The sequence below is a fragment of the Ranitomeya variabilis genome, chromosome 4 (assembly GCF_051348905.1).
Source record: "Ranitomeya variabilis isolate aRanVar5 chromosome 4, aRanVar5.hap1, whole genome shotgun sequence".
NCBI classification, from domain to species: domain Eukaryota; kingdom Metazoa; phylum Chordata; class Amphibia; order Anura; family Dendrobatidae; genus Ranitomeya; species Ranitomeya variabilis.
The window spans coordinates 622,950,608-623,094,786 of NC_135235.1; positions in this window are offsets into that span (position 1 = coordinate 622,950,608).

Here is a 144,179-nt window from a genome sequence, read left to right on the forward strand (position 1 = left end):
TGAGATTCTTATCTCTAAGTTGTTTCTTGATATCCATAAATCGTGCCCGCTGCTTTTGGAGCTCCATGGAAAAGTCTGGAAAAATCGATATGGTAGCATTATTGAATTTAATGAGGCTCTTCTGCCGCGCCAGACGAAGAACGGTATCCCTGTCTCTACAATTAAGGAGACGTGCCAGAAAAGGTCGTGGTGGAGTTCCAGGAGGAAGAGGTTTCGTCGGGACCCTATGGGCCCTCTCCACCGAGAATGTCGAGGAGAATCCGTCTCCTAGTGAAGACTTAAGCCAATCTTCAAGAAATTGCTCGGGCTGCTGACCCTCCGACCGCTCCGGGAGACCTATAATTCGGATATTGTTGGGGCGTAGTCTGTTTTCCAAATCATCTGCCTTTTGCTTCCTAGCATTTACGGAGCCAGCAGCTTTTGTCAGTTTAGCCTCCATAGGAGTGATAGTGTCTTCTATATGAGACACCCTCGTTTCAACCTCCGAAATACGCCCTCTCATAGCTTGCATATCATGTCGCAAGCGGCCCACTTCAGTATGCACATCTTCTATTTTCTCCGTAAGAGATGATCTAGTGAGGGAGAGCCTGCATTAACTGCTCGGATGCCTGTTTAAGAGTCAGTTCATCTTGTTCTCCCTCCTCGTTACTATCAGAGGGACGGCCTTTGCGCTGAGATGGTGTAGGATTATTTCTAAGATTGCGCACATTATCAGGAGGATCATCTTTGGCGTATTTCTTTAGTTTTTCAGCAGCCGCTGCTCCTCTGGAGTGCTGCATGGTGGGCAGACAAAAGGGACTCCACAAAGCGATCTCAGAGGTAATTATGGGTAAGCTGGACTCCAATTTCAGGTCCCGTATTATTAAGCACAAGACTGTATTTCAAGAGACCAATGGACAGGCAATTTAAATTATAAGATTTATAGAGATAACCACTTCAACACACAAGCTGTGCAGTCTCACAGTCACCACAGGGGAGCAGCAGGAAAGGGGTTAATCCCTTTGATGTTATGGCGTTGGTAAGTAAGGTGTCCACCCGATAGGGGGGCGCAGGACCCAATTTCTCAGGGCACACACCGCACCACCCCTATTTCATTCAGGTATGTGCTCACCTCCCCAGCGCCGCTGATATAATTAGGAGCGCAACTTCCCTTTCTGTTAGGGTGTGCGCTATGTTAGTGACCGCTGCCCCAGGCATGTACCGCCGTTCACTTCAGTTCTCCAAGCTCCTGTATCCAGGCGCTCCGCAGCTCTCACCAGTGTAGTCCGACCACCGCCGCCTCCAAGAGGAAGGAGCCCGGCTCCAGCAGAAAGCAGCGCCACGTCCTGTATTCCCGGGCGCGTGCTCTGAAAATGGCCGCCGCTGCACGTGGAGTCTCCTGATCACTTCGGCTCCCGCAGCTCCCGGATCTCCACAACAGCCTCCCGGAGGGTCCACAAGGCTCCCAGGTATATGGGGTTCCAGTTTCAGTCGGTACCGCTAGGTCACGCACAGTGTGTACAGCAGGATAGGCTCAGGATATACGGAGCTCTCATGAGATGCGTCCTTCTTCCTCGGCTACATAGCCACGCCCCCCTATTATCCTGTTTTTGATGTCCCTGTTCTTGGTGCTTAACCCTAAAAGTGTTTCTTACTTCTGCTCGTGCATTCATCAGTCCTAATGGAATTCTTACTCATTCAATCAGAACAATATGGAGTACCAAATATCTTGACTTTTCAGAAACAAAACACTGAAATATTTCCTCAAATTTTCTGGAAGGTCCTGCATTAATGGAAAGGGATACTTATTAGGAAATGGTTTTATATTCAGTTTCCTTAAATCCACACAGTCTGACTACCATCTGGGGGCATTTGCCCCTGGAATGTTCTCAAATGCCATGGAATGCTTTTGTACACTTGGATGATGTGCCTGGTACTTCTAGTACTACTCTTGTTCCTGGCCTCATTAGCTCATGACAACTCTCTTGTCTCAATCAAGTTGCTGTTCCTGGTATCCCTTGACTGTGTCTGAGGATTGTTTTGGTTACTGTTCTTGGTATCTCCTGTTTCTGAGGCCCGCTCCTGATCACTGCTCCTAGTACCTCCTTGTTTTGACCAAATCCTGTTTATGGTATCTCATGATTCCCACCCTGGCCAGCTCTGGGCACTGCTCCTATTATCTCTTGAATCCTACCTTGACCTGTTCCTGGACACTACACCTTGTGTCAACTGGTTTTGACTTGGCATACTTCTGGATGTAGTTCCTGTCATCTCCTGGTTAGTGTCCATGGTTACAGCTGCTAACAGTGTTCCAAATCCTATCCTATTCCCAATCTTCATTTTCCAGGTTCCAGCCACTAGCCTGTTCCTGAACATGATCCTGGTTCCATTTACTAATCTGTGTTCTGTGTCTCTGTTTCTAGCTCATAACCATTCCTTATGACCATGCTCCAGTCTTTTGACCAAATTACAATTCTAGGATCAAAATCCCGTAAAACAGTCCTGTTACTACTTGGTTTATTTTCCAGATCTTAGGGTCACATATGTCATCAATTTTTTAATCGCTCTATAAATAACCAAGCAATATGTCATCTTATTAATAATGTCTAGTATACAGTGGGAAATTTCTTTGTAGAAGTCTTTGATCTTCATCTATTGATGTCTTGTTTCCTCCAGGTGCAGCTCATGGAAGATTTCATGAACACTAATTATGATTCCTCGGTGGAGTAGAAAAGTGTTTATGATTACGTCAATATGCCGTTAACCAATGAATCCTCCAGTGAGCTCAGTGCTTCAAAATTACCTCTTGTGCGATCAGCTGAGAAGGCCGGCAATCATCTACAGCTTCATCTATTAAAACAGACTTCCACAGGTGGCCTCATGATGGATCTCAAGCTACGGACCAACTCATCAAAAAGTTTACTAATGAAGGGGATTCTTTAGTGTCTGCATTTTGATTGCCTGTAACCATTCCAAACCATCTCTCAGTGGTATCTTTATGATGATCAAACCATGACCATTAATGGACACCACTGACCTATTGAATAACCTACCAACCATAGGTCCTCATAGGCAATCCATACCATTGATATAGCCATCTGATGAGCCAGCTATACACATTGGGCTACTAAGTCACTTTTCTTTTTTATCTTGTGGTATTCGGTGATATTTTTTGTGCCAAATTCATCAAAAAGTAATATAAAGCAATGCTCACTTTTTTAGGCGACTTGCAACTGTATTCTCAGCAAATGGTGGTGCAACAAAGTATTTGCTTAAAGGGGCCGAATAATATTGCACGCCCCACTTTTCAGTTTTTGAATTTCCACAAAAATTTAAAATAAACAATAAATTTCGTTCAACTTCACAATTGTGTTCCACTTGTTGTTGATTCTTCACCAAAAATGTACATTTGGTATCTTTATGTTTGAAGCATGATATGTGGGAAAAGGTTGAAAAGTTCCAGGAGGCCGAATACTTTAACAAGGAACTGTATCTGTTCACATAGGTTGATCCTTTTTCGAAAGTTTATGTTCTGTGTTTTTATTGACGCAGACAATTTGCTTCAAATATTTTGTACGATTCAGAAAATTTTTGGGAATATCTTTTTTCCTGGAATCTCCTTTATAAAATGCGTAATTCATTATTAAAGGAAACCTGTCAGCAGGATTGCGCTCAGTAAACTACAGACATTGTCAGGTTGGTGCCGTTACACTAATTAAAATGATACCTGGGGTGAAGAAATCAGTCTTGTGATTATTGTTTCATCTGTTTTTGTAGTTTTCAGTGAATGAGATTCTCGTGCTTTGGGGCGGGGCTGTGGGCGGGGCTTTATGTGGTGCTCTTACATATTCATCCTTACGGCTTATGACAGGACACTGATCTTTCAGCGACCTACCCCCTATTTTACATACTGCATATCTTATTGTTTGAAAAAAAATTACATTCATCATGCAGGTGGTGACGCCTGCGCTGTAGCATGTTATGATCTATAATAAACATATTTTCATTTGATTTTGCCATATAATTTTCTTGGAAAATTTGAGGAAGTATTATTTTTTTTAATTAAATTTGATAAATCATGTATATGGGAAGGTAATTCAGAAACATAAGGTTGAAAAACAAATCAATATAATGTGAAAGGTCCACCATTATAGATTTTACTCCTGATATAATGGGGCAACCAGGGGGATGTGAGTTAAATTTTTATGAATTTTGGGTAAGAAATAAAAACAATAATAATACTTATGAAGGAGTTTGATCAACTCTGGAACACATTGTTTCAGTAAAAAAACTGTCTTCTACTACATTTCTGGACATCCTATACCCACAGTCAACACCCCTTCATTACAGCAGTCTTCTTCACCCAGTGGAAAATTCATCAAAATTGCACAAGAATGTGTTTCAAAATGTTATCCAAAATTGCTGAAAAAAATTCTGGTGTACATAAAATCACTCCATAGGGTGATTGGAGTACATTTGTGATACATTTTGAGATATTTTATAAAAAGTCACAAATGATGAATCAGGCAAAAATATCTGGAGGCCCTAAGCCTCACCTACTTTGGTGATCTAAAGAAAAAGGCAAAAACACATAAAATGAACTTTAAAAAATGCTGAAATAGAAAGATGAACTTACTGCAAACAAAAAAGGCACAAAACATCAAAAACTTGACAATAAACAGACACAAATGCAATAATGAATTGAGCAAATTATGTACCAAAACAACACAGAGAACTCATTCTAACCATTTATTTTAGTGTAAGTATCCAAATGTTACGATATGTTATTTTTTCTTCCATGCACATTACCTTTGACAAAAGTAAAAAAAAAAAATGTCAAAAAGATTAAAAAACAGACCTATGTGTCACTCCAGACAAATGAAAAATATATTTTGGCAGCCAAACATGTCAAAAAGCGCTAAAATTTTTTTGGTGATTTAGGACCAAAATATCTGGTGAAAAAAAGTTACCCCTAAATGGGAAGGTCTTTCATTATTATTATTTATTATAGCGCCATTTATTCCATGACGCTTTACATGTGAGGAGGGGTATACATAATAAAAACAAGTATAATAATCTTAAACAATACAAGTCACAACTAGTACAGGAGGGGAGAGGACCCTGCCCGCGAGGGCTCACAATCTACAAGGGATGGGTGAGGATACAGTATGTAAGGGTAGAGGGTAGAGCAATTTATTACTAACAGATAGCTGACTCATCAGGCTACATCAGTCCTGCATGTAATAAATAAAGTTCTGAGTGGTGTGTGCCACTACTAACCTGCCGATTTTGATGGTACTGGTCCAACCATGTGTTAACAGGTTGTTTGGAAGCAAAAGGGCAGACAATGAGGAGACAGTGGTACTTAACCAGCACTATTTATTTGATTAACACAGAAGGGAAGTCTATTTCTAAGTACTGTATATACTCGAGTATAAGCCGAGAATTTCAGCCCATTTTTTAGGCTGAAATTGCCCCTCTTGGCTTATACTCAAGTCATTGCCAGGTGTCGGCAAGGGAGGGTTAGTGGCAGCTGTCTAATCATACACACCTGCTCCTGGTGCGGTCCCTGGTTCTCCGGACACTCACAGCTTTTTCCTGTATTGAGCGGTCACATGGTACCGCTCATTGCAGTAATGTATATGCGGCGCCCCCACACCGCCGCAGGGCCGAGGGGTACCCGGAGCCGGGCCTCTAGTTCTCAGTCTCGGGGTTGTCACGGTGGCTAGACCCGGTCCGTGGCCCTGTCCGTCAGTGGGGGACGTCCGGTGTAATAGGTGGTAGTAATGATAGCGGTGCAGCGGTGCAGTTGTGGGGTGTAAGTCGCGGTAAATAACGAGGACACCAGGTTGCAGTCTCTTTACCTCTTTACTGGAGATCTCTGAGTCCTCAGTCCAGAACACGGTTCACCAGGCTACGCAAGTCCGGCCGGTCCAATGGCACCTCCAGAGTTCTCCTCTCAGGTGGAAATCTGTGCCTTCCTTCTAGCGCTATGTGTTGTAGTCCTTCCCTGCTGTGCTTACGGAAAGTAACCCCACAACGGTTGTGTCTGTTTCTTAAGTTCCCTCACAACTCGATTTGATGTTCCTCTGTAATCCACCCCTTCCCTGTATTCAGGTTGGAATGGCACCCGTTTGTCAGGTAGGCCTGGAGTTCTTCCGGGACCCTAGAGTCGCCCCTCTCCCGCAATTGCCCCCCAAGACTTCATAGGTGATATGTGGTAGACAGCCCGCCTGAGACCGACTGTCCTGCCGCTGTTTGGAGTATGGCTTGAAGCTGTATTCTAATCCACTCCCTCGGCGTTCCGGCCACCGGTATTGCGCCTCAGCAGGGTGCTGCCTCTTTCAACAAAACCCCTGCTGGTATTCTCCTTCTGCTTGATCTCGTTTCTCACTCAGCACAATCTGTCTCGCTTCTAGTCCTTTCCTTGAGTCCCGCCGCTTCCAGGAGCCTGCGCGGACCCGTTACGTTCTTTCAATGCCAAGCCTCTGCCAGGATCCCACCCCTGGCAGAGACCCTACAGTCTCTCCCTTCACAACACCCCCTGCCACAGGGTGTTGCTCCGTTCAATCCCGTCAGCGTTCTCACTAACTTTCTGCCTGACCCCCAGTTTACCCACTATGGTGGGGAGTGGCCTAATGAATAGCACCCTTAGCTCCCCCCGGAGGCCCAGCTGTGAAACATATTGGTGTCTGTGATACCTGATTGGAGGAACTCCTTCGGTGCCATCGAACGTACCATGGCTCCCCTTAGCGGCGAAGCCACAGTACTGCAACGACCAGAACTCTGGGGCGCTGCACTCCCCCCTGGTTAAACACAGTACTCCGGGACTGGGAAGAAAAACAACAATACAGATTAGTAAACAGACATACAATTTTGTTGAGTGCAAAACAATAAGTATACTTGAACAGGCTTCCCTTTATGGGAGGTGAGGACACTTTTAACGTTACAAACATGGTCAACATTATAAATTACAGGCTATGCATAACTCCTGTTACCCAACCGGGTATTCTACTTAGTGCAAATTCTGGAACAATAAATTAACATTGCCTTTAGGAAACATACACTCTTAGTCAGGGTCGGACTGGCCCACCGGGAGATCGGAGAATCCTCCGGTGGGCCCTCCCCCCCCCCCCCACCCCCCCACCCCCCCCCCCACCAGACTCCTGCTCTGTCCTGTATTTTAGCGCATTATGATTACATGCACCCAGCAGTGAGTGTTATTCCATACCCGCTGCTGGCCGCCTGTACTGCTCAGTAAAACATGTGATGTGAGGTGAGAGCTTTCTCATCACCTGCTGCGGCTTCTACTGATGTCTTGGCGCCGCTGTCTCAGCTGCGCAGTGCTCATGAGATCAATATAAGCGGCAGCAGCAGGTGATAGAAAGCTCTCGCCTCACATCACTTGGTGCTGAGCCGTGCAGATGGCCAGCACCGGGTATACAATAACCCGCACAGCACCACGCACAGCACAGAGCCACAGGCTGTGAGACACTCGCACTGCACACAGCGTCTAGAACGGAGTTGATTTTTTGAGGGCATGATGTCACTGGAAGGGGCGGGGCCTCCATCAGACCAGTGACCTGATAGCAGGAAGCAGCGCTGTGCTCACTGAGGCTTGCTGGAGCCCTGTGTGAACTAGAGGACCGAGGGGGCTGCACTATGGAACTGTGTAAGGAGAGGAATGAGGGTCTGCACAATGGACCCTTGCACAGATAGGAATGAAGACCCAGCATTCAGTGTGAGTGGTCAGAGGATGTATTTATTTGATGTAACTTGAAAGGGGCTGTGTGGAGAAGGAGGGATGATGAGGGGGCTGTGTGGAGGAGGGATGATGAGGGGGCTGTGTGATGAAGGGGGGATGATGAGGGGGCTGTGTGGAGAAGGAGGGATGATGAGGGGGCTGTGTGGAGGAGGGATGCTGAAAAGGCTGTGGAGAAGGAGGGATGATGAGGGGGCTGTGTGGAGGAGGGATGATGAGGAGGCTGTGTGGAGGAGGGATGATGAGGGGGCTGTGTGGAGGAGGGATGAGGGGCTGTGTGATGAAGGGGGGATGATGAGGGGGCTGTGTGGAGGAGGAGGGATGATGAGGGGGCTGTGTGGAGGAGGGATGCTGAAAAGGCTGTGGAGAAGGAGGGATGATGAGGGGGCTGTGTGGAGGAGGGATGATGAGGGGGCTGTGTGGAGGAGGGATGATGAGGGGGCTGTGTGGAGGAGGGATGAGGGGCTGTGTGATGAAGGGGGGATGATGAGGGGGCTGTGTGGAGAAGGAGGGATGATGAGGGGGCTGTGTGGAGGAGGGATGATGAGGGGGCTGTGTGATGAAGGGGGGATGATGAGGGGGCTGTGTGGAGAAGGAGGGATGATGAGGGGGCTGTGTGGAGGAGGGATGCTGAAAAGGCTGTGGAGAAGGAGGGATGATGAGGGGGCTGTGTGGAGGAGGGATGATGAGGGGGCTGTGTGGAGGAGGGATGAGGGGCTGTGTGATGAAGGGGGGATGATGAGGGGGCTGTGTGGAGAAGGGATGCTGAAAAGGCTGTGAAGGAGGGATGATGAGGGGGCTGTGTGATGAAGGGGGATGATGAGGGGGCTGTGTGGAGAAGGAGGGATGATGAGGGGGCTGTGTGGAGGAGGGATGCTGAAAAGGCTGTGGAGAAGGAGGGATGATGAGGGGGCTGTGTGGAGGAGGGATGATGAGGAGGCTGTGTGGAGGAGGGATGATGAGGGGGCTGTGTGGAGGAGGGATGAGGGGCTGTGTGATGAAGGGGGGATGATGAGGGGGCTGTGTGGAGGAGGAGGGATGATGAGGGGGCTGTGTGGAGGAGGGATGCTGAAAAGGCTGTGGAGAAGGAGGGATGATGAGGGGGCTGTGTGGAGGAGGGATGATGAGGGGGCTGTGTGGAGGAGGGATGATGAGGGGGCTGTGTGGAGGAGGGATGAGGGGCTGTGTGATGAAGGGGGGATGATGAGGGGGCTGTGTGGAGAAGGAGGGATGATGAGGGGGCTGTGTGGAGGAGGGATGATGAGGGGGCTGTGTGATGAAGGGGGGATGATGAGGGGGCTGTGTGGAGAAGGAGGGATGATGAGGGGGCTGTGTGGAAGAGGGATGCTGAAAAGGCTGTGGAGAAGGAGGGATGATGAGGGCTGTGTGGAGGAGGGATGATGAGGGGGCTGTGTGGAGGAGGGATGAGGGGCTGTGATGAAGGGGGGATGATGAGGGGGCTGTGTGGAGAAGGGATGCTGAAAAGGCTGTGAAGGAGGGATGATGAGGGGGCTGTGTGATGAAGGGGGGATGATGAGGGGGCTGTGTGGAGAAGGAGGGATGATGAGGGGGCTGTGTGGAGGAGGGATGCTGAAAAGGCTGTGGAGAAGGAGGGATGATGAGGGGGCTGTGTGGAGGAGGGATGATGAGGGGGCTGTGTGGAGGAGGGATGAGGGGCTGTGTGATGAAGGGGGGATGATGAGGGGGCTGTGTGGAGGAGGGATGCTGAAAAGGCTGTGAAGGAGGGATGATGAGGGGGCTGTGTGGAGGAGGGATGATGAGGGGGCTGTGTGGAGGAGGGATGAGGGGCTGTGTGATGAAGGGGGGATGATGAGGGGGCTGTGTGGAGAAGGAGGGATGATGAGGGGGCTGTGTGGAGGAGGGATGCTGAAAAGGCTGTGGAGAAGGAGGGATGATGAGGGGGCTGTGTGGAGGAGGGATGATGAGGGGGCTGTGTGGAGGAGGGATGAGGGGCTGTGTGATGAAGGGGGGATGATGAGGGGGCTGTGTGGAGAAGGAGGGATGATGAGGGGGCTGTGTGGAGGAGGGATGCTGAAAAGGCTGTGGAGAAGGAGGGATGATGAGGGGGCTGTGTGGAGGAGGGATGATGAGGGGGCTGTGTGGAGGAGGGATGATGGGGCTGTGTGGAGGAGGGATGAGGGGCTGTGTTATGAAGGGGGGATGATGAGGGGGCTGTGTGGAGAAGGAGGGATGATGAGGGGGCTGTGTGGAGGAGGGATGATGAGGGGGCTGTGTGATGAAGGGGGGATGATGAGGGGGCTGTGTGGAGAAGGAGGGATGATGAGGGGGCTGTGTGGAGGAGGGATGCTGAAAAGGCTGTGGAGAAGGAGGGATGATGAGGGGGCTGTGTGGAGGAGGGATGATGAGGGGGCTGTGTGATGAAGGGGGGATGATGAGGGGGCTGTGTGGAGAAGGAGGGATGATGAGGGGGCTGTGTGGAGGAGGGATGCTGAAAAAGCTGTGGAGAAGGAGGGATGATGAGGGGGCTGTGTGGAGGAGGGATGATGAGGGGGCTGTGTGGAGGAGGGATGAGGGGCTGTGTGATGAAGGGGGGATGATGAGGGGGCTATGTGGAGAAGGAGGGATGATGAGGGGGCTGTGTGGAGGAGGGATGCTGAAAAGGCTGTGGAGAAGAAGGGATGATGAGGGGGCTGTGTGGAGGAGGGATGCTGAAAAGACTGTGGAGAAGGAGGGATGATGAGGGGGCTGTGGAGGAGAGATGATGAGGGGGCTGTGTGGAGAAGGAGGGATGATGAGGGGGCTGTGTGGAGGAGGGATGCTGAAAAGGCTGTGGAGAAGGAGGGATGATGAGGGGGCTGTGTGAAGGAGGGATGCTGAAAAGGCTGTGGAGAAGGAGGGATGATGAGGGGCTGTGGAGGAGGGATGATGAGGGGGCTCTGTGGAGAAGGAGGGATGATGAGGGGGCTGTGTGGAGCAGGAGCGATGATGAGGGGCTGTGTGATGAAGGGGGGATGATGAGGGGGCTGTGTGGAGAAGGAGGGATGAGGGGGCTGTGTGGAGGAAGGATGCTGAAGGGGCTGTGGAAAAGGAGGGATGATGAGGGGCTGTTTGGAGGAGGGACGATGAGGGGCTGTGTGGAGAAGGAGGGATTATGAGCTTTGTGGAAAAGGGGGGGTGATGAGGGGGCTGTGTGGAAAGGGGGGGATGATGAGCTTTGTGGAAAAAGAGGTGATCCGGGGCTGTGTGGAGAAGAGGGGGAGTGAGAAAAAGCCCATTGGTGAGTTCACCGCCTCTGCACCGTGGGACTTTCTCACTGCGCTAGTGGGGATCTCACCAAGGTCACCGCAGTTCAGGGGCCTGGCTGGGAACAAAGCCTCAATGGCTTGCCATAACCTCGATGAGGTTAGCTGACCCCAGTGACCAGAGGTAAACTTTATACCTCCGATCACAGCTGCGGGCTCGCATCATTTGACAGTGTGTGAACATCAGCTTTCAGACTGGCAGTAATGATTTTACCGCCGATCAGAAGCAATGTTTGCCGCTCTGTCTTGTATCTGACAGAGTGGTAAACACTTGATGTATTGGCCCCCCACTCAAATGAATAGGGTCCAGGTACTTTTCTGGTACCCGAACCTGGACTCATTTTTAACTGTTCGGCCGGACCCGAACATCTAGGGGTCCGCTCATCTCTAATCCTGTGTCTAGTGTGTGACTGGTGTATGTATGGCGCGTGAGTGTGTCATGTGTCTAGCGTGTGACTGGTGTGTGTGTGTCACATGTATGTATCCTGTGTCTAGCGTGTGACTGGTGTGTATGTGTCGTGTCTATTGTGTGTATGTGGCACATGTCTAAATAATAAAATCTTTCTGTGCTTATAGAATATCATTGTTCTAGGCAGCACTTGTCTTGTTTACACAAAATTATCCGCTGCCGATAAGGGTGCTTAACTAGATGGAAACTTAGGCTACTTTCACACTTCCATCTTCAAAATCTGCACAGGATCCGTCAAGACGTTGAAATGACGGATCCTGTGCAGATTGTGGAAAACGTGTGCACTGGGCCCGTCGAGGCTATGTGCACCTGTTGTGTATGTGTCTTCGCAGGGGTTTTCCGCTGCGAAAATGCATACACAACACAAACCAGGTTTAAAAAAAAATTAAAAAATCGCAGGGTTCTCACCTACCGGCGTTCCCGCGCAGTGTCATCGATGCTCCCGGCAGCTAGCGTTCCTAGCAATACTCCACGAAATCTCGCAAGAAGTCACAATGTATTACTAGGAACACTAGCTGCCGGGAGCATTGGTGACGCTATGCGGGAACGCCGGTAGGTGAGAATACTGCGATTTTTAATTTTTTTAATTATTTTTAACATATCTTGTTACTATTGATGCTGCATAAATTCGTAGAAAAACTTGGTACTCAAGGGTTTTGAAATTAGTCAATTGACTAATTTCTCTGGATGTTAAATAAAAACTTTAGAAAATATTTCAAAACCCTTGAGTGCCAAGTTTTTCTACGAATTTATCATTGGGGGTCGGATACCCTACTTGAGCACCTACGCCTTCCTTCTTCAGAGTGCCGTGTATATATTTTATTGACTATATTGATGCTGCATAGGCAGCATCAATAGTAAAAAGAGAGAGAGAGCGAGCGAGAGAGAATTTCCCTGACGGGAAATTCTTCCACGCATGCTCTCTTTGAAAAGACGGGACCAGTTGCTGGATTCCTGCTTTTCACAGGCAGCGACGCATCCTGTGCCCATAGGCTTCCATTGTAGCCAGTGACGGACAGCGCAGGATACGTCGCTGACCGATTTTCTGACGTGCAGAAAAAACGTTCAGAGGAACGTTTTCTCTGCCCGACGGACCGTTTTTATGCAGGATCCAGTGAAAGAGGGAAGACTCTGCTGCTAGTACCCCTTATGCATGGTGGGCCCTTAGAATGATTTTCTCTGGTGGGCCCAAGCTACTCCAGTCCGACGCTGCTCTTAGTTTACCAAAGGCCTTCCTATAATCACATTACAGGGTAAGGTAACTTCACATTCTCCTACTTTGAACCTGCAGGACCGCCTGTCCCTATGGCACCAGACCTACTGCCTCTCCTTTCTTTTACAGGACCGCCCTGTTCATCCAGGGCCTACTGCCTTTCTCTACTATACATGGTATAGACATAACATTCCTTTCGTTTAAAGAACTCTGAGCCAGCTCTACTCGGCTCCTTTAAGGACTCACTCTCTAACCCCTACGGGTTCACTCTCTGTCCTTAGTAACAAAGTAACTTTCAATGGGGACGCGGGGTTTACCTTCTATCCTCACCTTCATTATTACTTTGCTTACTTTCAACTATGCAGACCTCTATCTCTACCCCTACGGGCTCTCTGCATCTTTTCTTTCTGCAAAACATTATTTAGACATTTCAACAAATTCAACACATATAACTTAGCATGTAAAACAGTTACATTTCTTTTTAAGGCATCATTATGGCATTACTGTTCTGCAACAGTATCTCTCTCAAGTTCAGTTTCTCACATCCCCTTTAAGAGGAGACCAAGTCTTTCTAAGGTAGCTCGTCTTCTCAGCCTACCGGCCCATGCAAAGGTTCCGGCATGGTATCTTCGCAAAGTGTCTTTAACTAGAACCGGTAGGAACGGTATCTTCACAAAGTGTCTTTGGCTCAAACAAATAGGGCAAATATCTTCGCAAAGTGTCTTTGGCTAAAACCAGTAGGGAGCACCTTTAAGAAGGTGCAAACTATTTACAAGGGAAGTTCGAATCATGCACCGTCCATGATTTCTGCAGTTTGTATAACTTTTGTGCAACAACTTCAGAAAAGGAAAACAAACAAAGAGGATCCCGGGTCAACAGAGGGATCCATTAACCCTGGGCGGGTTTAGCAGCAACTTAAAGGAATAAAAGACAAACAGTAACTATTTACATTTTCATGGTATCGAGGTTTATTCTTTTTCTGGTGGCTTGGGTTCCTGAACCCCGGCCACTGTAGCACGGACACCAGCGGCAAGCTCCGCAGGGACCACCTGGTCGCCTGCTGTCTGAATTTGAAGCCTAACTCTGTCGGCAAGTTCAGGAGCTGCTACAAAGCGTACAGTAGAAACAGTAACAAGGTCTGGCAGCCCTGGATTGACCACAGTTGGGGTCACAGGTGCCATTCTCTCAGACTCGTATCGCTGAACTTTCCGGGCACGCCATCCTTGTGTGTTCCAGTGACGGGTATACGTCACCTGATCCCCCTCCCGGAGTGGTTCACCTTCTCGATCACAGCAGGGAGTCTCCACATCATAGCCGGCAACGAAGATGCCAGTAGGTAGACCCGACTCCCAAATGGAACCCCACCCCTTCTTTGGGTGGAATGCCGCCACCGTCCCTCGCCTGACAGCATCCGTCCCATCATAGATCATTTTTTTGCTCTGCAGTTCCCGTCTTTCAACTTCGGTGCGCTGTCCCCAATGCTGGAGCACGCATTGTTTGTATTGGTCCCAGGTAAGTATCGCAATAGTGAGACCTTCCATTGGAATCCCATCCTGCTCGACCCAGGGAACATCCCATCGGAACATCACCCCTCCTGGGTCCATTTCTATGGGCTCTCCCCACCTGGTTGGCAATGGTGGTAACAACTTCCCCAACGCGCCGGGGGTGAGAACCGCCCGGTCGATTGTAAACGCGGGGTTACTGTTGTGGGGAGGATCGGTCGGGAGAGCAGAACCGTCCAGGGGAGTAGGGGCGCCGCCCATACCTGCGCCTGATGTGGTTCCACCGGCGTTGCTCTGGTCCGTTAACGAGGACACTGGAGTCTGCTGCAGCCCGGACCGGGGCTCCTCCAATGGGATGCTCGGACTCGGCTCCGCTGGCTGTGGTTCCTCCTCCTCTAACTCCGAGGTCGGGATTGGTGGACGTAACTCCGCTGTCGGATCCGCAGGCCTCCGGTCCACCTCCGGTGAAGAAAGGCAGGCCTGAACCGCTTCTTCCTCGCTCAGGCACTCGCCGTTCATCATTGCTGCCTGATAGTCGGTGGCAGTGCATGCACCTAACTCCGCCATTTCTCCGAGGTCGGGCTTCTCCGTCACCCGCTTCCCGCCGTTGCATATCAAGGGGTGTTTCTCTTCTGCTTTGGGGCAGGTCATTCCTCTGCAGCCAGAAGTGCAGGGGGCGGTAGCCATTTCTCGCGCCACACTGGGAGTCTCCGCCCATAACACGCCCTCCTTCCCCCTGGGTGCAGCAATGGCGGCGCCTTTTGGCGGGAACTTTTGGCGGCTAATGGCGCAGCACAGTCTTACAATAACGTACAGTCCAAGCACAACAAATCACAGTCTCTAGGCACACATGACCTGATTCTTCAGGCTTAAGTAGATCCTGTTCGTGACGCCAAGTCTGCGGCGCCCCCACACCGCCGCAGGGCCGAGGGGTACCCGGAGCCGGGCCTCTAGTTCTCAGTCTCGGGGTTGTCACGGTGGCTAGACCCGGTCCGTGGCCCTGTCCGTCAGTGGGGGACGTCCGGTGTAATAGGTGGTAGTAATGATAGCGGTGGAGCGGTGCAGTTGTGGGGTGTAAGTCGCGGTAAATAACGAGGACACCAGGTTGCAGTCTCTTTACCTCTTTACTGGAGATCTCTGAGTCCTCAGTCCAGAACACGGTTCACCAGGCTACGCAAGTCCGGCCGGTCCAATGGCACCTCCAGAGTTCTCCTCTCAGGTGGAAATCTGTGCCTTCCTTCTAGCGCTATGTGTTGTAGTCCTTCCCTGCTGTGCTTACGGAAAGTAACCCCACAACGGTTGTGTCTGTTTCTTAAGTTCCCTCACAACTCGATTTGATGTTCCTCTGTAATCCACCCCTTCCCTGTATTCAGGTTGGAATGGCACCCGTTTGTCAGGTAGGCCTGGAGTTCTTCCGGGACCCTAGAGTCGCCCCTCTCCCGCAATTGCCCCCCAAGACTTCATAGGTGATATGTGGTAGACAGCCCGCCTGAGACCGACTGTCCTGCCGCTGTTTGGAGTATGGCTTGAAGCTGTATTCTAATCCACTCCCTCGGCGTTCCGGCCACCGGTATTGCGCCTCAGCAGGGTGCTGCCTCTTTCAACAAAACCCCTGCTGGTATTCTCCTTCTGCTTGATCTCGTTTCTCACTCAGCACAATCTGTCTCGCTTCTAGTCCTTTCCTTGAGTCCCGCCGCTTCCAGGAGCCTGCGCGGACCCGTTACGTTCTTTCAATGCCAAGCCTCTGCCAGGATCCCACCCCTGGCAGAGACCCTACAGTCTCTCCCTTCACAACACCCCCTGCCACAGGGTGTTGCTCCGTTCAATCCCGTCAGCGTTCTCACTAACTTTCTGCCTGACCCCCAGTTTACCCACTATGGTGGGGAGTGGCCTAATGAATAGCACCCTTAGCTCCCCCCGGAGGCCCAGCTGTGAAACATATTGGTGTCTGTGATACCTGATTGGAGGAACTCCTTCGGTGCCATCGAACGTACCATGGCTCCCCTTAGCGGCGAAGCCACAGTACTGCAACGACCAGAACTCTGGGGCGCTGCATATATGGAGCCGACTCCACTCCCATAGGGGTGGAACCGCATATTCATTACTGTAATGAGCGGTACCATGTGACTGCTCAATACAGGAAGAAGCTGTCAGCGCCCTGAGAACAAGGGACGTGCAGGGACCGCGCCAGGAGCAGGTGAGTATGGCGGGGCAGTGCGCTATATTCACCTGTCCCTCGTTCCACCGTCGGCGCCGCTGTGTCTTCTGCATCCTCTGCAGTGATGCTCAGGTCAGAGGCACAATGACGCGATTAGCCACTCTCTGCCTGAGCGTCAGTGCGGAGGATGGGGAAGACACAGCGGCGCTCGGCGGTTGAACGGAGGACAGGTGAATATAGCAAGTGCCAGGAGTCTGAGCGACGAGAGGTGATTTTTTTAAATCGCAGCAACAGCGTATGGGGCAAATATCTCTATGGAGCATCTTATGGGGCCATGTGCAGCATTATATGGGGCAAATATCTCTATGGAGCATCTTATGGGGCCATAATCAGCATTTGTGCATCATTATATGGGGCAAATGTGTCTATGGAGCATCTTATGGGGCCATAATCAGCATTTGTGCAGCATTATATGTCTGTATGGAGCATCTTATTGGGCCATAATCAGCATTTGTGCAGCATTGTATGGGGCAAATGTCTCTATGGAGCATCTTATGTGGGGTCTGTTGTGAATTCTGCTCTTGGGCTCCCTCCGGTGGTTGTTAGTGGTAGTGCAGTGGTCTCTGGATTGTAAGCAAGGCAGGTGTTTCTGCTTATTGCAGCTCTATTAGGTATTTAGGGTTTTAGGATCCTTCAATCCCTGCCAGTTGTCCATTGTATCTTGGAGGGATTGCATCTCTGTCTGGCTCCACTTGCCCTTCTGACATTTCTTCTAAGATAAGTGTCTTGTTTTTTTGTTCTCTGTAGCACGCATGCAGGGTGCTTTTATGTGCAGTGCAATCTATTGTGTTTTTGTCCAGCTTAGACTTTGTTTGGATTTTTCTGTCATTCTGGATTCTTTGGAGATGCAGATATACATCCTATGTCTTTAGTTAGATGTACTGATAGTATATTCTGCTGTGGATTTTTCTAGAGTTTTAATACTGACCGCTTAGTACTCTGTCCTATCCTTTTCTATTTTAGCTAGAAGTGCCTCTTTTGCTAAACTCTGTCTTTTCTGCCTGTGTACGTATTTCCTCTTAAACTTAGTCAATATTTGTGGGGGGCTGCCTATCCTTTGGGGCTCTGCTCTGAGGCAAGATAGGATTTCCCATTTCCATATTTAGGGGTATTTAGTCCTCCGGCTGTGTCGAGGTGTCTAGGCCATGTTAGGTACATCTCACGGCTACTTCTAGTTGCAGTGTCAGTATTAGGATTGCGGTCAGTACAGGTACCACCTACTCCAGAGATAGTCTCATGCGGCTCCAGGGTCACCGGATCATAACAGGGGTCATAATCAACATTTGTGCAGGATTATATGGGGCGTATTTTGTATGGAGCATATTATGGGGCCCCTTCATAAACTGTATGAAGCATTATATGGGGCTTCTGATTCAATATGGATATTCAAAAACACTTAACCTACTGATGTCTCAATTAATTTTACTTTTATTGGTATCTATTTTTATTTTTGACATTTACAGGTAGCTGCTGCATTTTCCACCCTAGGCTTATACTCGAGTCACTAAGTTTTCCCAGTTTTTTGTGGCAAAATTAGGGGTCTCAGCTTATACTCAAGTATATACGGTATGCACCAATGCTTTTCACAAATATAGAATATCATCAAAAAGTTAATTTATTTCAGTTCTTCAATACAAAAAGTGAAACACATATATTATATAGAGTAATCTATTTCAAGTGTTTCAAGTGTTTATTTCTGTTAATGTTGATGATTATGGCTTACGGCCAATGAAAACCCAAAACTCATTATCTCAGTAAATTAGAATATTTTATAACACCAGCTTGAAAAAATATTTTAAAATCTGAAATGTTGGCCTACTGAAATGTATGTTCAGTAATAGCACTCTATACTTGGTTGGGGCTCCTTTTGCATCAATTACTGCATCAATGTAGCGTGGCATGGAGGTGATCAGCCTGCAGCTCTGCTGAGGTGTTATGGAAGCCCAGGTTGCTTTGATAGCAGCCTTCAGCTTGTCTGCATTGTTGGGTCTGGTGTCTCTCATCTTCCTCTTGACAATACCCCATAGATTCTATATAGGGTTGAGGTCAGGCGAGTTTGCTGGCCAATCAAGCACAGTGATGCTGTTGTTTTTCAACAAGGTATTGGTATTTTTGGCAGTGTGGACAGGTGCCAAGTCCTGCTGGAGAATGAAATTTCCATCTCCAAAAAGCTTGTTGGCAGAGGGAAGCTTGAAGTGCTCTAAAATTTTCTGGTAGATGACTGCGCTGACTTTGGTGTTGATAATACATAGTGATGACATGGCTTCCCAAACCATCACTGATTGTGGAAACTTCACACTAGACCTCAAGCAGCTTGGACTTTGTCCCTCTCCACTCTTCCTCCAGACTTTGGTACCTTGATTTCCAAATGAAATGCAATATGTACTTTCATCTGAAAACAACACTTTGGACCACTGAGCAACAGTCCAGTTCTTTTTCTCCTGGGCCCAGGTAAGACACTTCTGGCTTTGTCTATTGGTCATGAGTGGCTTGACATAATGAATGAGACACTTGTAGCCCATGTCCTGGATATGTCTGTGTGTGGTGGCTCTTGAAGCAATGACTCCAGCAGCAGTCCACTTCTTGTCAATCTCCCCCCAATTTTGAATTGCCTTTTCTTAACAATCCTTTCAAGGTTGCGGTTATCCCGGTTGCTTTTGCACCTTTTCTTGCCACACTTTTTCTTTCCACTCAACTTTCCATTAATATGTTTGGATACAGTACTCTGTGAACAGCCAGCTTCTTTAGCAATGACCTTGTGTGGCTTACCCTCCTTGTGGAGTGTGTCAACGACTGCCTTTTGGACATCGTCAAGTCAGCAGTCTCCCCCATGATTGTGAAGCCTACTGAAACAGACTAATTGACCTTTTTAAATGCGTAGGAATCATTTGCAGGTGTTTTTGTTACTTATTCTAATTTACTGAGATAATGACTTTTAGATTTCATTGGCTGTTGGCCATAACCATCAGCATTAACAGAAATAAACACTTGAAATAGATCACTGTTTGTAATGACTATATGACTATATAATATATGAGATTCACTATTTGTATTGAAGAACTGAAATAAATTAACTTTTTGATGATATTCTAATTTTGTGAGAAGCACGTGTGTGTGTGTGTGTGTGTGTGTGTGTGTGTGTGTGTGTGTGTGTGTGTGTGTGTGTGTGTGTGTGTGTGTATACATATATGTATCAGGTCCGAGCATTCCTACATGAACACTTTCCTGAAAAGTGGATTGGTCGTCGTGGGTCAGTTGAATGGCCACCAAGGTCTCTCCCGATCTGACCCCCTTAGACTTTTATCTTTGGGGTCATCTGAAGGTAATTATCTGTGCTGTGAAGATATGAGATGGGCAGCATCTGAAACAATGGATACTGGAAGCCTGTGCCAGCATTTCTTCTGCGATGTTGCTATCAGAGTGTCAAGAGTGGGAGAAGAGGGTTGATAATCCAACACAATGGGCAGCACTTTGAACATATTTTATAAGTGGTCATAAACTTGTTAATAGGTCATGAAAGAATAAAGTTATGTTAAAACCAAGCACACCATTGTTTTTCTTGTGAAATTCTCAATAAATTTGATGTTTCACATGACCCTCTTCCCATTGAAAAAAATAAAGTTGGATACAAAATGGCCGACTTCAAAATGGCCACCATGGTCACCACCCATCTTGAAAAGTTTTCCCCCTCCCATTTACTAATGTGCCACAAACAGGAAGTTGATATCACCAATCATTCCCATTTTATTTAGGTGTATCCATATAAATGGCCTACCCTGTATATACACTCACTGGCCACTTTATTAGGTACACCTGTCCAACTTCTTGTTAACACTTAATTTCTAATCAGCCAATCACATGGCGGCAACTCAGTGCATTTAGGCATGTAGACATGGTCAAGACAATCTCCTGCAGTTCAAACCGAGCATCAGTATGGGGAAGAAAGGTGATTTGAGTGCCTTTGAATGTGGCATGGTTGTTGGTGCCAGAAGGGCTGGTCTGAGTATTTCAGAAACTGCTGATCTACTGGGATTTTCACGCACAACCATCTCTAGGGTTTACAGAGAATGGTCCGAAAAAGAAAAAAAATCCAGTGAGCGGCAGTTCTGTGGGCGGAAATGCCTCGTTGATGCCAGAGGTCAGAGGAGAATGGGCAGACTGGTTCGAGCTGATAGAAAGGCAACAGTGACTCAAATCGCCACCCGTTACAACCAAGGTAGGCCTAAGAGCATCTCTGAACGCACAGTGCGTCGAACTTTGAGGCAGATGGGCTACAGCAGCAGAAGACCACACCGGGTACCACTCCTTTCAGCTAAGAACAGGAAACTGAGGCTACAATTTGTACAAGCTCATCGAAATTGGACAGTAGAAGATTGGAAAAACGTTGCTTGGTCTGATGAGTCTCGATTTCTGCTGCGACATTCGGATGGTAGGGTCAGAATTTGGCGTAAACAACATGAAAGCATGGATCCATCCTGCCTTGTATGGAGCATCTTTGGGATGTGCAGCCGACAAATCTGCGGCAACTGTGTGATGCCATCATGTCAATATGGACCAAAATCTCTGAGGAATGCTTCCAGCACCTTGTTGAATCTATGCCACGAAGAATTGAGGCAGTTCTGAAGGCAAAAGGGGGTCCAACCCGTTACTAGCATGGTGTACCTAATAAAGTGGCCGGTGAGTGTATATACAAGTTGGCACAAAACGGTGGGTTACAGTAACAGGGTCAATACAGTATATTATGACACAGCAATTTGATTAAATACAATATCTATGCAACGTTCTATTACATACACTGTTCTTGATATCTCACAGTTAATCGACTGTTAATGCCTTTGTGTCTCAACTTATTGGGCGTCAATCTCAGCACTAGGCCCTTCCTTGTCGTATATCTGTAAATACCTCTGATCATTACACTGGCTTTTTCGGGGTCACTGGTATTTCATGCTAGACCACATGTCCTAGATATGAGAGTCCTTGGGGTATCCAGTGTTCTCGTTGCACTGGCCATCTCTGTTCCCTGAAGAATGGCCCCAACTCACACCCTGTTCCGTATGTCAATGCTGGAAGGAACGGTCATGTGCTACAGATCATCTCCCGTACCTGGTTCGAATCTGGTCACAGTGTTCACCTGCCATTGCTTATGGATCTTCTACTGGCACGAGGTATGGATCTTCTACTTACGCTGGGTATAGATCTCTTACTGACACTGGTGCAGATCTTCTACTGGCGCAGACCTTCTACTAATGCTGGGTAAAGATCTCCTACTGGCGCTCGGTGCAGATCTTCATAGCAGGTCAGTCCTTCTCGGGGATCTGATTGCTTTCAGACCCTTCTGCGGTGATGGTGGCTGTAAGCCCACCTATCACCCACACAACCTGTCCTGGTGCAGGTTCTGGCACCAATTTCTTTTATAATTTGTAAATGTGACACAGGTGTCACCTGACCTGGTGTCATCTTCAAACTTTTCCTTTGGGAACATGGATTCCCACTATTAGGTTCCTATTAATTCTTCTGTTACTTTCACTTTTGCCTTTGACCAGCAGATGATGGTGCGTGCTTGCAGTAGGCATCAACTCTACTCATCTTCTGTCTTGTCCAGTTCCTTACACACGTAATATATATCGATGTATCCCCACTCTCCCCCATGCTTGGGGAAAATAAATATCTGGCATGTTGGATTTGAACAAGCTGGATTCCTGTGATCTCTAGGGAGAACAACTAGAGCATCTGGCAACTCCTTACTTCCCTCACTTGATTCAAAACACATGCATGCTCGACTGAACATGCACATATATAGGAGATCAGGAGAAATAGCCAAAGCAATGTTCTACAAACAGCAACCAAAAAAGACCAGCTCTTCAAGTTCATTTTGCTGTTTTGTTTTTTTTCTAAATGTCCATTAATCCACCCACCCACCCTCTGTTTTTCGTGTGGGTATATGTGTATTTCTTTTTATACTTTATTATACCATGCCTGATGAAGAGACCAAAGTATTCTCAACAGTTTGTTGTTCAACATCATTTCTTTTATTTCCGTTGGCCATTAAAAAGCATCATAACTGCCAGACTATTATTTTGTTTCTCTTATTGAGAGCAATATAACTTTTTCAAATTATATGAAGACATTTGAAAAAGCAAATTTTCTAAAACTTTTATTGCTTTTATTAAGCCAAGGAGAAGAATTATCATGTTCTTTGTCCTCCTGCTGAGTAATGTACTTTGAAGGAGCTATCCAAGGTAATGAATGGGGAGTGATAAATTGTGTTTGCAAATTGTTAAGGCAATTCTGCACTGTCCATAAATGTCATGGTAAAAAAAATGAACTATGCTAGTATTTTCTAATAATACCTCCTATCTGCAAGAATATAATTACTATAATACTGCCCGCCATATACATGAATATAAAACTATAATACTGCTCCTATGTGCAAGAATATAACTACTATTATGCTGCCCCTACAATGGCTTGCAAAAGTATTCACCACCTGTGCCTTTTACCTATTTTTTTACATTACAAACTGTGTTTAAATATTTTGGTAATACGATTTGTGTGTGATGCATCACCACAAAATGGTCTAAGTTGGTGAAGTGAAATGAGAAAAATATAGGCATACATTACATTTATGGGATCAAATAACTAAAAATTGGCATGTGCATATGTATTTATCACTTTTGGAATGAAGCCTCTAAAACTCTCCTGTGCAAGCAATTACCTTCATAAGTCACATTCTTAGGCTGGGTTCACATTATCCTTTCTGTGTTTCTGTGCGCAGCGTATGATCCGCATACATACGCATGCGTCATGCGTACATATCTTTAACGTGGTGGGTGTACGCAAAGACATGCGTTTGCATGCGGATGCGTACTCATGCGTTGTTTTGTGGTGTCCGGCTAACGCATAATGTTGCATTTTTTGAGGCGTCCAATATTGGGCAACCGTCCACATGCGGATGATTGCGTAAAAAAAACGCAATACTGTCTATGGGAAAGCATTTACACAAGGACATGCGTATGCATGCGTTAGATACACATGCATACTTTAGACTGCGCATGTCCAGAAAATGATGTCGCCACCTACACCATGCGCATAAGAAACGCAAACACATGCAAAAACGCATTTAAAAGCATGCACATGCAGCATTTTTTGCATCATGCGCAAGATGATGCGGAGGCGTAAGCATGCGTTTGCTTGCTTGCGTTGTGGCATGTGTGTGCACATGCAAACGATACGCTGTGCACAAACGCGAATGTGAACCTAGCCTGAGTGAAAGGAAGTCCACCTGTGTGCTACCTAAGTGTCACATGGTCTGTCAGTATTTACACACCTTTTCTGAAAGGCCACAGACAGAGACTGCAAAACCATTATGCAAGAAGCACCACTAACCAAACACCATGAAGACCAAGGAGATCTCCAGACAAGTCAGGGACAAAGTTGTTGAGAAGTACAAGTCAGGGTTGGGTTACAAAAAAATATCCAATCTCTCTGATGATTCCCTGGAGCACCATCACCATTATCATCAAATGGAAAGAACATGGTACCACAGCAAACCTGCCAAGAGAGGGCCGCCCACCAAAACTCTCAGCCCGGGCAAGGGGGGCATTAATCAGAGAGGCAGCACAGAAACCAAAGGTAACCCTGAAGGAGCTGCAGAGTTCCCAAGCAGAGACTGGAGTATCTGTCCATACAACCATAACAAGCCGCACACTCCATAGAGGTGGCCTTTATGGAAGATCATACTGCTAAAGCAACACTGAAGCGGTTTAAGGGGAAACGTATATGTGTTTTGGAGTGGCTTTGTCCAAGCCCAGACCTTCATCCAATTAGGAATCTAATGGAATCTGTGGTCAGACTTGAAGATGGCTATTCACAAGAGGACACCATTATTATTATTATTGAACAAGCTTGAGCAGTTTTGCCTTGAGGAATGGGCAAAAATTCCAGTGGCGAAATGTGGAAAGCTCATAGTGCATAGTTGTCACGGGGATACAAGGGGGGCGAGAGCTAATAACCCAGGCCCCTGCAATTTCCCTCAGACTAGGGAAGCCCTGTCTGACCCTCTACCTGAAGTTTACACTGAAGGTGTGCATGTTCAGGCCTCCACCCTCACCCTGACTCCTGATTCAGCCCTAGACTGAATACCACCGCCCACCACCCAGTGAATGCAATAGACCAATACCCACAGTTATAACAAACAAGGATAAAGGAAAATATACACCACGCCGCAGACAATCAGGAATACACTATAAAGGTGCAGGGCAAAATAAATACAAATATAGGAAGGAGTAAATAAGACAAAGGAAAATACACCACCAGCAACGATTCTCCAACAACCAGCTCTCCACTCCGGACTGAGATAACTACGGATAAGACAGAAGCTATAATCGGCGACGCCCAAAGATCAGAATAACCATTTAAAGGAAATGGGCATGGCCCAGCTTCCAATCCGAGGATCAGATAAATTAACCCCGGAGCAGCCAGACGAAAACTAGCCGACGCCAATGAGCAAACAGTGGTCAAACGCGGAATTACCGCTGTCTGTCAGACGACCTGGTCTGGACAGTGTCCGACATGACAGTACCCCGCCTTCTACGAGGGACCCCAGGGCCCTCACGGCTTATAGGACCCGGCTTGTCCGGATGGCGACGATGAAAACACCTGACCAGCCGATCCGCATGAATGTCCGAGGCTGGTACCCAGGACCTCTCCTCAGGCCCAAAACCACGCCAGTGTACCAAATATTGTAAAGTGTGGCCCACCACACGAGAGTCAACCACCCTGGAGACTTCAAATTCTAGGTTACCATCCACCAAGACTGGAGGTGGCATAGGCGCCGCGTCCACAGAACCCACCACCTTCTTAAGAAGAGACCTGTGGAACACGTTGTGTATTTTAAACACCGTAGGGAGCTCCAATCGGTACGCTACTGGGTTAATGACGGCGGTGACCCTATATGGACCAATAAACCGTGGACCCAATTTAAGGGATGGTATCTTGAGTCTTATGTTTTTTGTGGATAACCACACCCAGTCATCCACACTCAGGTCCGGACCTGGCACACGCCTACTGTCAGCCACACGTTTGTACCTAGCACCCACACTCAACAGGCGCTGTTTCACTCTCCTCCAGACTGATGACAATTGTGTTCCTTACTGGTCTTCCTCCGGAATGCTGGAGGAGCCTCTCTGACTCAACGTACAAAACTGAGGATGTAGCCCGTAAACACAAAAAAACGGAGACTCCCCAGACGACTCCTGGCGGTGATTATTGATGGCAAACTCAGCCAAAGGAAGAAAGGTAGACCACTCCTCCTGGTTATCAGAGACAAAGCAGCGCAAGTACTGCTCCAAATTTTGGTTCATACGCTCGGTCTGACCATTTGACTGGGGATGAAACGCAGACGAATGAGACAACTTGATCCCCAGTCATGAGCAAAATGCTTTCCAAAATTTTGCTACAAACTGAGTACCCCTATCTGACACGATGTCAGACGGAACTCCATGAAGCCTGACCACCTCCTGCACAAACACCTGAGCAAGAGTCTTAGCGTTAGGTAAAGAAGGCAAAGACACAAGGTGCGACATTTTTGAAAACCGATCCACAATCACCAAAATGACCGTGTTCCCAGCTGAGGGAGGCAAATCAGTGATGAAATCCATGGAGATTTCCGTCCATGGCTTACTAGGTACCACTAGAGGAAGTAGTATGCCAACAGGACGGGAGCGGGGCGTCTTCGCCCTAGCGCACGTGATGCAAGCTGACACATACTGTATGAGACCACGTCCTGTCGGATTTTGGGCCACCAAAACCGACGTGACACCAACTCCAAAGTACCTCTAACCCCTGGGTGGCCAGCCAGGACAGTATCATGATGCTCCGCCAACACCTTTAGGCGGAGATGAAGCGGTACAAAAGATTTGTTCATGGGAAGCTCAGATGGTACCTCCTCCTGAGCCTCGGCAATCTCCGCCTCAACCTCGGTAGTGAGAGCCGAAACCACAACACCCTTTTGGAGGATGGGTACTGGATCCTCCCGAGGTTCTCCCCCCGGAAAACACCTGGACAGAGCATCTGCCTCAGTGTTTTTAGACCCTGGTCTGTAAGTGACAACAAAGTTGAACCACGTGAAAAACAATGCCCAGCGAGCCTGCCTGGGAGACAGACGCTTGGCAGACTCCAAATACAGCAGATTCTTATGGTTGGTAATAACAGTGACCTGATGTACCGACCCCTCCAAGAAGTGTCGCCATTCCTCAAAGGCCAACTTAATAGCCAACAACTCCCTGTTGCCGATATCGTAGTTACGTTCAGTGGACGACAGTTTTTTGGAGAAATAGGCGCACGGACGCAAACCACTCAAGGATGAGCCTTGAGATAGTACCGCCCCCACACCAACCTCAGACGCATCGACTTCCACGACAAAGGGTTTAGATACGTCTGGCTGCACAAGAATGGGGGCTGAAACAAAACTGTTCTTGAGAAATTCAAATGCGCGAACAGCAGCCTCAGGCCAAACGGAAAAATTGGTACCCTTTTTAGTCATGTCAGTTAGCGGTTTAGCAATGATAGAAAAATCCTTGATAAACTTCCTATAGTAGTTAGAAAACCCAAGGAACCGCTGAAGTGCTTTCAGGTTATCTGGACGTTCCCAATGCAGTACCGCTTGCACCTTAGCGGCGTCCATTTTAAAACCAGAAGCAGACACAATATAACCCAAGAACGGCAACTCTTGAGTAAAAAATACACATTTCTCAAGTTTAGCATACAGCTTATTCTCTCTGAGAAGCTGTAACACCTGCCTGACATGATCTAAATGAGCATAACGGTCGCAAGAATATATGAGGATGTCATCTAGGTACACGATAACGAATTTCCCCAAAACATGCGAGAACACATCATTGATGAAATGTTGGAACACTGCAGGTGCGTTAGTTAACCCAAAAGGCATCACCAAATTTTCAAAATGACCCTCAGGGGTATTAAAAGCCGTCTTCCACTCATCACCTTGACGGACTCTTATGAGGTTGTACGCCCCCCTGAGGTCAAGCTTGGTAAACCACTTAGCACCTGCCACCTGGTTGAACAAGTCAGGTATCAGTGGCATAGGGTATGGATCACGAACCGTAATCTGGTTCAACTCCCTGAAATCCAAACACGGGCGTAATCCGCCATCTTTCTTCTTCACGAAGAAGAACCCTGCTGCCACCGGCGAGGATGACGGCCTGATGTGCCCTTTGCTCAAACTTTCAGAAATGTAATCCTTGAGCGCTTGTCTCTCCGGACCGGAGATGTTGAACATCCTTGCTTTAGGCAACTTGGCCCCTGGTTTAAACCTGATAGAACAGTCATAGGAGCGGTGTGGCGGCAACTCTGAACAACCCTTCTCAGAGAACACATCCGCATAATCCTGAAGTGACTCAGGAACGCTTGAAGTCACAGCGGACACACATGTAGCCAGGCAATTCTCCTGACAGTCCACTGGATTATGTCCTGAGTTTTCCAGTCAATCACCGGGTTGTGTGTAGACAACCATGGAAAACCCAGAACCAATTGTGCCGGAAGACTCTTGAGCACTTTACATGTGACCTGCTCGAAATGAAGAACCCCAATGTGGAGTTTAACCTCAGCCACGAACTCAGTAATCTCCCCCTGTGGAAGAGGAGCAGAATTGATGGTGACCACACGGATAGGATGAGGCAGTTTTTCAATCTTAAAACCAGCAGTGCGCGCAAACTCCTCATCAATGAGATTTGTGGCGGAACCACTATCCACAAAAATAGTGATTGGTATCTCTCTGCCAGCGACAACAACTTTGGCAGGGAGCATGCACTGAGAAATCATCATGGAGGATATACATAAGCTCAGATTGGACTCCTCCACACCCTCTGAGCTCAGAAGTTTTCCGCCGTTGCGTTTTTCTTTAACAGCAGAGGACAGATATTAATAAAATGACCAGTTTTACCGCAGAAAAAACAGGCTCCCTGCTTCCTTAGTACAGGGGTATAATTCTTAACATGTGAAACCCCTGCAATTTGCATAGATTCCGTGGGCTCACCTGCAGCAACCTCACGTGAACCTAAACCTTCACCCACAGGCGGTGTCTCATGATTCCCCTGAGGCAAACGGCGATCAATGCGGACAACAAGACTCATAGCGGAATCTAGTGAAGCAGGAGTCTCGTACATCAGGAGGGCTTTTTTAACCCTATTAGAAACTCCATGAATAAAGTGACTCCGCAATGCTGGCTCATTCCACTGAGTCAACCGCCCAGCGGCGAAATTCAGAACAGTAATCCTCTGCAACACGCTCCCCCTGGCAAATAGTGCGTAACTTAGATTCTGCTAGAGCCATTCTGTCTGGATCGTCGTAAATGTGTCCTAGACCAGAAAAGAAACTCTCCACTGAGTTAAATGCAACAGAATCAGACGGCAACGAACATGCCCATGCTTGGGGATCCCCGCTCAATAATGACAACACCAAGCCCACACGTTGAGCCTCATTACCAGAGGAGATCGGGTGCATACGGAAATACAGTTTGCAAGCTTCACGAAAAGAAACAAATTTACTGTGTTCCCCAGCAAATTTTTCAGCCAAAGGAAACTTGGGCTCATTAACTCCTCCTGTCGCTCCAGCCTGTATATTAGATACTGCTAGTCCCTGTTGCTGCACTGCTCCCTTTAACTCAGTGACCTGTAAGGACAGCGCCTCCAACTGGCGGGTTATGGAAGTCATGGGATCCATGACAAAACACAGATTAGAGAGAAGAAAAAAAAAGGAACCCCTTTTTCTTTTTTTTTTGTTAGGCCGATTATAATGTCACGGGGATACAAGGGGGGCGAGAGCTAATAATCTGGGCCCCTGCAATTTCCCTCAGACTAGGGAAACCCTCTCTGACCCTCTACCTGAAGTTTACACTGAAGGTGTGCATGTTCAGGCCTCCACCCTCACCCTGACTCCTGATTCAGCCCTATACTGAATACCACCGCCCACCACCCAGTGAATGCAATAGACCAATACCCACAGTTATAACAAACAAGGATAAAGGAAAATATACACCACGCCGCAGACAATCAGGAATTCACTATAAAGGTGCAGGGCAAAATAAATACAAATATAGGGAGGAGTAAATAAGACAAAGGAAAATACACCACCAGCAACGATTCTCCAACAACCAGCTCTCCACTCCGGACCGAGATAACTACGGATAAGACAGAAGCTATAATCGGCGACGCCCAAAGATCAGGAGAACCATTTAAAGGAAATGGGCATGGCCCAGCTTCCAATCCGAGGATCAGATAAATTAACCCCGGAGCAGCCAGACGAAAACTAGCCGACGCCAATGAGCAAACAGTGGTCAAACGCGGAATTACCGCTGTCTGTCAGACGACCTGGTCTGGACAGTGTCCGACATGACAATAGTGCAAGCAATTTTCAGCTGTAACTGCTACAAAAAGAGGCTCTACAAAGTACTGACTTTAAGGGGGTGAATAGTTATGCACACTGACGTTATCAGTTAGTTTGCTTCTTTGTTGTTTGCTTTATAACATAAAGAAAACCAAATATTCACAGACGTAGGCATGTTCTTTACTTGAACTGATGCAAACTCTCAAAAACTGTGAAATTCCAGGTTTTGAGGTAACAAAACATGAAAAATGCCAAGGGGGTGAATACGTTTGCAAGCTTCTGTATATACATGAGCATAACTACTAGTGATGAGTGAGTATACTCGTTGCTCGGGTTTTCCCGAGCACGCTCGGGTGATCTCCGAGTATTTGAGACTGCTCAGAGATTTAGTTTTCCTTGCCGGAGCTACATGATTTGTGGCTACTAGACAGCTTGAGTACATGTGGGGATTACCTAGCAGCCAGGCAACCCCCACATGTACTCAAGCTGGCTAGCAGCCGTAATTCATGCAGCCATGTAAAAAAACTGAATCTCAGAGCAGTCACAAGTACTCGAAGACCACCCGAGCATGCTCGGGAAAACCCGAGCAATGAGTATACTCGCTCATCACTAATAACTACTATAATACTTCTCCCTATGTACAAGAACATAACTGCTATAAAAGCCGTTATATGCCTGAATATAACTACTATAACACTGCTCCTATGTACAGTACAAGAATATAACTACTGTAATACTGCCCCAAGTACAAAAATATAACTATTATAATACTGCCCCAATGTACAAGAATATACTATAATACTGCTCCTATGTACAAGAATATAACTACTATAATACTGCCCCTATGTACAAGAATATAACTACTATAATACTGTTCCTATGTACAAGAATATAACTACTATTATACTGTCCCCTATGTACAAGAATATAACTACTATAATACTGTCTCCTATGCACAAGATTATAACTACTATAATACTGCTCCCATGTACAAGAATATAACTACTATAATACTGCTCCCATGTACAAGAATATAACTACTATAATACTGCTCCCTATGTACAAAAATATAACTACTATAATAGTCTGCTCCTATGTACAAGTGTATAACTACTAGCTGCAGTCTGGATAAGTTGTCTCAACTAGAGGAGACTAGCCCAAATCAGAGGCGAGAATTACCACCACAGATGGGAGCAGGTAGACTTATAGCTGTGAATGAAGAGTGCATTCACCAAATAGGCAAAGCTTGCCTGTACACAATGGGGAGACACACCAGAGGAAGTCTGTTTGCTAAAGCCAGTGAGTGAAAAGGAGCTTCTTCTAATGAAACCACCAAGCTCATTGTCTCTCCAAGGGTAAAGCTGATATTGAACGGTCTCTTGTGTTCGCCTCCATTTCTTCCACAATCCCTGACTGATGATCTACTCTATCATCAATGTTGATTATACCCTGTATATTTTAAAGGGACATATCCATTCCTCACCTAACAACCACCCCTTATTGGTATTTATGACAGTGTTATTTTGGCCCTAATTTGGACATTTTTTTTAGTACTTTCCGGGGCGTATTATTTGGCACTGTATAGCAGTGAGCAGACAACCTTTCCTAAAGTCAAAGCCTATCCACCTCCTATGTCAATTTAGTTTAATGGTCAATTTTGTAAATTAAAACTTGAAGGCAGAATCCCCCGAACCTCAGAGTTCATTTGAATACTCCATTCCTAATGAAGTCTTTCAGCCTTCCGCACAATGACTTAATTAAATATACCGCCATTTACAAAGAAAATACTGTTAACATAATTTTCTGTTTACAGCATAATTCTGAAATAGGCTTTTGAATAGACGACAAGGTCAATTAGCAAATAAAGAGAAAGCCTACGAAATCTTGTTTAATGCGCAGGAAATGTAATCATTAGAGGAGATGGGGGAAGACATTACAAAATGTAAGGTACCTCTTAGGCAAATGTGTTTCATGATCATAAATATATCCCTGCGGTTTCCATTCTCTCAGAACAACTTGAAATTAAGATTGTTTCCAGACATACTATAGGTAATGAGATAAAAAGGCCTCCCCAAATTCTCCCCTTCATCTGATTTGGGTATTGTGAAGACTACTTATCTGGTCTCAGGCAGCACAATATATTCATTAACCCCTTAAGCCCCGAGGGTGGTTTGCATGTTAATGACCGGGCCAATTTTTACAATTCTGACCACTGTCCCTTTATGAGGTTATAACTCTGGAACGCTTCAACGAATCTCGGTGATTCTGACACTGTTTTCTCGAGACATATTGTACTACATGATAGTGGTAAAATTTATTTGATATTACCTGCGTTTATTTGTGAAAAAATGGATATTTGGCGAAAATGTTGAACATTTCGCAATTTTCCAACTTTGAATTTTTATGCCCTTAAATCTCAGAGGTATGTCACACAAAATACTTAATAAGTAACATTTCCCACATGTCTACTTTACATCAGCAAAATTTTTTTGGTTAGGGAGTTATAAGGGTTAAAAGTTGACCAGCAATTTCTCATTTTTACAACACCATTTTTTTTAGGGACCACATCACATTTGAAGTCATTTTGAGGGGTCTATATAATATAATTAATAATAATATAAAGAAAATAACCAAGTGTGACACCATTCTAAAAACTGCACCCCTCAAGGTGCTCACAGGAATTTTTGGAATGTTTAAAAAAAAATGAACATATAATTTTGCTTCATAAAAAATTTACTTCAGCTCCAATTTGTTTTATCTTACCAATGGTAACAGGAGAAAATGGACCCCAAAAGTTGTTGTACAATTTGTCCTGAGTACGCCGATACCCCATATGTGGGGGTAAACCACTGTTTGGGCGCATGGCAGAGCTCAGAAGGGAAGGAGTGCAATTTGACTTTTCAATGCAAAATTGGCTGGAATTGAGGTGGGACGCCATGTTGCATTTGGAGAACCACTAATGTGCCTATTCCTAAACATTGAAACCCCCCACAAGTGACACCATTTTGGAAAGTAGACCCCCTAAGGAACTTATCTAGATGTGTGGTGAGCACTTTGACCCACCAAGTGCTTCACAGAAGTTTATAATGTAGAGCCGTAAAAATAAAAAATTATATTTTTTCACAAATATGAACTTTTCGCCTCCAATTTTTTATTTTGTTAAGGTTACCAGAAGAAATTGTACCCCAAACGTTGTTGTGCAATTTGTCCTGAGTACGCTGATACCCCATATGTGGGGGAAAACCACTGTCTGGGTGCATTGCAGTGCTCAGAAGGAAAGGAGCGCCATTTGACTTTTCAATGCAAAATTGGCTGGAATTGAGATGGGATGCCATGTTGCGTTGGGGAGCCCCTGATGTGCCTAAACATTGAAACCCCCGACAAGTGACACCATTTTGGAAAATAGACCCCCTAAGGAACTTATCTAGATGTGTGGTGAGCACTTTGACCCACCAAGTGCTTCACAGAAGTTTATAATGTAGAGCCGCAAAAATAAAATATAATATTTTTTCACAAAAATGAACTTTTTGCCCCCAATTTTTTATTTCCCCAAGGTTACCAGAAGAAATTGTACCCAAAATATTTTTGTGCAATTTGTCCTGAGTACGCTTATACCCCATATGTGGGGATAAACCACTGTTTGGGTGCATGGCAGAGCTCAGAAGGGAAAGAGCGTTGTTTGACTTTTCAATGCAATAGTGGCTGGAATTAAGATAGGGCGCCATGTTGCATTTGGAGAGCCCCTGATGGGCCTAAACATTGAAACCCCCCACAAGTGACACCATTTTGGAAAGTAGACCCCCTAAGGATCTTATCTAGATGTGTTGTGAGAGCTTTGAACCCTAAGTGTTTCACTATAGTTTATGACACAGAGCCGTGAAAATAAAAATTATTTTTTTTCCACAAAAATTATTTTTTAGTCCCCAGTTTTGTATTTTTCCAAGGGTAACAGGAGAAATTGGACCCCAAAAGTTGTTGTGCAATTTGTCCTGAGTATGCTGATACCCCATATGTGTGGGGTAACCACCGTTTGGGCGCATGGCAGAGCTCGGAAGGGAAGGAGCGCCATTTGGAATGCAGACTTAGATGGAATGGTCTGCAGGCGTCACATTGCGTTTGCAGAGCCCCTAATGTACCTAAACAGTAGAAACCCCCCTCAAGTGACCCCATATTGGAAACTAGACCCCACCAAGGAACTTATTTAGATGTGTTGTGAGAACTTTGAACCCCCAAGTATTTCACTACAGTTAATAACGCAGAGCCGTGAAAATAAAAAATCATTTTTTCCTACAAAAATGGTTTTTTAGACCCCAAATTTTTATTTTCCCAAGGGTAGCAGGAGAAATTGCTCCCCAAAAGTTGTTGTCCAATTTGGCCTGAGTACGCTGATACACCATATGTGTGGGGGAACCACTGTTTGGGCGCATGGCAGAGCTCGGAAAGGAAGGAGCGCTATTTGGAATACAGACTTACCATATACACTCGAGTATAAGCCGACCCGAGTATAAGCCGACCCCCTAATTTTGCCACAAAAAACTGGGAAAACTTAATGACTCGAGTATAAGCCTAGGGTGGGAAATGCAGCAGCTACCGGTAAATGTCAAATGAAAAAATAGATACCAATAAAAGTAAAATTAATTGAGACATCAGTAGGTTAAGTGTTTTTGAATATCCATATTGAATCAGGAGCCCCATATAATGCTCCATGCAGTTTATGATGGCCCTATAAGATGTTCCATATTAAAATATGCCCCATATAATCCTGCATAAAGGTTAATAAAGGCCCCATAAGATGCTCCATAGACACATTTTCCCAATATAATGCTGCACAAATGCTGATTATGGCCCCATAAGATGCTCTATAAAGATATTTGCCCCATATAGTGCTGCACAAACCTTGATTATGGCCCTATAAGATGCTCCATACAGACACTTGCCCTATATACTGTAGTGCCCTACAAACGTTAATTATGGCCCCATACAGACACTTGCCCCATATAGTGCTGCACAAACGTTATGGCCCCCATATAGTGCTGCACAAACATTATGGCCCCATATAGTGCTGCCCAAACGTTATGGCCCCATATAGTGCTGCCCAAACGTTATGGCCCCATATAGTGCTGCCCAAACGTTATTGCCCCATATAGTGCTGCACAAACATTATGGGCCCCATATAGTGCTGCACAAACGTTATGGCCCCATATAGTGCTGCACAAACATTATGGCCCCCATATAGTGCTGCACAAACGTTATGGCCCCCATATAGTGCTGCACAAACGTTATGGGCCCATATAGTGCTGCACAAACATTATGGCCCCATATAGTGCTGCACAAACGTTATGGCCCCATATAGTGCTGCACAAACATTATGGCCCCATAGATGCCCCATACAGATATTTGCCCCATTTGCTGCGATAAAAAAAATAATCACATACTCACCTTTCCGTCGGTCAGGCCCCCGGCACTTTCAATAGTCACCTGCACCTCGTTCCGGCGCCACTCCATGTTCAGCACCGACGTTCAGCAGAGGGCACACACTAACTACGTCACCACGCCCTCTGACCTGAGCGTCACTGCTGAAGACAGATCCGCGTCCGGAACGAGGAAAGGTGACTATCGCGCAGCGCAGCGCTCCCCTCCCCGTATACTCACCTGGTCCTGGCGCTGTGCAGTCCCTGCTTCCCCGACACCGCAGCTTCTAACTGTACTGAGCGGTCACATGGTACCGCTCAATACAGTAATTAATATGCGGCTCCACCCCTATGGGAGGTGGAGCCGCATATTCATTTACTGTAATGAGCGGTACCATGTGACCGCTCAGTACAGGAAGAAGCTGAAGCTGCTGCTGGTGCCGGGTAAGCCAGGGACCTGCAGGGACCGCGCCTGGACTAGGTGAGTATTTTTAGACAGCCCCCGCTCCCCCTCCCCTGCCGACCTCTGGGTATGACTCGAGTATAAGCCGAGAGGGGGGAAAATCTCGGCTTATTCTCGAGTATATACGGTAGATGGATTGGTCTGCAGGCGTCACGTTGCATTTGCAGAGCCCCTGAAGTACCTAAATAGTAGAAACCCCCCACAAGTGACCCCATATTGGAACCTAGACCCCCCATGGAACTTATCTAGATGTGTTGTGAGAATTTTGAACCCCCAAGTGTTTCACTAGTTTATACAGTTTGGTAAAATTGATAAAGCAGTTTTATTCTCGGGTCAGTACGATTACAGCGATACCTCATTTATATCATTTTTTTATGTTTTGGCGCTTTTATACGATAAAAACTATTTTATAAAAAAAATAATTACTTTTGCATCGCTTTATTCTGAGGACTATAACTTTTTTATTTTTTAGCTGATGACGCTGTATGGCGGCTCGTTTTTTTGTGGGACAAGATGACGTTTTCAGCGGTACCATGGTTATTTATATCCATCTTTTTGATCATGTGCTATTCCACTTTTTGTTCGGCGGTATGATAATAAAGCAATGTTTTTTGCCTTGGTTTTTTTTTTTTACGGTGTCCACTGAAGGGGTTAACTAGTGGAACAGTTTTATAGGTCGGGTCGTTAGGGACGCGGCTATACTAAATATGTGTACTGTATTTTTTTTTTCTTTATTTAGGAATTTTTTTTTTCTACTTTATAACATCACCCCTGGGGGGGTCATCATGTTATAAGGTCAGATCGCTGATCTGACACTTTGCAGAGCACTGTGTCAGATCAGCAATCTGACGTGCACTGCTCCTGGCTTACCAGCGCCTGCTCTGAGCAGGCGCTTGGTTAGCCACTTCCCTGCAGGACCCGGATGCAGCCCCTCGGCCATTTTGGATCCGGGGCCTGCAGGGAGAAGAATGTAGGAGACCCTCAGAGCAACGCGAAGCACCCTCCCTGCGCGATGCTTCCCTGTACTGCCGGAACACTGCAATCATGTTTGATCGCAGTGTGGCGGGGATTAATGTGTCGGGGGCGGTCCGTGACTGTTCCTGGCACATAGTGCCGGATGTCAGCTGCGATAATCAGCTGACACCCGGCCGCGATCGGTGTCGGCAGTGTCACTACCTCCTGGGACCACTGGACGCATGCCGGTCAGCTATAACGCTACAGCATTATTGCACATGTTAGCCTGATGGCTACTGACATATCTTATGCACGAGTTACTTCATACAGACTTCCTTGAAAAAGGCAGAACTTGCCGAAACGTCGGAACATTTTGATGTCTGTTGTTCATTAATACCGGCTGATTGTTAAGAATGAAAAGTACCTCTTCAAAGTGAGCCTATTGTGAACTATTTGAGTGCCAAAGGTTATCTCTCTTCGATTATCTAAAACTGGATGCACCTTTAAAATTGATGAAAAGACAAAAAAAAAATTGGGTCAGTTGGGCTGTTAAAAGGCATACATTAACTCCTTCATGACCAGTTATTTTCGTTTTTGCGTGTTTTTTTTTTGCTCCCCTTGTTCCCAGAGCCATAACTTTTTAGTTTTTCGGTCAAAATGGCCATGTGAGAGCTTGTTTTTTGCAGGAATTGTACTTTTGTACTTTTGTACAATTGGTTTTAACATATCATGTACTGGAAAAAGGGAAAAAAATTCCAAGTGAGGTGAAATTGAAAAAAAAGTGCAATTCCAGAATGGTTTTTTGTTTTGATTTTTTACCATGTTCACTAAATGTTAAAACTGGCCTGCCATAATGATTCTCCAGGTCATCACGAGTTCGTAGATACCAAACATGTATAGGTTCTTTTTTATCTAAGTTGTTGAAAAAAAAATTGCGCCATTATCCAATACCTATAGGGTCTCGGGTTGGGTGAGGGCTTATTTTTTGCGCTCCGAGCTGATGTTTTTAATGATACCATTTTGGTGCAGATACAATCTTTTGATCGCCCGTCCAATGTCGTGACTACAAAAAAAACATTTTACATTCACAATATCTAGCATGTATCCAACTTTCTTTCAAGTCTCCTTTACCCTAATCCCCTCTATATCAGAGGTAAACTGGACATCAGGGGACTCTAAAGCTACGTTCACATTTGCGTTGTGCGCTGCAGCGTCGGCGCCGCAACGCACAACGCAAACAAAAACGCATGCACAACGCTGCGTTTTGTGCCGCATGCGTCCTTTTTTTCATTGATTTTGGACGCAGCAAAAATGCAACTTGCTGCGTCCTCTGCGCCCGGACGTGGGCGCCGCAGGGACGCATGCGGCGCAAAACGCAAGTGCGACGCATGTCCATGCGCCCCCATGTTAAATATAGGGGCGCATGACGCATGCGGCGACGCTGCGGCGCCCGACGCTGCGGCGCCGACCGCAAATGTGAACGTAGCCTTACATGGCACTTTGAGATCAGAAGCCTCCATTACTTGTGTACTGTAATCCCTGGCAGGAATATTGATCCTAATCATCTATGTGCTCTTGTCATTGAAGATGCAAATAGCAACACGTTGGATTTGACAGATGATCACATGGTCACATAAATTATAAGCTTTGCTGAGTCTGGAATATGAGATTTTATAAAACATCAATTATTATTAAATTGACGGTGCAGCCAGTGAAACAAATACAACTTGGGATGGCAGATCCAGCTCCTCCTGAAGTCTAATCTTGTGAGCCTTTGTAATTTTCTCCACAGACTACACTTCTGATGTGCATACAAAAATGCAATAATAACATGCACGCACAGGGAACGCTTATCTAACTCACCAGAGAGCCCAGTCTGCAGATCTTCATTTACTATCAATTTGTATTTGAAAGCTGAAGATACAACAATGGTCCCTCTGTGCAGATCTCAACAAATGTAGAAGCATTCTCTTACATAAGACAGTATTATAATAGTTATATTCATCTACACAGGGGGCAGTATTATAGTAGTTATATTCTCATATGGGGGACAATTTTTACTGTAAAAAAATATATATAAATAAACTTAAATTTAACAAAATTCTTCCAGTAATACAAAACTAAGTATGTTCTCCTTATAGCGAACATTTCTCACCACCTCATTTCCCTCTCCTCAGAAAGTTTATTGGCTCTTGAGGAAGCAGCTCTTGTTTTCATGCCTGCAAGCCTCGCTTCCCTCTGCTCAGAAAGTTCATTGGCTCTTGAGGAAGCAGCTGCTGTTCTCATGTGTGTCATCCTTGTTTCTCGGTCTTCACATTTTTAATTGGCCCGTAATGCAGCTTTTCTTTTTGCATCAGCTGACGTTCATGCCATGGAATTCCTTTTCTTTTAAGGCATTATTGTGGTAAAAATAGTCTGTAACTGGTAGTTTCTATATCCTCTCACATAGAGGTAATGTGACTGACATCAGCCTTTCCACCAACACAGCCTAACTGACATGCTATTACCTCACACAAGCTTTGTTATACTGAGAATGTCCTTTGTTGCCTATATTAACCAATCAGAGCTCAGATTAATTAACTGTAGCAAAATAGAAGCTGAGCTGTGATTTGTTGCTTTTGGCAGCCTGATAAATCCCCAGCCAACAGGAAGCCCTCCCCCTTGGCAGTATATATTAGCGGATATCAGCTAGAAGAGTATGTCCCAATAAAGTTAAAACATAACCTTTACTTAAGATAATTAAAATAGAACAAACAATATACAATTAACTAATAAAGTGCTCACGCCGAAAACTGTGCTCAAGATAAAAAACTGGTTTGATCTCACCAATTGTGGACGAAGGATCCCCACATAGATATATAGGGTGATCCTAGGGAGGGTCCAGACTGTAGGGTGATAGAAGGGGACAGGGACCTGTGTCTAATCCCCTGTCGTGCCCCAGCAAAAACTCCTGTCCTTACAAGGACAGGCCCAAATATGCCCTACTATGGACACCCCCCACCATGTATGATGTAGTCAACGCCTCCCTACGCGTTTCTTCACCAATAATGGAGATTCATCAGGGGAGTTTTTTTCAGTGGCCAAACAGGCCTAGACGTAGATTCAAAAGTCCATGAATAAAGTCCACTTAGGTATCCAAACACGAGGTATACGCAGTGGCTGTATACCATATTAGAGATAGGCAATCCCATGTGGCAATCCACCCTGGTAAGTGAGTCAGCCCAGAGCGGCATCTGCTGTCTCCTTATATGTATGACAAATATAAGGTCCCTCCCCACTATGAGAATCTATAGCAATAACTGCCCCCATCCGGTTCTGATAATAATGCTTACCGGATCATTCTGCGCTCCACCACTGGAACGCACGCTGTCTACCCATGTGCTCCATGGCTGCCGGCCGCTTCCCCAGTGCATATCGCGCGACCGGAAGTGCCGACGCCATATTGAATACCTCCTTTCCGGTACGCCGCTGCTGTTATGCGCTCCAAACAAGGAGTTTTTGCTGGGGCACGACAGGGGATTAGACACAGGTCCCTGTCCCCTTCTATCACCCTACAGTCTGGACCCTCCCTAGGATCACCCTATATATCTATGTGGGGATCCTTCATCCACAATTGGTGAGATCAAACCAGTTTTTTATCTTGAGCACAGTTTTCGGCGTGAGCACTTTATTAGTTAATTGTATATTGTTTGTTCTATTTTAATTATCTTAAGTAAAGGTTATGTTTTAACTTTATTGGGACATACTCTTCTAGCTGATATCCGTCATATTCCCCAAGAGTTTGCAACGGCTTAGTCTACCTAAGCTGCAGCTTATTATACAGTATATATTAGCTCACACATACACATAATAGACAGGTCATGTGACTGACAGCTACCGTATTTCCTATATGGTATATTTGTTGCTCTTGTAGTTTGTCTGCTTATTATTCAGATTTTTATTTTTGAAGGATAATACCAGACTTGTGTGTGTTTTAGGGCAAGTTTCATGTGTCAAGTTGTGTGTGTTGAGTTGCGTGCGGCGACATGCGTGTAGCAACTTTTTGTGTGACGAGTTGCATGTGACAGGTTAGTGTAGCAAGTTGTGTGCAGCAAGTTTTGCGCATGGCGAGTTTTGCGCGTGGCGAGTTTTATGTGTGGTGCATTTTGAGTATGTACAAGTTTTGTGTGAGGCAACTTTTGCATGTGTTGCAACTTTTGTGCATGTGGCAATTTTTCCACGTGTGCAAGTTTTGCATGTGGTGAGTTTTCCATGAGGTGAGTTTTGCACGTGTGGCGAGTTTTGCATGAGCCTAGTTTTGCATGTGGCGAGTTTTGAGTGGCGACTTTTGTGTTTCGACTTTTATGTGGCGAGGTTAATGTGTGTGTGTGGTGAAATGTGTGCTGAGGGTGATATATGTGTTCAAGCACGTGGTAGTGTGTGGCGCATTTTGTGTGTGTGTTCATATCCTCGTGTGTGGTGAGTATCCCATGTCGGGGCCCCACCTTAGCAACTGTTCGGTATATACTCTTTGGCGCCATCGCTCTCATTCTTTGAGTCCCCCTTGTTCACATCTGGCAGCTGTTAATTTGCCTCCAACATTTTTCCTTCCTTTCACTTTTTCCCCATTATGTAGATAGGGGCAAAATTGTTTGGTGAATTGGAACGCGTGGGGTTAAAATTTCACCTCACAACATAGCCTATGACACTTTCGGGGTCCAGACGTGTGACTGTGCAAAATTTTGTGGCTGTAGCTGCGACGGTGCAGATTCCAATCCCGGACATACACACATACATACATACACACACACATTCAGCTTTATATATTAGATTTGCTTTTGTGTGGAGCCTTCCCTTTTTGTAGGTGTTTGTTCATGATCAATGGTGGTCTCAATGTTAAGCTATATGTGAGTGTCATAAAAGATGATTTACTTTGTACACTCAAGTACTATGGGTATGAAAAGGACGTTCCAAAAGGACAACAACACAAATCATAAGTCGAGACTAGCGAAGAAATGGTTTAATGTCAATGAAGAAGAGGTGTTGGATTGGCCATCACAGTTCCCATACCTCAACCCAATCAAATACTTGTGGGTCGAATTGAAGAAAAAGTTATAGACATACCCAAGTGAGTCGACCAGTATGCACCAACTCTGGGAATGTGTAGGAGAAACATGGGATCAGATTTTGGTCAACACATGTTTGAATCTGATGGAGAACATGCCCAGAAGGATTCAGGCAGTGTTGAAAGCCAAAGGAGGATTTACAAAATACTAACAAAATAATAAAAAATAAAATTTAGATCTTTAGAAGCAAAACCGTAACAAAGCAGTGACATGACAAGAATCTGCCTAACTAATCATATGCTAAATAGTTACAAGTCAAATTTAAGTATGAGAAATCCAAGATGATTGTCTATAAAATGATGGCAGTTTCACCTTCAGAGCAGAACTGGATAATGAGATATGTCGCGTGAAAGTCAAAAATTCAAAACATTGTTAGCCCTTTGCTCTTCACTGTATACCAGGATTGAGGACATATACAATATATATATATATATATTAGAATGGGGTCAGAATGAGGGACATATATATTAGGGGACATATACCGTATTTTTCCGAACCATAAGACGCACTTTTTTTCCTCCAAATTTGGGAGGAAAGTGTGGGTGCGTCTTATGGTCCGGATGTAGCATGTGGGGAGGGGGGCAGCAGTGAGTGGGATCGCACTGTTATCCCACTTCAAGATGTCCCCGCTGCCCGGAATCAGCGCTGGGAAAACCATGTGGTCCCGATGATTAAGTGCAGTGAATATTCATTAGCGGCTCCCCGCCCACCGATCAGCTGAGCGGTGAGCCGGGAGCAGCAAATGAATACTGCACTTAAGCAGGGACACACAGGGCTTCCTCAGCGCTGATTGCTGCAGCAGCTGGGGAGATCCGTGTGTCCTGGGGAGGAGGCAGCAGCAGCAGGGTCCGGGGAAGAGGAGATCGCTGGTACCTTCCTGCCATGCCTGGATGCCGAGTGCTGTGCACAAACAGGACCTGTGTGATGTCAGGAGTGGGCGGGCTGGAGCATCACATGGCAGCTCAGAGCCCTCCCTCTTCTTGACATCATCACAGGTCCTTCAGGCTCTCCACTAGAATCTGCAGGCTTCCTCAAAACCTGTGCTGTGGAGAGGCAACAAGAGGGAGGGCTCTGTGTGCAGTCATGGGATACTTTTACCTCACCACAGGCTGGCAGGCTGCCACAATTACGAGGTTAGTCTTTACAATACACAATAAAGCACTCTGCCACTCCTGTGGTGAACTATAACTCCCAGCATGTCATAGGATCTGCAGGACATGCTGGGAGTTATAGTTCTCCCATGGGATTTTAAAGCAGCACTCCAGTGTTATTTTGCAGTGCTGGAGTGGTGCTTTCAATATCAGCCCTGTGCCCCCATTCTTATACTCACCCTCCAGCATCTTCATATAGTACTGTACAGACACCACACTGGTCCCGCAGCTTCCAACATAGTAACATACTATTATATATAATAACACCACATATAATAGTATGTAATTTATGTTATTAAATATTTTACCACATTTTTTTGCTTCAAATATTTTTTTTCCCTATTTTCCACCTCTAAAACCTGGGTGCGCCTTATAGTCCGAAAAATACGGTATATTAGGATGGGTCCAGGATGAGGGACATATCTACCAGGAAGGATCCCGGGGTGGGGTTAAATTAATACATAATGGGGGGTGGCAACTCATATATCCTTAAAGGATTTAGAACCCTGTAAGGGCCCATACATCTGACCAACATGCAGCGGGAGGGTGTGGGTGCGTGCATGGGGCCCCAGTCCATATTTTGCATAAGGGCCCATCAGACTCTAGCTACACCACTGTTCACCACTCATCATGGAAGCAGTGTAAGATACATTAAGTTCAAGGGTTTTTTTATTTGTCTAATTGGCTCAAGTTGATCATAGATAATACTGTGGGGCACTATTAGTAATGCAGAGAACTATTCTTATTGTATTGAGGCACTATTACAAATGAGGAGAGCTGTTGTTTTTGTAATGAGGCACTGTTACTACTCAGGGAGAGTATTATTCTTATAGTGGGGAACTATTCAGGGGAACTGTTATGATTGAGGGAGGTACTCTTGCTATTGTAGGGTACACTATTACTATTTTTGGGGACCCAAATATAATTGAAGGAGCACTTTTACTATTGAAGGGAGCATTCGTACAATTGAGGGGGAACTAATACTATTAAGGGGGCTGTTATGAGCTGGTGGTTTAGGAGCAACATGGGACGTGCTCTGGAGGAGGTGGTACCTGTACTGACCGCAGTTCCTGAGCTTATCACAACTGTCATGATCTCAATGGCAAGAGAACATAGCATCAGCATATATAGGAACTAGCTCTTGGAAGATGGGAACTGAGCTGACCATGAACTAAACCTAACACACAACTAGCAGTGGCCGGGTAGCATGCCTACGTTGATTCTAGATGCCCAGCACCAGCCGGAGGACTAAATAATGCTAGCAGAGGAAAATAAGTCCTAGCTCACCTCTAGAGAAATACCCCGAAAGGAGACAGAGGCCCCCCACATGTATTGGCGGTGAATTAAGATGAAATAACAAAACGTAGTATGAAAATAGGTTTAGCAAATTTGAGGTCCACTTACTACATAGCAGAAGACAGAAAGAACACTTTCATGGTCAGCTAAAAACCCTAACAAAACACCATCCAGAAATTACTTTAAAACTCTGGCATTAACTCATAACACCAGAGTGGCAATTCCTGTTCACAAGAGCTTTCCAGACACAGTAACGAAACTACAGCTGTGAACTGGAACAAAAATGCAAAAACAAACATGGACAAGAGTCCAACTTATCTAGTAGTTGTCTAGGAGCAGGAACAAGCACAGAGAGGCTTCTGATAACATTGTTGACCGGCAAGCAACTAACAAAGCAGCAAGGTTATATAGCGACTCCCACATCTTGATGGGAACAGGTGAACAGAGAAGATGAAGACACCAGTTCAATTCCACCAGTAGCCACCGGGGGAGCCCAGAATCCAAATTCACAACAGTACCCCCCCCTCAAGGAGGGGGCACCGAACCCTCACCAGAACCACCAGGGCGATCAGGATGGGCCCTATGAAAGGCACGAACCAGATCAGAGGCATGAACATCAGATGCATTCACCCAAGAATTATCCTCCTGGCCGTATCCCTTCCACTTGACCAGATACTGGAGTTTCCGTCTGGAAACACGAGAGTCTAAGATTTTCTCCACAACGTACTCCAACTCACCCTCAACCAACACCGGAGCAGGAGGCTCAACGGAAGGCACAACCGGTACCTCATACCTGCGCAATAATGACCGATGAAAAACGTTATGAATAGAAAAGTATGCAGGGAGGTCCAAACGGAAGGAAACAGGGTTAAGAATCTCCAATATCTTATACGGGCCGATGAACCGAGGCTTAAACTTAGGAGAAGAGACCCTCATAGGGACAAAACGAGAAGACAACCACACCAAATCCCCAACACAAAGCCGAGGACCAACACGACGGTGGCGGTTGGCAAAAAGCTGAGTCTTCTCCTGGGACAACCTCAAATTGTCCACCACCTGCCCCCAGATCTGATGCAATCTCTCCACCACAGCATCCACTCCAGGACAATCCGAAAATTCCACCTGACCAGAGGAAAATCGAGGATGAAACCCCGAATTACAGAAAAACGGGGACACCAAAGTGGCAGAGCTGGCCCGATTATTGAGAGCGAACTCCGCCAATGGCAAAAAAGCAACCCAATCATCCTGGTCAGCAGACACAAAACACCTCAGATATGTCTCCAGGGTCTGATTAATCCGCTCGGTCTGGCCATTCGTCTGAGGATGGAAAGGGGACGAAAAAGATAAATCTATGCCCATCCTAGCACAGAATGCCCGCCAAAATCTAGACACGAATTGAGTCCCTCTGTCAGAAACGATATTCTCAGGAATACCATGCAAACGAACAACATTTTGAAAAAACAGAGGAACCAACTCGGAAGAAGAAGGCAACTTGGGCAGAGGAACCAAATGGACCATCTTAGAGAAACGGTCACACACCACCCAGATGACAGACATCTTCTGAGAAACAGGCAGATCTGAAATAAAATCCATCGAGATGTGCGTCCAAGGCCTCTTAGGAATAGGCAAGGGCAACAATAATCCACTAGCCCGAGAACAACAAGGCTTGGCCCGAGCACAAACGTCACAAGACTGCACAAAGCCTCGCACATCTCGTGACAGGGAAGGCCACCAGAAGGACCTTGCCACCAAATCCCTGGTACCAAAAATGCCAGGATGACCTGCCAACGCAGAAGAATGAACCTCAGAGATTACTCTACTGGTCCAATCATCAGGAACAAACAGTTTATCAGGTGGGCAACGATCAGGTCTATCCGCCTGAAACTCCTGCAAGGCCCGCCGCAGGTCTGGAGAAACGGCTGACAATACCACTCCATCCTTAAGGATACCTGTGGGCTCAGAGTTACCAGGCGAGTCAGGCTCAAAACTCCTAGAAAGGGCATCCGCCTTAACATTCTTAGAACCCGGTAGGTATGACACCACAAAATTAAACCGAGAGAAAAATAATGACCAGCGCGCCTGTCTAGGATTCAGGCGCCTGGCGGTCTCAAGATAAATCAAATTTTTGTGGTCCGTCAATACCACCACCTGATGTCTGGCCCCCTCAAGCCAATGGCGCCACTCCTCAAAAGCCCACTTCATGGCCAAAAGCTCCCGATTCCCAACATCATAATTCCGCTCAGCGGGCGAAAATTTACGGGAAAAGAAGGCACAAGGCCTCATCACGGAGCAGTCAGAACTTTTCTGCGACAACACTGCCCCAGCTCCGATCTCAGAAGCGTCGACCTCAACCTGAAAAGGTAGAGCAACATCAGGCTGACGCAACACAGGGGCAGAGGAAAAACGGCGCTTAAGCTCCCGAAAGGCCTCCACAGCATCAGGGGACCAATCAGCAACATCAGCACCCTTCTTAGTCAAATCGGTCAATGGCTTAGCAATATCCGAAAAACCAGCAATAAATCGACGATAAAAGTTAGCAAAGCCCAAAAATTTCTGAAGACTCTTAAGAGAAGAGGGCTGCGTCCAATCACAAATAGCTTGAACCTTGACAGGATCCATTTCAATGGAAGAGGGGGAAAAAATATATCCCAAAAAGGAAATCCTCTGTACCCCAAAAACACACTTAGAACCCTTCACACACAAAGAATTAGACCGCAAAACCTGAAAAACCCTCCTGACTTGCTGGACATGAGAGTCCCAGTCATCCGAAAAAATCAGAATATCATCCAGATACACAATCATAAATTTATCCAAATAATCGCGAAAAATATCATGCATAAAGGACTGGAAAACTGACGGAGCATTTGAAAGACCAAAAGGCATCACTAAATACTCAAAGTGGCCCTCGGGCGTATTAAATGCGGTTTTCCACTCATCCCCCTGCCTGATTCGCACCAAATTATACGCCCCACGAAGGTCAATCTTGGAGAACCACTTGGCCCCCTTTATGCGAGCAAACAAATCAGTCAGCAACGGCAATGGGTATTGATATTTAACAGTGATTTTATTCAAAAGCCGATAATCAATACATGGTCTCAAAGAGCCGTCTTTTTTTGACACAAAGAAAAAACCGGCTCCTAAGGGAGATGACGATGGACGAATATGTCCCTTTTCCAAGGACTCCTTTATATATTCTCGCATAGCAGCATGTTCAGGCACAGACAGATTAAATAAACGACCCTTTGGGTATTTACTACCCGGGATTAAATCTATGGCACAATCGCACTCTCGGTGCGGAGGTAACGAACCAAGCTTGGATTCTTCAAAGACGTCACGATAGTCAGACAGGAACTCAGGAATTTCAGAGGGAATAGATGATGAAATGGAAACCACAGGTACATCCCCATGAGCCCCCTTACATCCCCAGCTCAACACAGACATAGCTCTCCAGTCGAGGACTGGGTTGTGAGATTGCAGCCAAGGCAATCCTAGCACCAAATCATCATGTAGATTATACAGCACCAGAAAGCGAATAATCTCCTGGTGATCCGGATTAATACGCATAGTTACTTGTGTCCAGTATTGTGGTTTATTATTAGCCAATGGGGTGGAGTCAATCCCCTTCAGAGGAATAGGAGTCTCCAAAGGCTCTAAATCATACCCACAGCGTTTGGCAAAGGACCAATCCATAAGACTCAAAGCGGCGCCAGAGTCGACATAGGCGTCCGTGGTAATAGATGACAAAGAGCAAATCAGGGTCACAGATAGAATAAACTTAGACGGTAAGGTGCAAATGGAAACAGATTTACCAAGCTTTTTAGTGCGTTTAGAGCATGCTGATATAACATGAGTAGAATCACCACAATAGAAACACAACCCATTTTTCCGTCTAAAATTCTGCCGCTCGCTTCGGGACAGAATTCTATCACACTGCATACTCTCTGGCGACTTCTCAGTGGACACCGCCAGATGGTGCACTGGTTTGCGCTCCCGCAAACGCCTATCGATCTGAATAGCCATTGTCATGGACTCATTCAGACCCGCAGGCACAGGGAACCCCACCATAACATCCTTAATGGCATCAGAGAGACCCTCTCTGAAAGTCGCCGCCAGGGCGCACTCATTCCACTGAGTAAGCACAGACCATTTACGGAATCTTTGGCAGTAAATTTCCGCTTCATCTTGCCCCTGAGATAGGGACATCAAAGTTTTTTCTGCCTGAAGCTCCAAATGAGGTTCGTCATAAAGCAACCCCAAGGCCAGAAAAAACGCATCCACATTGAGCAACGCAGGATCCCCTGGTGTCAATGAAAAAGCCCAGTCTTGAGGGTCGCCCCGGAGCAAGGAAATCACAATCCTGACCTGCTGTGCAGGGTCTCCGGCAGAGCGAGATTTCAGGGACAAAAATAATTTGCAATTATTTCGAAAATTCTGAAACCCAGATCTATTCCCCGAGAAAAATTCCGGCAAAGGAATTCTCGGCTCAGATACAGGTGCATGACAAACAAAATCTTGCAAATTTTGTACCTTCGTGGCGAGATTATTCAAACCTGCAGTTACACTCTGAAGATCCATTACAAACAGGTGGACACAGAGCCATTCAAGGGTTAAGAGGAGGTAAGAAGCAGCTAGACAGCAATTAAGGGCTAGACAGCAAAACTCTGAAGGGAAAAAAAAAAAAAAAAATTTCCCTTAAACACTTCTCTATCTCCTGCTTCAGCCCAAACAATTAACACTTTGTGGGCCGGTCAAACTGTCATGATCTCAATGGCAAGAGAACATAGCATCAGCATATATAGGAACTAGCTCTTGGAAGATGGGAACTGAGCTGACCATGAACTAAACCTAACACACAACTAGCAGTGGCCGGGTAGCATGCCTACGTTGATTCTAGATGCCCAGCACCAGCCGGAGGACTAAATAATGCTAGCAGAGGAAAATAAGTCCTAGCTCACCTCTAGAGAAATACCCCGAAAGGAGACAGAGGCCCCCCACATGTATTGGCGGTGAATTAAGATGAAATAACAAAACGTAGTATGAAAATAGGTTTAGCAAATTTGAGGTCCACTTACTACATAGCAGAAGACAGAAAGAACACTTTCATGGTCAGCTAAAAACCCTAACAAAACACCATCCAGAAATTACTTTAAAACTCTGGCATTAACTCATAACACCAGAGTGGCAATTCCTGTTCACAAGAGCTTTACAGACACAGTAACGAAACTACAGCTGTGAACTGGAACAAAAATGCAAAAACAAACATGGACAAGAGTCCAACTTATCTAGTAGTTGTCTAGGAGCAGGAACAAGCACAGAGAGGCTTCTGATAACATTGTTGACCGGCAAGCAACTAACAAAGCAGCAAGGTTATATAGCGACTCCCACATCTTGATGGGAACAGGTGAACAGAGAAGATGAAGACACCAGTTCAATTCCACCAGTAGCCACCGGGGGAGCCCAGAATCCAAATTCACAACACACAACACTAGAAGTAGCCGTGGGATGTTCCTGTCACTCCCTAGACACCTCGTCACAGCCGGAGAACTAACTACCCCTAAAGATAGAAACAGGAAAGCTATCTTGCCTCAGAGAAAATCCCCTAAGGATAGGACAGCCCCCCACAAACATTGACTGTGAGTGAAGAGGGAAATGACATACGCAGAATGAAACCAGGATGTAGCAAAGGAGGCCAGTCTAGCTAGATAAAAAGAACAGGACAGAATACAGTACGGTCAGTATTAAAAACTAGAAAAATCCACCACAGAGTTTACAAAAATCTCCACACCTGACTAAAGGTGTGGAGGGTAAATCTGCTTCCCAGAGCTTCCAGCTTAACTGAATAAATCCATACTGACAAGCTGGACTAGAAAAAACATAGAAAGTGCAGAAAGATTAAGTCCACAACAAGTGGACTGCAAAAGAACAAAGCAAGGACTTATCTTTGCTGAACTGGTCAGAATATCAGGGAAATCCAAGCAGAGATGTGAATCCAACCAGGAACCATTGACAACTGGTACAGGCTGAAGGATGGAACCAGGCTAAATAGCCGAGCCAGAAAGACAATCAGTGGAAGCAGCTGCTGACTACTAAATCCAAGGAGCAGCAGTACCACTTAAAACCACCGGAGGGAGCCCAAGAGCAGAACTCACAAAAGTGCCACTTACAACCACCGGAGGGAGCCCAAGAGCAGAATTCACAACAGTACCCCCCCCCCCTTGAGGAGGGGTCACCGAACCCTCACCAGAGCCCCCAGGCCGATCAGGACGAGCCAAATGAAAAGCACGAACCAAATCGGCGGCATGGACATCGGAGGCAACAACCCAAGAATTATCCTCCTGGCCATAACCCTTCCACTTGACAAGATACTGAAGCCTCCGCCTCGAAAAACGAGAATCCAAAATTTTCTCCACCACATATTCCAACTCCCCATCAACCAGCACCGGGGCAGGAGGATCAACAGAGGGAACAACGGGCACCACATATCTCCGCAACAAAGATCTATGGAAAACATTATGGATGGCAAAAGAGGCTGGAAGGGCCAAACGAAAAGATACCGGATTGATAATCTCAGAAATCTTATAAGGACCAATAAACCGAGGCTTGAACTTAGGGGAAGAAACCTTCATAGGAACATGACGAGAAGATAACCAGACTAAATCCCACACCCGAAGCCCGGGACCAACACACCGACGGCGGTTAGCAAAACGTTGAGCCTTTTCCTGAGACAACGTCAAATTGTCTACCACATGAGTCCAAATCTGCTGTAACCTGTCCATTACAGAATCCACACCTGGACAATCAGACGGCTCAACCTGCCCCGAAGAAAAACGAGGATGAAAACCAAAGAAAGGCGAAACCAAAGTAGCCAAACTAGCCCGATTATTAAGGGCAAACTCGTCCAACGGCAAGAAAGCCACCCAATCATCCTGGTCAGCAGACACAAAGCATCTCAAATAGGTTTCCACGGTCTGATTAGTTCGCTCAGTTTGGCCATTTGTCTGAGGATGAAATGCCGAAGAAAAAGACAAATCAATGCCCATCCTAGCACAAAAGGCCCGCCAAAACCTAGAAACAAACTGGGAACCTCTGTCAGACACAATATTCTCCGGAATGCCATGGAAACGAACCACATGCTGAAAAAACAATGGAACCAAATCAGAGGAGGAAGGCAATTTAGGCAAAGGTACCAAATGGACCATTTTAGAGAACCGGTCACAAACCACCCAGATAACAGACATCTTCTGGGAAACAGGAAGATCCGAAATAAAATCCATGGAAATATGCGTCCAGGGCCTCTCAGGGACCGGCAAAGGCAAAAGCAACCCACTAGCGCGGGAACAGCAAGGCTTGGCCCGGGCACAAGTCCCACAGGACTGCACAAAAGAACGCACATCCCGCGACAAGGAAGGCCACCAAAAGGACCTAGCAACTAAATCTCTGGTACCAAAAATCCCAGGATGACCAGCCAACACCGAACAATGAACCTCAGAAATTACCTTACTTGTCCATCTATCAGGAACAAACAGCTTCCCCACAGGACAGCGGTCAGGTTTATCAGCCTGAAATTCCTGAAGCACCCGCCGTAAATCAGGGGAGATGGCAGAAAGAATCACCCCTTCCCTAAGAATGCCAACCGGCTCAAGGACTCCAGGAGAATCAGGCAAAAAACTCCTAGAGAGGGCATCAGCCTTAACATTCTTAGATCCCAGAAGATACGAGACCACAAAATCAAAACGGGAGAAAAACAGGGACCATCGAGCCTGTCTAGGGTTCAGCCGCTTGGCCGACTCGAGGTAAATCAGATTCTTATGATCGGTCAAGACCACAACACGGTGCTTGGCTCCCTCAAGCCAATGTCACCACTCCTCAAATGCCCACTTCATGGCCAACAACTCCCGATTGCCGACATCATAATTGCGCTCCGCATGCGAAAACTTTCTGGAAAAAAAGGCACACGGTTTCATCAACGAACCATCAGAACTCCTCTGAGACAAAACGGCCCCTGCCCCAATCTCAGAAGTGTCAACCTCAACCTGAAAAGGAAGAGAAACATCCGGCTGACGCAACACAGGGGCAGAAGTAAATCGGCGTTTAAGCTCCTGAAAGGCCTCAACAGCCGCAGAGGACCAATTCGTCACATCAGCGCCCTTCTTCGTCAAATCGGTCAGGGGCTTAACCACACTGGAAAAGTTGGCAATGAAACGGCGATAAAAATTAGCAAAGCCCAAAAATTTCTGAAGACTCTTCACAGATGTGGGTTGAATCCAGTCATGAATGGCTTGGACCTTAACAGGATCCATTTCTATAGACGAGGGAGAAAAAATAAAACCCAAAAAAGAGACCTTCTGAACTCCAAATAGGCACTTAGACCCCTTCACAAATAAAGCATTATCACGAAGGATCTGGAATACCATCCTGACCTGCTTCACATGACTGTTGTGAATTTGGATTCTGGGCTCCCCCGGTGGCTACTGGTGGAATTGAACTGGTGTCTTCATCTTCTCTGTTCACCTGTTCCCATCAAGATGTGGGAGTCGCTATATAACCTTGCTGCTCTGTTAGTTGCTTGCCGGTCAACAATGTTATCAGAAGCCTCTCTGTGCTTGTTCCTGCTCCTAGACAACTACTAGATAAGTTGGACTCTTGTCCATGTTTGTTTTTGCATTTTGTTCCAGTTCACAGCTGTAGTTTCGTTACTGTGTCTGGAAAGCTCTTGTGAACGGGAATTGCCACTCTGGTGTTATGAGTTAATGCCAGAGTTTTAAAGTAATTTCTGGATGGTGTTTTTGATAGGCTTTTCAGCTGACCATGAAAGTGCCCTTTCTGTCTTCTGCTATGTAGTAAGTGGACCTCAAATTTGCTAAACCTATTTTCATACTACGTTTGTTATTTCATCTCAACTCACCGCCAATACATGTGGGGGGCCTCTGTCTCCTTTCGGGGTATTTCTCTAGAGGTGAGCTAGGACTAATATTTTCCTCTGCTAGCTTTATTTAGTCCTCCGGCTGGGCTGGGCATCTAGAATCAACGTAGGCATGCTACCCGGCCACTGCTAGTTGTGCGTTAGGTTTAGTTCATGGTCAGCTCAGTTCCCATCTTCCAAGAGCTAGTTCCTATATATGCTTATGCTATGTTCTCTTGCCATTGAGATCATGACAGTTTGACCGGCCAGCAAAGTGTTAATTGTTTGGGCTGAAGCAGGAGAAAAAGAAGTGTTGAAGGGAAATTTTTTTTTTTCCCCTCAGAGTTTTGCTGCCTAGCCCTTAATTGCTGTCTAGCTGCTTCTTACCTCCTCTTAACCCTTGAATGGCTCTGTGTCCACCTGTTTGTAATGGATCTTCAGAGTGTAACTGCAGGTTTGAATAATCTCGCCACGAAGGTACAAAATTTGCAAGATTTTGTTTGTCATGCACCTGTATCTGAGCCGAGAATTCCTTTGCCGGAATTTTTCTCGGGGAATAGATCTGGGTTTCAGAATTTTCGAAATAATTGCAAATTATTTTTGTCCCTGAAATTTCGCTCTGCCGGAGACCCTGCACAGCAGGTCAGGATTGTGATTTCCTTGCTCCGGGGCGACCCTCAAGACTGGGCTTTTTCATTGACACCAGGGGATCCTGCGTTGCTCAATGTGGATGCGTTTTTTCTGGCCTTGGGGTTGCTTTATGACGAACCTCATTTGGAGCTTCAGGCAGAAAAAACTTTGATGTCCCTATCTCAGGGGCCAGATGAAGCGGAAATTTACTGCCAAAGATTCCGTAAATGGTCTGTGCTTACTCAGTGGAATGAGTGCGCCCTGGCGGCGACTTTCAGAGAGGGTCTCTCTGATGCCATTAAGGATGTTATGGTGGGGTTCCCTGTGCCTGCGGGTCTGAATGAGTCCATGACAATGGCTATTCAGATCGATAGGCGTTTGCGGGAGCGCAAACCAGTGCACCATCTGGCGGTGTCCACTGAGAAGTCGCCAGAGAGTATGCAGTGTGATAGAATTCTGTCCCGAAGCGAGCGGCAGAATTTTAGACGGAAAAATGGGTTGTGTTTCTATTGTGGTGATTCTACTCATGTTATATCAGCATGCTCTAAGCGCACTAAAAAGCTTGGTAAATCTGTTTCCATTTGCACCTTACCGTCTAAATTTATTCTATCTGTGACCCTGATTTGCTCTTTGTCATCTATTACCACGGACGCCTATGTCGACTCTGGCGCCGCTTTGAGTCTTATGGATTGGTCCTTTGCCAAACGCTGTGGGTATGATTTAGAGCCTTTGGAGACTCCTATTCCTCTGAAGGGGATTGACTCCACCCCATTGGCTAATAATAAACCACAATACTGGACACAAGTAACTATGCGTATTAATCCGGATCACCAGGAGATTATTCGCTTTCTGGTGCTGTATAATCTACATGATGATTTGGTGCTAGGATTGCCTTGGCTGCAATCTCACAACCCAGTCCTCGACTGGAGAGCTATGTCTGTGTTGAGCTGGGGATGTAAGGGGGCTCATGGGGATGTACCTGTGGTTTCCATTTCATCATCCATTCCCTCTGAAATTCCTGAGTTCCTGTCTGACTATCGTGACGTCTTTGAAGAATCCAAGCTTGGTTCGTTACCTCCGCACCGAGAGTGCGATTGTGCCATAGATTTAATCCCGGGTAGTAAATACCCAAAGGGTCGTTTATTTAATCTGTCTGTGCCTGAACATGCTGCTATGCGAGAATATATAAAGGAGTCCTTGGAAAAGGGACATATTCGTCCATCGTCATCTCCCTTAGGAGCCGGTTTTTTCTTTGTGTCAAAAAAAGACGGCTCTTTGAGACCATGTATTGATTATCGGCTTTTGAATAAAATCACTGTTAAATATCAATACCCATTGCCGTTGCTGACTGATTTGTTTGCTCGCATAAAGGGGGCCAAGTGGTTCTCTAAGATTGACCTTCGTGGGGCGTATAATTTGGTGCGAATCAGGCAGGGGGATGAGTGGAAAACCGCATTTAATACGCCCGAGGGCCACTTTGAGTATTTAGTGATGCCTTTTGGTCTTTCTAATGCTCCGTCAGTTTTCCAGTCCTTTATGCATGATATTTTTCGCGATTATTTGGATAAATTTATGATTGTGTATCTGGATGATATTCTGATTTTTTCGGATGACTGGGACTCTCATGTCCAGCAAGTCAGGAGGGTTTTTCAGGTTTTGCGGTCTAATTCTTTGTGTGTGAAGGGTTCTAAGTGTGTTTTTGGGGTACAGAGGATTTCCTTTTTGGGATATATTTTTTCCCCCTCTTCCATTGAAATGGATCCTGTCAAGGTTCAAGCTATTTGTGATTGGACGCAGCCCTCTTCTCTTAAGAGTCTTCAGAAATTTTTGGGCTTTGCTAACTTTTATCGTCGATTTATTGCTGGTTTTTCGGATATTGCTAAGCCATTGACCGATTTGACTAAGAAGGGTGCTGATGTTGCTGATTGGTCCCCTGATGCTGTGGAGGCCTTTCGGGAGCTTAAGCGCCGTTTTTCCTCTGCCCCTGTGTTGCGTCAGCCTGATGTTGCTCTACCTTTTCAGGTTGAGGTCGACGCTTCTGAGATCGGAGCTGGGGCAGTGTTGTCGCAGAAAAGTTCTGACTGCTCCGTGATGAGGCCTTGTGCCTTCTTTTCCCGTAAATTTTCGCCCGCTGAGCGGAATTATGATGTTGGGAATCGGGAGCTTTTGGCCATGAAGTGGGCTTTTGAGGAGTGACGCCATTGGCTTGAGGGGGCCAGACATCAGGTGGTGGTATTGACTGACCACAAAAATTTGATTTATCTTGAGACCGCCAGGCGCCTGAATCCTAGACAGGCGCGCTGGTCATTATTTTTCTCTCGGTTTAATTTTGTGGTGTCATACCTACCGGGTTCTAAGAATGTTAAGGCGGATGCCCTTTCTAGGAGTTTTGAGCCTGACTCGCCTGGTAACTCTGAGCCCACAGGTATCCTTAAGGATGGAGTGGTATTGTCAGCCATTTCTCCAGACCTGCGGCGGGCCTTGCAGGAGTTTCAGGCGGAGAGACCTGATCGTTGCCCACCTGATAAACTGTTTGTTCCTGATGATTGGACCAGTAGAGTCATCTCTGAGGTTCATTCTTCTGCGTTGGCAGGTCATCCTGGCATTTTTGGTACCAGGGATTTGGTGGCAAGGTCCTTCTGGTGGCCTTCCCTGTCACGAGATGTGCGAGGCTTTGTGCAGTCTTGTGACGTTTGTGCTCGGGCCAAGCCTTGTTGTTCTCGGGCTAGTGGATTATTGTTGCCCTTGCCTATTCCTAAGAGGCCTTGGACGCACATCTCGATGGATTTTATTTCAGATCTGCCTGTTTCTCAGAAGATGTCTGTCATCTGGGTGGTGTGTGACCGTTTTTCTAAGATGGTCCATTTGGTTCCTCTGCCCAAGTTACCTTCTTCTTCCGAGTTGGTTCCTCTGTTTTTTCAAAATGTTGTTCGTTTGCATGGTATTCCTGAGAATATCGTTTCTGACAGAGGGACCCAATTCGTGTCTAGATTTTGGCGGGCATTCTGTGCTAGGATGGGCATAGATTTATCTTTTTCGTCCGCTTTCCATCCTCAGACGAATGGCCAGACCGAGCGGATTAATCAGACCCTGGAGACATATCTGAGGTGTTTTGTGTCTGCTGACCAGGATGATTGGGTTGCTTTTTTGCCATTGGCGGAGTTCGCTCTCAATAATCGGGCCAGCTCTGCCACTTTGGTGTCCCCGTTTTTCTGTAATTCGGGGTTTCATCCTCGATTTTCCTCTGGTCAGGTGGAATCTTCGGATTGTCCTGGAGTGGATGCTGTGGTGGAGAGATTGCATCAGATCTGGGGGCAGGTGGTGGACAATTTGAGGTTGTCCCAGGAGAAGACTCAGCTTTTTGCCAACCGCCACCGTCGTGTTGGTCCTCGGCTTTCTGTTGGGGATTTGGTGTGGTTGTCTTCTCGTTTTGTCCCTATGAGGGTCTCTTCTCCTAAGTTTAAGCCTCGGTTTATCGGCCCGTATAAGATATTGGAGATTCTTAACCCTGTTTCCTTCCGTTTGGACCTCCCTGCATCCTTTTCTATTCATAACGTTTTTCATCGGTCATTATTGCGCAGGTATGAGGTACCGGTTGTGCCTTCCGTTGAGCCTCCTGCTCCGGTGTTGGTTGAGGGTGAGTTGGAGTACGTTGTGGAGAAAATCTTGGACTCTCGTGTTTCCAGACGGAGACTCCAGTATCTGGTCAAGTGGAAGGGATACGGCCAGGAGGATAATTCTTGGGTGAATGCATCTGATGTTCATGCCTCCGATCTGGTTCGTGCCTTTCATAGGGCCCATCCTGATCGCCCTGGTGGTTCTGGTGAGGGTTCGGTGCCCCCTCCTTGAGGGGGGGGTACTGTTGTGAATTTGGATTCTGGGCTCCCCCGGTGGCTACTGGTGGAATTGAACTGGTGTCTTCATCTTCTCTGTTCACCTGTTCCCATCAAGATGTGGGAGTCGCTATATAACCTTGCTGCTCTGTTAGTTGCTTGCCGGTCAACAATGTTATCAGAAGCCTCTCTGTGCTTGTTCCTGCTCCTAGACAACTACTAGATAAGTTGGACTCTTGTCCATGTTTGTTTTTGCATTTTGTTCCAGTTCACAGCTGTAGTTTCGTTACTGTGTCTGGAAAGCTCTTGTGAACGGGAATTGCCACTCTGGTGTTATGAGTTAATGCCAGAGTTTTAAAGTAATTTCTGGATGGTGTTTTTGATAGGCTTTTCAGCTGACCATGAAAGTGCCCTTTCTGTCTTCTGCTATGTAGTAAGTGGACCTCAAATTTGCTAAACCTATTTTCATACTACGTTTGTTATTTCATCTCAACTCACCGCCAATACATGTGGGGGGCCTCTGTCTCCTTTCGGGGTATTTCTCTAGAGGTGAGCTAGGACTAATATTTTCCTCTGCTAGCTTTATTTAGTCCTCCGGCTGGGCTGGGCATCTAGAATCAACGTAGGCATGCTACCCGGCCACTGCTAGTTGTGCGTTAGGTTTAGTTCATGGTCAGCTCAGTTCCCATCTTCCAAGAGCTAGTTCCTATATATGCTTATGCTATGTTCTCTTGCCATTGAGATCATGACACATGACCCTCCCAATCATCGGAAAAAATCAAAATATCATCCAAATACACAATCATGAATTTATCAAGATAATTGCGGAAAATATCATGCATGAAGGACTGAAATACAGAAGGAGCATTAGAGAGCCCGAAAGGCATCACAAGGTATTCAAAATGGCCTTCGGGCGTATTAAATGCAGTTTTCCCATTTGTCACCCTGTTTAATACGAACAAGATTATATGCCCCTCGAAGGTCAATCTTAGTAAACCAACTAGCCCCCTTGATCCGAGCAAACAAGTCTGAAAGCAAAGGTAAAGGGTATTGGAATTTGACCGTGATCTTATTAAGAAGGCGATAATCAATACAGGGTCTCAAGGAGCCATCCTTCTTGGCAACAAAAAAGAATCCCGCTCCCAATGGTGACGAAGACGGCCGAATATGCCCCTTCTCTAAAGACTCCTTAACATAACTCCGCATGGCGGCATGCTCTGGCACAGACAGATTGAAAAGTCGGCCCTTAGGGAACTTACAGCCAGGAATCAAGTTAATAGCACAATCACAGTCCCTATGTGGAGGAAGGGAACTGGACTTGGGCTCATCAAATACATCCTGGAAATCCGACAAAAACTCAGGAACTTCAGAAGAGGGGGAAGAGGAAATTGACATCAAAGGAACGTCACTATGTACCCCTTGACAACCCCAACTAGTCACAGACATAGATTTCCAATCCAGCACCGGATTATGTCCCTGTAACCATGGAAAACCCAGTACAACAACATCATGCAAATTATGCAACACCAGAAAACGGCAATCTTCCTGATATGCTGGAGCCATGCACATGGTCAGCTGAGTCCAATACTGAGGTTTATCCTTGGCCAATGGCGTAGCATCAATACCCCTCAAAGGAATAGGGCTCTGCAAAGGCTGCAAGGAAAAACCACAGCGCCTGGCGAATTCCAAGTCCATCAAGTTCAGGGCAGCGCCTGAATCCACAAATGCCATGACAGAAAAGGACGATAATGAGCAAATCAAGGTCACAGATAAGAGAAATATAGGCTGTACAGTACTGATGGTAACAGACCTAGTGACCCTCTTAGTACGCTTAGGGCAATCAGAAATAACATGAGCAGAATCACCACAGTAAAAACACAGCCTATTCTGGCGTCTGAATCCCTGCCGTTCTGCTCTAGTCAAAATCCTATCACATTGCATAGGCTCAGGGCTCTGTTCAGAGGATACTGCCATATGGTGCACAACTTTGCGCTCGCGCAGGCGCCAATCAATCTGAATGGCCAGAGACATAGACTCGCTCAAACCAGCAGGCGTGGGGAACCCCACCATAACATCTTTAAGGGCTTCAGAAAGACCCTTTCTGAAAATTGCTGCCAGAGCCTCCTCATTCCATTTAGTGAGCACAGACCATTTTCTAAATTTCTGGCAGTATACTTCTGCTGCTTCCTGACCCTGACACAGGGCCAACAAGGTTTTTTCTGCATGATCCACAGAATTAGGTTCGTCATACAATAATCCGAGCGCTTGAAAAAATGCATCTACATTAAGCAATGCCGGATCTCCTGATTCAAGGGAGAATGCCCAGTCCTGAGGGTCACCACGCAGCAGAGAGATGACAATTTTAACCTGCTGAATGGAATCACCAGAGGAACAGGGTTTCAAGGCAAAAAACAATTTGCAGTTATTTTTAAAGTTCAAAAACTTGGATCTATCCCCCAAAAACAAATCAGGGGTTGGAATTCTAGGCTCTTAAGCCGGAGTCTGGACAACATAATCTTGGATACTCTGTACTTTTGCAGCAAGTTGATCCACACGAGAAAACAAACCCTGAACATCCATTCCAGCGCCAAAATCCTGAACCACCCAGAGATTAAGAGGAAAAAAAAGACAAAACAGACTGCAGAAAAAAAAATGGCTCAGAACTTCCTTTTCCTTCTTTTGAGATGCATTTAATTCATTTTTGGCCAGTTGTACTGTTATGAGCTGGTGGTTTAGGAGCAACATGGGACGTGCTCTGGAGGAGGTGGTACCTGTACTGAACGCAGTTCCTGAGCTTATCACAACACTAGAAGTAGCCGTGGGATGTTCCTGTCACTCCCTAGACACCTTGTCACAGCCGGAGAACTAACTACCCCTAAAGATAGAAACAGGAAAGCTATCTTGCCTCAGAGAAAATCCCCAAAGGATAGGACAGCCCCCACAAATATTGACTGTGAGTGAAGAGGGAAATGACATACGCAGAATGAAACCAGGATGTAGCAAAGGAGGCCAGTCTAGCTAGATAAAAAGAACAGGACAGAATACTGTGCGGTCAGTATTAAAAACTAGAAAAATCCACCACAGAGTTTACAAAAATCTCCACACCTGACTAAAGGTGTGGAGGGTAAATCTGCTTCCCAGAGCTTCCAGCTTAACTGAATAAATCCATACTGACAAGCTGGACTAGAAAAAACATAGAAAGTGCAGAAAGATTAAGTCCACAACAAGTGGACTGCAAAAGAACAAAGCAAGGACTTATCTTTGCTGAACTGGTCAGAATATCAGGGAAATCCAAGCAGAGATGTGAATCCAACCAGGAACCATTGACAACTGGCACAGGCTGAAGGATGGAACCAGGCTAAATAGCCGAGCCAGAAAGACAATCAGTGGAAGCAGCTGCTGACTACTAAATCCAAGGAGCAGCAGTACCACTTAAAACCACCGGAGGGAGCCCAAGAGCAGAACTCACAAAAGTGCCACTTACAACCACCGGAGGGAGCCCAAGAGCGGAATTCACAACAGGGGGCCACTTACAATATTATAGTGCTTTCTTAATATTAAGGGGACACTATTACTATTGCAGGAGAGCACTATTACTATTGAGGTGGACACAACTGTTCTATTAATATTGAGGGGGCACTATTACAAATAAAGGGGGCACTATTACTATTAAACGGGATGTCATAGAAAATATTAAAAATCCTTGAGGATTGCAGCGTACAAAGAGATGTGATGCAGCTTAATTAACATGCAAGGAGCTCTCTTTATGCCCAGGTGACTGAAGAGGATGTGCATTGTCCATAGACCGAGAGACAGGAAAAGTCTTATTAGATTTTGAGTGGATCAAAGGAAGATCTTGCACCCTTTAGAAATAGCCATGGTCACTGCAGTTACAATGAGCAGAGCAGACAGTATGTCTCCAGAAGAAAATATACAATATTGGAATTTCTATCCATCCGATATTGATGAGACATACATTTTCAGCACTGGGATAACTAGGCAAAAATACACATATTTTCTCTTAATTATAACCCCCGCCAAAAGGTCCCAAAGCAATAGGGGCCTTATAACTGCAATCAGCAGCTAGGCCATGTTTGGTCTCTAAGCCTAGATAAAATCCCAATATAAAAGATAACATCAGTCTCAAACTACTGCGATCATCCTATGAGGAGTTATTCCATAAGTTGAGATTTCCTACAATCACGAAGGACTAAGGGTATGTGCACACGTCCGGATTTCTTGCAGAAATTTCCTGAAGAAAACCGGAAATTTTCTGCAAGAAATCCGCATTTTTTTTTTTGCGTTTTTTTTAGCATTTTGCAAGCGTAATTAGCTTGCAGAATGCTAAAGTTTTCCAAGCGATCTATAGCATCGCTTGGAAAACTGACTGACAGGTTGGTCACACTTGTCAAACATACTGTTTGACAAGTGTGACCAACTTTTTACTATAGATGCTGCTTATGCAGCATCTATAGTAAAAGATAGAATGTTTAAAAATAATTAAAAAAATAAAAAAAATGGTTATACTCACCCTCTGCAGCCTCCGTTCCTATAGATGCCGGTGTGGTTCAGGGCCTTCGGTGACGTCACGGCTTGTGATTGGTCGCGAGCTGTCACATGAGCGGTCACGCGACCAATCACAAGACAGTGACGTCACCGCAGGTCCTGAACCACACCATCATAGGAACAGAAGCGGCAGCATGCAGCGGTGAGAGGCGGGAACACTCCGGGGGACATCGAAAGTGAGTCTAGGACTATTTTTTATTTTAATTCTTTTTTTTCAACCAATTATATGGTGCCCAGTGCTTGGAGGAGAGTCTCCTCTCCTCCACCCTGGGTACCAACCGCACATAATCTGCTTACTTCCCGCATGGTGTGCACAGCCCAGGTGCGGGAAGTAAGCAGATCAATGCACTCCTAGGTGTGCGGAATCCCCGCAATTCCGCATTTTTAATGAACATGTTGCTTTTTTTTCCGCGATGCGATTTTTTCGCGGAAAAAATCGCAACATTTGCACAAAAAATGAGGAATACCCTGTAAATAATAGGAGGCATAGGTAAGCGTTTTGTTCGCGTTTTTATCACGTTTATATAGCGAAAAAACGCGAAAAAAACGCGAAAAATCCTGAACGTGTGCACATGGCCTAAGACCAGGCCACAACCTGGCCCATGTGAGGTCATCACAGGAATGTGTGTGGGTGGGACTCAGGGTCTGATAAAAGATCAAGCTCAATTATCATCTGGGTTTGTGCAGAGAGTTACAAATCGTGTATGCAGGGACCCCGTTTATTGACGGCCTCAAGCGAAGAGCTTTCCTTCGGCTAAACTGAATCATCTCTGCAATCGGTGTAGAAAGTTCTCCTTTTAATCCCTTTAATTTTCCGTACCTGTATATGCTGCATTGTTTTGTCCTTTTTTTAAATCTTTTGTATATTTTTCATAAACACTGCCTCCCTACGGATTAAATATAAAATGTAATAGTTCTGCTCCTTTTGTTCTGTAAACTACGCAAAGAAGGGATAAGTTACCGAACGGTGTCCAATCGACCGAGACAGATTGGTGGCGGAGAGTAGTCTGGGGTTGTCCTGAAGTTGGCGTTGACCATACTGTGGCATCTACACATATTCCCTGTGCTGGAATCTGGAGGTGTATATGCCATACGCTCACCGACAGTTTTCCGATAGCCGGCCTACTGGTGCGAACAGGCTGCGGCCTTCTCTGCTGATCGTCGGCCAATCATGTAATTGTCCGGACAATAGGGGACAGAAGAGAGCTGTTCGCTCCAAAGATCACAGCGGGTGGTACTTGTGACCTTCATGGTCTGTGATATTAGGAATTTGTGGGATTAAGAAAGTCCTGTCATATTAAAATCCTTGACATGGGACTATTATTATTGCAGAGGAACTAAAATTATTTAATGGGTACAATTACTATTAGGTGAGTAAAATTAGTATTGAGGGGAACGATTCTATTGATGAGGGGGCACTACTAATATTGTATGGAGATCAAAATACAAACTCAAAAAGCAGAAATATCCAATCTCAGCCAGAAGCATTCGCATCATTGCTTCCCCATCAATTTTGTTCTAATCAGGTAAAGACTAGTGGACAATACATAGAATTCTAACAAAATGAGTAACTAGTACCCATAGACCACCATATCACGAATCTCATAAAATCAATACAGTTTATTGAAAAACAATTTAAAAACAGAGAAATTATACATAATAATGTGAGTTATTTCCAAAGAGGATCAATCCATATCCCAGATACAGCGGAAGTACAATACCCAACCATGTTATTTAGTTTTAAAACATGTAGTAAATCTCATGCACAATTCTACAAAAAATCCTTTAAGGTAATAATGTATCCATAGTATTCCCGGATGATGAGAATTAAATATAGAGATCATTTTTTAGAGATGTTGAGCATAAATCATTGCTTACCCATGGTTGTATGCCACTGCCTGGGAACGCCCCGACGCGCGTTTCGCCCACGTGCTTTATGAAGGGGAGTGTGCCCTTTCCCCCCACCTTACCTCGTTATATACCCCATAGAAATTACGGTCAGCCAGTAGAAACGTTCGCATGCGAAAACACTGCCGCCAAATTCACCTCTGCAGCAGATCCGGTACTCATTTCCGGTGCGCGCTAGAGGAAATCCCTCTTAGACGTCATATGGCGCGGACCGGAAGTTCACTGAGACCTTCAGTAATGCAGAGGGAGAGAGCGGGCGAAAGCGCATGCGCACACCGGCGCCATCTTTAAGGAGTCACAAGGAGAAATCCCTCACTATATGTCAACTACTAATGGAATGCGACTGAGCGTACCAGCTCCCACCAGCGCCATCTTTAAGAAATCTAAAAGCAGAATCTATAATTATATGCTCCATGCTGGCAGAATACGACTATGCATACCGGCGCCATCCTTGAGAGGTCCTAAGGGGAAATCCATATTTATGTGCCCCATATCAGAAGGATACACCCACGTATATATATATATATATATATATATATATATATATATATATATATATATATATATATATGTCGACACTCTCATGAGGGGAAACCTAACCTACCAAATTATTTCCTAAAATTAATATTAATTTATTATCCACCCTAAAGAAAAAAAGAGACAGTTTTCAATACAAAAATGCCAAATATTCTCATCATCCGTATGACAGAGGAATAAAAAACAAAACAAAAAAACAAGGAAGTGCAAATTGTGTGATATACTTTCTCTAAAAACATGTATCTATTATTCAGTTATAAAACGACAATTAACTCATCATTTATATACACTCACCGGCCACTTTATTAGGTACACCATGCTAGTAACGGGTTGGACCCCTTTTGCCTTCAGAACTGCCTCAATTCTTCGTGGCATAGATTCAACAAGGTGCTGGAAGCATTCCTCAGAGATTTTGGTCCATATTGACATGATGGCATCACACAGTTGCCGCAGATTTGTCGGCTGCACATCCCAAAGATGCTCCATACAAGGCAGGATGGATCCATGCTTTCATGTTGTTTACGCCAAATTCTGACCCTACCATCCGAATGTCGCAGCAGAAATCGAGACTCATCAGACCAAGCAACGTTTTTCCAATCTTCTACTGTCCAATTTCGATGAGCTTGTACAAATTGTAGCCTCAGTTTCCTGTTCTTAGCTGAAAGGAGTGGTACCCGCTGTGGTCTTCTGCTGCTGTAGCCCATCTGCCTCAAAGTTCGACGCACTGTGCGTTCAGAGATGCTCTTAGGCCTACCTTGGTTGTAACGGGTGGCGATTTGAGTCACTGTTGCCTTTCTATCAGCTCGAACCAGTCTGCCCATTCTCCTCTGACCTCTGGCATCAACAAGGCATTTCCGCCCACAGAACTGCCGCTCACTGGATTTTTTTTCTTTTTCGGACCATTCTCTGTAAACCCTAGAGATGGTTGTGCGTGAAAATCCCAGTAGATCAGCAGTTTCTGAAATACTCAGACCAGCCCTTCTGGCACCAACAACCATGCCACGTTCAAAGGCACTCAAATCACCTTTCTTCCCCATACTGATGCTCGGTTTGAACTGCAGGAGATTGTCTTGACCATGTCTACATGCCTAAATGCACTGAGTTGCCGCCATGTGATTGGCTGATTAGAAATTAAGTGTTAACAAGAAGTTGGACAGGTGTACCTAATAAAGTGGCCAGTGAGTGTATATCACAACATGACCCCCGGGAAGTTCTAGAGAGGACATCACACGTATACGCATGAGTGTGGTCCCAAAAAGATCCCAAAGGAAAATTATTAATAAATAAGTGCAAATATTACAAAAAATATTAAATAAATGATTAAATACATAATCAACATAATGTGATTAAATAAGTGTGTACAATATTAGTGTTAATAATTAAGTCCTTGTATAATTCTTCCTCTGTATAGTTTCTTCCTCCATAGCCACTTGGGACATACCCGTCATTCATATGCAGGGAATCACCCGATAATCCAAATGCATACACCGGGATCCAGCTTATTCCCTTATTTAGTGGATTTCTCCAGGATAGCAAAATAAAAGGAAACAAAAAAGGGGAAGGAAAGGAAAAAAGAGGAAAAAGGGAAAAGGGCGGAGGGAGGGAAAGAACTAATTCTTCTTTGAATGAAGATGGACCACCAAAACTTCACATTAAAGCAAAAGATAGTCCTACTAAAATAAAGAAATACAAAAAAAGAATTAAAAACACACACTAAAAAACAGGGATCATAGAAAAGGTACAAAACTGATTTTCTCGTTTAATCCCTCGCACATGTTCTCTAGTCCTGATACGCAATTCTCTAGATGTCAACCCGACATAAGCCTTATTACAGGGACATAGTAAATATAGAAAAACTGACTGAACAGCCATCTAGTCTGAACTGGTGCATAACCAAAAAGTCTTACATAGCAAATAGATAATGGCTGCACTCAAGTTTATTGTGCTAAAGCAAGGAAATGTGCAATACATGAAATGTGAACAGCATAATGGCTTGTGAAATTTATGAAAAAACACATGAGATTTTTAGCACAAAATTTGGCCATGCTGTGATTTTAACTACATCCAAACACAGTTGGTTCTAACCTCCTCTATAAATACAGGCTTTACCATTTTATTAGCCATAGGTAAGTGTTCACACTAGGCAGACAGGTTAGTTACCCATTCGATCTGAGATTACCTTGACGTTTGGTGAATGGGCTCACAATATTTGGCCAAATTTTGTGCTAAAAATCTCATGTGTTTTTTCATAAATTTCACAAGCCATTATGGTGTTCACATTTCATGTATTGCACATTTCCTTGCTTTAGCACAAGAAACTTGAGTGCAGCCATTATCTATTTGCTATGTAAGACTTTTTGGTTATGCACCAGTTCAGACTAGATGGCTGTTCAGTCAGTTTTTCTATATTTACTATGTATTGCTTTTTCTGACTTGAACGCCCCGCCCTTCACCATGCTGTGATTTTAACTACATCCAAACACAGTTGGTTCTAACCTCCTCTATAAATACAGGCTTTACCATTTTATTAGCCATAGGTAAGTGTTCACACTAGGCAGACAGGTTAGTTACCCATTCGATCTGAGATTACCTTGACGTTTGGTGAATGGGCTCACAATATTTGGCCAAATTTTGTGCTAAAAATCTCATGTGTTTTTTCATAAATTTCACAAGCCATTATGGTGTTCACATTTCATGTATTGCACATTTCCTTGCTTTAGCACAAGAAACTTGAGTGCAGCCATTATCTATTTGCTATTTATTACAGGGACAGACTGCCAAATATATAACATAGGATGTACTACAGGATATGTAGCTGGTGACCACGAAGGAACGAGTCCCATCCACTGAAGAAAAGGTGTTACCCCTCACTAGGTTGCCTCTCCTACATGCTAAACAATCTCCGCATGGGAAGCAACCACATCTCTGTTTACCGGCACCAAAAGGATTCTTAGTTTTAGGTGTATAATGACTTCTAACCAAATGATCTTTTAGGTTCCTGCTACGTCTCGCAGTCATCAAAGGAGCAGGTGAAATTTCTTTTTGTAAAACTGGGTCAGTCATTAGTACCGGCCAATGTTTGGTAAGGATCTGTCGAATGGAATGCCAACGACAGTTAAACGTTGAAATAAATCTGGTCTTAAGATTAGTTTCTTTCTCTTTCCTATTTGTAACCAAAAGTCTCTCTCTAGGAGTACTTTTTGCTCTACCCTAGCCAGGTCCAATCATTCTCTTACTGTAGCCCCTCTCTAGGAACCTTTCCCTCAGATCCCGGGCCTGTGATTCGAACCTGTCTACAGTAGAGCAAGTACGCTTGATCCTTAAATATTGGCCGATAGGAATGGCTTTCTTAGTTGCATGTGTATGTGAAGAAGCCGCATGTAGTACGGAATTCACCGATGTCTCTTTCCGAAAAATGTCAGTTTGAATTGTTCCATCCGGATCCACTGAAATTGAGATATCCAAAAAATCTATTAATCTTTTCTCGATTCTATAAGTGAGCCTAATATTATATGAATTCTGATTGAGTTCACCAATGAACCTTTCAAAATCACTCTTGGATCCATTCCAAAAAATCAGTAGATCGTCTATATACCGGAGCCAGCACTGCACATGGTCAGCGGCACCCGCACCGTCACAATGCACAACCTCCCTCTCCCAATACCCGAGAAAGAGGTTGGCATACGACGGCACGCATGCCGCACCCATGGCAGTGCCGCGCTCCTGCAGATAGAAACGATCCCTGAAAGTAAAAAAATTATGTCTTAGGACAAAGTCCAACAGTTCCAAAATCAACTCAATCAGAAAATGATCTAAATTGCTCATCTCAAGAAAAAAACGTACAGCTCTTATTCCGTCATCATGGCCAATGGACGTGTAAAGGGACTCGACGTCCGCGGTCACCAGCCACATATCTGGTTCCAAGGTAATACCATCAATCCTCACCAGGACGTCCGAAGAGTCTCTAACATAGGAGGGCAGGGTTTCTACAAGGGGTTTCAAATAAAAATCAATAAATCTACAAACCGGGTCACAAAGCCCCCCCATGCCAGAGACTATCGGACGCCCTGGTGGATCCACAGAATTTTTATGGATCTTTGGTAGTAAGTATAATGTTGGAATTTTGGGAAATTTGACAATTAGTCCATCCAGAACCTTTTTGGGGATAATACCCAGGTCAAAAGCCTGTAGTAAAATACCATATAATTCATCAGAGAATTTCTGTAATGGACTATTTGGGAGCTTAGAGTAGTTATCCTTATTCCTCAGTTGTCTACATACTTCACGTTCATATAGATCCACCGGCCAGATCACCACATTATGTTGATTATGTATTTAATCATTTATTTAATATTTTTTGTAATATTTGCACTTATTTATTAATAATTTTCCTTTGGGATCTTTTTGGGACGACACTCATGCGTATACGTGTGATGTCCTCTCTAGAACTTCCCGGGGGTCATGTTGTGATATATATATATATATATATATATATATAAATGATGAGTTAATTGTCGTTTTATAACTGAATAATAGATACATGTTTTTAGAGAAAGTATGATGCAAAAAAAGTGTTCAATACGTTTATTACAGAAAAAGATTGCCATGAAGTGAACAGAAACACAATGAATTCAGATTCGACCAAACCCAACGTTTCGACCCACAAGGGTCTTATTCATGGGGTTACTTGGTTTCCAAAGGTGCGTAAATAGACAAGAAAGCAGGTAGGCAATTTTTTCAGTGTAAGTCCTGTCACTATGATATCACGGGGAGGCACATCCATGCGGATGAAGAGCGAATCATTAAGGAGCCAGGGGTAGCGTTCTAGCCCATATGTTCTGCCTGTTAGGGCTCGGGGCAGTAGTACTCCTGTATAGAATTCAGTGTAGTATATAGAAGAAATGGGAGAGCCCGGAATAGATGTGCTGTACCTGAATTGTCCTTGAGCCAAAATGCAGTTATAACTGGTATGGTAGAAGGTACTAGGAAGGTCTATGGTGTGAACTGACCAGGCTCCGGGTATGCTGAAGGATCCGGTGCACTGGAATGTAAGAGCGGCACTCCCGTGCCTTGCCCGAGGTGGCCACACCACCTCGGGCAAGGCACGGGAGTGCCGCTCTTACATTCCAGTGCACCGGATCCTTCAGCATACCCGGAGCCTGGTCAGTTCACACCATAGACCTTCCTAGTACCTTCTACCATACCAGTTATAACTGCATTTTGGCTCAAGGACAATTCAGGTACAGCACATCTATTCCGGGCTCTCCCATTTCTTCTATATACTACACTGAATTCTATACAGGAGTACTACTGCCCCGAGCCCTAACAGGCAGAACATATGGGCTAGAACGCTACCCCTGGCTCCTTAATGATTCGCTCTTCATCCGCATGGATGTGCCTCCCCGTGATATCATAGTGACAGGACTTACACTGAAAAAATTGCCTACCTGCTTTCTTGTCTATTTACGCACCTTTGGAAACCAAGTAACCCCATGAATAAGACCCTTGTGGGTCGAAACGTTGGGTTTGGTCGAATCTGAATTCATTGTGTTTCTGTTCACTTCATGGCAATCTTTTTCTGTAATAAACGTATTGAACACTTTTTTTGCATCATACCTAATCAGAGTGTGCGGTAATTTTTTGGCTACATGACCCTTTGGACCCTCGGGTCTGTCTTACCAGCACCTCGCATTGCTTTTTGATCAGAGTGCATACCATTATTTTCTCTTTAGAGAAAGTATAGCACACAATTTGCACTTCCTTGTTTTTTTGTTTTGTTTTTTTATTCCTCTGTCATACGGATGATGAGAATATTTGGCATTTTTGTATTGAAAACTGTCTCTTTTTTTCTTTAGGGTGGATAATAAATTAATATTATTTTTAGGAAATAATTTGGTAGGTTAGGTTTCCCCTCATGAGAGTGTCGACATATATATATATATACGTGGGTGTATCCTTCTGATATGGGGCACATAAATATGGATTTCCCCTTAGGACCTCTCAAGGATGGCGCCGGTATGCATAGTCGTATTCTGCCAGCATGGAGCATATAATTATAGATTCTGCTTTTAGATTTCTTAAAGATGGTGCTGGTGGGAGCTGGTACGCTCAGTCGCATTCCATTAGTAAGGGACATATAGTGAGGGATTTCTCCTTGTGACTCCTTAAAGATGGCGCCGGTGTGCGCATGCACTTTCGCCCGCTCTCTCCCTCTGCATTACTGAAGGTCTCAGTGAACTTCCGGTCCGCGCCATATGACGTCTAAGAGGGATTTCCTCTAGCGTGCACCGGAAATGAGTACCGGATCTGCTGCAGAGGTGAATTTGGCGGCAGCGTTTTCGCATGCGAACGTTTCTACTGGCTGACCGTAATTTCTATGGGGTATATAATGAGGTAAGGTGGGGGGAAAGGGCACACTCCCCTTGAGAAAGCACATGGGCGAAACGCGCGTCGGGGCGTTCCCAGGCAGTGGCATACAACCATGGGTAAGCAATGATTTATGCTCAACATCTCTAAAAAATTATCTCTATATTTAATTCTCATCATCCGGGAATACTATGGATACATTATTACCTTAATGGATTTTTTGTAGAATTGTGCATGAGATTTACTACATGTTTTAAAACTAAATAACATGGTTGGGTATTGTACTTCTGCTGTATCTGGGATATGGATTGATCCTCTTTGGAAATAACTCGCATTATTATGTATAATTTCTCTGTTTTTAAATTGTTTTTCAATAAACTTTATTGATTTTATGAGATTCGTGATATGGTGGTCTATGGGTACTAGTTACTCATTTTGTTAGAATAATATTGTATGGAGGCACTATTACTATTGAAAGGAGTATTATTACTATTGAGGGGCACTATTATTTTAAAGGGGCACTAATACTATTAAGAAGATATCCAGCAGTCCGTGAATGGACTTGAAAAACGTGTAACTTTTATTTCTTGAAAATACATATGAACATAAAAAGGCCTGGACACTTTGGCTGAGTATATCATATGGTTTGTGAGGAGGCGAGGGAATAGAGGTGAGCTAAAGCAACTAAAGTTAACTAAAGCAATTGTTACCATCCACCTCTCGTGTCTCCCCTTTTCCTCATAGTTTGTAAGCTTGCGAGTAGGGCCCTCATTCCTCCTGGTATCTGTTTTGAACTGTGATTTCTGTTATGCTGTAATGTCTATTGTCTGTACAAGTCCCATCTATAATTGTAAAGTGCTGCGGAATATGTTGGCGCTATATAAATAAAAATTATTATTATTATAAAGATGTCAGTGGTTATCTCCTGCAGAGACGGGACGTGGATGGAAAAAGTGCACATGGCGGTTTAAGTCAAATGAAGATGAAGAGTAAAGAAATGACTCCAATTACAGAGCGCGTGAGAGTGTCACCACAGAGTCACCAGAGAAATGTAGGTCTGCAGGTGAAAAGTACGGCATTATCTGCTTCTGTGCTCAGAGAGTTATCACTGTGGTAACACATGACTGCCGATGACAGGGTAATGTGCCGTTAATTTTGATTACTGTCACTTTTATCACCTGTGCGCAGAAGTAGCATTTAAATGGGGATGGGCTTGAAAAAGAAGTGTGGTCCAGGAAGAAGGTATATGGCTTTCCCCCAAAATTTGGTCCGATAAATCTCCTAAGCAGTTACTGTATAAAATGTTGGAAGGTATGAGACAACCAAAGGTCATGATGCTCGGACTGCAGAAAACGCTGCATATATTACAAGAATCATTGCTCACGCTACATTCCTTTTATAATAGTGAGAGCGACTAACAATATCCCATCTACACAACTCAGATGACCTACTAGCCAACCCCTGGGAAACACCGTCATTATCCTCTACCCCAAGTGTCAGCGTCATTATCCTCTACCCCAAGTGTCAGCGTCATTATCCTGTACCCCAAGTGTCAGCGTCATTATCCTGTACCCCAAGTGTCAGCGTCATTATTCTCTACCTCAAGTGTCAGCGCCATTATCCTGTACCCCAAGTGTCAGCGTCATTATCCTCTACCCCAAGTGTCAGCGCCATCATCCTGTACCCCAAGTGTCAGCGCCATTATCCTCTACCCCAAGTGTCAGCGTCATTATCCTGTACCCCAAGTGTCAGCGTCATTATCCTCTACCCCAAGTGTCAGCGTCATTATCCTGTACCCCAAGTGTCAGCGTCATTATCCTGTACCCCAAGTGTCAGCGTCATTATCCTGTACCCCAAGTGTCAGCGTCATTATCCTGTACCCCAAGTGTCAGCGTCATTATCCTGCACCCCAAGTGTCAGCGTCATTATCCTCTACCCCAAGTGTCAGCGTCATTATCCTCTACCCCAAGTGTCAGCGTCATTATCCTGTACCCCAAGTGTCAGCGTCATTATCCTGTACCCCAAGTGTCAGCGTCATTATCCTGTACCCCAAGTGTCAGCGTCATTATCCTGCACCCCAACTGTCAGCGTCATTATCCTCTACCCCAAGTGTCAGCGTCATTATCCTGTACCCCAAGTGTCAGCGTCATTATCCTCTACCCCAAGTGTCAGCGTCATTATCCTGTACCCCAAGTGTCAGCGTCATTATCCTGTACCCCAAGTGTCAGTGTCATTATCCTGTACCCCAAGTGTCAGTGTCATTATCCTGTACCCCAAGTGTCAGTGTCATTATCCTGTACCCCAAGTGTCAGCGTCATTATCCTCTACCCCAAGTGTCAGCGTCATTATCCTCTACCCCAAGTGTCAGTGTCATTATCCTGTACCCCAAGTGTCAGTGTCATTATCCTGTACCCCAAGTGTCACTGTCATTATCCTGCACCCCAAGTGTCAGTGCCATTATCCTGTACCCCAAGTGTCAGTGCCATTATCCTGTACCCCAAGTATCAGCGTCATTATCCTGTACCCCAAGTGTCAGCGTCATTATGCTGTACCCCAAGTGTCAGCGTCATTATCCTGTACCCCAAATGTCAGCGTCATTATCCTGTACCCCAAGTGTCAGCGTCATTATCCTCTACCCCAAGTGTCAGCGTCATTATCCTGCACCCCAAGTGTCAGCGTCATTATCCTCTACCCCAAGTGTCAGTGTCATTATCCTCTACCCCAAGTGTCAGTGTCATTATCCTGTACCCCAAGTGTCACTGTCATTATCCTGCACCCCAAGTGTCAGCGTCATTATCCTGTACCCCAAGTGTCAGTGTCATTATCCTGTACCCCAAGTGTCAGCGTCATTATCCTGTACCCCAAGTGTCAGTGTCATTATCCTGTACCCCAAGTGTCAGCGTCATTATCCTGTACCCCAAGTGTCAGTGTCATTATCCTGCACCCCAAGTGTCAGTGTCATTATCCTGCACCCCTCGTGTCAGCTTTGCCATGTCATTAGTGGGTTAATCTCTTTTATTTGATTCTATGGATATGATACTGGTTCACATCTCAGGATAAGATTCTATCAACTGCCAGATATTTACTGTATATACGTCTATATACACTGCTCAAAAAAATAAAGGGAACACTTAAACAGAATATAACTCCAAGTAAATCAAACTTCTGTGAAATCAAACGGTTGACTTAGGAAGCAACACTGTTTGACAATCAATTTCACATGCTGTTGTGCAAACGGAATAGACAACAGATGGAAATTATTGGCAATTATCAAAACACACTCAATAAAGGAGTGGTTCTGCAGGTGGGGACCACAGACCACATCTCAGTACCAATGCTTTCTGGCTGATGTTTTGGTCACTTTTGAATGTTGGTTGTGCTTTCACACTAGTCATAGTATGAGACGGACTATAAAACCCACACAAGTGGCTCAGGTAGTGCAACTCATCCATGATGGCACATCAATGCGAGCTGTGGCAAGAAGGTTTGCTGTGTCTGTCAGCTTAATGTCCAGAGGCTGGAAGCGCTACCAGGAGACAGGTCAGTACACCAGGAAACGTGGAGGGGGCCGTAGGAGGGCAACAATTCAGCAGCAGGATCGCTACTTCAGCCTTTGTGCAAGGAGGAACAGGAGGAGCACTGCCAGAGCCCTGCAAAATGACCTCCAGCAGGCCACAAATGTAAATGCACAAATGTGTCTGCACAAACGGTTAGAAACCGACTCCATGAGGATGGTCTGAGTGCCCAACGTCCACAGATGGGGTTTGTGCTCACAGCCCAACACCATGCAGGATGCTTGGCATTTGTCACAGAACACCAGGATTGGCAAATTCGCCTCTGGCGCCCTGTGCTCTTCACAGATGAAAGTAGGTTCACGCTGAACACGTGACAGACATGACAGAGTCTGGAGATGCCGTGGAGAGCGATATGCTGCCTGCAACATCCTTTAGCATGACCGGTTTGGCAGTGGGTCAGTAATGGTGTGGGGTGGCATTTCTTTGGAGGGCTGCACAGCTCTCCATGTGCTCGCCAAAGGTAGCCTGACTGCCATTAGGTACCGAGATGAGATCCTCAGACCCCTTGTGAGACCATATGCTGATGTGGTTGGCCCTGGGTTCCTCCTAATGCAGGACAATCCCAGACCTCATGTGGTGGGAGTGTGTCAGCAGTTCCTGCAAGGTGAAAGCATTGAAGCTATGGAGTGGCCTGCCCGTTCCCCAGACCTGAATCCGAAGACATCTGGGACATCATGTCTCGCACAATCCACCAATGTCACGTTGCACCACAGAGTGTCCAGGAGTTGGTGGATGCTTTAGTCCAGGTCTGGGAGGAGATCCCTCAGGAGACCAACCGCCGCCTCATCAGGAGCATGCCCAGGCATTGTAGGGAGGTTGTACAGGCACATGGAGGCCACACACACTGCTGAGCATCATTTGCTTGTCTTGGGGCATTTCCACTGAAGTTAGATCAGCCTGTAACTTCATTTTCCACTTTGATTTTGAGCATCATTTCCAATTCAAGACCTCCGTGGGAAATTAGTTGTGATTTACGTTGATCATTTTTATGTTTTATTGCTCTCAACACATTCCATATGTAATGAATAAGGATTTACAACTGGAATATTTCATTCAATGATATCTAGGATGTGAGATTTTAGTGTTCCCTTTAATTTTGAGCAATATATATTACATTTAGATATATATATATATATATATATATATATATATATATACATATATATATATATATATATATATATATATATATATACAGTATATATATATATATATATATACACACACAGAAATTTCTTAATCTCTTTAAGCTTCCTTTAATGAGCTTGTCAGGGTGTAGAGATATGTAACTATGGTAATATTTATCTATCGCTGCCATCCATGGCCTGTAATCATAACAAGCGCTCAATAATTTCCAGTCGTGGACTAGCCTTACATCCACTTACTGTATACCCGCGCTACATTAACTGCATTATGAAATGTGTCACCAGTGCTGATTGGTGAGAAATATGGGGGAAGTGCTGTTAGAATATAGGGTTGGTATCATAGGGTCTTAAGATGCGGTGTTACCCAGAAGTAGACGCTGTCCAATGTATGCCTACACTTCAAAATACGGGATATTCATTTCTTCTTAGGGTATGTGCACACAACATCTTTTCGGGAGGATTTCAGAGTGGACTCGATTTCTCAACATTAAAACATGTCATGTGCACATACCCTTAGTTTGAACATAATTCTCATCATGCCTAAGGCTGGAGAAAAGATTGAACGTACTCATCTCAGCCCTTTTATATAAAACGCCAAGATTTGGACAAGCGAAAAATCTGTGTTGGTGCCCCTTTTGTTGATAAGTTTATCCACTATAATACTGCTTCCTATATACAAAAATATACTGTAGTTGCTATAATACTGCCCTGTGTAATGCCTGTCATGATCTAGCCTCCGTCCTGGTCAGGTCAGGGTTAATGTGAGTTGCCTCTTTCTGGTTCTGGGGCGGCTATTTAATGCTGGTGGTTCCTGCGTCTGGTGTCGGTGATACTTCCGTGTTTTCGGTTAGTGGTTGCTGACCCAGGGTACTCATCTGTAATCGTTGTGCCTCTGCGCTTGTGAGCTTTGTTGTTTATGACCCGGTTTTGCCCCCTGACTTCTGCCTCTGTTTTCTGCTTGGTACTGATCTGTCCTTCCTGGTTCTCTGACCCCCTGGCTCGTCTCGGTTTACTCTCCTGTCTTGTCCCTGGTACCTCGCTCTCGTCTGGCTTTTGACCCCCAGGTCCCCTCTGACTACGTTATTGTTGGTGCCCTGTGCTCCGCGCTCTTGGCTGATTCCCCATCCTCATGTGCAATGGCTCCGCCCCTCTGCGATCACGTGACTGTCTAGTGTCAGGTCCTGCGTGCCCTACTCCTTTCACTCCCGGCTCTCGGTCTCGTGCCCACTGTTTGTGCCATCTGGGCTTTCCACAGTGACACTATCTGTGTCATTACAATGCCCCTTCACCAACTGACCCGTAATATAATGCTCCATGTGCAAGAATATAATTACTATAATATTGCCCCTTATGTATAAGATTATAACTGCTATAATACTGTCCCTAGTACAAGATTATAACTACCGTACTATAATACTGCCCTTATGTACAAGAATATAACTACTATAATACTGCCCCTATATGCAAGAATATAACTACTATAATACTGCCCTCTATATACAAGAATATAACTACTATAATGCTGCCCCTATGTACAAGAATATAACTACTATAATACTGCCCCTATTTACAAGAATATAACTACTATAATACTGCCCCTATTTACAAGAATATAACTACTATAATATTGCCCCTATGTACAAGAATATAAATACTATAATACTGCCCCTATGTACAAGAATATAACTACTATAATACTGTCCCTATGTACAAGAATATAACTACTATAATACTGCTCCTATGTACAAGAACATAATTGCTATATTACTGTCCCATAATGTTCCTATGTACAAGAATATAACTACTATAATACTGCCCCTATATACAAGAATATAACTACTATAATGCTGCCCCTATGTACAAGAATATAACTACTATAATACTGCCCCTATTTACAAGAATATAACTACTATAATACTGCCCCTATTTACAAGAATATAACTACTATAATACTGCCCCTATGTACAAGAATATAACTACTATAATACTGCCCCTATGTACAAGAATATAACTACTATAATACTGCCCCTATATACAAGAATATAACTACTATAATGCTGCTCCTATGTACAAGAATATACCTACTATAATACTGCCCCTATTTACAAGAATATAACTACTATAATACTGCCCCTATTTACAAGAATATAACTACTATAATACTGCCCCTATGTACAAGAATATAAATACTATAATACTGCCCCTATGTACAAGAATATAACTACTATAATACTGTCCCTATGTACAAGAATATAACTACTATAATACTGCTCCTATGTACAAGAACATAATTGCTATATTACTGTCCCATAATGTTCCTATGTACAAGAATATAACTACTATAATACTGCCCCTATGTACAAGAATATAACTACTATAATACTGCCCCTATTGACAAGAATATAACTACTATAAGGCCGGGGTCACACTAGACCGTAATACGGACGAGTGCTATGCGATAAAAAAATCACATAGCACTCGGCCAAATGTTAATCTATGGTGCAGCTCCCATCATCCGATATTTTCTCCGCCGTATTCAGGATCCGAGTGAAATCGCAGCATGCTGCGATTGTCAGCGTATCTCGGCCGAGACTCGCCAATGCAAGTCTATGGGTGCGAGAAAAAATCGGATTACACACGGACCATACGTGTGCATTGCGAGAAATACGCACCGGTGTTAGAGAAAAGCCGGCAATTCAATTGCCGGCTTTTCATTTCTCCTTCCCAAACCCGACATGATATGAGACATGGTTTACATACAGTAAACCATACCTCCTCAAGAAAAAGGTGAAAGAAATAAAACATATAGAACCAATATGGTAAAAATATATAAATGTTTATTAAATAATGTATTAAAAGAACACATTAAAAAAAGGGGAAAACCAAGAACATCAGAACAATACAAAGCTCCTCCTTGAAAAAGCCACGTCCAGGCGAAACGTGCGTTGGAGCTAACAGGATATTACTGGGTATGGACTATTCTATGCTTTAGGGTACTTATGTTATTTTATTCCTCGTCTCTTTTCTTTGCCATACTCTAATCTGTATTGAATGCATGTTTGCAAAATAGACGTTGGTTATGTATTAGAGGATTTACTTATTTGTGTACCCCTTTATAATTATGTCCTTTAGCCCTCTCCAATGATTGCACTATGGGGTTTCTTTGTATTGTTCTGATGTTCTTGGTTTTCCCCTTTTTTTAATGTGTTCTTTTAATACATTATTTAATAAACATTTATATATTTTTACCATATTGGTTCTATATGTTTTATTTCTTTCACCTTTTTCTTGAGGAGGTATTATTTAGTTCTTAAAGGTGATCCTTTGTCCGTATATGATTTATTATAGTAGTTGTATCTAGTATACAGTAAACCATCTCATATCCCTTTTTTTTTGCATATTCCACACTACTAATGTTAGTAGTGTGTATGTGCAAAATGTTGGCGCTGTAGCGTGTAAAATATAGGGTTAAATGGCTGAAAAAATTGGCGTGGGCTCCCGCGCAATTTTCTCCGCCAGAGTGGTAAAGCCAGTGACTGAGGGCAGATATTAATAGCCAGGAGAGGGTCCATGGTTATTGGCCCCCCTGGCTACAAACATCTGCCCCCAGCCACCCTAGAAATGGCACATCTGGAAGATGCGCCTATTCTGGCACTTGGCCTCTCTCTTCCCACTCCCGTGTAGCGGTGGGATATGGGGTAATGAAGAGTTAATGTCACCTTGCTATTGTAAGGTGACATTAAGCCAGATTAATAATGGAGAGGCGTTAATTATGTCACCTATCCATTATTAATCCAATTGTATGAAAGGGATAAAAAACACACACACATTATTAAAAAGTATTTTAATGAAATAAACACACAGGTTGTTTTAATATTTTATTGCTCTCTCAATCCACCTGAAGACCCTCGCTCTGCAAAATAATAAACCAACAATATACATACCTTCTGTTGATCTGTCACGTCCCACAAAGTAAATCCATCTGAAGGGGTTAAATCATTTTACAGGCAGGAGCTTTGCTAAAGCACTCACTCGTGCCTGTAATCCCCGGGTGCTGAAAGGAAAGCAGGATGATCTGTACTTACATTGTGTCGCGGTGAGGCGCCCTCTGCTGGATGAACTCATATGAACTCGAGCGTGGGAACTTTTCCAAGGCTGCAGTTCATGAGTTCATCCAGCAGAGGGCGCCTCACCGCGACTCAATGTAAGTACAGATCATCCTGCTTTCCTTTCAGCACCCGGGGTTTACAGGCACAAGTGAGTGCTTTAGCACAGCTCCTGCCTGTAAAATGATATAACCCCTTCAGATGGATTTACTTCGTGGGACGTGACAGATCAACAGAAGGTATGTATATTGTTGGTTTATTATTTTGCAGAGCGAGGGTCTTCAGGTGGATTGAGAGAGCAATAAAATATTAAAACAACCTGTGTGTTTATTTCATTAAAATACTTTTTAATAATGTGTGTGTGTGTTTTTTTGACCCTTTCATACAATTGGATTAATAATGGATAGGTGACATAATTGACGCCTCTCCATTATTAATCTGGCTTAATGTCACCTTACAATAGCAAGGTGACATTAACCCTTCATTACCCCATATCCCACCGCTACACGGGAGTGGGAAGAGAGTGGCCAAGTGCCAGAATAGGCGCATCTTCCAGATGTGCCTTTTCTGGGGTGGCTGGGGGCAGATGTTTGTAGCCAGGGGGGGCAATAACCATGGACCCTCTCCAGGCTATTAATATCTGCCCTCAGTCACTGGCTTTACCACTCTGGCGGAGAAAATTGCGTGGGAGCCCACGCCAATTTTTTCAGCCATTTAACCCTTTATTTTAGCAGCTACAGCGCCAACATTTTGCACATACACACTACTAACATTAGTAGTGTGGAATATGCAAAAAAAAGGGATATGAGATGGTTTACTGTATGTAAACCATGTCTCATATCATGTCGGGTTTGGGAAGGAGAAATGAAAAGCCGGCAATTGAATTGCTGGCTTTTCACATATCTCGCGCTGAATTAAATATAAATACAGTATATATATATATATATATATATATATATATATATATATATGTGTGTGTGTGTGTCTCAATGACATATATATATATATATATATATATATATATATATATATATATATACTGTATATATGTTTTAACGAACATTTGAGCACATAAATCCATTAGATGTCGGTTTTGCAAGCCTGCAAGAAAATCTCGGCATACGGATGCCATACGGATGTCACACGGATGTCAAAAGGATCATTTGATTCGAGGAAATCGCATCCTCGCACTGCACACGGATCACTGTTTTGGAAACATTTGTGCGATTCTCGTCCGTGAAAAACGGACCGTTTTTTTATACGCTGTGTGTGTCCCCGGCCTAATACTGCCCCTATTTACAAGAATATAACTACTATAATACTGCTCTTATGTACAAGAACATAATTGCTATATTACTGTCCCATAAGTACACGATTATAGAATCCTATGATATGTAAAATATCAGAATATGGAGTAAATTTATGTTATAGCACTATAATGAGTATCTGTGGATACAATACATGGATTTCATACCTTGATGTAAATAAGGTTGGTGAATAAATCAGTCCTGGGGGATAATGAGTAATATCTAAAGTGTGATCCGCTCAGAGTCTATCGTGATGGCCACTCAGGGGTCCTCAATCTCAGAAAAGCAGATGTGCCTCTGATGAGAGACAGCTGGTTGCTGCTGACTTGCATTGTGTGAGAGTTAATGGAGAGTGAGGGACTTAATGAGAAAGAAATTAGGGTGAGTGAAGGGGAAGGAGAATAAAACACAAGTTTAACCCATCACCATCCAGTATAATACATTGTCCTTAGCATTTGGTCTAGTGATATTGCTATAGAGGGTACAGAAGTAGCAATCACAATCAGTCCTAGTGTCGGAGGGGTCCTAATTACACTTCTCCTTTGTATGAAAATCCCAGTAAAGACCCAAAACAGGCTGCATATTTTTGCAACGTAGACCCATAATTTGTCAGTATTCTTGAGGCCTTTAAGACTAAACCACTGGTGGCCCAAAGGATAAATATGAGATCAGATTGGTGGGGCACCTACACCTGTCACCCCGACCAATCAGCTGAAGTCTGCTCTGGCCATTGCCAGACATAAGTTACATATACAGCAGTCCCATGCATTGTTTAGTGGGCAATACACATAAGCCCAGACTCATTTTACAAAGTGTCCAGGAACCATATCTTGGCAACTATATATACTACTCCCAACAAATACTTATGCAACAAGAAGAAAAACAGGAGCTTTCAATATTTGTGTAAAATATGATATACAAAAGTTTATTTGAAAAATTCAGACATAAAACACACATATACATACATAAAATCAGGACACCAAGCTGACCTCCCGCAATACATTGAATACTTTAAGTTGTAAACAGCCCATAAGTAACTTCACTTAGATAGGAAGGTATACCCCATCCCTAACCCCTATACAGATCAATATGTAATACTATCCGTAGTTAATGCTTAATCTGGCATATTCTAGACCTAGATAGGTCAAATAAATCTAGGGTTCAGAGTGGACTATGGAGAAAATCCCCATAGCATGATATAAGTAGCATGCCAACTGGCGTAAAACATATCATGGGAACACCATATTCGCCTTCTTACCAATTGCAGGAGACAGGCACGATTGGGAGACACCCCGACGCGCGTTTCGCTCAAGTGTTTGCTCGCTTTATCAAGGGGATTTTCTCCATAGTCCACTCTGAACCCAGGATTTATTTGACTTATGTAGAACCAGAACACATGAGCTGCGCGCACAGTGAACAAGCCAGTAAAGACATGTTCACACCACCAAGAGACTTGAAAACACAAAAAAGCACAGTAAAACCAAAACCACTCTGTTGCAAAAAAAATCACAGTGGACAGCAAGTGCTAGTAAAAAGATGGAAAAAACAGGGTATTTGGTTGATACGTTTTTTGCAAAAAATGTATATTAAGCCGCTGTACCAATCGCCAAGGTATACCCATATCACAGCAGTCCTAACTAATGAATGTAATCCCTATCTGATGTATTTAAAACCTGGTCATATGTACAATTGGTGATGTGAACATGTCTTTACTGGCTTGTTCACTGTGCGCGCAGCTCATGTGTTCTGGTTCTACATAATTGTTTTCTTGTTTCTACAAGACTGGGGAGGCCTCCACCCCTCTTTTTTTGAGCTGTGCGCACAGGAGCCGTTCTGTCCAACGTGTCCACATGGACATTCCTTTTCTGAATCCTGCTCATACAGGTATTGTACATATGACCAGGTTTTAAATACATCAGATAGGGATTACATTCATTAGTTAGGACTGCTGTGATATGGGTATACCTTGGCGATTGGTACAGCGGCTTAATATACATTTTTTGCAAAAAACGTATCAACCAAATACCCTGTTTTTTCCATCTTTTTACTAGCACTTGCTGTCCACTGTGATTTTTTTTGCAACAGAGTGGTTTTGGTTTTACTGTGCTTTTTTGTGTTTTCAAGTCTCTTGGTGGTGTGAACATGTCTTTACTGGCTTGTTCACTGTGCGCGCAGCTCATGTGTTCTGGTTCTACATAATTGTTTTCTTGTTTCTACAAGACTGGGGAGGCCTCCACCCCTCTTTTTTTGAGCTGTGCGCACAGGAGCCGTTCTGTCCAACGTGTCCACATGGACATTCCTTTTCTGAATCCTGCTCATACAGGTATTGTACATATGACCAGGTTTTAAATACATCAGATAGGGATTACATTCATTAGTTAGGACTGCTGTGATATGGGTATACCTTGGCGATTGGTACAGCGGCTTAATATACATTTTTTGCAAAAAACGTATCAACCAAATACCCTGTTTTTTCCATGTTTTTACTAGCACTTGCTGTCCACTGTGATTTTTTTTGCAACAGAGTGGTTTTGGTTTTACTGTGCTTTTTTGTGTTTTCAAGTCTCTTGGTGGTGTGAACATGTCTTTACTGGCTTGTTCACTGTGCGCGCAGCTCATGTGTTCTGGTTCTACATAATTGTTTTCTTGTTTCTACAAGACTGGGGAGGCCTCCACCCAGTGGCGTAGGAAGGGGGGTGCGGGGGGGGCGGTCCGCCCCGGGCGGCACAATGCGGGGGGGCGGCACAATGCGGGGGTGAGTCAGTGGCGTATCTAGGGGGGGAGCAGCCAGCAGGGGGGCGCAGTCGGGCCGCCTAAAGCGGCGGTCCGCAGTGTCTCCCCCAGCGGCTGCATTCTGTCACCCCCCGCGCTGGGAGTCAGCTGTTCTCTGTGCCGACTGTCAAGCTGACAGCCGGCACAGAGAAGCTGCAGCGCGCCGGCTCCCAGTGTTCAATTGTACTCGTATCTGTGATGCGAGTACAATTGAGGCTCTGACTGCCGGGTCAGAGCGATGCCAGCAGCGTGATCAGGTCATGTGATCACGCTGCTGACGTCACTCACCTGCGCGGCAGAGCAGGAGATGCAGAGCGGTGGTAAGGGCTCCAATGGAGCTGAAGACACCGAAAGTGCGGGGGGGGGAATTTACTGTGTGGGGAAGGGGGGCATATATTGTGGGGGGGATTTACTGTGAGTGGAGGCTGGAGCTGAAGACACCGAAGGTGCAGGGGGGGATTTACTGTGAGTGGGGATGGGGGAAAATATTGTGGGGGGGATTTACTGTGAGTGGGGATGGGGGCATATATTGTGGGGGGGATTTACTGTGAGTGGGGATGGGGGCATTTATTGTGGGGGGGATTTACTGTGAGTGGGGATGGGGGCATTTATTGTGGGGGGGATTTACTGTGAGTGGGGATGGGGACATTTATTGTGGGGGGGATTTACTGTGAGTGGGGATGGGGGCATTTATTGTGGGGGGGATTTACTGTGAGTGGGGATGGGGGCATTTATTGTGGGGGGGATTTACTGTGAGTGGAGCTGAAGACACCGAAGGTGCAGGGGGGGATTTACTGTGAGTGGGCATGGGGGAAAATATTGTGGGGGGGATTTAATGTGAGTGGGGATGGGGGGCATATATTCTGGGGGGGATTTACTGTGAGTGGGGATGGGGGGGGATTTCATGTGAGTGGGGATAGTGGGATATATTATTGGATTGGGGATATTTAATATGAGTGGAGATGGGGGGATTTATTGTGGGGGGAGATTTAATGTGAGTGGAGATGGGGTATTTATTGTGTGTGGGGGGAGATTTGTCATGGGGATGGGGGGATTTAATGTGTGGGGGAGATCTGAGGACACAAAATGAAGAGCAAAGGGGGAGATGGGGGGGCATATATGAGGAAACAGTATGGGGGATGGGTGCAGACAGTTTGGGGTCAAACAGGGGAATGTATGCGGACACAGTACGAGTAGCGATGTGAAAAACGTATGTGGACAGAGTACGGGGAGTGAGGGTGTTGGGATGTGTGCATGCGTAGCATGGGGGACAGTGTAAGGGCACAGCCAGGAGGGGATATGATACAAAGGAGGGGGAGTGTGATGAGAGAGTACAGTATAAATACTGGGCCCTATAGGGGGGACACAGTGTGAGAGGTCAGTGTGAAGAGGGGTCCGGTATAGAAAGGGGAGGTCAGTGTGAAGAGCAAGTACCATAAGACAGACAGTGTGGGGGTCATATTTTATGCAGACAATATAGTGCGGGGAAATTTTTTATTCAGGAGCATTATAATGACACTTGTATCTTTAAGGGCGTCATGTGGAGACTTTCTGCAAAAGAATGGAGAAGATGGAAGTCTGCAGAGACGGCTGTGGATGAGAAAACTCATCATGGGATCTGGACAAGATGAAGAAAAGAAGAACGGCTCCAGAGGCGACGTCATCTATAAGGTACCTGGATGTAAATGTTATTTGTGATACTGACTAACTCTCATGTTTTTATTTATGTTAGGAGCATTAAAGGGGATGTCCAGGTTTGTAATGAGTCTGCAGTCATTCTTTGTGACTGCAGACTTCTGAGTTCTCACAGTGCACCCTGCACACTATCAGGATTCTCTGGTGCTGGCGATTTACATACATGCGGTCACGTGCTGACTAGACATGTGTGGCCTCACTCTATGAAAATGAACTGAGCGAGGCCAGGCACGTCTAGTCGGAATGTGGTCGGAAGTATACAAATCGCATGCTTGTGCTGACATGACTGTCCACCGGCCAGGGAGAATCCTAAAAGTGTGCAATGCATTAGTTGTGAGAATTCAGAAGCTGCGATGTCAGGATTCACCTCTGCAGGTTCCAGTCGTCGACACATGGACACGTCACTCATATGCGATTTTCACACTCATGGTCCTGTAACAACGAGCTTCTCTTCTGCTTCTCTCAGTTTTTCACTGAACATTGGGAGCTTAAGGGAGAGGAGCTCGTCGGTACATGACTAAGTGTGAAAATCGCATACGTTCTGGGGGGGGGGGGGGCGCCAAACTCGGGAACAGCCCCGGGCGGCAAAAGCTCTAGCTACGCCCCTGCCTCCACCCCTCTTTTTTTGAGCTGTGCGCACAGGAGCCGTTCTGTCCAACGTGTCCACATGGACATTCCTTTTCTGAATCCTGCTCATACAGGTATTGTACATATGACCAGGTTTTAAATACATCAGATAGGGATTACATTCATTAGTTAGGACTGCTGTGATATGGGTATACCTTGGCGATTGGTACAGCGGCTTAATATACATTTTTTGCAAAAAACGTATCAACCAAATACCCTGTTTTTTCCATCTTTTTACTAGCACTTGCTGTCCACTGTGATTTTTTTTGCAACAGAGTGGTTTTGGTTTTACTGTGCTTTTTTGTGTTTTCATTTATTTGACTTATGTAGGTCTAGAATATGCCAGATTAAGCATTAACTACGGATAAGGTACTCAATGTATTGCGGGAGGTCAGCTTGGTGTCCTGATTTTATGTATGTATATGTGTGTTTTATGTCTGAATTTTTCAAATAAACTTTTGTATATCATGTTTTACACAAATATTGAAAGCTCCTGTTTTTCTCCTTGTTGCATTGTTTAGTGGGCGCTGATGGGTACTGCAACTTAACTCCTATTCAAGTGCCCGTTGTTGGTCCCCAACCGATATCATAGGAGGGTAGGTCAATTGTGTAGTTCCAGACTAGTGATTTTCTCATAATGACCACTGTCCACATGGTTATCATAAAGGGAGGTCCACCCTCTTGGGTTCAATTTCTCGAGAGTCCATGAGAGACCTCATCTCTATGTATTACATTAATGGGCATTCAATGTGACACCATGTCTTTCAACCATATAACACTTTTGACCTTCTGCCTAAAACTTTCTATGGATTGTATGTGCCCCCTCCCCTTTCAGCTTGAGGATCATGTGTCCAATATGGCATATTCAAGAAGGGTGGTGCAACAAACCCCTTTGATTTAGACACATTTCTGTATTTTTGCCTCAGATATAGGAAAGTCAAGACAAGCCCTATGGGACGTATCCAAGAAAAATAAAAAAGACAGCACCACAATGGACAGCGAAAAAGATAGCCTACACTTTACTCTGCCTTCTGCTGCGACGTTTCCGTCAGAGGACCTTTATCAAGGTCCTCTGACCGAAACGCTGCAGGAGGCAGAGTAAGGTGTAGGCTATCTTTTTCACTGTCCATTGTGGCGCAGTCTTTTACATTTTACATTGTGGCGCAGTCTTTTTGATTTTTCTTGGATATGGACTTGTATCTGGGATGGACCCCCTGATGTTCACATATGCCCATAGAGGCTGTATGTTTATGTGGTGCTGTTTAACTTCTTTTCTGTTGGATTTAAGCCCTATGGGACGGTCTTGGATTATCCTATCTTGGCTATTTCTTTCTAAGGTAAGTTGTCTTATTGGAAGTACAACTAAAGCTGTCTTCTCTCCAAATATGTGTTTCCTGTTATATTTATCATAGTGCTTCTAAGGAGTTTGCCTAATTTATAAAAATGTTTACAATGTACATCAGGGCCTACCAACATTGTCTTCTTCTTTACCATAGACCTTTTTGGCATTGAAAAGAGCTTATCAAGAGTTAGCCAACACCAGAAACCTCAGTATGTTTATCTTCCCTAAAGGTACCGTCACACTCAGCGACGCTGCAGCGATATAGACAACGAGCCGATCGCTGCAGCGTCGCTGTTTAGGTCGCTGTAGAGATGTCAAACACAGCAGCTCCAGAACGATGCAGGAGCGATCCTGTGACGTAACGGTGACGCACTTATCGTTCTCACAGGTCGTTAGCTCCATGTTTAACATTGCTGGCATCGTTGCTTTTGCTGTCAAACACAACGATACACGCCGACCTGACGACGAAATAAAGTTCTGGACTTCTAGCTCTGACCAGCGATATTACAGCAGGATCCAGATCGCTGCTGCGTGTCAAACACAACGAGATCACTAACCAGGACGCTGCAACGTCACGGATCGTTGTCGTTCTCGTTGTAAAGTTGCTGAGTGTGAAGTTGTAGCGCCCCCACTGCCGCAGGGCCGAGGGGTACCCGGTACCGGGCCTCTGAGTCTCTGCTCTGGGGTTGTCACGGTGGCTAGACCCGGTCCGTGACCCTGCTGAGGGGCGTACAGTAATAGGTGTGGATAGATGATGGTGGTGGTGATGCCGTAGTGGTGCGGTGCAGTAAATAACGAGGACACCAGGTTGCAGTCTCTTTACCTCTTTACTGAAGATCTCTGGGTCCTCAGTCCGGAATCCGGATAACCAGGCTGCGCAAGTCCGGCCGGTCCAATGGCACCTCCAGAGTTCTCTTAACAGGTGGAAATCTGTGCCTTCCTTCTAGCGCTATGTGTTGCGGTCCTTCCCTGCTGTGCTTACGGAAAGTCCCCACAACTGTTGTGTCTGTTTCTTAAGTTCCCTCACAACTCGATTAGGTGATGTTCTGCTAATCCTCCGTCCCTCCCTGATGTTACGGTTAGGACGGCACCCGTATGACGGGTAGGCTCGGAGCTCTTCCGGGACCCTAGAGTCGCCCCTCTCCACAAGTTGCCCCCCAAGACTGCATAGGTGATTTAGATGAGACAGCCCGCCTTTGACTGACTGTCCTGCCGTTGGTTTAGAGTATTGCTTGAAGCTGAATATTGTAATACTCCCTCGGCGTTCCGGCCGCCGGTTATGCGCCTCAGTAGGATGTTGCCTCGGTCTTACAGCACGACTCCTACTGGTATTCTCCTTCTTGCTTTGATCTCGTTTCTCACTCAGCACAATCTATCTCGCTTCCAATCCCTCCTTGGGCACCGCCGCTATGCTGAGCAGGCACGGCCCCGTTACATTCGCTCAAGTTGCCAAGTCTCTGTCAGGATCCCACCCCTGACAGGGACCCTACCGAATCTTCCCCTGCAACACCCTCTGCCACAAGGTGTTGCCTGGTTCCCATCCAGTCAGCTTTCTTTCTAACTTCCTGCCTGACCCCCAGTTTTACCAGTATGTGAGGAGTGGCCTAGTGAATAGAACCCTTAGCTCCCCCTGGTGGCCCGACGGTGAAATATATTGGTGTCTGTGATACCTGGTCAGATGAACTCCTTCAGTGCCATCAGACGTACCATAGCCCCCCTTAGCGGCGGAGCCACAGTACAGCAACGACCAGGACTCTGGGGCGCTGCACTCCCCCCCCCCGGTTAAATCCAGTACTCTGGGACTGGGAAGAAAACAACAATACAGGTTAGCAAAAAGACATACAATTTTGTTGAGTGCAATAACAATAAGTATACTTGAACAGAGCTTCCCTTTATGGGAGGTGAGGACACTTGAACGTTACAAACATGGTTAAATATTATAAATTACAGGCTATAAACAACTCCTGTTACCCAACCGGGTATTCTACTTAGTGCAAATTCTTGAGCAATAATTCAACATCGCCTTTAAGGACGTACACTCTGAATCCACTAAAGACCTTCTTATAACACATTATAAGGCTTGAGCAACTGTGCTACATTCTCCTTCGTTATATCTGCAGGACCGCCTGTCCTAACGGCACCAGACCTACTGCCTCTCCTTTCTTACAGGACCGCTCCTTTCAGCCGGAGCCTTCTGTCTTTTCAACTACTATACATAGTATAGAACATAACATACTTTCAGTTTAAGAGCACTGAGCCATTTCTATATGGCTCCTAAGAGGACTCACCACTAACCCCTACGGGTTCACTTCCTGTCCTCCATTTGTAACACATTATACATCTTCTTAAAACATTAAACTTCCATCATTACTTTCTTACTGACAAATATGCAGGACGCTATGTCTACCCCTACGGGTCTACTGCACCCCTCCAATAATTTCCTTACTTTAGAACACATTATTAAACATTTCTTTCTTTCAACGAGTTAGTTGCATATAACTTGTACATATCAGCAACATTACTTTCTCTTTTAAGACATCATTATCACTTTACTGTTTTAAGGCAGTATTACTCGTAAGTACACAGGTGAACATCCCCTTTAAGAGGGGACCAAGTCTTTATGAGGTAGCATATCTTCTCAGGCTACCAGTCCGTACTCAGCAAAGGCTCCGGTGCGGTATCTTCGCAAAGAGTCCTTCTTTAAGTAAAACCAGTAGGGAGCACCTTTAAGAAGGTGCAAACTATGTACAAGAAGTTTGTATCATGCACTGCTCATGATTGCGGCAGTTCTGGATAACGTAGAAATAAAATAGGAAATAACCAAAAAGCAATAGGGATCCCGGGTCAACAAAGGGATCCCTTTAAGAGTTAACCCTGGACGGGTTTAGCAGCAAAACAGCAGAACAGTAACTATTTACATACATTAAAGCATTTTTGCTTACTCAGTCTTGTAGGGTAGGGGGTGGTCTTCTTCCAGGCCTCACCCGGCCAACGGGTCGCCTTGGTGTGGCAAGGGCCGGTCCTGGCTCCAGCAGCGACAAGATCCCTCGCCGGGATGCCCTCCTAGCTTGTGGGCAAGCGCGACCCAGAGGCACGCGGTGGACCCGGACCTCCTGAGGTTCCGCGGGGACGGGCTCCGGCACCTTCTCCACAGAAGGCTCATCCGCCGGCGTTCCAGTAGCAGCCTGCAGGGCGACGCACCACTGGACACCCCGAGCTATCCAGCCTGTTCCACCAGCTTCCCTCCTCCACCGGGTGTAGGTCACGGCATCGCCAGGCTCCAGGTCAGCGTCATACATTCCTCCACAGGGCTCGACTTCCTCACGGTCAACGCGGACCTGCAGTGGCTCCCCGATCTCTTGGATAACTCCCTTTCCGTGTCGGGAGTTAAAGGAGAACACCACACCCCAGTGGGACGGTGGGGTTTCTTCCACACTGGTTAGATCAACCTGGGCTGCAGGCTGAGGTCTGTTCCGCCAGGCTGCCATGAGGCGCCGCAGATGTTCGGCCTCCGGCAGGATCCTCAGACCCGATGCGCGCAGCTCACACTCTGCCGCGGCCTGGATGGAGGAAGCAGGGGACACTGGAGACAGGCGAACCTCCGTAGGCTGGCCCAGCCGAGCGATCACACGGGCATCGGCTTCCAAGCGGTAGGCTATCCGCCGGGCCTCGGCTGCGGCCACGCACTCCTCGGACGGCAGCCGGGAAGGTCGGCCCATCGTTGGCTCTGCAAGAGTCAGCTCCCGCAGTGATGGCGTATCCTGGGCTGCATCGGGCTGTACAGCCTCTCGCCGAGTCTGGTCATTCCCATGCGGTGCTCCCGGTGTCGCCATTTTCGCTTCTTCTCCAGTGTCCTCTTCCCGCGGTCTTTTTCGTGGGCGGCCCCGTCTCCATGGTCTCCACCCTCCAAACAAGATCAGGAGGCGGACCTTGGCTGTTGACGGACACGTCCTCAGGACACAGCAATATTTAGACTGGGCGGTCATTGTCTTTCGCGCTTTCCAGCTTGTCTACGCCTACTCCACGCCCCTCTTCTTCTCCTGCGCTCTCCTCAGCGCTGTAATGGCGGCGGATTTTGGCGGTAAATGGCGTAGCACAGTCCTTGCAATAAAGTACAGTCCAAGCACAATAAATCACAGTTCCAAGGCACACATGACCTGATTCTTCAGGCTTAAGTAGATCCTGTTCGTGACGCCAAGTTGTAGCGCCCCCACTGCCGCAGGGCCGAGGGGTACCCGGTACCGGGCCTCTGAGTCTCTGTTCTGGGGTTGTCACGGTGGCTAGACCCGGTCCGTGACCCTGCTGAGGGGCGTACAGTAATAGGTGTGGATAGATGATGGTGGTGGTGATGCCGTAGTGGTGCGGTGCAGTAAATAACGAGGACACCAGGTTGCAGTCTCTTTACCTCTTTACTGAAGATCTCTGGGTCCTCAGTCCGGAATCCGGATAACCAGGCTGCGCAAGTCCGGCCGGTCCAATGGCACCTCCAGAGTTCTCTTAACAGGTGGAAATCTGTGCCTTCCTTCTAGCGCTATGTGTTGCGGTCCTTCCCTGCTGTGCTTACGGAAAGTGCCCACAACTGTTGTGTCTGTTTCTTAAGTTCCCTCACAACTCGATTAGGTGATGTTCTGCTAATCCTCCGTCCCTCCCTGATGTTACGGTTAGGACGGCACCCGTATGATGGGTAGGCTCGGAGCTCTTCCGGGACCCTAGAGTCGCCCCTCTCCACAAGTTGCCCCCCAAGACTGCATAGGTGATTTAGATGAGACAGCCCGCCTTTGACTGACTGTCCTGCCGTTGGTTTAGAGTATTGCTTGAAGCTGAATATTGTAATACTCCCTCGGCGTTCCGGCCGCCGGTTATGCGCCTCAGTAGGATGTTGCCTCGGTCTTACAGCACGACTCCTACTGGTATTCTCCTTCTTGCTTTGATCTCGTTTCTCACTCAGCACAATCTATCTCGCTTCCAATCCCCCCTTGGGCACCGCCGCTATGCTGAGCAGGCACGGCCCCGTTACGTTCGCTCAAGTTGCCAAGTCTCTGTCAGGATCCCACCCCTGACAGGGACCCTACCGAATCTTCCCCTGCAACACCCTCTGCCACAAGGTGTTGCCTGGTTCCCATCCAGTCAGCTTTCTTTCTAACTTCCTGCCTGACCCCCAGTTTTACCAGTATGTGAGGAGTGGCCTAGTGAATAGAACCCTTAGCTCCCCCTGTTGGCCCGACGGTGAAATATATTGGTGTCTGTGATACCTGGTCAGATGAACTCCTTCAGTGCCATCAGACGTACCATAGCCCCCCTTAGCGGCGGAGCCACAGTACTGCAACGACCAGGACTCTGGGGCGCTGCAAAGGTACCTTAAGAACAGGAGGATCAGGCATGTTGAAACCCAACTGCCCAATCCTTCTTACCTTCAACATCTAATGTTGTATAAAAGTCTGGTCCCATCAAAATTGCCTGGTTCAAATTATGTTTATCTAATATGTTTGGCCTACTAAAGCTTTGATGAACTAATTTGGTTAACTTGTGTGCAATGGCAATGCACATAAACTACTGGGGTAGCAGAGCCCAGATTAGCCCTCTCTGGAGGTTTCTCTATTCTATTATCTGATGGACATTGTGCAAAGATTGGGAGAAGCTCTTCACAAAGGCAATCGTCATCAAGCCTTCAAGAGGCAGATTCTAAAATGAAGACCATCTAGTGTCTTCTCTATTTAACATCTCAATGAAGGGAATTTTATGAGTCCACAGGTTCGCAGGACTCACAGTAGAGGTCTTTTTTTTTATTCAACATTGAACCACAGTATAAGTGTGGGTGAATTTTCCAAGTCTCTATCTATGCCAGTGCCCATCATACCCTGGGGTGGCAGAATCTAGAGTAAAAAAGAAGACACTGTGTGATGTAACCATCTAGGCACCTGCAATGGTTTGACATTATAATCACGATGAACTATGCTTAGAATATAATTAATCTCACTTGGATGACGATAATTATGAATCAATCTTTAATTGCATTAGTGGTAAATTCCTGCTGATTACAAGACTTTATTGTGACTGCACTGACTCGGAAAGATCCCAGGGTCAATTAATCAATCTTTTCTTCATTAATAACCTAGATACGAGTCTTGATAACATTTTCATGAGTTTGCTCGTCTACCAACAGAAGATAAAAAGCTAGATGACTGTCTTTGTTAGACTCAAAACTAAGCTGAAAGAAATGGGAAGACCTTCATAGAATGAAGACTATGAGGTCAAGACTTGGTTTATTTTATGGTCCACCGGTCTTCTGCCCCATGATCACCTCCTTACTAATGCTGGTTAATTACCTTGAAGTAATTTTTGTATTTGCCGCAAATATTAATGAACACTTTGGTGGAAGGTGGAGAAGGAATTGTTGAGGTTTCAGATTCAATGTGTTTGAAACGGACCTTTTAGATGTTTTTATTTTCTGGTTGGATGAAGATAGATCATGTGTCATTGTCAGTAATAGCTGAAATAACATCATGGATCACTTAGCAAAGCCTATCTCTGTGTTTCTATAGAGAAGCATGTAACAAGGACTTGGTGTATGATAAATGTGAATATGGTCAAAAAGGAACAACATAGTCGAGCATGATATCAAAAATATAAAAGTATTATAAGAAGAAGAAGATGACCACAGATGAAACCTTTCAACATGTACCCATATTCTTCAGGATAAAGTAAAAATTGATTCATCTATAAATATTATGATTTCAATATGGTGGCACTTGAGGGTTCAAAAATTGCAAAACACAATAAGCTAACAAGATCACAATTATTCAAGATAAAAAATTAGTCCCTTTAAGCTAAGCACACCTGCAAAGGGAGGTGAGGATGTCAAAACCGATTTTTCAATTTCTTGATTGCTGAATTTGCCATCCATATAGAACACTCATCCAGGTGAAGGTATATGGCATTTATGGTACTGACACCCCTAAATCATCCCAACTTAAGAGACTGATTGAACACAATTTACCTTAAAGGGCTATGCGGGGGCCATTATACTTTCTGACCGCTATATAACTGCTATTATACTGTTTGGAGTGCTATGTTGAGAGCCACTACACTGTTTGCAGGGCTATGTGGATGTCATTACACTGTTTGGAGGGCTATGTGGGGCTATTATACTATTTGAAGGGGTTGTGGGGACCATTATACTGTTGGGAGGGCTATGTGGGGACAACTATAATGTTTAAAGGGATAAGTGAAGGGCCAATATACAGTTTGCAGGGCTATGTTGAGGGCCAATATACTACTTTGAGGGGTTTATGTCTTAGCCATTATACTATTTAGAGATCTATGTGGGGGCTATTATACTGTTTGGACTGCTATATGGGGCCTATTATACTATACTAAAGGCTATGTGGGGTCATTACACTATTTGCAGGGCTATGTGCAGATGATTATACGGTTTGAAAGGCTATGTGGGGGACATTATACTGTTTGGAGGGCTATGAGGGGGCTATTATACTGTTTAAAGGGCTATGTCAAGACCATTATACTGTTTGGAGGGTTATGTGGAGAGCCAATATACTGTCTGGAGGGCTATGTGGGACCATTATACTGTTTGGAGGGCTATGTGGGGACCACTATACTATTTGGAGGGGTATGTGGGGGCCATTATACTGTTTGGAGGGCTATGTGAAGATCATTATACTGTTTGAAGGGCTATGTGGAGGGTCAATATACTGTTTGCAGGGCTATGTGGGGGATATTATACTGTTTGCAGGGCTATTTGGGGTCCATTATACTATGTTGAAGGCTACGTTGGGACATTACACTGTTTGGAGGGCTAGGTGGAGATGATTATACGGTTTGGAGGGCTATATGGGGGGCCATTATACTGATTGGAGGACTATGTGAATGGCCAATATATTGTTTGGAGGGCTATGTGGGGGCCATTATACTGTTTGAAAGGCTATTTGGGGGCCATTATACTGTTTGGAGGGCTAGTGGGGACAATTATATTGTGCATGCCATTCTACAGTGTGGAGTTTTGTATAGCATCCATCACACTATGTGGAGGTGTGTAGGAGGAATTCACTGTGGGGGTATTATACTGTGTTTGGAAGGCTGTTTTGGGTATCTCAGTGTGTGGAAACATTAAGGGACTTCAATTGTAATAAAACTACATTATAAGGACTGCAAAGTTGTGAGATATGTCCTTCTGTGACCCACACCGAATATTATTATTATTTTTTTTTTATTATTTTGAGTAGGGGACCCAATCAGGACTTCTGCTACCGGGCAACATGATTTCTATGCATGTCCCTGCTGCACCAGTATATAATAACATATTTTATTATGAAGGTTATAGTATATTCTTGTACGTTATAGTATAGTAAACACAATTTAGGCACAGACCATTGGCAGCCCAAGGGTTAAAAACAATTAGGAACCATCTGTGGCTTTCCATGGAAGTAATTTTGGACTGGATCGATGACTATATAGTAAATCCTCACAGAAATCATTTTCAGCACCTTGGTCTGGTCTATATATCTGGTGATATGAGATGTTTCGCATAGGAGTCTTCTACCGTCACTACATTTTCTGCAATCGGAAATCGGTGGCACTTGATCATTTGCATAGCAATTATCTCGGCTGAATCACACATGTTTACACTTGCGGATGTTAGGATTAAGGGGTTCTTTTACAGTTTTGGGTAAAGACAAAGACCAAGAAGGACTTTACACAGCAGATAACAGATCCTCTATGCTTCGCACTGACCAACATTGACCTGAGCATCATTAAGGAGGAATGAGGAACCCTGATCCCACAGATCTCATTAATGTCCTTGGTTTGTCAATTATATTGCGAGGATTCAAGTTTACCGTGTGACGGTGTATCTCCTCTCACAAGATATGATTAGCCCATGGCACACAGCATCTGCCGTCAAAATACATCATATATAATAAAAGTCCTCGCTCTCCCATATCTCTGTCTATGTTCAGATCAATAAGCTTTGGTTTTGTTACTATGTAACACATACATCACCGAGTAAATTGATGGCCATATGGTTTGTGTGTGTCTGTAGATAAAAGAAGTAATGAGCTTGTCTGCCGTATACCGTCATTAGGTGCCTCTGAGAGCGGATTTGCCTGCCTTACACTTTGCCTCCTCTTGGAGACTCCTTTCAAGTAGATGACAGATGTCACAGCTTCTATTCTTAATTGTTTCTTTACCTTTTTCCCTCTGTCTTGACCTCTGTGGCTGCAATACATGCTGACGGCCAATCAGAGACCGGCAGCTGACAACGGCGTGCAAGTCACTGGCGACACATGGCAGCGACTTCATCCTGCCGACTTCTGTGATAGCTATGGAAGTTGGACATCACACGTCGTGGGAGCGGGGCAAGGTGAGTAGAATCATTTTATATACAGAATATATACATTATCTATATATATTTGAGAAGATATGCAGAACGTATACCAAGAAGGGGATCATATAGTATTGGAAGAGTCCCAGGATGGGGGACATTATACGAGAAAGGGGCCCAAGATGCCAGGAAAATGGAGACATTATACCAAGGAAGGGGCCAGGGATGGAGAATATACAAGAAACGAGAGGTCTTATACCAGGAAGGGGCCCAGGATGGAGGCCATTATTCCAGGAAAGGGAGACATTGTTCCAGGAAGGGACCTAGGATGGAAACATTATACCAGAATGGGGGACATTATTATTATTTATTTATATAGCACCATTGATTACATGGTGCTGTACATGAGAAGGGGTAACATACAAATTACAGATATCACAGACTGATACAGAGGGGCGAGGACCCTGCCCTTGCGAGCTTACATTCTACAGGATGGTGGGGAAGGAGACAATAGGTTCATTATTACTGGAAGGGGTCTAGGATGGGGGACATTATATCACGAAAAGGCCCAGGATGGAGTTCGGTACATTATACCTGGAAGGGAAACAGGATGGGAGACATTATTGTAGGGAGGAGAGCCAGGCTAACGGTCCCTCTTGCGTGTCTGGGCAGGAACTGTCGAGACTGTCACCATTATTTATGGGGGAAGAGATTTCTGGCCAAAGCAGTTCAGGACACCGGAAGGATGGGGGCGGGTCCAACTTAAATAACGAGGTGCGCGGGAAGACGGGGCTTTTGGCGGGGGAACAGCGTGAGAGCTCAGAGACGGTTGACTCCCTCTCGACTTACCCATGCCAGCTATCCATGCCTTCCTACTTGGTTAGGAGTGCCATCCTGATCCCTGCACCGCACAGTGACCAGTGCAGACTTCAGAGCATCATTCCGCTCACCACCGCAGAGGCACCGCTGAGTCCTATCCCTGTGGTGCCTACTTAGTGCCGGCCTGCTCCTGTGGCCGTAACTGCTGGACTGCATACTACTTCTGTGGCCTTGTTTGCTGAACTGTTTGCTACGTCCGCTGTGCCGCAGACCTACCCCTCTACAACATCTCATGCCCGTACCAGGAGACCACGTGCCGAAGGACCCGGATGATTCACCACCACAAGGAGACAGTGCACCGCCTTTCTGCGGGACCGGATTGGAGACTTCTCGCGCCACCTGTGGCACCACCGAGGGATCTTCCAGCCACCTCCTACCAAGGCCCAGAGACTGATAAGTTGAACTGTTGTTATCTTTTTTATAATACCCCCCTGCTTGAACTATTGTTGTGTTATATAAAATCCCTGTTAACCCTTGCTCTGTCTCCTGTGTGTCACTGCATCCTACGCACCTGCTAGCATCTTACACTATTACAGGATGGGGTCAAGATGTAGGATATTATTACAGGAAGGAGCCAGGATGGGGGTCATTATTACAGGAATGGTGCCGAGGTTGACGGACATTATTACAAGAAGGGTCAGAGGATTTGAGACATTATTACTGGAAAGGGGCACAGGATGAGGGACATTATTACAAGACGGGGGACATTGTTACATGAGAGGGCGAACACATATGTCATCACCGGATCTGGAATACTACAAGGGCCTATGCATCTGATGGACATAAAGGAGGTGGCCCAAGTCCATATTTTGCATCGGAGCACATCGGACCCTATTTATGCCATTGCTAATCATTGGTCCACAGGAGGAGATTGTTCCCACTGGCACACTGTTATGGAGGATCTGTAGATGACACACTGTTATGGGAGATATGTAAAGGACACAATGTTATGGGAGATCTGTGAATGATACCCTGTAATGGGAATCTGGGGATGACACATTTTTATGGGAGATACAGTGGAATATAAGCACCCTTGGCCAAAATTACTGTTATTGTGAACAGTTAAGCAAGTTGAAGCTTAACTGGGAAATTTGCATCACCTGGCCTTTCCTAACAATGTGAGTGAACAAGCCATAACCCCAACAGGTTAATTAAGGTCTAAAACCTTGGTCAAAGTTATTTGAGCACACAAATCTCCAAGCGTGCCCAAACTTTTGCGTCTGCCCATTTTCCTTTTTGTAAACTTGAAAATGTAAAAGATAACAATATTTTTTTTTTTGGCCTAAAATACAAAGAAAATGTGTTATCTTTAACTTGACCCTTTTAAAGATCATTTCATTTTCAACTTGCTTAATTGTTCACAATAACAGTAATTTTGATCAGGGGTGCCTAAACTTTTGCATGCCACTGTATGTGGATGACACACTGTTATGGTGGACGTTTGAATGACACACTTGGCACACAGTCTTTGTTGCACCTTAGCCCAGTGCCACTTATTGGTGACATTTTCACTTAATATATATTTTTTTAAAGTTATATAATTAAGATGACAATTATTTGACTCTGTAGAATAGTGTAACCTTGTATTGTGTCTGTTAGAATAAGAGAGACATCCACACTTGCAGCAGTCCTGTGTCCGCCGACGAGCACTTCTACTCATTGATAGTCTGACGAGGGAAGAAACTGTGCGTTTCAATTAAACTTTGCTGCTGGGTATTTTCAATACAGATCAATACAAACACCTTCTGTGCCCCCATCTCCATATCCACCGTAATAAGCAAATAATAAGACAAAGGAATCCAATGCTGGCTCTCCTTGTAACCCTCTAATTGTCTGCCTTGCTCTATCTTGTATTTTCTGTTGATAGCCCATTGGGAAAACAAATGTTACCGTCTCATATCTTCTCCATCAATCAGGGTTTTATGTCGAGTTTCATGTATACAAATCTAGTGCCTACTATCATACTTTAGGATGTGGTACAGGCTTCATATCTCAATCAACTTACTGTACTTACATAGTTCCATACAATGCTAAATGAAAAGCACCATACAGTACATATAAAATATACCGTTACAATCTGAAAGTGTCAACATGTGTAATACTTTTTTGCCTGGTGTAAATTCCGCTGTTCTCCTGAATGCAGCTTTTGTTTTCTTTTGTTCCTGCGCCATTCAAGTTCAGGAATATGGCCTCCCTTTATATAAACCTAGTCTTGGTAGCCAAATAAGTGTGTTTCTCCAGAAGATGGCCACAAAGAAGAATTGAGGATCATGCCCACTTGGCTAACAAGACTAGATTTATATACAGGGAAGCGGAGTTCAGATTCAGAAGAACAGCAGCATTTCACCAGGTAACACATATTATTATATTAAACAAATAGAAAGTGAAAGGTCCTCTTTAAAAGGTTGGAACTTTCAGATTGTATTTGGTAAAATTGGTATTTTTTTCTGTGCACTATATTCACCTTTTCATTTAGCTCTGTATGGAACTGTCTACTATATAATTGTCTAAGGGTCACTTCCGTTTGTCTGTCTTTCTGTCCTTCTGTCTGTCACGGAAATCCCAAGTCGCTGATTGGTCGCGGCCAAAAGGCCATGACCAATCAGCAACGGGCACAGTGCAGCCGCGAAATGGCGGCTCCCTACTCCCCTGCCGTCAGTGCCCGCTCCATACTCCCCTCCAGTCAGCGCTCACACAGGGTTAATGACAGCATTAACGAACCGCGTTGTGCCGCGGTGTAACGCACTCCGTTAACGCTGCTATTAACCCTGTGTGTCCAACTTTTTACTATTGATGCTGCCTATGCAGCATCAATAGTAAAAAGATCTAATGTTAAAAATGATGAAAAAAATAAAAAATCATTATACACTCACCTTCTGTCGGCCCCCATATCTAGCCCAGGCCTTTCTCGCTTCACTAGGAGCATCGGTAAATGCCTGGGCTGGATCCGGGGGCTGACGGAAGGTGAGTATATAACTATTTTTTATTTTAATTATTTTTTTTAACAGGGATATGGTGCCCACATTGCTATATACTGCGTGGGCTGTGTCATTTACTACATCTCTGTGCTATATACTATGTGGGCTGTGCTATATAATACGTGGCTGTGGTATATATTACGTGGCTGGGCAATATACTACATCGCTGTGCTCTATACTATGTGGCCTGGGTTATATACTGCATGGGCAGTGTTATATACTATGTCTCTGTGCTATAAACTACGTGGCTGTGCTATATACTATTTGGCTGTGCAATATATTACGTGGCTGTGCAATATACTACATGGCTGTGCAATATATTACGTGGTTGGGCAATATACTACGTGTCTGGGCTATATACTACGTGTCTGGGCTATATACTACGTGTGTATGCTATATACTACGTGGCTCGGCAATATACTACGTGGCTGGGCAATATATTACGTGGCTGGGCAATATACTAAGTGGCGGGGCAATATAATACGTGGCTGGGCAATATACTACGTGTCTGTGCTATATACTACGTGTCTGTGCTATATACTACGTGTCTGTGCTATATACTATGTGGCTGGGCAATATACTACGTGGCTGGGCAATATACTACGTGTCTGTGCTATTTACTATGTGGGCTGTGCTATATACTATGTGGCTGGGCAATATACTACGTGGCTGTGCTATATACTGTGTGGCTGTGTTATATACTACGTGGGCTGTGTTATATACTATGTGGCTGTGCTATATACTACGTGGGCTGTGTTATATACTACGTGGGCTGTGCTATATACTACGTGGGCTGTGTTATATGCTACTTGGCTGTGCTATATTTCTCTGCTGTATCTATGCATCATGAATTGAGGTATGTGTTAAAGAGGGGGGCCCACTGAGACTCTTTTGCCCGGGGCCCTCAAAAACCTGGAGCCGGCCCGGCTTCACTGATTGGTCATGCCCGGCCGGCCGCGAACAATCAGCGACAGTCGCAGTCTGCCCGCAAATTGGCACGGAATTTGAACCACGCTTCGCTAATTGGTCGCGGCGGGCCGGCCGAATCCTGTGTATAAATTGCATTATTCTGAAAACTTCATAAATTAACTACATACATATTCTAGAATACCCGATGCGTTAGATTCGGGCCACCATCTAGTTGTATATAAGCATGGAAGAAATACATATTATTGGCAAGGTCCTCTTTAAAAGGTTGGCACTTTCAGATTGTAATGGTATATCTTCTATGCACTATATGGTGCATTTAATGTTGCCCTATATGGGACTACTGTACATAAGCCACTATATGGGACTACTGTACCTAAGCATGGAAAAATACATATTTCAGAAAAGTGCAAGGTCCTCTTTAAAACGATGGCACTTTCAAGTTTTATAAGTATTTTCTCTGTGCAGTATATGGCGCTTTTCAATTAACACTGTATAGAACTACTGTAAATAAGGACAAACAATATATAGTTATAGAAAGTGGCAGGTTCTCTTTAAAAGGTTGGGTCTTTCAGATTGTAATGGTATTTGTTATGTGTGTTGTGTGGCGCTTTTCAGGTAGCATTGTATGGAACTACTTTCCATAATCATGGAAAAATAAATATTTGTGGAAAGTGAAAGGTACTCTTTAAAAGCATGGCACTTTCAGATTGTAACAGTATTTTTCTATGCACTGTATGGTCCTTTTCAGATAACACTGTATGGAACTATTGTATATAAGCATGGAAAAAAATACATATTTATCGCAAGTGACAGGTCCTGTACTATTCAGCACTTTTCAGTTAACACTGTATGGAATTACTGTACATAAGAATGAAAAAATACATATTTCTGAAAAGTCCTCTTTAAAATGTTAGCACTATCAGATTGTAACGGTATTTTTTCTGTGCACTATATGGTGCTTTTCATTTAGCATTGTATGGAACTGCTGTATATAAGCATGAAAACACACATACACACGTGGTCAAAATTGTTGGTACCCCTCGTTTAATGACAGAAAAACCCACATTGGTCACAGAAATAACTTGAATCTGACAAAAGTAATAATAAATAAAAGATCTATGAAAATGAACAAATGAAAATCAGACATTGCTTTTCAAGCATGCTTCCACAGAATAAAACAAAAAAAAAAAAATCATGAAATAGGCCTGGACAGAAATGATGGTACCCCTGAAAATAATGTGACAAAAGGGAGATGTTAAATCAAGGTTTGTCCACTAATTAGCATCACAAGTGTCTACAATCTTGGAATCAGTAAGTGGCCTGTATATAGGGCTACAGATACTCACTGTGCTGTTTGGTGACATGTGTATCACACTCAACATGGACAAGAGGAGGCGAAGGTAAGAGTTGTCTCAGGAGATTAGAAAGAAAATTATAGACAGACATGTTAAAGGTAAAAGTTATAAGACCATCTCCAAGCAGCTTGATGTTCCTGTGACTACAGTTGCACATATTATTCAGAAATTTAAGATCCGTGGGACTGTAGCCAACCTCCCTGAATGTGGCCTCAGGAGGAAAATGGATGACAAATCAAAGAGACGGATAATATGAATGGTAAAAAAAAGAGCCCAGAAAAACTTCAAAACAGATTAAAGGTGAAATTCAAGCTCAAGGAACATCAGTGTCAGATGACACCATCCGTCGTTGTTTGCGCCAAAGTGGACTTCGTGGGAGACAACCAAGGAGGACACCATTGTTGAAAAAAATCCTAAAAAAGCCAGACTGGAAGTTGCCAAACTACATGTCCACAAGTCAAAAAGCTTCTGGGAAAATGTCTTATGGACAGATGAGACAAAAATGGAACTTTTGGGCAAGGCACTTCAGCTCTATGTTCACAGATGGAAAAATGAAGCAGATCAAGAAAAGAACACGCTCCCTACTGTGAAACATGGAGGAGGCTCTGTTATGTTCTGGGGTTGCTTTGCTGCATCTGGCACAGGGTTTTTCTGTCATTAAACGAGGGCTACCAACAATTTTGACCACGTGTGTATTTGTGAAAATTGACAGGGCCCCATTAACAGCCTATAATGGTGAGTTCTTACTGGTTTTCGAGACCAAGGAAATGAGAAACGATTGAGCAGTTCACCTATGAACTTGCAACGTGTAAAACTCTAATGTTTTCATCGACATTCACTAAATGACAAAAAGGCTAGATGTGAAAGGTAAATGTGTTAAGTGTGTTAATGCATTCTGTTTATTGCATTTCCATCAGACACTCAGTGCGGAAAAACCTTTTATCTGAAAATGTAGCTGCAGGAGTCACACACCTGCGGAGAGTGTCGAGAAGCCATGTAACTAATGCACATGGGATTACGGGCAGAGATACGTAGGGTTTAGGTGTAATTAGCGTGGACCTTGCTACTTTCCACCAGGTAATGCTGTCCTCGGGTGCTGTGATTTGGATCTGTACATGATGTAGCAGAGTTGGGTTGTGCTATCTCTGCCTTCCTGGTGAAGGTTTCTCGTGTGCCGCCTAATTTGTACTGACAATGAGCTGTAAATTGATGTCTGCCTCAATCTCCGAACATTAATTATGCCTCCAAATTACCTTATTTGATTGCAAATCTGGAGACAATAGGCTCCAGCTTGCGATTAAATGTATATCAATCTGGAGCTCTGGGACGTCGCTGCTCATAATGAGGAGCTTAGCGGCTGCAACGTGTCTGAATTCCAGCATTAACCCTGTCAGCGTCCAAGGCAACCATCGATATAGGATTATTATTTAAAGGGGCACTTCATTGATCTATAAATTATGCTTACAATTCCCTGGAATCTCTAGTTTTATTGTTTCAATTATTGGTGCAATCTGTGGAGGCAGAATATTCATCAGTGTCCTAGATGATGGGATTCTGATTCCCTGTATGTTTAAAATGGCTTTTGGCACTGGATGGCTTTCCACTACGGTATTTCTATAGATGACATAGAAGCAGGATTTGATACATTGCTATTGTATTATCTTATAAAATGCTATGTAAAGCTTGTGGTGCACTGCTCACTTCTGAGACTAGGTGTCACGGTTAGGTAAGATATATTACAGGAGGTGTAGCAGGGAAGTGAGCAGAGTGTGTGGCTGAGAGTGAGGCATAGACACACTTGGGGGCCAGGTCCCCTTCTGTAACTGCATGGGTCATCTGTTTGATACATTAGGACTATAGAATATATGCATCTTGTTAATGAGCAGAAATATACTGCATAGTTCCATGATTATTTGTTGACCTCCTGTTCATAGTTTTCAGTTGACCTTCTTGGACCAAGAACATTCTAAACAAGTACTGTATGAGTTAGGAGATTTATTAAGGTTTTCTGTTTTTCAACAGATGTTTGTCGAACTATATATAAAGTATGTGTACTCTTGTGCCCACTATAACCGTCAGCCACACTTGTTGTCTGAGCGAGATCTGCTCTCCAGTGACCGCTGAGAACTGAGGATCATGGAAAGACATCGACACACTTGTCGTAGGGTTTACTCTGAGAAGTCCTGCCACATCCAATATATAGAAGTCAGATTTTATTATCAAAAAAATGTTAGTTTAACGCCACTCAGTAATAAATACTTAAGAGGACTTGTCACTTGATCAAAAAACTAGAGTTAATAATAATAATAATAATAATAATAATACTTTTTTTATATAGCGCCAACATATTCAGCAGCACTTCACAGTTAAAGGGGTGATCCTATATCTATTAAGCCCTCTATAAATATCTATCTTTAATAACCTTTGACCACTTTTTGTAATTTGCTATATTGTAGAATTTCCTACTATTCTCTCTATACTTTACTTTTTGTGATGTTTGAATTTGAGAGGAATCTCAAATGAGATGTCACAGGAGGCTTGCCCTGCACTCACTTCCCCACACGTTCTATCACCCGACCTGACACAGGACATCACGGGAAGTTAGCCCTGCAGTCACTTTCCCCCTAGGTTCTATCACCCCACCTGACACAGGACTTCACAGGAGGCTGGCAGTGCAGTCACTTCCCCGCAGATTCTATTACCCATCCTAACAAAGGATATCACAGGAGGCAGGCCCTCCAGTCACTTCCCCACAGCTTCTATCACCATCGTCCACTGATGACTTCCTGTTTCAGGGGTGTAATGGAGAAGTGACCACAGCTTCAGTGGCCGCAACCACAGACACGGTTCTATGACCGCTGTCTCTTTCCCTGAAATGAGAAGTCATTAGGGGGCAGTGAGAGAAGCAGGGTGAGTGACAATAGCGCCGCCCCACAGCTTCTATCACCACTCTCAATTGAATCGTCATTAGTGGAAGGCAATGTTAGCACTCACCTTACTTTTTCCACTGCTCCTTGATGACAATTCATTTGAGGGCAGTGATAGAAGCTGTGGAGTGACCATGCTGTCACTCACCCTGCTTCTATCACCACTCCCTGATTACTTCTCATTTCAAGTAAAGAGACAATGATGTCAGAAGCATCTGGCAGCGGCCATTGAACATGCAGGCACAGATGAAGTGTTGTGATGGATACTGAAGAGCCAGGCGGTGAGTGCAGAAAAAGTGTGAAAGTGACCACTGAAGCTGCAGTCATTTTTCCATCACCTCCGTGAAACAGGACATCATCAGGGGACGGCATTGACAGAAGCTGTGGTAAGTGACAGCAGCGTCGACCCATGATTACATCCTTTTTACAGGGAGGGTGATAGAGGCTGTGTAGAAGTGATTTTAAAGTCACCCTCCAGTGATGTCACATTTGAGACTCCCCTCAATTAAAACATTACAGTAAGTAAAGTAAAAAAAAAATATATATATATATATAGGGATTAGCTGTATAGTGAGAATTGTAGGGAATTTTATAACAATGCTAATTACAAAAGTGGTTAGGGCTTAGATAGGTATTTATAAAGGGCTTTATAGGTACGGGACCACCTCTTTAAATACCTTGTAAAAATCTCTTGGCTCTCCAAATTCTGCTGCTTTTTCTGCTTTGTGCTGCATTGCTCCATTTAGAGATATTCACATTTGGTGCTTTTGGAAAGCACTATGTGAAATCGCAGCTTGCAGACCAACTAGTAGGCTTTACATTCAACCCGTGGCTTTGAAGACGACTCAGCACTTGTTCTAGTCTTTGCAGATGTTCCTCAAACGTGGCAGCATACACGATGTTATCATCTAGATAGATGAGAGTGACCTCGAAGTTCAAATCACCTAGGCATTTCTCCATGAGGCGTTGGAATGTACCAGGAGCATTATCCAATCCGAACAGCATCCAATTGAATTTGTACAGGCCCAAAGGGAGTATGAAGGCCGTCTTCGCTCGGTCCTGCTCAGACATAGGTACTTGCCAATAAGCACTGGCAAGATCCAATGACGAGAAGAATTTTGCGCTCCCCAGCTCTATTCTGGGTAAGGGGTAGGAGTCTCTTATAGTGCAGGCATTCAGTTTGCGGTAGTCCACACAGAAACGTAAAGTTCCATCTTTCTTTCACACCAGCACAATGGAAGCAGCCCACGGGCTCTGACACTCTCAAATGACACCATTTTGCAGCATGTATGTAAGCATCCCCTTCACCTTTTGGTACATTTGTGGTGGGATTTGTCGGTATCGTTCTCTAACGGGTGCGGTATTACCAGTCGGAATCTCATGGGTGATTGCTGTAGTGCAGCCGTAGTCATCCTTATGTCGTGCAAACACATCTTGGTATCGCCCTAATAGAGCTTAATATTGTTAGACCCGCTGTGGCGTGAGCTCTGATAGTTCAGCCCGCATTTGTTCCAGAATACGGCGTCCATCCCACAGGTGATGAGGTTCTGGTGTCATAGACGTGTCTATGGTCACGGTCCAAGGATCCCCCTGTTTCACTGTCAACTGAACGGCTTGTGGTGGTATCAGTTCTTCGGGCATGCCCAGAACTAGTGCAACTTCTCTCCGGGGTGAGAGCATGAGATTGTCTTCTCTTAGATTTACACATCGCACCGGGACTGTCCCATCGTGCACAGTGGCTAATGTCCGTGCAACAAGGAGCCCTGGAGGTAATTGCTTCATAGAAGCTGGCTCTATCTGGATCTACTCCATCCAAAGGGGTACAGGCTCGAATGGGCAGAGTAACCACGGTCTGTCCTGGAGGCAGTACCAGTTTGGCTGTGGCTGGGACAATCAATCTACCCAGCATCTTCCCATCACCAGAGGTTTCTTAAACTTAAGCCATCCGGGTGAGCTGTTGGAACACCCTCCTTTGAGGAGTGTGCAGACTCCATTGTTTTAGGAACACTTCTGGAGACTCATTGATGAGAAGAATTCCAAATTCCTTCAATATGATGAGAGGGCACATGGAAACTAGACTTGTAGGACTTCTGACTCTCTTTCTTGACTGTTCAGGCTCCGGGAGGCGTCCCCCAGCCTCGGAGCCCACTAGTTTAATGGACAGCACTGCTGGGTCAGCTTCGTTGTTTACAGCCTTGTGCTATATGTCTCAGTTCACCACAGTTATACTGTAGCATGTAGGGGGTTCTGCTCTGGGAGACATCCTAACTTCACGACAAGGTTCAAAGACAGTTCTACACCTGGGCGGGTTGGATGTGGCTACTTTCTTCTGGGAATCAGTCAGTTCTTCTCGTATCTCCTGGATTTCTTTCTGCAATTCTTCCACCCATCTTGGTTCAGTGGCCGTTATTACGGATACCTCCCTGCTCTGAACCTTCCCCGCAGGGACTGTCACCCCCTGCTCATGATGCTCGTGCTTCACTCCCCACTTCAAAGAAGGTCATACGTGGATTCACATGTAAGCGCTCGCGCAAGTCCTGCTTGAGCAGTACGTCTCGCAAGCCTGTCACCAACTGATCCCACAGCACTATATCTGTAGACCCTATACCCCTTACATCTTTCCTAGTAATGGCAGTGTGGATTTCTTGGAGTGCTTTCATGTACTGGGTCACTGTCTCCCCCTCCTTTTGCACCCGGCAAAATAAACGCATGCCTAACTCCCCTACATCCGTGGGTTCTCCATGTATCTCCTCCAATATCAGTAACACCTTATCAAGAGTATCCTGTTCTCGGTGGGACCGTAGCATGATAGAGTCCCTCGCCTCTCAATCTAAAGCCATCATGGCAACTTCCGCCTCTAATGCAGGCATCATGGGGTGAATCCTCATCGTTCCTTGGATCCGATCAGTCCAGCCCCATAACTTGGTGTTATTTACATGGCTCCTAGAGATATACTGGACCTTGGCCCCCCACTGCTTGGTCTGCCGCCTCCGTGCTGTTGGATTGCATCCTGCCGACTACGCCAAGTGTGAGCAAGTTGTTGGATGCAGTAACGGATAGGAGGCAGAGCAAGGGTTAAAAGGGTTAAAATTAACTTTACTATAACAGGGGTATACTCCAGCAAGGGAGGAGAGAAGGTATAGACAGGTGGTATTAACACTTACGTTACACCTACGGAGGGAGTGAGGGCAAATGGTATAAACAATATTCAACAGTAGTAAACTTATCGGTCCGGCAACTTCAGAGTGAGGAGTCTCAGATGCGCACGGTGGTGCCAACACGGTCAGCACGTGATGGAAACAATGCAGGCTTGTAGGCGTCGGTGGATCGGTTCCTGGCAATGTCTGTCCCGGGGTCTTGAGTAGCAGGGAAAAGAGCAGCACTGCCAGGGCTGGGCAAAGGCCAGCAGAAGTAAGCAGGTGAGTAAGGGTAAAGTTCTCGATAAGTCACCCGGCACGCATGTGTTATATGGTGGCCCGAGACGTATTGTTACTTGAGCAGTAGGGGCTAGTGTTGAGCATTCCGATACCGCAAGTATCGGGTATCGGCCGATACTTGCGGGTATCGGAATTCCGATACCGAGATCCGATACTTTTGTGGTATCGGGTATCGGTATCGAAACAACATTAATGTGTAAAATACAACATTAATGTGTAAAATAAAGAATTAAAATAAAAAATATTGCTATACTCACCTCTCCGACGCAGCCTGGACCTCACCGAGGGAACCGGCAGCGTTGTTTGCTTAAAATGCGCGCGTTTCCTGCCTCCCGCGACATCACGGCTTCTGATTGGTCGCGTGCCGCCCATGTCTATTTCTGCATTCAGGACCTGAAATTACGTCACGGCTTGCTGTGATTTGTCGCGTCGCGGCCACATGGGCGGCACGCAACCAATCACAAGCCGTGACGTAATTTTAAAATGCGCGCGTGTCCTGCCTCCCGTGACGTCACGGCTTGTGATTGGTCGCGTCGCCCATGTGACCGCGACGCGACCAATCACAAGCCGGAACGTAATTTTAAAATCCTGAATGCCTAGAATTAGGCTTCCAGGACCTCAAAATTACGTCACGGCTTGCTGTGATTGGTCGCGTCGCGGCCACATGGGCGGCACGCGACCAATCAGAAGCCGTGACGTCGCGGGAGGCAGGAAACGCGCGCATTTTAAGCAAACAACGCTGCCGGTTCCCTCGGTGAGGTCCAGGCTGCGTCGGAGAGGTGAGTATAGCAATATTTTTTATTTTAATTCTTTATTTTACACATTAATATGGATCCCAGGGCCTGAAGGAGAGTTTCCTCTCCTTCAGACCCTGGGAACCATACAGGATACCGTCCGATACTTGAGTCCCATTGACTTGTATTGGTATCGGGTATCGGTATCGGATTAGATCCGATACTTTGCCGGTATCGGCCGAGACTTTCCGATACCGATACTTTCAATTATCGGACGGTATCGCTCAACACTAGTAGGGGCCAATGGGCGGAAAACGTTTCTCAGGTCACAGTCTAGCGTGGCCCTGCGCTGTCATGGTGCTCAAAGGATGGAGCACCTAAATTCCCCTGCTGTGCGCTGCGTCTTCCCACCAAGTCTGCCTTCCATTTTGCGTGCTCTGCCCTTTATATCCTCACTCCGCCCCCTGCTGTGAAGTGCAAAGGTCGGTCAGGTTCTCTAAAGGTACCTTCACACTAAGCGACGCTGCAGCGATATCGACAACGATGCCGATCGCTGCAGCGTCGCTGTTTGGTCGCTGGAGAGCTGTCACACAGACAGCTCTCCAGCGACCAACGATGCCGAAGTCCCTGGGTAACCAGGGTAAACATCGGGTTGCTAAGCGCAGGGCTGCGATTAGTAACCCGATGTTTACCCTGGTTACCAGTGTTAAATGTAAAAAAACAAACACTACATACTTACATTCGCGTCCCCCGGCGTCCGCTTTCCTGCACTGTGTAAGCGCCGGCAGTACAGAGCACAGCGATGACGTCACCGCTGTGCTTTGCTTTACGGCTGGCACTGACACACTCAGTGCAGGAAGCTCTGAGCAGCAGCGCGGACGCCGGGGGACGTGACAGACATCAGAGGGTGAGTATGTAGTGGGTTTTTTTTACTTTTACAATGGTAACCAGGGTAAATATCGGGTTACTAAGTGCGGCCCTGCGCTTAGTAACCCGATATGTACCCTGGTTACCATTGTAAAACATCGCTGGCATCGTTGCTTTTGCTGTCAAACACGACGATACACGCTGATCTGACGACCAAATAAAGTTCTGAACTTTCAGCAACGACCAGCGATATCACAGCAGGATCCTGATCGCTGCTGCGTGTCAAACACAACGATATCGCTATCCAGGACGCTGCAACGTCACGGATCGCTATCGTTATCGTTGTAAAGTCGCTTAGTGTGAAGGTACCTTAAGCTTTGCCCCAGACAACAAAGGTGACAGTCCCGAAAGTTCCGGGCCCGGCGTGAAAAAGGTACCCTCGATCCGAGCTCCCTTCTTACAGCCACATCAAAGACTGTGACTGTTGTGGAGGGCCAATCAAACCGGTCAAACTTAATTCTGCTCATATGATTGTTTTAGATCAAATTTCATCACTTAATATTAAATAGAATTAAATGTGATGACTCGCTGCTACTGTTAATACATGTAAAGCTTTTTTCCCTTTAGCAACTTATAGCAAACGTATAATTTACTCATTTTGTTTAATTTTATATAACACAGCAAATTATTTTTCTCCTGTTATTCAGCCTGTGTACCTTAGTCAACAGCTCGCAACACAATATGATGCCCTCAGAATTCCCACACACAGTATGATGTCCCCACAACGCCCACCATACTACATAATGTCCCCTCACACAGTATGATGTTCCCACAAAACCCCCTCCATTCTATAATGTCCCACACATTATGATGTCCCTGTAAAAACCCAGGTAACCAGTTGCTACAGTGATGTTGCCTTCCTATTGGGGAGGGTGATATCACGCTTGGAGGCCAGGGAGATTCTTTCTATCAGGTAAGGCACTCACATTCAACACATCTGAATCTAGGCCAGGAGGGGGAGATCAGGACCCGGATTCAGGGGAGCTTCCTTGGACTTTATGTTTCCTGGTCTGGAGGAGGAGTCAGTCAATCTGAGAGAGGAGAGGAGCATGACGTTTGGAACAGATGGCGGGGCCGAGCAGCCACGAGGGAGCTGCAACCCCTGGAAAGAGTGATAAGTTGAAGAAGTTGAATAGTGGAGGAACTAGTGCAGCGCCCCAGAGTCCTGGTCGTTGCAGTACTGTCGCTCCACCGCTAAGGGGAGTAATGGTACGTCTGATGGCACCAAAGGAGTTCACCTGACCAGGTATCACAGTCACACATTACACTTCACACTCCGGCCACCTGGGGAAGCGGTTCTATGTACTAGGCCACTCCTCACACTTGGGTAAAACTGGGGGTTGGATAGGAAGTTAGTGAGAAAGCAGCCCGGGAGAGTTCGGGAGAGGACCTGTCAGGGATGGGATCCTGACAGTGGCCTAGCAAAAGGACAGATCGTTACGGAGCCGTGCCTGTATGATATAGCGGCAGACTCCATAGAAAGGACACGAAGCGAAGTATATTGTGGAGAAGTGAGAAACGGGATCACAGCACAAAGGCGATAGAACCAGAAGGAATCGTGCCCTAAGATCAGCAACATCCTTCTGAGGCGCATAGCCGGTGGCCAGAGCACCGAGGAAGTAATAGGCTCTACGCATTACTTTGAACTACGGCAGGGCAGTTAACTCTAGGTTGGCTGTCTCACCTTTTTCACCTAACGAAGACAACGGAGGCAACTGTGGGAGAGGGGCGTCTCTAGGGTCCCTATAAAATAACTCCAGGCCTACCCCGTCATACGGGTGCGTCCTATCCATATCATCTGGGGGACGGAGAGAAAGAACAGAAACACACACGACAGTTGTGAGGACTATCCCGTGGTGCTCAGCAGGGAAGTACTACAACACCCAGGCGCTAGTAGGTAGGCAACTGATTTCCACCTGCAAAGGGAACTCTGGATGTGCCTTCGGACCGGCCGGTCTCAGCCAGCCCTGTTAGCAGTGCTCTGGATTGCGGATGCCGAAGCCTTCAGTAAAGAGGTAAAGAGACTGCAACCCTGTGTCCTTGTCATTTACTGCAACCTACACCTGCACCTACATCTTTAATTGGGTCCCCCTTAGCAGGGCCACGGACCGGGTCAGGCCACCGTGACATCCCCAGAACCGAGAGAGAGACCCGGTACCGAGTACCCCGCGGCCCTGCGTCTGGGGGTGCTCCACTTAGAGGGAAGAAGCACAGAGGAGGAAGAGGCTCAGGTGGGGAACAGCGGAAGGACACCCTAGGAGGCCGAGCTCAGAAACCGGGTACCAGAGGTCTTGTTGTTCTCCAGTACACACGACAGAACGAGAGGGCATAGGACTGTATGTCAATTGCTCGCAAGTCTGAGGTGAAGCAGTAACCTGAGAGCCTGGGTCGTGATAGAGACCCTATAAACTGGCCTGCACTGCCTATCGTCCAGACATCTGCCTAAGGCTACGTTCACATTTGCGGTCTGCGCCGCAGCGTCGGGCGCCGCAGCGTCGCCGCATGTGTCATGCGCCCCTATATTTAACATGGGGGCGCATGGACATGCGTCGCACTTGCGTTTTGCACCGCATGCGTCCCTGCGGCGCACGCGTCTGGGCGCAGAGGACGCAGCAAGTTGCATTTTTGCTGCGTCCAAAATCAATCAAAAAAAGGACGCATGCGGCGCAAAACGCAGCGTTGTGCATGCGTTTTGCTGCGTTTTTGTTTGCATTGTGCGTTGCGGCGCACAACGCAAATGTGAACGTAGCCTTAGGACAGGAGAGCGGGGACTTAGCAACCAAGCTTCAAGCGGCAGGGACCTAACCAACTAAACAGCGCAAGTAGGAAAGGCTTATGGACCTTACCTGGGAGAGGGATCCCCTATTTCCTCCAAGCCGGCCGGACCACAGCTACCCTGCACTTGGTACCCTGGACTGAGGACTGCTATCATCAGTAAACCGGGTAATGATTGCAAACCTCTGTCCTCGTTCTTTGCCATACCATCCACCACACCATCGATGCCCTACACTTGGGAAGCCCTGGGGACCCCGCTTCACTTGTGGGAAGCGTCACCATCTTGCTGTATACCATCACCCCAGAGGACCCCTTTAAGCAGCATCAGTCCCCACTGACCGAACACCACATGTGGCGTTATGAACAATACACTTTATTCACAATACCCCTTAAAAGACCTTTCCCCTTTAATTGGGTGCCCAGGGCCACAGACCGGGTCGCAGCCACCGTGACATCTCCTTTAAGACCAGACCCGGTACCGAGTGCCCCACGGCCCTGGCGGGCGTTCCATCCCCACAGAGTTCACCATGCAGTATATCCTCAAACACCCCCCCCTACATAGTATGTCCCTACAAAACTCCCCTTACACAGTATGATGTCCTTACACAGTATGAAAACCCCACAGAGCTCCCACACAGTATGATATCCCCACACAGCCCCCTACACAGAATGTCCTCCAAAAGCCCCCCTTCACAGTATGATGTCCCAGAGAGCCACCTACACTGGATGGTGTATGTCAGTGCCATTTTATTGATATACAATTTCCCACTGTCAATGGTAATTGCTGTGATCTGAGTTTAGCAGTCATGTGACACTCAGATCGCAGTAATGAGCACTGTGTGCTCATAAGGTCTGGGAACCAACGCTGCGGCAGTGATTTCATGCAGTGAGGTGTACTGCTGGACAAAGTCACAGCCGCAGTCCTGATGCTTGGTTCTATTGAGCGCTCACTTGTAATTACTGTATTCTGAGAGGAGCCATTTTGCCATTGCGATGATCAGATCACAATAATGAGTGACGATGAGCATTCACTAGGTCAAGCACCAGGGCTACTGAGGTAACTTCATTCATCAGTGTGTACACATCAAGAAATCACTGCCACAACATTGGTGCCCAGAACTGGTGACCATTCACTGATAATTACTGTGATCTGAGCACTTCAGTCCCAATGACATTATGGCACCACTCAGATCACAGTAGTTCTCCATGGAGACAAGTATCTAATCCTATCACGTCGGATACAGACCATATAGACATGTATCTAATACTATCTTGGTGATACAGTCTGATGAACTGTTTATCTAATCCTATTATGTCTGATACAGAGCACACAGGCTTTTATCTAATACTATCCTGTGTGATACAGTCCGATCAGCTGTGTATCTAATCCTGTCATGTGTGATACAGTCTGCTGAGCTGTGCAATTACTGTGATCTGAGTGCTGCAGCCACAATGATATAACTGCTCTGTTCAGATCTGTGTAAAGACTAGTGAATAGTGCAGCACTAACAGAATCAGGGCTGCGAATCATACATTATGACATTGCCTACATCTCAGAATCACACTGCAGTTACCAACAAGTGGATCCGCACTCTGATCCTAAGGCCGGGGTCAAACTTGCAAGTGTAATGCGAGAAACTCGCATCAATACCCGGCACTCGGGACCGGAGTGTGCGGCTGCATGTATTTCTATGCAGCTGTAATGGGGTCTGGTTAGCCGTCCTAAACCCCCCTAAACAAGTCCCGGTTTAGAGTATATATACTGTACTATTGTTCAAAAGTTTAGGGTCACCCAGACAGTTTTGGGTTTTCCATGAAAACTCATACTATGGGCAGCACGGTGGCGCAGTGGATAGCACAGCAGCCTTGCAGCGCTGGAGTCCTGGGTTCAAACCCCACCAAGGACAACATCTGCAAAGAGTTTGTATGTTCTCTACGTGTTTGTGTGGGTTTTCTCCGGGTACTCCGGTTTCCCCCCACATTCCAAAGACATACTGATAGGGAATTTAGATTGTGAACCCCATCGGGGACAGCGATGATAATGTGTGCAAACTGTAAAGCGCTGCGGAATATGTTAGCGCTATATAAAGATTATTATTATTATTACTTTTATTAATCAAATGAGTTGCCAAATGAATTGAAAATTTAGTCCAGACATTGACAAGGTTCGAAAAAAGATTTTTATTTGAAATAATAATTTTCTCCTTCAAACTTTGCTTTCGTCAAAGAATGCTCCCTTTGTAGCAATTACAGCATTGCAGACCTTTGGCATTCTAGTAGTTAATTTGCTCTGGTAATCTGGACAAATTTCACCCCATGCTTCCAGAAGCCCCTCCCACGAGTTGGTTTGGCTTGATGGGCACTTTTTGCGTACCATACGGTCAAGCTGCTCCCACAACAGCTCAATGGGGTTGAGATCTGGTGACTGCGCTGGCCACTCCATTACAGATAGAATACCAGCTGCCTGCTTCTTCCTTAAATAGTTCTTGCATAATTTGGAGGTGTGCTTTGGGTCATTGTCCTGTTGTATGATGAAATTGCCTCCAATCAAGAGCTGTTCACAGGGTATGGCACGGTGTTGCATAATGGAATGATAGCCTTCCTTGTTCAAAATCCCTTTTACCTTGTACAAATCTCCCACTTTACCAGTACCAAAGCAACCCCAGACCATCACATTACCTCCACCATGCTTGACAGATGGTGTCAGGCACTCTTCCAGCATCTTTTCAGTTGTTCTGCATCTCACAAATGTTCTTCTGTGTGATCCAAACACCTCAAACGTGGAATCGTCTGTCCATAACACTTTTTTCCAATCTTCCTCTGTCCAATGTCTGTGTTCTTTTGACCGTATTAATCTTTTCCTTTTATTAGCCAGTCTCAGATATGGCTTTTTCTTTGCCACTCTGTCCTGAAGGCCAGCATCTCAGAGTCGCCTCTTCACTGTAGACGTTGACACTGGCGTTTTGCGTGTACTATTTAATGAAGCTGCTAGTTGAGGACCTGTGAGGCGTCGATTTCTCAAACTACAGACTCTAATGTACTTGTCTTGTTGCTCAGCTGTGCAGCGGGGCCTCCCACTTCTCTTTCTACTCTGGTTAGAGACTGTTTGTGCTCGCTGTCCTCTGAAGGCAGTAGTACACACCGTTGTAGGAAGTCTTCAGTTTCTTGGCAAATTCTCGCATGGAATAGCCTTAATTTTTAAGAACAAGAATAGACTGTCCAGTTTCACATGAAAGGTATTTTTTTCTGGCCATTTTGAGAGTTTAATGGAACCAACATTGTTGGAAATAGGCCTCTATACACCTATGAAGATATTGCATTACAAACCAGACGTTTGCAGCTAGAAGTCATTTACCACATTAACAATGTATAGAGTGTATTTCTGACTCATTTAATGTTACCTTCATTGTAAAAAACAGTGCTTTTCTTTCCAAATTCTAAGTGACCCTAACTTTTTGAACAGTAGTGTGTGTATATATATATATATATATATATATATATATATATATATATTTTTTTTTTTTTTTTTTTTTTTGTATGTATCGTTGCCACGTATTGTTTGATAAGACGTATATTTAATATTGCTATGTATGTTATATTTAATGTATATTTCCTAGGGAAAGTGTAGTATTGATATTGAACCACTATTTGGAGATATTGAACGTAATGTAGGATAGGGACTTAGTAATAGTGTAGATAGTTAATGTAGGAGGGGTCATTTAGGTTAGAGGAAGGGATCTTCCATTTAGGTTAGAGGAAGGGATCTTCCGGTTTGACTCAGAGGGGCCGGGGCGCCCATACAGCTCAGAAGGGCTGAAGGGCCCTGAGACAAGTTAGATACCCAGCAACGTTGGTGCTTAAGCATAGTGCCCAGCCATCCAGTACACCCATTACCCGCTTGGCCAAGACTATGCAAGTGTCAGCAGCTCCGGGATGAAAGCTTTATTTACCAGTAAACACGGCAGGAAAGACGGGCAGGTCGCTCGCCATGTGGCAGATGATTGCGTGGGCTGATGCCCTCAGAGCTGGAGTGAAACAGCTGCTGAGGGAACCCTCACATGAGGCAAGGAATCTGGACAGGGAGGACACTGAAATGCCGTATGAGACGGTAGGCCCGGAGAACGAGCCGTGTGAGGAGGAAAGAAAGAGAGGGAAAGCTGAAATGACGTACACTGTAAAACCTGATGTAACTATTGTAATGAAACTGGGTGAGCTGCGAAGAAACTTAAGTAAACTGTTGTGTTTGAAGTTATCCTTGGACTGTGTCTGTTATTCCCAAAGGGATTGGAGCGGTCCTACTGGAGCCGAGTAGAAGATCTGCCAGTGCAGAGAATGGAACAGCAGATGAGGTGTTAAAGGGACATGCTTTTATGTAGAGGGATGCCTGGGCATGCCAAGCCCGAGTAGCTCAGTGATGACAGCCGGACGCTCTGGTCCTGAGTATTGGCGTCAGTGCCGGGTATTGATGCGAGAGACTCACGTGAGTTTCTCTCATTGCACTCGCAAGTGTGACCCCAGCCTAAAGTTCATTCTCTCTTACTCTGTTGCAAACACCCAAATACAGATGGGAGGAGTGACGTCAGACACATGCAGATCCAGATCACATTTACTTCAGTTGCAATGCAAGCTAGGAGTACACTAGCTTTTCATGGCAAATATCATCAGCTGCTCCTCCTAGTATTTAAAAGTTGAAAATATCAAAACGTTTGAAATCATTTTTCAGATTTTATACCATTAAAAAAAAATTATATTTAAAAAAAAATAATACAATAATATTAAAAAAAATTCAATTGTTGAAAAAAAAAATTATTTGATGGCACATTCCCTATAAAGGAAGATGATGGGCGCAGATGTGTATGATGGAGGCCACACTTTCTTATGTATTGTTAGATTAGCTCATCACATATCGCAGGCCTGGCCATTAATGGTTTGACCTTCTTACACAAGTTCAATTAAATTTCAAGGTCATCCATTTATGAGGATCATAAATAACATTACACATGTATATCAGGTCATAGGTCCCATTTATGAGAGACCCTGGTAAAGCCAATTAAAGATGCTACATGCTCGCTCTCAATTCACTAAATAGTCATTTTCACAAAAAGGCTGCAGTGATGACAAAATGTGTGACAACAAAATATTGGTGAAAACACACAATTTATTTTGTGGGGTTTTAAAATTTTCGTTTTCTAAAATTCACAAAACAGTTATTTTTATGTCATAAAATGAACTGACAAAATGTTTTTGGTGTTCATGAAATGCATGATAACAAAATATTGGCAAAACCCATAAAATTATGTATTCCAAAATGGAGAGCATATTGGCAGTATAATACAAGAATAGGGGCTACTATTGGTCAGCTACTCACAGACATTTAGAATATAAGTTGAGTATTAGGGGGATTTTTGGTTGGGGCACTATTCTTAAAGATACACAGCAACAAGAGTACAGTATAGAGGGGTGGGACCAGGATAGGACACAATACATAGGGGAACTCTAGCTATGAGGTTGTAAATAAGGATATTTAACAGTTTGATGACAAGCATTTTATACAGGGGCACTTGATGACCTGAGTTCTGTTACCTGTCCCGGCTCCAGCGCCGGGCTTTGCTTCCCTCTGCTATGATCGGCTCTTTGGTTCCCTCTCATCTGTGCTATTCTTGCTGGTGTAAAACATCTCTGACATCATCATTCAAGGCCTTTTTAGGCAAGCTGAGGTGGTTGGGCTTCATCTGTGTATTCAGGATATATTGCAGCTTTCTACCTCATTCTTTTCCAGGTGTTTGCCTCAGTTTTCCCTTGACGTGTGGGGTACACCTGACTCACAGGCGCCTCTGATAATTATACCCTTCCTCCCAAGCTCATTTATCCATATCACCCCCACCCTATAATAACATCATTTTGTATCACCCCAAGAATGACATTACACCAACTTTTGGATTAAATGGCCACAGCAGCCTTTTATTAACATACAAATACAAAAATTAAACAATAACCCAAACTAGGAAGGGGTGGTCCTCGAAGCCACAAATTAAGTATTTCCAATGTTCCGATTAACTATTCCTTTTGGCCTCCAGGCTTAATCTTACCCCCAGCCGCGAAGCACCAGCTCGGAGGCAGCTAATGACCAGCCCGGCCAAAACCAACCAATACCAAGTCCCATAATTATCCGTTCCACCGAATGATCGGCCACATCCACTCCTAAACTACTCCGGGGGAGTCCAGGACCAATATAGATCCCCCCGCCCCCTGCAATCCGCCATCGCATTTTCCACCAACTTCGAGGACCTCCCTCCCCCGCCTTACTGCTATGACAGAAATTAACATACACCATATGACGTAAAACATTAATACCGTTAACAACCCCTACGCCTAGAATGACCAAACCTTTTATTTACCAACCCAAAAAATAAGGGAGGGTGGGTGGGAGCTTCGTTCACTGGCAGACCGGCCGGTAAGTGAAGGCTCCAGCAGGATGGATGACGTGTCCTTTTTGGCGATTTTCTTATTAACCGCCCTGAAAGCTCTCAGCCCACAGCTCCTCTTCTCCTCCCCTTTTTTGGATCCCTCCCCCTCCTCTATTCAAAAAACTCCTCGCAGCCCACTTAACCCCATAATGCCCATTAACCCCCTGTGGCCCTGAAGTTCGCATGCGACCCCGTCATGGCGGCCTCCCTTGATGGCCCGGGGCCCAGTACGGCCTTTCTTGACGTGTGGGGTACACCTGACTCACAGGCGCCTCTGATAATTATACCCTTCCTCCCAAGCTCATTTATCCATATCACCCCCACCCTATAATAACATCATTTTGTATCACCCCAAGAATGACATTACACCAACTTTTCGATTAAATGGCCACAGCAGCCTTTTATTAACATACAAATACAAAAATTAAACAATAACCCAAACTAGGAAGGGGTGGTCCTCGAAGCCACAAATTAAGTATTTCCAATGTTCCTATTAACTATTCCTTTTGGCCTCCAGGCTTAATCTTACCCCCAACCGCGAAGCACCAGCTCAGAGGCAGCTAATGACCAGCCCGGCCAAAACCAACCAATACCAAGTCCCATAATTATCCGTTCCACCGAATGATCGGCCACATCCACTCCTAAACTACTCCGGGGGAGTCCAGGACCAATATAGATCCCCCCCCTGCAATCCGCCATCGCCCTTTCCACCAACTTCGAGGACCTCTCTCCCCCGCCACCAACATAAATGTTCTGCGACCTCAAACATTTATGTCCCTCCAAACTCTGAGGCCGGTTTCAATGCCCTCTTGTATGGCCAAGCACCACATGTCCGTCCCTACAGCATTTAAGTGAACCCCGTCTGATCTCCAATATTCCCCTTTTCCCGACTCTAAATTAACGTGCCGTACAACCACTGCTCCATTTCGTGACATGAAGCGCGAAATTGTCCTGTTCACTTTGATTCTCGCCCTGTTTATTCCTTCAACCGACCTTGCCCCGCGCCACACTTTCCGAGGAACAATGTCAGACCATACAACCATCAATTTTGGGAACGATGCCCACAACCGCAACATGTCAAATTTTACGTCTTTTATCAGTTCCCGGCAAGGCCTTTTCCCCAAATCGTTCCCACCCAAGTGAATCACCACCAAATCCGGAGCCCGATCTAAGCGTACAAATCGGTGAAATTCCGGCAGGAATTGACTCCAAACCATCCCGCGCTTCCCGATCCATCGCAACGTCGCGGAATCTCTCTGGAAGCCCAGCTGACACCCATCGGGCCGAACCTCCGCCCTAAGTGCCGCCCAGAACACGAAGGAATGGCTTAAAATCCAGACCAAACGGGGTGTACCGCCTGAAATAAATAACAAAAGCGTAAGTAAGAAAAAATCTTCACGAGGCATATAACCGCTAATACACTAGATTTGGGCGGATATAAGATCTGAATCTGATTGATTCCCATCGACCAATTCTCTTAACCACATCTTCACCTAAACCTCTTTTAGCCGCCTCCGTGGCGGCACCAATCCTAAACGAGTGTCCACTGTAATCCGTAGGCGGCACACCCCCAGCTGCCAAACAACGCTTGCACACAGCGATAAACTGGAATCGCGATAAAAAAGACCCATCTTCATGTATCAAAAAGGGGTTGGATAACACGCCATCTCGTCTAATTAAATTATTCGCGCACAACACTGGACACATGATAGAACCCGGAATTGCAAACAAAGCTATTTTACAACCTTTACCGCAAACATCAGTCTTAGAAGACCGTAATAATATCTCAACCCTGTCACTAAACACATTGACATCTTCTCTCCGTACTCCCCCTTTCTTTAGTTTGGAGGGGCTAACCAACTCCCCGAGGTGAAAAGCACCGAAAAAGGCTAAAGCAAATGATACTCTGAAAAGGTCGATCTCCCATTGCGAAACACATACCATAGACAACTGTGCGCCTAAAACCAATAACACCTCGTACGAAACCGGGCGTCTTAAATCCTCCACTTTCCAACCCTTTCTCCACCCTTTTAACGCCTGACACACCAAAAACGATTTTGTGACATCCTTGGCACCACGGGCCTTAAAACCAAAAGCTAGCCCTGCAAGCATCTTGTTCAATTTAGAAACGGACCAACCCTTTTCTTTTAGGTGTCCGATCAACAAAAGCAATCTGGGTTCATCTTGCAAACGCTCCCCTAAATAACCTTTCCAATCCTCCCAAACGCCCCAAGCATGATCGTACTGCCTCCAGGACCTATCGGATAGGGAGTTTGCCAATAAACCTTCTAAAGCCCGCCAGGAAGATTCCACAACTCCGCCGGACACTCCATGCCTGTTGAGTCCGCTTGAGGCAACAGCTCTCGAAAACGGTCCTCCTGGAGATGAGAAAGAGCAACAACAACTGAGTTACTCTCCATTGACCTGACTTCAGCCACAATCCACAAGTTACACGATAAACCCAAGAAAACCAGACGTTGCAAAATTTTAACCACTAATGGGGAATCCGCTGACAATGAATTCATCACCTTCGCCTCACTTTCTGACCTGCATGGGAAACGTATCTTTTTATTCATGATAACCTTGCCCCATAACGACAAGGCCACCAAAATGGGAAACAGGTACGTCAACACACGATTCGCTGTCCAACCTTGTTCCTTCCAAAATTCGGGCCATTCCGCCAACAACCAAGCTCCCTGAAAAAACAATCCGAAACCGCATCCGTCTGCTACTGCAATAAAAAGACCCAAATCATCAGCATCTATCACCGGCTCAATCCAAATGGACTTGCCATTGTAATCCTCCAAAAATCGCGCCCAAACTGCCAAATCATCCCGTAACTCTTTTTTCAGTCTAATAAAATGAACGGGAGATTTTACGCCTGCTGTTGACAATGATAGCCTCCTGCAAAATGCTCGGCCCATCGGCATGATCCGACAAGCGAAGTTTAACTTGCCCAACAACGACTGCACTTTACGTAATCTCAGTTACTTCGCCCTGTACGCCTTAAACACTTCATCTCGCAGCGCGCCAACTTTTTCCTCGGGTAATCTACAAACCATTTCCATCGTGTCAATTTCAATACCTAAAAAACTCAAAACAGTAACTGGGCCCACTGTCTTATCTGACGCTAACGGGACCCCAAAACTCTTAGCAACTTTCTCCATTGAATGCAATAGTATTGAACAATCTGCAGTCTGAGGCGCCCCTATGAACAAGAAATCATCAAGATAGTGTATGCATGAATTTAAACCTGACACGTCTTTTATCACCCATTCCAAAAACGTGCTGAAGGTTTCAAAATACGCACAAGATAGGGAACACCCCATGGGAAGACAACGGTCAACAAAATAACCTCCATTCCAATAACACCCTAACAAATGCATACTATCAGGATGAACAGGTAAAAGACGGAAAGCTGCCTCGATATCTGTCTTTGCTAACTTTGCACCCTGGCCGCATACCCGAACCCAATGCATGGCTGCATCAAAGGAAGTATAAACCACCGAGCACAATTGCGGGTCAATGCCATCATTTACAGACGACCCCTTAGGAAAGGACAGGTGATGTATCATCCTAAATTTATTGGGTTCTTTTTTAGGATCTATACCTAGTGGTGAAACCCTTAAATTCCGCAGAGGAGGACCAGCAAACGGACCTGCCATCCTGCCCAGACTGACTTCCTTTTCTAACTTCTCCGTCACAACCTCAGGAAATTGCCACGCCGACTTTAAATTTTTTTTAGACAAATTTGCTGCCGAATCAACTGACGGGATACGAAAACCATCCCTGAAACCGTCTTCCAACAACCTGGCAGCCGTCCTATCTGGGTACCTATTTAGATAGTGTACCATCTCTCCCAGCCGAATTGGCGTCACCCCTTTTTTTAGATCCCTCAGCTCCTCTCTGTCTGTTTCCCCTGAAACATTTAGATGATCTGTGTGTTCCTCCGCAAATTGTACACTCGTGCTTAAACTTGCATTTTGCGCCAAATCTACAAATCCCCTCGTTGAATGCGAAACACAAACCTTTTTGCATAGCCGTTGAATGCCCTGACTGACTATAGCCCCTCGCGCTTCCGGGAAAGGACTGAGTGCTAGGTACAGCTCTGGATGGGACCATCACCCGCATCCAAAGAGCGATATCTTTATGATTCCACCGAATGTTAGGCCTAACTGCCTTCCTCTGACGAAATTGTTCGTCATATCTCAACCACCCCTGACCTCTGTAAACACGGTAAGCCTCACCTATAGCGTCCATATAACAAAATAATCCCGAACAATTCTCGGGAGCCTTTTCGCCTATAACGCTGGCCAAAATGGCAAATGCCTGCAGCCAATTTGCAAAAGTTCTCGGAATCAATCTATATCTCCTTTCCTCGTCCTCTTTCTTAGACTCATCCCTCCTCACTCTATCTAAATTAAACCGTTCCAAAGGCAACAAAGAAAAAATCTCCACATACTCCCCTTTCCATATTTTTTCCCTAACCTCATTTTTAAGATGAGCTCCCAAAGGGCCCTCGAAACAAACATATACCTCACCTCGTGCTGTATCGTCTAACCTCACTGTATCCTCCTTCTCCTTTTCAGTGTCTCCTACCTGGCTAGCCACTGATACTGTAGCGGATGAAACGGCCGCACCGGCCCCCCCGCTCTCGTTCCTTAAACTCTCTGCTGATAAGTCCCTAGCCTGCACATTAAATACCTCACCAAACACGCCCCCTTGCCCAGAGCTCCTACCCATATATCGCAGCCAAGCAGTAGATGGGGGGGGGGGGAACAGGCTGACCCCCCCAGACCCCCACAGAAGAGCTAAATCTCTCAGACCGTGCATAAGCATGTTTAATCCCCCGCTAACCCCCCCTGGAACTGCATCATGACTACCACTCCCAAGCGAGGTTAACAAAGGGGGGTAAGATAAAAAAGAGGTGTTCTCACCAAGCTGCCCGGGCGCTGAGGACCCGGCAGCCGACGATCCGGAAGCCCGATACTGCCTCTCCTCTTCAGTCCTCCTTTCATGATCCGATGATCCATGGACCATGTGGGAGGTGCTCTGCGACGCCCTCCTCGGCGTTCCCGGTGAATCGGCGAAAGTCTGTGCTGGGGACTGTGATCCTGCGATATCCAGGGACTGCTGATGGTCCCTGCGTGTGGAAACGGGGGATGGGGCCCTCGCAGCGTCCATTGACGGCTCGGGTACACGCGCCATGTTCGACCCCCCGCTGCCTTGCGACGTGACTTGTAAGGCGGCGCTGCTGGGGCCGGCTGTCAGCCGCCCGCGTTGCACCCCCCGCTGAGGCACCTGAGGAGCAGGCCCTCGTATAGGGTCTCTCCTGCCCGTCACACGCTGAGCCAGCTCACCTGACCTGGTGGCTCCGGCCGTTCCTGCTCTTGCCACCCTGCGTAGTCTGGATGTTGAGGAAGCCGACGCCTCCCCCTGCTGCAGGCCCCGCCGCGTGACCGGATTCCTCCCAGCTCGCCCTCGGGACCCAGCAATCCCACGGCACGCGCTGCTAGCTGGAGGGTCCCCGGAGGGGCTCCTAACTCGGCGTCGGGCCCGGGGGGGGACATCAGGGCTTAGGCGTGCCGGCGGCCAGGACCGCCGCAGCCGGCGCCCTCCGGTGGAGACCTGGGGAGATCCGCTCGCCACCCCCTGGAGAAGGCTGCTCACATTTTGTTGCAGCCACGCAGTACCCTGCGTGCTGGCTGCGTCTCGGAGGCTCTGCAGGAGTGCTTCCACCTCCATGACGTCGGCAGACCGGAGCTTCGTTCACTGGCAGACCGGCCGGTAAGTGAAGGCTCCAGCAGGATGGATGACGTGTCCTTTTTGGCGGTTTTCTTATTAACCGTCCTGAAAGCTCTCAGCCCACAGCTCCTCTTCTCCTCCCCTTTTTTGGATCCCTCCCCCTCCTCTATTCAAAAAACTCCTCGCAGCCCACTTAACCCCATAATGCCTATTAACCCCCTGTGGCCCTGAAGTTCGCATGCGACCCCGTCATGGCGGCCTCCCTTGATGGCCCGGGGCCCAGTACGGCCTTTCTTGACTCTACTCCTGCCAGGTGTCTGTCATCCTCTCTGCAATTCAGCAACCAACAATTACTTACTAGCTCAGTCTGACATATCCATGTGCTACTGCACACCTTCAACTCTTATTTAGTACTATAGTCATGAAGTACCAGTATATCTTGTAAGGGTGAGCGGTAACAACCGACTCTCTCTTGGCACCCCTCAGGTGCCCTTCCAGGACTACTCCAAACACTACACCTTCAACTCTGCTGCAACAAAGTACCCGATAATTAAGTCATCTCTGCTAATACTGATGCTGTTCACATCTTCAACTCTGTTGCAACAAGGTGCCTGATAATGAACTCATCTCTGCTTATACTGATTGTACTGGTGCTGTTCACACCTACTTCATTGCTTTTCCGGTGTTTAACCGCATGCCTGTCTGCAAAATATCAGATTGCAAATACATCTCAGCTGTCCCTGTGTATAATCACGCTCCAGCTCCCTCTGCCGCCCGACAAACCCTGCTGTCCTTGCCGTCCAGCTCTGCTGCCTCAAAGTCTCCGGTCTGTGCTGCTCACCGTAACCTACAGCTTAGATAATCCAGCTCAAAAAGTGATCCCATAAGAGGTACTGGACATGGAGCAAGTATTCATTTGGGCATTATGTATAGGGGCATTCTCTGGCTGGTTGCAGCATACAGGGCAGCCTTTGTCTGTGGCGCTGTACACAGGCTTGCGATCTGGATGAAACATTGCATAAATAGACACACTGTAGATAAGGGACTGTACATATGGAGTCAGTATAAAATCTCTCCCTCTTTAGTCAGTAACTTTGCAAAAATATCCATCATTGCTTATGCAAGCGTTCTGATCTTCCCCTTCTGAGCGTTCTTTACGATGAGCATCATGTCCATTTCTTTCTTTTTCTTGTGTAGCATGGGCAAGTTCTAACACTTTCTGTCTTAATACATTTCTCTCTTCTTCATGCATCATTCATCTACCGAGATTTGTCTTTCCTGTTCCCTCAGAAGCAGGATTGCCAACCTCCTTTGATATCTTTGTTGAACAACTGAACCAAAAGTCAAAGACAGTCCAAAATTTTTTCCGACATACACCACACATCTTTTTAGAGAGAAACTCCCCCACCCCAACACATCCTCAAAATAATGCCATAAAATGACAGAGACACCAAAAGTAAAGAGTTAGTCAACGATAAACCACAAGTAACAACCAACATCATATTGTCAAAAATGGTTCCGATTGTGGGGAAAAAAATCTCTTACAGCAGATTTGTCTTACCAAACCAGATAGGTCTCAATATCGGCGTGACCGCTACATAGAAGCACATGCTGTCATGCTTGGGTCAGGAGAGCTGCAGCCAGTCCGAGCACTGCGATGTAATCATTTTCTGTGTTATACGGACGTCTGACTGTGCCCCAAGTTGTCCAATCTTGCCTGATACACAGACATATTTTACCACCATCTGTGCTAGTAAAGCATGCTTAGTATATGTTAACACTTAGGCTGGGTTCACACATGCATACCGGGGCTTTGCGGAGGGCTGCGTACTTCCTCAGTTAAGCCCCACCCACTTCCGCACTTCTTCCGTTTAGGTTCCCGTGCAGTCGGCGGGCGCGTCATAAAAATGCATCCGCATACATCCGCATGTCCTGCGTACCCAATGTTAAAGATAGGTACGCAGGACGCAAGCAGAAATAGGCGGACCTAAACGGAAGAAGTGCAGAAGTGGGCGGGCTTTAACGGAGGAAGTACGCAGCCCTCCGCAAAGCCCCGGTACGCAAGTGTGAACATAAGGTTAGTGTTTTTGATGGGGGGTTAAGTGTTTTTGATGCTACTAAGTCATTTTGACCTCAATGGTGAAAAAAATGCAGTAAAAAAAGCAAAAATTGACATGCTGCATTTTTTTAAAGGGCACAACAGATAAAAAAGAAGGAAAAAATGTGCTGTGTGAATGATATTTTAGAAATCTCACTCATTTTGCTGTTACTATAAAACAGTGATTTTCAACCTTTTTTGAGCCGCGGCACACTTTTTATACTTAAAAAATCCCGAGGCACACCACCAACCAAAATGGCACAAAATGGTGCGTCCAGGTTTGAGATGAAAGTCCGCAGTCATTCTATGTGACTGCAGGCTTCTGAATTCTCACAGCGCAAGCACTGCACACTTTTAGGATTCTCCCTTGCCGGTGGCCAGAGTGGACGGTCATGACAGCACAAGTATGTGATTTGGATACTTCTGGTCACATTCTAACTAGACGTGTCCGGCCTCAGTCAATTCATTTTCATTGAATGAGGCCACACATGTCTAGTCAGCACGTGACCGCATGTATGTAAATCACCAACATCAGAGAATTATGATAGCAGTGTGCACTGTGAGAATTCAGAAGTCTGCAGTCACATAGTATGACTGCAGACTCATCACAACCTTGGACATCCCCTTTAATGTTCCTAACAAATAAAAATGAGAATGTGTATCACAAAAAAAACACATTTACATCCAGGTACCTGATAGATGACGTTGTTTGTGGAGTCGCCTCTTTCTTTTCATCTTCACCTTGTCCAGATGCCATGATGACTCTTCTCATCCACCGGCAGAGCTCGTTTCTGCAGACTTCCATCTTCTCCTGTCTTCTGCAGCACATCCCGACACAACACCCTTAAAGATAGCAGTGTTATTATAATGCTCCGGAATAACAATATCTGCCCTAGGCTGAGCCTCTGAGTAAATAATTGCCCCTCACTTTATTCCCAGCACATAATATGACCCTCACTGTCCCTCTTATGGTACATGCCATCCACACTACCCTCTCTCTCTTTTCCATACTTCACACTGCCTTCTCATACGGTGTCCCTCATAGAGAGCCCAGTCTCTCTACTGTGCCCCTTCATTACACTCCTCCTACTTGGCATACTGTCTCCTCCTGGCTGTTACCCTCACACTACTCAGTATCTATTATGTGTCCACTCACACTTTCATCCCCCCATACTGTCTGCACACATTTCTAATAGCCTCCTCCTGTACATCCCCCCCCTGCTAACATACCCCTTTGCTCTCTCCATATTTCCTCCTCACACATTCCCCCGACTCCCCATACTGTCCTCACACATCCCATCACCGTTGCTCCCAGTACTGTCAGCACACATTTTTCCCCTCGCTACTGTGTCCACCCCCATCTCCCCACTCACCCCCACAGAATATATCCACTGCCCTTCCGATAGAATAAATCCATCCCCTTCCACAGAATAAATGCACCCTGCCCCACACATGCTAAATAAATTCCAGCCCCCCCCCCCACGTACACACTGAATAAATCCCCCCCCCACACTGAATAAATTCCCCACACACACTGAATAAATCCCCCCACACACTGAATAAATCCCCCCACACACACTGAATAAATCCCCCCACACACTGAATAAATCCCCCCCCCACACTGAATAAATCCCCCCACACTTAATAAATCCCCCCACACACTTAATAAATCCCCCCACATACTCCCCATAAACCCACCCCACGCTGAATCTTCGGTGTCTTCAGCTCCACAGCACAGGAGCACTTACCACCAAGTCTCTTCTTTCTCCTGCGCGCCGGATAGTGACGTCAGCAGCGTGATCACATGACTTGATCACGCTGCTGGCGTCGCTCTGACCCGGCAGTCAGAGCCTCAATTGTACTCGCAGCTGGTAGATGTCTGCGAGTACAATTGATCTCCGGGAGCCGGCGCGCTGCAGCTTCTCTGTGCCGGCTGTCAGCTTGACAGTCGGCACAGAGAACAGCTGACTCCCGTTCCCCGCGGCACACCCGACCATGTGTCGCGGCACACTAGTGTGCCGCGGCACACTGGTTGAAAAACACTGCTATAAAACAATGGGGGGGGGTTTGCACATAGAAAAAGTGAAGCAACAATTGCATCATAAACTCTATGTAGGAATAAGCCCTTAGAGTTTTGCAACAATGTAAGAGCTACAGTTAGGGTATACAGTAGGTACATGTCATGTCTTTTCCATTTTTTTTTCTAGGGGAAGCTACTACAGTGCTGGCAGCTTTGCTGTGGTTTTTTGCCTTGGACCTGCCGTCAGCGTCTTTTCCCTGTGCTCTCCACTATGGTGGCGACCTGCTTCCTAGCTGAAACCGACTGCAAAGCTGTTTCTGAACCCCGAAGTGGTATAAAGAAGTGACATAAGATGGAATATGTGCACAGAACTGTCGTTTTGACATTGCTGTGCATTATGTTCATTTTTTTATTCTGTCAAAAAATGACATCATTTGCACATAACATTAAAGGGAACCTGTCACCCCCCTCAGGTGTTTGTAACTAAAAAAGCCACCTTGTGCAGCACTAATGCTGCATTCTGACAAGGTGGCTCTTTTAGTTATGCTCCCTGCACACGTTGAAATAAACGTTTATAAAATGTGCCCCCTCATACCGTGAAACTGTCCCAGGGGCGGATCTTTCCTTCCTAATCAGACGCAGCACAGCCGTCACTCCGGGCCTGTGCGCACCGGGCGTGGCCTCCTCTTGCTGCATTATCGTCCCTGGCGCCTGCGTTGTAAGTACGAAGGGCAGCGCAACTGCGCATGCCCGAAAAAACTTAATGCGCAGGCGCCGGGGACGATAATGAAGCAAGAGGAGGCCGCGCCCGGTGCGCACAGGCCCGGAGTGATGGCTGTGCTGCGTCTGATTAGGAAGGAAAGACCCGCCTCCCTGACTATTTCAGGGTATGAGGGGCGCATTTTATAAACGTTTATTTCAGCGTGTGCAGGGAGCATAACTAAAAGAGCCACCTTGTCAGAATGCAGCATTAGTGCTGCACAAGGTGGCTCTTTTAGTTACAAACGCCTGAGGGGGGTGACAGGTTCCCTTTAAAGAGGTTTTCCACTTTCACAAAACTGGTCCCCAAGTGCTTTTATGCTTGTAAAATACGAAAGAGAGCAGGTGTCCAACCTTCGTGGATCCAGTGCTGCTGCTCTCTGTTTTGGCTGTAGCAGTAACTTTACAACTACAAATGCAAATTGCCTCTTCAGAGAGGAAGACAACTTGAACTCCGGTGCCACCTACTGGAAGTAGCAATCCTAAAAGTCAATATTGACCCTTTAATGAGCCTTGTCCCATGACTTAGTATTAAAGGGAACCTGTCACCACGTTTTTGGAAGATGGGATAAAAATAGCGTTAAATAGGGGCAGAGGTGGGCGTTACATTAGTGTGTTTGTTATGCGTTTATTACCCACCTAAGTTGCCGAAATACCTTTGCAAAGTCTCCGTTTTCGCCTGTCAATCAGGCTGGTCTGGTCAAAAGGGCGTGTTGTCTTCCCCCAGATTTTGCGTAGTTTTCCGTTGGTGGCGTAGTGGTGTGCGCATGCCCAAGGTCCCGAATCCTCTGCCAGGGGATTTAAAAGAGCGCGCTGTTCGTTATTTCATTGGTGATCGGTGGGCGCGGCCATCTTCCTTTGGCCGCGCGTGCGCAGAAGCGGCGCTCTGCTGGCCGCGGCTTCAGGAAAATGGCCGCGGGATGCCGCGCGTGCGCAGATGGATATCGCGGCGGCCATTTTCCTAAAGCCGCGGCCAGCAGAGCGCCGCTTCTGCGCACGCGCGGCCAAAGGAAGATGGCCGCGCCCACCGATCACCAATGAAATAACGAACAGCGCGCTCTTTTAAATCCCCTAGCAGAGGATTCGGGACCTTGGGCATGCGCACACCACTACGCCACCAACGGAAAACTACGCAAAATCTGGGGGAAGACACCATGCCCTTTTGACCAGACCAGCCTGATTGACAGGCGAAAACGACTACTTTGGTAACGTATTTCGGCAGCATAGGTGGGGAATCGGGGTACACAAACTACACTATTGTAATGCACAGCTCAGGCCCTATTTAACAGTATTTTTATCTCATACCGAAAAAACGGGGTGACAGGTTCCCTTTAAAGTCAAATCAGAATCTCAATTTGCAGACATGTGTTTCAGGATATTGCCCCTCCTCGGTGTAAAGCATAAGATCTGATTTGGCTGTTTGAGATCTCACTGACTGGGTTCTAAGGGGTAATGAGCATAGACAGCCTTTCAACAAATGTTTCTGCTAGATCTGTTTTTTTTTCTCAAAGACTTGTATTAGCGACGGACTGAGACGGATGGTCACACGTTTCATCTGTCGTGCGCTGGATCCGTTGTAAAATTGCTGTCTGTCAGGCGGAGACAACGCACATAGAAACGTTTTTTCTGTACGTCGGAAAATCGCTCTGCGATGGATCCTGCACCGTCCGTCGTTGGCTATAATGGAAGCCTATGGACACAGGATCCGTTGCTGACTGTCAAAAGCAGGAATCCAGTGACGGGTTCCGTCTTTTGAAACTGAGCATATGCGGAAGAATTACCAGTCAGGGAAATTCGCTCTCTCTCTTTTTACTATTGATGCTGCCTATGCAGCATCAATAGTAAAAAGATATAATGTTAAAAATAATTTAAAAAAATAAAAAATCTTGATATTCTTACCTTCTGGCATCCCCCGCAGCCTTCCCGATGCTCGTGATGCTCATGATGCTTCCGTTCCCAGTAATGCATTGCGAGAATGACCCGATGACGTAGTGGTTTCGTGAGACCGCTATGTCATCGGGTCATTTCGCACGGCATTACTGGGAACGGGAGCATCGCGAGCATCGGGAAGGCTGCGAGGGACGCCGGAAGGTGGGAATATCAAGATTTTTTTATTTTTTTTTACTATTTTTAACATTATATCTTTTTACTATTGAAGCTGCATAGGCAGCATCAATAGTAAAAAGTTGGTCACACCTGTCAAACACTATGTTTGACAAGTGTGACCAACCTGTCAATCAGTTTTCCAAGCGATGCTACAGATCGCTTGGAAACCGCTACGGATCCGTCAAAAAAACGGATCCAGTGCATCCGTTTTTTACAATCTGCACAGGATCCGTCTTTTCAACATTTTGACGGATTGTTACTGATTGTAAAAAACAGAAGTGTGAAAGAGGCCTTAGACTTCTTTACAACTCCAGTCCAGAGCAGATCTCTGCTGCAGACAAACACTGAGCTCAGCGGCTCATACTGTCCACATCTGCACAGAGACCCAAGCAGTGGCAGAAAACTGGTGGTGGGTGAACAACTGCTCTGTTTGTTATTTTAAATGCATAAAAGCATTTGGGGACCACTTTTTTAAGTGGAAAACCCCTTTAAGGCAATCACTGCAGATTCATTTAATTGCCTCCTTAGAAATCTATCACCATGATAGGTGACATCTACCAACTTAAATATGGACAGATTCTACAGATTTTTTCATGTCATGAGAGAGAGACATGCAGAGAGATTTTTTTTTTCCATTTCTTACCTGTTCGGATAACCATATTGTCAATAGGAGTTGGGTACTATTGTGGTACCCGAACCAAACTTTCTGAAAAGTTCAGGTCAAGTACCAGAACCCGAACTTCCACCGGTTTGCTCATCCCTAATAATGAGTACAGAACGATCACTATTACGGTAGATCTGTAGGAAGGGGGAGCCAGGGCAGTAGTCATGGCCGATAGCAATCCTTTTATCACTCTCCAGCCTTCCCCCTTCATACTGACATATGTACCTCTCTGAGTACCTCAGTGCTGTTCCTTTACGCCATCAGGGTTTTCCTGGTACAGGACAGTGACCTCTGCAGACGATTGCAAGAGTAAAGAGTTACAGTCCGGTTTCACTTCAACTTCAACATGTTTACTCATCAACTTGTCATCCAGGGCACACACTAACAGCATCGGGCATCGGTGTCTCTGACCCTTGCCTGTCGCTAAGTCTGCGTTCGGGACGGTCCGTAGTATATAGTCCCACAGTGTCCTCAATGTCCAGTATTTCTGCCTTTCGTTGGGGCATTCCCTGCCGTTTCGCCCCAGTCCTGAGAATGGCGGCCCACGCAAAAACCTGCCACATCTTGGTGCACTTTCTCCCACTTTGCTCAGCCTTCTTCTGTCCAGCAGCTGTAGTCCTACTATTACTGCACTGTTTTTCCTGTAGGGGCGCCCAGGCCATCCCATCATGCCCCTCCTATCTTAACTATACCCTATGCTATACCTAATATCTATGATGCCCCCATCTAGTTGCCAACTTGGGGTACTATTCCCCTAACACTATACGGACTCGGGGCACTTACTTTCACTAACAACAGTATATGTGCAATTAAAGGAACAATGACATGACAACATATTATACATTTAGACTCTTAAAGGTAATACACCTAAGGTGTAGCAATACCTGTATGTAACCATGGTAATACACTTTAAATGTGTAGCAGTACCATACCTGAATAACAGTGATAATACATTGAATAATGTGGCAGTATCACATGACAAGTGGACAGTGGTTTAAGGGGCAGGGAACAAGGCATACAACTATCACATCCCCTACAGATCAATCTGTCCCCATACATATCTTATCAGCAGCACATCTGCAGTTTACCCCAGGCAATGTGCTGCAGAGAAGAATAATTTTTGTTACAGAATACTCAATCCAATCTCTAGATGAATGAGCAGCATTTTGATCGCTGTTTGGGTGATTACTGACATGTTTACACCTTTGAACTTTTGGCTATGCTATTGTTATTAATAAATGTGTATGCTACAGACTCACGTAAGTGACACACACACACACGTATCTGACACACACACACACACACGTATATACACATACCACACACTCATACACGGAGCACATACACTCACATATACTGTATGTATACACAGATCACGTACCTACACAGACATGATGCATTAACAGAGCACATACATACACATACATACAGAGTCATACAGAGACATGCTGCATACACAGAGCACATACATAAATAGAGGCATGCTGCATAGACAGAACACATACAGGCATACACAGAGCACATACATGCAGAGACATGTCAACACACGTACATACAGAAATATGCATACACAGAGCACATACATACATATATTCATAGAGAGACATGCTGCATATACAGAGCACATACATACAGAGAGCCTGTATACACATAGCACATAAATACATACATACACACATGTCTACATAGAGCAAATGCATAGAGACATGCATACTCAAAGCACATAAATATATACAGAGACACGTTGCATACACAGTGCATATTCATAAAAACAGACATGTATACAGAGCACATGCATACAAATACTGGCATGCACAGAGTACATGCAGTGGCATGTAAAAACATGGGCATCCCTGGTCAAAATTACTGTTAATGTGAACAAGGAAGGAGGTAGGTGAGAGGGGGAAGGTAGGAGCTATTCATGCCGGTAGTATAGATGCATCCGTTTCTGTGATTACAAACCAATGGGTGCCATACCTGCTGATGATTGCAGCTGACAGAAAAAAAATTGAGGATAGTTTCCTGCAAAACCAACTGGGTAAAAGCTGTAAGCTTACTGAATCGAGTTAAAAGTCCATACAAGTTAAAAACCTCAACACCTGTATGAAATATCTAAGTTAAAGCTGCAACTTAATGTCACCGTTGGTGCCTATTGTGTTCTATGAAGTGCTCTTTCCTCAATTCGAAATGTAATTTATAAATAGCAGTTAACAGGAACAGTGGAAGTCAAAATAAGGTCTGGAAGACCAAGCAACATTTCAGTGAGAGCTGATTGTTGGATTGCTAGAGTGGCAAATCAGAACCCCTGCTTTGCTGCATAAGACCTTCAGAAAGATTTAGCAGACTCTGAAGTTGTGGTACATTGTTCTACTCTTCAGAGACACCTGCACAAATATGGCCTTCATAGAAGAAAACCTCTCCTGCATCCTCACAATAAAATTCAGTTTCAGAAGTATGCAAAAGAACATCAAAACAAGCCTGCTGTATTTTGGAAACAAGTAGATTGTTTTATTGATAGTGAGCCCTTGCAGACAGGGTCCTGTCTCTCCAGTACCAATACTGATGACTCGTTTTGTTCAAGATTATTGCACTTGTTATTTGTAATGTATACCACTTTTCACGTGTAAAGCACTATAAAAATAAATAATAACAATAACAACACATTCTGTTGACCCATGAGGTTAAAGGGAACCTGTCACCATTTTTTTTACCTAGCAACTAAAAATATCATCTAATAGAGTGTGAGCTATACATTCCCCAACTACTTGTGAAACCCCCCCGACTCCCCATGAATCCCCCATAAGAACCTTTTATATTGCTCCTGCGCTGTATAGAAATATCGGTCCGGTCCGATGGGCATTGGTTCTGGCCCCTGTCCCCACCCCAAATTGGCGTGCTGTACGCATTCCATTCTGTGAATAGCGTTGTTCACGTACAGGTCCCGCGCGTGTGCCTTCAAATTGCCTTCTGCGCGTGTGCAGTATGCTTTGCCCAACTGCGGGCAAAGTCGTAAAGCATTAGTGCGCATGCTCCGGAACTACTATGTCCCTGAAGTCTTCCACTGTGTTTCGTTGCCAGAACCAACGCCCATCGGACCAGACCGAGGATATTTCCATACAGCGAGGGAGCAATATAAAAGTTTCTTATGGGTGATTCATGGGGAGTCGGGGGATTTCACAAGTAGTTAAGGAATGTATAGCTCTCACACTATTAGATGATATTTTTAGTTGATAGGCAAAAAAACTGGTGACAGGTTCCCTTTAAAATAGAACTCATTGGCCACAATGATCAAAGGTATGTATGGAGAAAAAAGGCACAGAATTTCAGGAAAAGAACATCTAGCCATTTGCCAACCATTAAGCATGGGGGTGGATCAATCATGCTTTGAGGTTGTGCTGCAGCCAATGGCACAGGGAGCATTTCATGAGTAGAGGGAAGAATTGATTCAATTAAATTTCAACAAATTTTTAATGCAAATATAACATCATCTGTAAAAAAAACTTAAGGTGAAAAGAGGATGGCTTCAACAAATGAATAATGATGATAAACACAAGTCAAAATCCACAAAAGACAACCTCAAAAGGGGCAAGCTGAAGGTTTTACAAATGGCCCTCTCAGGCCACTGATCTGAACATCATTGAAAATCTGTGGCTAGACCTCAAAATAGTAGTGCATGCAAGATGACGTAGGAATCTCACAGAACTGGAAGAATTTTACAAGGAAGAATGGATGAAAATCCCTCAAACAAGAATTGACAGACTCTTGGCTGGCTGCAAAAAAATGTTTACAAGCTGTGATACTTTCAAAATGGGGTATTACTAGGTACTAACAATGCAGGGTACCTAAACTTTTGCATTGGCCAATTTTTCCTTTTTGTATTTTTTAAAATGTAAAAGGTGACTTTTTTTTGCCTAAAATACAAAGGAAATGCGTCATCATACACAGAGCACATACATATAAGCACATTATAGAATGAGTCTCATAAGTTTCCGTGTTTCTTGACTCACACATCATACAGGACGTGTGGTGACATCACTGTGATGTCACCAAAGGTCCTAAAGCATTCTGAGCATTGGAAACTACACTGATAATGCTATTATTAATGTAGTATGTTTAATGAACATTGAGGCGCCTAAGGGACAGGGGGTCCTGGCCAATATCCCAGTTTTTCCTCCACTCGACATTGGAACCGTTGCGGTGTACTTGCACTTTTCACTGTAAATTCTTCTCTCTCTTTATTTAATATACATTACTCTCATGTATGTTGCTTCATTGCTTTGCACTTGCAGCTTGTATTATCTGAATTTGTTTCCAGTGAATTTATGCATATCAATATTCATGACTTTCCGTGTCGTATCTGTTTTACACTTGCAATATGACTCTTGTGCATAACTATTCCATCTTCATTGATTTTCAAGTGACACTTTACTTGTACTTCGGTTTTATTTTATCATATTTTTCAAAGTGTCCTGGATGCAGCTGGCAACTCTTGACTTTTCAGGATTCCCACAATTTGTTCCTCATCTGTGCTGTTTGTCTGGTGTTTAATGCTGTTTTATCATATAAGACAATAAAGTACATTATATATTTTCTTACCAATTGTGTCCTGCTCTCTATTGTTTAGCATGAAAGGTTACTTATGTATTTCGTGCATGTAGAACATTTACATTATTGATATTTGAGATAACTGTTTTGGTCTTCGTATTCTCTTTGTATTCACTTTGGTTCTGAATCTGGATTTGCCTGTATTAGTGTTCAGCTTTGCAATGACCAGCCATTTTTTAACAGAAGTAGTCTAATCACTGTCAGTTTTGACATCATTTTTCCACTGATGTCATATTTTGAATCCTTTGTCAGGTTTCATTTTTGACCATATGTTCTGGATTTATGTGACCCAGATGTCCTTCCCATGTGTGGATATAGTCATTTTTTCCATTTGTGCAGGGTCTTGACTCTTCCTTTACTGTGCTGAAAACATAAAAATTCCTATCTGCATTCACAATGGCCATCACCTGCTTTCTATCCAAGGTAGACACCACGATACCATGGAATTGGCAGTGAATTTTTTGCCGGCTGTCATATACCTTGAAGATAACAGTCCTCCTACTAGACTGAGAACATACAACACGTCTTTTACTGGTATGTATTCTGTCCATTTTCACTTGGTGACCTGAGGATTCTAAGTCAGTACCTTCTTTATTCTGCGTCCATCAACAAGGTAAATTGTTTCCTTGGTATTTAAGTCAAATTCTGTGAAAAAAAAACTTCTATAATTTGCTATGTGACTTGTTTCTCCAGATCGAATGCACCATCCTAATAATGTCTGGTCATTTGTCACTTTGAAGTCGCCTTTTTTATTATCTGCACCTGGATCATTGATTGTAGCTTTTTCCTTTTGCTTAGTCCCTTAAAAAAATGTTCTTTATTTCATATTGTATGATCTTTATTTAAAACTGCCAGGTTGGTCATTGAAACCAGCTCTAATTTCCTTATCGTACGACCTTCTATGTATCCTTTTCACAGCGATTACACTCTTACTTTCCATGGAGTCCTGCACAAGTTTCCTAGATATTCATCTACTCTGCTTTATAAATTCTAGAGTTGGAACTATCTCTGGTGTTGTCCCTGGTGCAATAATCAGCGCATTCTCTGTGGCAGATACACAGATAGTACACAATAATATGACTGCAACATGGCCGTCTTTTATAAACTTACCTATTGAACTCAGTTGAGTGATTACTTCCAGCACTGCCTCCAATATTGTGTTCTTTCTGTATCTGTGCCCATAACTAGTCTCAGATTTCAGCAGAATCATCAGCGCTCAGATATTATGGGATAATTAACTGCTTTACTCTTGGGACATAAAATACATCGACCATTAGATGGATCATTACAACATGGAGAGTTACAGGGAGGAACATACAAAATCAAAACAGAGAGGCCATACAATATCTATTTGGTGCACCTGGTTCGTCTAGACACTATGTGTTCATTAACACAGTCCTATCTACTGTCTTTTCAACATAGTCCCTCTACGGCATAAGCCTGCAGTTGTTGAATACTCCAACAGTACATAGCGGAACTTTCTTGCCATGGGTCTGTGTATGGAGATACTTACCTGCCTGTACATTCAGTAGTAGGGTGTTTTGGGGCAGGCATTGTATTATTTGCACTTACTCCTGGGGCCCTGTATATGAGGCTACACATCAACTTATGCACTGTACATTGGGACATTCTATGTATGTAACACTGTATATAATGGCACTGTCTTAATTCTGTACCGGGTTGCTCTCTGAAGGCGACACTGAATACTGGGGCACTCTTTGGATGAGACACAACAATAGCAGACAGGGGTGTAACTACAACAGGTGCAGGGGTTGCAATAGAGAGAAAGACTATTGCTATCAAAGATTTAAAATATTTGGGGCCCCGTTGGAGCTTTCGCATCGGTGCCCATGAGTTTCAAGCAGGGCCGGACTGGCCATAGGGCACTTCTGGCAAATGCCAGAAGGGCCGGTGCCAGTGGTGGGCCGCTCAATCCGCCGCCCCCGCCGTCGCATTCAACTATACCGGCGTATAGACGCCGGTACAGTTGAATGCAATGATGGAGGAGAGAGCGTCTACAGACGCTCCTCTCCCATCATTCCCCGCTCTGCCTCTGACACTGCGGGTGCGCGATGATGTCATATCATCGCGCACCTGCTGTGTCCCGGGCAGACTGCAGCTGCTGAGACAGGAGCAGGAACCAGGAAGCAACGCTGGGCACGAGGAGAGGTGAGGAGAGTTTTTTTTTTTTCTGGACTGTGGGGCCATTCTCGGAGGAGGTGAGGGGAGGAAGAGAAGAGATGTGGGCTGTATATAGTTCTCTGTGGGCTGTGCTCTGTGCTGTATACTGCTGTGGGCTGTATATAGTTCTCTGTGGGCTGTGCTCTGTGCTGTATACTGCTGTGGGCTGTATATAGTTCTCTGTGGGCTGTGCTCTGTGCTGTATACTACTGTGGGCTGTATATAGTTCTCTGTGGGCTGTGCTCTGTGCTGTATACTGCTGTGGGCTGTATATAGCTCTCTGTGGGCTGTGCTCTGTGCTGTATACTACTGTGGGCTGTATATAGTTCTCTGTGGGCTGTGCTCTGTGCTGTATACTGCTGTGGGCTGTATATAGTTCTCTGTGGGCTGTGCTCTGTGCTGTATACTACTGTGGGCTGTATATAGTTCTCTGTGGGCTGTGCTCTGTGCTGTATACTGCTGTGGGCTGTATATAGCTCTCTGTGGGCTGTGCTCTGTGCTGTATACTACTGTGGGCTGTATATAGTTCTCTGTGGGCTGTGCTCTGTGCTGTATACTGCTGTGGGCTGTATATAGCTCTCTGTGGGCTGTGCTCTGTGCTGTATACTACTGTGGGCTGTATATAGTTCTCTGTGGGCTGTGCTCTGTGCTGTATACTACTGTGGGCTGTATATAGTACTCTGTGGGCTGTGCTCAGTGCTGTATACTACTGTGGGCTGTATATAGTACTCTGGGCTGTGCTCTGTGCTGTATACTGCTGTGGGCTGTATATAGCTCTCTGTGGGCTGTGCTCTGTGCTGTATACTACTGTGGGCTGTATATAGCTCTCTGTGGGCTGTGCTCTGTGCTGTATACTACTGTGGGCTGTATATAGTTCTCTGTGGGCTGTGCTCTGTGCTGTATACTACTGTGTGCTATATATAGTTCTCTGGGCTGTGCTCTGTGCTGTATACTACTGTGGGCTGTATATAGTACTCTGTGGGCTGTGCTCTGTGCTGTATACTACTGTGGGCTGTATATAGTTATCTGTGGGCTGTGCTCTGTGCTGTATGCTACTGTGGGCTGTATATAGTTCTCTGTGGGCTGTGCTCTGTGCTGTATATAGTTCTCTGTGGGCTGTGCTCTGTGCTGTATACTACTGTGGGCTGTATATAGTTCTCTGTGGGCTGTGCTCTGTGCTGTATACCACTGTGGGCTGTATATAGTTCTCTGTGGGCTGTGCTCTGTGCTGTATACTACTGTGTGCTGTATATAGTTCTCTGTGGGCTGTGCTGTATATAGTACTCTGTGGGCTGTGCTGTATATAGTACTCTGTGGGCTGTGCTGTATATAGTACTCTGTGGGCTGTGCTGTATATAGTACTCTGTGGGCTGTGCTGTATATAGTACTCTGTGGGCTGTGCTGTGTATAGTACTCTGTGGGCTGTGCTGTATATAGTACTCTGTGGGCTGTGCTGTATATAGTACTCTGTGGGCTGTGCTGTATATAGTACTCTCTGGGCTGTGCTGTATATAGTACTCTCTGGGCTGTGCTGTATATAGTACTCTGGGCTGTGCTTTATATAGTACTCTGGGCTGTGCTTTATATAGTTCTCTGTGGGCTGTGCTGTATATAGTTCTCTGTGGGCTGTGCTGTATATAGTTCTCTGTGGGCTGTGCTGTATATAGTTCTCTGTGGGCTGTGCTGTATATATTACTTTGTGGGCTGTGCTGTATATATTACTTTGTGGGCTGTGCTGTATATATTACTCTGTGGGCTGTGCTGTATATATTACTCTGTGGGCTGTGCTGTATACTACTGTGTGGACTGTGCTGTATACTTCTACGTGGGCTGTGCTGTATACTACTGTGTGGTCTGTGCTGAATACTGCTGTGTGGGCTGTGTTATCTACTACGCGAGCTGTGCTATAGTATGCAGGCTGTGCTGTATACTATGCGGTTTGTGCTATATAATATGCGGACTTTGCTATATACTATGGGGAGTATATTATATTCTATGGGGGAGGCTGCGTTATATACTATGGGGGGCTGCATTATATTCTATGGGGGGCTACATTATATATTATGGGGAGGTGGGCTGTATTATATTCTATGGGGGTTACATACTCTGGGGTGGCTGCATTATACTCTGTGGGGTGGCTGCATTATACTCTGGGGTGGCTGCATTATACTCTGGGGTGGCTGCATTATACTCTGGGGTGGCTGCATTATACTCTGGGGTGGCTGCATTATACTATATGTGGGCTGCATTATACTGTATCGAGGACTATGGGGAATACGTTATACTATATGAAGAACTATGGGGTGCATTATACTATGGGAAGTGAATTGTACTACATGGATGACTGTGGCGGTGCATTATACTATATGGAGCACTATGAGGATTGTATTATGCTATATGGAGGACTATGAGGATTGTATTATGCTATATGGAGGACTATGAGGAGTGTATTATACTATGTGGAGGACTGAGCAGTGTATTTTAATATATGGAGGACTATAGGGAGTGTATTATACTATATGGAGGACTATGGAGCACATTATAATATATGGAGGACTATGGGGTGTATTTAACTAAACAAGTAAAATGCTGCATATTCGGATTGTTTTTGCTGGAACAAAAAGCCTTGTTGTCAGCAGCACATTGCCAGTGTAAACTGTAGATGTGCTGCTGAAAACATGATACTGTATGGTGATCTGTTAGTGATCTATTAGTGATCGTTCTGTCCCATCATTATTCCTCAGCTGGTGGAAAGAGGCCGGGAAACAAGCGTTGAACAACTTCAGTATTGTCGATCAAACTCGTTTAGCGGCCTGAACTCAGCGCACGTAAATACAACAGAAAGGCTTCTGTGTGATGTGCAATATGTTAGCATTTGGGGACCCATTTTAAACTTTGCCTAGGGCCCCACTTTGCCTAAAACCGGCCCTGCCTACAAGTGTACAAAGATATTATACAGTCACCATGTGACAAGTGGGCCTGTGTAACTTCAAATGCCAGGGCTGAATTTTAGTCCCAGTCCGGCCCTGGTTTCAAGTTACGCCACTGGTAGCGGAAGTATAATTGGTGAAACCTATGCAGCCGCACAGGGACCCAATAGATAAGGGAGCCCATTTCCACCTCTAAAGCAGGTGGAATTGTGCATTATGATTCGTTATTGCACCGCAAAGGGCCCATATATTGTTCTCGCACAGGGGTCATTGTCAGTCTGTGTCTGCCAGTGAGACACTGTATATATTGGCACTCTCTAGATAGCACAATGTAAATAGGGACAGCCTCTGGATGGGACAATGTATATAGGGGCACTCTGGATGGGACACTGTCTAGGGCACAATCTGGATGAGGCACTGTATATAGGGAGACCCTCTGGATGGAACACTGTATATAGGGGCACTGTTTGGATGGCATAGTGTATGAAGGAACACTTTCTGGATGGGACTTTATACAGGGCACTCTCTGTATGAGACACTGTATATACGGGCACCTTCTGGAAGGGACAATGCTTATGTGGGCACTCTCTGAATGGGGCAATCTTTGGATGTGGCACTGTACATAGAGGCGCTGTCTATATCACACTGTGGAGTACAAACTGAGCTCTGCTATATTTACATCTTCTTACTATATTTTTAATTGGATATATTTTGTGACCCTCTAGAGAGCGGCTAATTGGGTAAGACGTGTCAGGCATGAAACTTACGGAATTCCCATTGATACATCTTTTTTCCTTAGGCTC